This window comes from Ambystoma mexicanum, chromosome 5p, assembly GCF_040938575.1.
Source record: "Ambystoma mexicanum isolate Mex_15411 chromosome 5p, UKY_AmexF1_1, whole genome shotgun sequence".
NCBI lineage: Eukaryota > Metazoa > Chordata > Amphibia > Caudata > Ambystomatidae > Ambystoma > Ambystoma mexicanum.
Genome location: NC_090930.1, coordinates 1,314,887,157 through 1,315,031,335, shown reverse-complemented (window position 1 = coordinate 1,315,031,335; position 144,179 = coordinate 1,314,887,157).

The following is a 144,179-nucleotide window of genomic DNA, read 5'->3' as shown; positions in this document are numbered from 1 at the left end:
CTTTTGGCCGTTATGCATAGCAGGTCCATTACCTTTACAGCGTGTTTCAGTTTGGCTGGCCTAGAGTAGCTGCCTAGGAGGCACTCAGCTGGGGTCCATTTGTATCTTGTGACTTCTGCTGCCTCACAGGTTTGCTGCACTTTCGACCAGAGGTTCTGTGCCTTGGTGCAGTTCCATAGCATGTGGATCAAGTCAGCCTCATCCGTCCCGCACCAGGTGCAGTGCATCTCAGTGGTCCTTTTGAACTTTGCCACCCTGCTCGGGGTCAAGTAGGTACGGTATAATACGTTGATTTGAATTAATCTAAATCTTTGGTTCCTGGAGACCTCTTTTGGGAAGGTCAATGCTCTGAGCCATTCGCTATCTGTCATTTCCTGTCCCATGTCTGTTTCCCAGCGGGTCTTTAATGCAGCACTGCGAGGATTAGGGATGTTTCTCAGAAGACTGTATATTTGAGATATCGGTTTTCCCCCTTCGCTCAAGTTATACAACAGTGTCAAGAAGGGGTCTTCTTCGGGTTCTTCCGGCCAGGTGGACCATCTTGTGCGGGCTATGTTGCGGAGCTTTTGATACCATAGGAATTGGCCGACCTGGATATCTTCTGCCGCCTGCAGCTCAGTGAATTCTCTAAATATGCCATCGGTGTATAGGTCGCCCCAAGTGTATATCCCTTTCTTTTCCCAGAGCCTGATATTGTATGGGTTGGTGTCTGTCTTGTCGAGCCCTGAGATGATTGGCACTTCTCGGGAGTATGGGTGTTTCAGGCGCAGGACCATCATGGCTCTGTGCCATATCTTCTTGCCTAGGGTCGCCAATAGTGGTGGTCTATGTGTCAGTTTCTGTGGGGCCCAAAGCCATTCTTTCAAGCGGATCGGGGCTATCATGGCCTGTAGCAGGGGTGTCTCAGACGTGGCTTCGTCCGCTAGCCATTTGGATACATGGCTCAGTTGGGCCGCCAGATAGTACTTTTCTAGATTTGGTAGTTGTATGCCACCTTGGTCGTACGGTAGGACTAGCGTGGATAAGGCTACCCGATGTCTGCCCTTTCCCCAGAGGAATTCCTTGATTATTTTATTGAGAAGCTGGAAGAAGGGGTTTTTGATGTAAAAGTGGACATTCTGGAATCCGTACAGAAATCTGGGTAGAATAATCATCTTGGCTATCGAGGCCCTCCCTAGCATGGACAATGGGAGCTTCGCCCAGAATCTTATGGATTTGCGTAGTGCTGGTACTTTGGCCTGTGTATTGTGTATGTGCATTAATTCTGGGGTATGCATTATTTGGATCCCTAGATAACGGAAGGAGGCAGTCTGCCATTCGATACCCACTTTGGGGAGATCATCGCTGTTTCTGTTTTTCAGTCCTGCCAGAGGGAACAAGCAGGATTTAGTTTTGCTAAACTTGATACCTGAATATCTGGTGAAATTGTCGAGCACCTCTAATATTGTCGGCACATTTAGGTGGGGATTGTTAACATACAACAGGACGTCATCCGCATATAATGAGATGATATGGTCTATTCCTGCTAGCCTGATCCCCGCATCAAAGAATTGCTGTCTGAAATAAATTGCTATAGGTTCCAATCCTAAGACGTAGAGCATGGGGGAGAGCGGGCAGCCCTGTCTAGTACCCCGCTGAATATCCCATTTTTCAGACACGTATTTCCCAGATTTCAGCCTGGCCTTAGGTTTGCTATACAGGATCTTGACCCATCTGATAAATCCTTGGCCGACTCCGAATCCCTCCAGAACTGCTATTAGCCATTCCCAGTATATGGAGTCGAACGCCTTAATGGCGTCTAAGGATAGTAGTGCTAGGTTTTCGTCGCAAGTGTTGGTCTGGGCTATGATGTGTTGGAGCCTGCGCAAATTTAGAGATGTATTGCGGCCGGGTATGAAGCCGTTTTGGTCCGGGTGTACTATTTCCCCTATCACTTTGGATAGTCGTTTTGCTAGGATCGTTGTTAATATTTTAACGTCGCAATTGAGCATAGCAAGTGGGCGGTAAGAGTCACATTTGTCAGGGGGTTTGTCAGGTTTGAGCATTGGGATCACTAGGGTCTCTGTCATACTGTCTGGGAGAACGCCTCTCTCATATGTTTCTGAGAAGACCTGGTATAGTAGTGGCGTTAGGGAGGGTTCGAATGTTTTATAAAACTCAGAGGGCAGTCCATCGCTTCCTGGGGTTTTGCATGTGGCTAGGGATTGTATAGCGTCTGCTATGTCTTCTAGTGTGATGTCAGAGCTCAGGGTATCGGATTGTGCTGGTGATAGCTTAGGTAAGCCTATTTCCTCTAGTGTATCTGCGATTTGTTCCGGTGGGATCTTGTCCACGTGGGAATATAAATTTGTGTAGTAATGTTTAAAAGTATCATTGATACTCTGTTGGGTCTTGTGTTCTATGCCATGCTCGTCCCTTAATGTCGTGGTTATCTGTTTGGGGTGTTCACGTTTACACAGCCAGGCCAATAACCGGCCCGGTTTGTCTGCTTCCGCGTGTGTTCTGTTGGTCCTGGCGCTAAAATCAAATTTTTCCAGTCTATTCCACGCGCCAGAGCAGGCATCTCTAAGGGTTCTGAGGTCATCTTCCCTTCCGGGGGTTTCTATTGGGGTGGCTTCTAATTTCTGGATCTCGCCTTCCTTCTGTTCGAGTTCAGTTCTTAATGCTTTTCTGATACCTCCCGCTTTCGCTATAACTTCCCCTCGGATTACTACTTTTAAGGCTTCCCAAACCACGCCGATATGTTCTACACTTCCTGTGTTTTCTGTTATGCAATTTTCTATGGATTCTTGCAGCTCCTCCCTGAAGGCTGGGTCCTTCAGGGCGTTAATAGGCATCCTCCACATGGGGATGGGTGGCCTGGGACTGTTGTGATGCCAGTCCATCAGGAGTGGGGAATGGTCCGAGATAGTTCTACCTAAATACTGCATGCCCCCTACTTGTGGCAGGTGATCTCTACTTATGAAGAGGTAGTCTAGCCTGGTGTGGAGTTTGTGGGGGGAGGAATAGTAAGAGTAGGCTCTCTCGTCTGGGTGCAATTCTCGCCATGCATCTGTCAGGTCTAATTCCTTGACCAGGGTGGCTAGGGACATGGTGGCTGTGGAGGGACCCTTCACTGGAGGCCAAGACCTGTCTAGCACGGAATCGTGGACACAATTGAAGTCGCCTCCCCACAAGAAGAAACCCTCTCTAAGTTGTACCATCTTAGCGTTCAGTGTTTTCAAGTGTGCAGGGATGTTGTTGTTGGGGAAATACGAGTTTACTATGCAGATCTCCCTTTGCTCGAGAATGCCCCAAACTATCAGGTATCTGCCCTCTGGGTCTTTTTCCTTACCAGTCAGTTGGAATGGTACTTGAGGGTTGATCCAGGTGTAAACCCCTCTGGCATATTTGGAGTAAGGTGCTCCGAAGCCCTGTCCTCCCCAGTGTTCCTGCAGCTTTGCATTGGTTTCCACGGTACAGTGTGTTTCCTGTAGTAGGGCAATGTCCACTCTTTTTCTTTGTAAGTAGGATTTTATCCGGTTTCTGCGAAGATAGGTGCCCAGGCCCCTCACATTCCAGGTTAATATTTTAATGTGCTCTGCCATCTTGGTATCGTCGGGGGGTTCGGGAGGCGTTTGCTTCTTTTGGGGTGCTTATGGGCTCGTCAAGGGCTTCGCCTACCCGCAGGTTCCAATCCTTCACGACCGCCTTTTCAGTCCGCCAGTTCGCTGATTGCATTTTGTTGTGTGGAGACGTAGTAACTGTTTTAACTGCCATTCTGTGGAATGGATTAACTAGGAAAAACAACAACAAGAAACTGCTCCCAGCAGTCGTTTCGAACTGACGACGCTCGGGGGCTCCTGGGCCTTCCAGGCCTATCCAGGTCTTTCGGCTCAGGCAGCGTGTGGGTTTTTTGCCCACACCTTCCCAGGTTGGGGGGGTCATCAGCGTTTCTGCGAGTGGGCCTCCGGCTTCCTGCCCAATCTTGGTATTTCCTTGGTGCGGCGGCGAATTTGGTCGTAATATTTAGGTGTACATGGGGCCTTCGTATGGTTTCATCTTTTGTTGTGTTCTAGGATTTCTTCAGTGTCGTCTGCGAGGTTATTGTGTTCGAGCCAAAGGTTTGCTGCTGCTGGAGTCTCTAAGAAAATGGCCTTTCCCTTGTATAGTATTTTGAGTCTTGCCGGGTATAGCAGCATATATTTGAGGTTCAATTTTCGCAATCTGGCCTTTATGGGAATGAAAGAGTTCCTTGTCCGTTGCACCGTAGGGGTATAGTCTGGGTACATGACTATTGATGCGTTGCTTCTTTTGATCTCCCCTCCCTCCCTCGAGAACCTCAGTATGGTCTCTCGGTCTCTGAAGTTCAATATTTTCGCAATCATTGGTCTAGGATAAGACCCGGGAGGTGGTCGCTTCTGGAGAGACCTGTGGGCCCGCTCTACTGAGAACCCTTGGGTGAGATTGCCCGCGCCTACTTCCTGCAACAGTAGTGTTTCTATGAACCCTGTGGGGTTTGAGCCCTCCATGTCTTCTGGAACTCCTAGAATTCGGACATTATTTCGGCGAGCCCGACCTTCCGCATCTTCTGACCGTGCTTCCAAACGGGCCACTGTTGATTCCAATTCACTAACTTTCGCTTTTAGTTCTTGTGTGGTCTCCGTATTGTCCTGTAGGGTGGCTTCCGTGGCAGTGACTCTTTCGGCCAAGTTGCGAGCATCTTGCCTTATTAGTTGTAGTTCTGTTTTTATTTCTCCTCTCATATCTTCGACTGTTGTTTTCAATGCTGCTATCGCCTGGAGGATCTGGGAGTCGTGGGAGTCCTCCGGCGGGGTTGGTGGCTCGGTCGCGGTGTCCGCTGCTTGTGGCGTCTGTGCTTTCGGACGGGCTGTGGTGAACGAGTCCATCGTTACGGCTCTGGACTTGTTTTTGGGGGGAGACATCTCTCCTCGCGGGGCGTCGTGTTGCCTCGGCAGCTTCAGTCGGTGGACTACTAATATGGGATCGAGCCGATTCAAGTCCCTCGGTGTCCCGATGCAGTGGGTAAGCAAAGGTTAGTATAGAGTGCCGTCCGTGACCTGTGCTAGGAGGGTGGTGAGGCCTTAAATGGGGCAGCCACTTCCGGATCGAGTGGTTCCACTGCTATTGCCAGGATTCTCTTGCTTGTGCCCCTAAGGTGTTCGTTCCACTACAGGGTCTGGCCTCTTTCCGCCACCCACGGGCCTCCGTTAGGGTTTTTCGGGTTGTGGTGGTGGGAGTCAACCGGGTCAGTCCCGTGTGATTTCTGCTCCGCTGGGCTCCCGAACTCGTGGGGGCAAATCTCCTTTGGGAGTGTTCCCTTCAGGTGGTGGGGACGGCGGGCCTTACCTAGTTCCCTAGTTCCCTCTTCCGGGGGCCTTCCGGGTATCGCCGTCTGTTGTCCGTCCTGGGTCGCCTCGGGCGTCCCCGTTTCCGCTTGCCTTGTGATGGCACCGCGGATGCCCGGGGGGAGGTGGGAAGTTGTGTTGTTCCACGGAGGCTTGTAATCCCGTCTCCGTCCCGTCACGTCTAGTGGGTCTCTCCGCTGCGGGCCGCCATCTTGGATGTCGCAGGGGGAGAGATTTCGGACGGTTCGTTAACCGCTTTGCCTGTGCCGATTCTCTCCGGTTTTTTGATCTGGTGTTCCCGGAAGGATCTGTTATGGCTCGGTTGATTTTCAGCCCTGAAGCTTCATTATTTTCGCCGATATTTCTTGTGCTGCAGGATCATGGGCAGGAGCTTCACGGAAAGCCGCCTTCTCTACATGCGCGCTGGCCACGCCCCTGTTCATCAAAGGGATCATAGGGGCAGATAGCACAGTACACTCAGAAGCCCGAAAGGTCAATGAAGTGTTCTTGGAATTCTACACTAACTTGTACACAAATACAGATCTGGTGACACCTGACAAACTCGACCAGTATGTGGATTTGTTCCCATTACCCAGGCTAGAAAGGGACAAAAGAGAGGTCTTGGATCTCCCCCTTACAATTAAAGAGGTTGGACAAGCCATCAAAGATCTAACAGCGGGCAAAGCACCCAGCCTAGACGGGCTCCCGGCAGACCTATATAAAAGCTATATTACGGAACTATCCCCTAAACGTCTGGAAGTATGGCAGGAGGCCCACAGGATCAGCAGGCTCCCAGGGTCCATGAGAGAGGCCATTATAACGGTCTTACTCATACCACATAAACCCCTGCATGAACCTATGTCATACCGTCCCCTGTCCTTAATAAATACAGACACCATAATATTCGCTAAGGCGATCGCTAATCGGCTCCTACCTTACATGAACAAACAAATACATCCAGACCAGTCTGGATTTGTCCCCTCACGATCCACAGTGCTAAATCTTCGCAGATTCTTCTCTATAACATCGCAATTGGACCCAAAAGCTAAAACGCTGGCAGTCGCACTCGATGCTGAGAAAGCATTCGACACGATACTGCGGAAAATGGGGTTCGGACCGAGTTCCTGAGCTATATTCAGTTGCTATATAAAGATCGTAAGGCCAGAATCAGAACAAACAAGAGCATATCACTGGAATTCACACTACACAGAGGTACACGACAGGGTTGCCCACTATCCCCCCTCATCTTTGCACTTACCATAGAGGACATGGCAGCATGCTTACAATACCAACATTCATGGAGAGAAATCCACATAAGGGGGCCACCTCATTTCATCTCGCTCTACACCGATGACACTATGCTATATATAAGAGACCCCGAGTCCAACCACCCTCCTGTGATGCAAGAGATACATGAATTTGCAAAATACTCAGGCTACAAAATTAACCAAGCCAAATCAGAGATCATCCCTCTAACACAAGTTACAGCAAGATCAGTAGCCACAGCGCAATTCCATTGGTCCCCGAATTCGGCGCGCTACCTAGGAATTATAATTGGTACAGACGAACATACCCTTTATATCGCAAATTATGAACCGTCCTTAACGCTACTCGAGACCACACTTTAGGTTTGGAATAAACTCCTGATATCTATATATGGCTGGATAGCCCTACTAAAAATGGTTGTGGAACCCAAATGATTATATTTAGTAATATTCCAATTTGGGCTGGCCGTCAATTTTTTGATACGCTTCAGAGATTTGCCTCCAACTTCAAATGGAGAGGAGGCACGGTGAGACTCAACTGGCCCAAATGAAGTGAAAAATATGACACAGGCGGATTAGCAGTCCCAGATTTCCTACTATACTACCACACTGCACAGGCACAATTCGTGAAGTACTGGACCCCAAACACAGAACAATACACCCACATACAAGCATAGAAATTTGCAGCTGCCCCCATAGACCTGCAATCAATGGTATATGCCAAAACCAGGAAAGACACGAGCGAGGTAGATCCGGTAACCTGCACAGTGCAGGCCTGGTCGGCACTATTTCGTACAGTGGGATGTACGGAACCATGTTTGCCCTCCTCGCCCCTCTGGCCTTACCCAGATATAACACCTACGTTAGATACAAAGCTGCAGACAAAATTGGACCCGGGGAAGGAAATGCGGCTGGGAGACCTGTTTTCTGAGGGGAGGTTTGTACGCTTGGAGGAAGTACAAAGAAAGCTCGGGGCCAGCCTCACCATAACACGACAATACCACCGCCTGACAGTATTGTGTAAAAACAAATGGCCATCATTCCCGTCTGCGCCAACCCCACACTGGTTCCTGAGCAACATCATGACACAAGAGGGATTTAAGGTCAATATCGCCACGTTATTTAAGGCAGTGCAGTCTCACATCCCCTCCAAAAATACAATAAAGGCTAAATGGGAAAGGGATATAAACACAACTATAGAAGTCTCGCAATGGGCAAAATACTGCTGGACTGCCCTTGTGGGCGGGACAAAGACTGATATGCAAATGGATATTCCTCCTTTGTGACATGTACAGTGAGCTAAAAGCGATGGCTGCGGAATCTCACAGTGGGTAAAAACCACAGAACATGTTATCATGCCATGTTCTTTCGAGAGAGGGGCGCCTGCTACCTTTTTTGCTACTACACTAAGTCTATTTCCCTCTGTGCCAACTTTAGACTGATACAGTTCAAAATACTGAATCATCTACACATTACCCCAGTAAGATGACTAAATTTGACCGCTCAAAGCAGACACCCTTCCCTAAATGCAACATCCTCGAAGCAAATTCTATACACATTTACTGGGAATGCCCCCAATCAGACACTACTGGGAAGAGGTGGCCACTATACTTAGCGACATACTTGATGTGCATATCCCGGGAACCCCTCTGAAGTACTTATTGGGAGATATAGGAAAAGTGTCAGTTAAAACACAAAGACTATTCTCAGTAGCTGCCGCTGTAGCCAAACGGAACATACTCAAATGCTGGAAAGCGAAGACTGCCGCCACACCCCAAGTGTGGCTTAAAGACTTGATTTTCGTATACGAATGCGAAGAGAGTTACGTTAAGGGAGTGGCCTCCACATGCAGGCCGAAAGACATTTGGGCCCCACTCCGGCGCTATCTAACCGACACCCGGGATACTTCGGAGGAAGAGATCGAGCCGCCCAGCTCAGAAGGCTGAGCAATTACTGACAATAGATAGACCTCCCTGCTCTGTATTCAATTATTATACATAAAGTAATGTATACAATATGCTTGTTGTAATGTAACCGTCAGCTGAAAATAAAGTTTTAAAAAAAGAAAAAATTCATCATGACATATAAATATCAAACTAAATATTTGTTACCCTTTTGTACATTGAGACTTGTTCCTCAGTACATTGTGATGCTCCAATCTTGGGACTGTTTACAGAATGTTCCCTCAGCTTAATGCAACCATTTTGCTCTGATCCACTGTGATAGGGGCTTGATAGGGCCAGACCTCGAAAGATATCTGCTAATGGCACACATTTTCCACATATCGACTAGCTACATTCCCGAAACCAGTTGAAATTGACAATGGTCGAACATTAAGCCACAAAGATCACACTTGCAGGGCTTCCTTTTCTGAGCAAACAGAGCAGATTCCTGGGTGCCATACCCCTATTTTCTACCATCAACTCCCTTGATTACCTGGGCAAAGCTGCAACCAAGTGGGGGCTGAAACCGGGGCTGGGACCTTACTCGGCAGTGATCCATAAGTCAGAATTTACTTTAGGTTGGGGATGAAATCGATTTGAGAGGTGGTTTGAGGGGGGCTTATAACACTGTCAGCTCTCTGAACTCTGAATGTCCCACTTGCCGTTGAAGAAGCGAAAAATACATTTTCAGTGGGGAATGGGAGAGGTATCAATATGTCCAGCTTCGGCACTGGATCTGCAACCCACTCACGCATAAAGAGGGATCCAGACACTCCTCCCCACTAGAGCTTTGTATAGAGGAATGGTAGAACTGGAAACATGTCTGGCTATATAATCTCCCATGGAAAGGCAAGGCAAACAACAAACTCCCATGAATGGAGGACTTTGGTGTGGAGATCTCCTGCAATAGCTAACTTCACATTTGGGCTATGGCACAGAGGGTAGCAAGGTATATCGTGGTGAAAGAAGGTGCATACAAAACATTTATTAGATGGCATTTTTCCCCAGTATGTATCTGGAGGATTCATTTGAGCTTTCTATTCTGTTGGCTTGATTGCAGTTAAAGGGGGACGCTAAGGCACATCTGGTGGTTTTGCGATAAGGCTCAAATTTGTTGGAAAGAAATGTTGTCCAGAATAAAGGGACTTTGTGGCACGCAACTACTTTTGGATCTGTTAGTTTTGATCCTTGGTGATAGTTGGGAGGAAGAGCTATATCCAGCCTCAGGATATCTTGCAAACCTCTTTACATAACTGCTTAATGTGGGCAGGTTGTGATTACACCTAAGGGCTAACTCCATCTACGATGGGAACTGGAGTAAGGACATATATAGTTACATAATGAGTTGTTCCCACTAGGTATTATTGGCAATGTATTCTTAGTATGATTTCCTAAAGGATGAGCTGGGTCGTAGCCTGACATCTCACAGTGGCATCTAAGCAACTGTAAGAAATCACTAGTGCATCTTGTCAATAATACATGGTGGGAACAAATCTTTATGTAACTATATAATGTGGCCAGGTTGTCAGTGTTGCAACATTGGAAAGATTCCGAGGGATCTTTGTGAGGGTGGCAGTGTCTATCCCCTCGGACAGAATCCTGAACGCACCCACCTTCCTCTTTTATAGGGTATGATATAGGTTAGGGGAACCTTATAGGGAAATCAAAGTTGGCCAAAAGTTAGTTTACAAAAGATCTGAACCACTGTGCTTTGTGCACTCATACAATTAACCATAAGTGTTAAAACATTTAACATTTGATTATTTAATGAAGCCGGGGATCTTATCCACAACTTCCACATCCCATAGCTGCACTCCCTACTGCCACAGTATTGGGTCTCTTCTGGTTTTCCAGTCCTGGGTTAAGGTGTGTCTTACCACGCTCGGGGGTTGAACGTGTGCTGGATTGTCTGACAAAGGATAGTGCCCCACTTCATCATTGCTGCCCGGAAGTATCACAAAGAGCTTAAATGAGAATCAAACACCTATGATAACCCTAATCTTTGACTACATCTCACAAACTCTGCAGCAGAGCAATGGGAATTTTAGAAATATTTTGTGCAGCGGAGAAAGTATCAAAGTGAGACAGTGAATTCACTTTTTCCAATAAAGAATAATCTCTGATTAAGACTTGTGGTTAATAGGCCAAGCCGTTCACGCCTTGCACCCCTTGATCTGCTATGTTCCTCTGTGACAGTGCAAATATCAGATGGCATAGTGGTCACTCCTGACTAGTGCCCGAGTTAAAGCTCAAGCTTTTCAGCAACCCTCTGTTAAACCATATCTTGGTGCATGGGTTTGGTTGTTCACCAGGATTTATTTAGAGATGTATAGGCTGAAACCTTATTTAGGCACACACTTCTGGATGAACTGCCAATATATGCAGTCAAAAGCTTTGCTGGCATGCACGGCCAATAGATTTGACAGCTTCAGTAATGTCTGTTACTCTCCTGATGTTGAGAGAGGCATTGGAAGGGATGCGACTGGAGAGCGATCGTGGGAGATGTACATAGGGGAACATACACAGTTCCATGTGATCATTCTGCATTTTTAAGGCCTTTAGAACTCGCAACTCTGGTACAGTCACACACGGACACAAACAGACTCATGAACATGAACTTGCTCACCCGCCCCCTCTCTTACACCCAAGAAACACTCTTCCCTGACACCGCAGCTAACAGATTTACGCTTGCCCCCTTCCCATCTAACGACACACACATTCCTCTCCAATTTCACATAGATACAGACACGCACACATACACTCACCTTCAACGCCCAAAACTTCCGTCTTCCCCTCCAGCCCGTCTTCCCCAAAAGCGGTCTCCGAGCAGTCTTTCTAAATAAATTTTTTTTCTTTCAGTAATACTAAAGAGTGATTTTAACTGTATACCATATACTCACAGACACACACGCATAGATACCCAGAGACAGGGAGAGATACCTCATAGCGCCTCAGTTTATTAGCGTCTAGTCTTTGCAAAATGAACATTCTATGTTTTGGGATATTGCTTTAACTGACACCTTATTATGCCAGTTTATATGCATGAACATCTAATGGGGAACAATCAGAAAGACCAACACTTTGTCATTTGTAAAAATGTTTTTCCACAAGATGGCTTCTATCACCAGCCGCTCCATGATCATTGCATACATATGTGATTGTACCCTTCTGGAAGGCTGATGTTGATCCGAGGGGCTGTTGCTCCCCTCTCACCTTGGATCAGGTGAAGGGAGAGAGCATTGTTGGGTATCCCGGCAATAGGGGAGATTATCAAGATGGCACCGCACAATTAATGTCTGCCATGTGGGCAAATGAGCCCTTGCAAGGGCAATGCAGGCTCTGGTGGGAGTGCTTCTATAGCTGCACAGAAGATAGAGGGGGCCCAGTTGCTGGCACACTGTCCTCAACAGCTTGCTGTCAGAAATGCAGTGCAGCATGAAACGGGAGCAGGTACATAGCAGAGCCCTAGATGATTACGAGATCTTGCACTCTGCAGAAACCTGCGACCGTTCTTTAGATGTGTCACTGCTTTAGCTACTTGTAGTTGAAAATTGAGATTTCTAGTGAATGTGCGGAGCTAGCACCATGCCCTTCTATGACAAACCGGCAGCATAAATGTAGGTTGTGTGCTTTTTTGCCTCACCTTTAGGGTCCAAGATGGATAAGGGGGTGCAGGGGCCTGGTGAGCTCCTGTCTCATGGGGCTGATCTTCTGCATGGGTTTAATGAATTATTAAATATAACTTCCACCCTCTACAAAACAGTTGGTACATGGAGAAATCTGTTTCCTGTATGGAGGCCTGATTTGAGGCTCTAAAAGGTGGCTTGAAGGCACTAAAAAAGGGGTACAGGTATTGGAGTGTCAAGTTGTCTTTTTCTTCCAAAAGACTGATTCAGGTTGAAATCAGATCCCGGAAATTGGGTCATTAGTAGTAGAATGGTGTCTGGTGCTCCAGGCAAAAAATTGGAGCAGGTTGAAAATGTGAGCAGGACTGACATTGTTTTGGGCTTGAGAGTCCCTAGTTCGGTAACCTTTGAGCACTTGTCTAAGACATTTCGACAGGATGGGCTTCTAGGTCAATATACCAGAAGGAGATTGTAGGGTTCCTGGCACCACCCATGACCAATCTTCTCTGAAAAAGGATTTGGAGCAAGGCAGTGAGATAAAAATAAAGATGCAACCAGCATTACATGTAATCTCAGAGATGGAATACAATTCGGAGAACCACAAAGGTTCTGAGATGAAAATCATACTTTCTCTTATTTATTTTATTTATTTGTTGTGGCTTTGTAAGGTGCTTATCCATCAAGAAATTGTGTCAAGATATAGGGCTCAGCTTATAATGGAGAAGAGACACCTGTGAGAAAGGGAAACACAAAGGAAGAGAACAAGCATGCCACAACTCTTCAATCAAAAAGTGGAAAAGTTCCAGACCCACAGGATAATTCCAGTAACTAAGCCTGCCAGTGACTTGATAGAAGTCCTTTTTAAATTCTGGTTTGGACATTTCCATATTTGGGGAAAACACAAACACACCATTTAATTAAAACACCACAAAAGCAAATAGGAAAAACTGCTTCCACAGGGCAAGTGGTAGAAAGTAGTGAAATTTGCTTAGTAACAATTTACTGAGAGGGGGAACATCCAAAAGAAATAGACGCACTTTTCTGGGCAAATCTCCATTTAAAATAAGCTGGCGTTTTAGTAGTTTAAGACTATCGCAACATACATTAGAGAAGGTCCAAGCGGAGAAGACGCTGTTACACCAGATTTTTCAAAAGGAGATGAGGACCATTTAATAATTTCATATGCAGAATAATGGTTGCTTTAGGATCAAGCAGTTCAACTATTCAAGAACCATGTTGGTCACAATATTGAATGTCCACCATACAAAATACACATGAAGTCAACACCTAGTCTTCTGAGAAAAAATCCCCTTAAAGGACAAGCGGTCCCTTGCAAAAATGTGATAGTAGAGCAGAAGTACGAACAAGGAGTAGTAATACAACAGTCCAGTCAATAAAATAAACCATTTTTCGAATGGATTGTGTCCTCCCACGTATTCCTCATCTTAGATATATCCTTACCTTCAGCTTTGCAGCTTCAGAAATAATTTTCTCTCTCCACCAGAGGGCGCTCCACTCGAGGCTGCGGTGTCCCTCGGCGGCATCCGTTGAGCACCGACGTCAACCGTTATATAAATGCCTTGAGCGCGCCCATTGGCCTCAGTTCCGTTTTTCCGTTAGCTTCGCTTCGGATCCAGAAAACGGTGCTTCAGTTAGTTGAAAACACCCATCACCTGAAAGTCTTGTAGTTCAGGCAGCTACTTCTACTAGAAATGCTGAATATCCTACAATTCCCCCAGATAGGGATGATAAAAAATCCTCGAAGTTTTCTTCGAGAGGGAGAAAAGACTCGGCTGAGTCTTCATTAAAACGTTACAAAAAGTCTAGGTCGAGGAGCAGATCCAGGAAGTCCTCTACTTCTTCCTCAAAACAGGCGAAGAAAAGACAACACTGGTCTCCCTCTTCCTCGACGTCGTCTGAGGAAGTCCTTACATGTCCGTCAAAACATGATTCCCCAAGAAAGTGGGAAGCCTTCAGAACATCTATGCTAAAGATTTTTGAGAATGCGGCCCAGACCTCCTAAAATAAAGTCTAGTAAAGACCGTGCCCCTGCTCATACAAAAAGTGACGGGAAGATCTAAGACAAGAAAATCTGACAAAAAATCGTCGAGGGTGTCGTCCAGGGAATCTTTTCCGACACCTTATAAAAAACGCCTTCCGGTGCAAAAATCAGGGGTAGAACTCGAAAAAAATTTGGAAAAGGAAGGGGACAGGCAAGTCAAAGAGGACAAAGGAAATTTCCTCAGGGGCGAGGAAAAAACAGTAGATCTGCCCCAGCAATGACAACTGTCCCTTCAGCCGCTGCTGCTGCAAAGCCACTCTGAGGTTTTGACCCACAAGACCCCGGTGGGAGGCAGGATCTCACAGCATCTGGAAGAATGGCGGGGCATTACTTCAGATGCTTGGGCACTGGAAACAGTATCCCAAGCCTTCCTTTTCAAAAGAAACCTCAGAATCACCCGCCAGGATACAACTCTGCCAAACATCCAGACCCGCTCATATTGCAGGAAGTCTGAACCCTGCTACAGAAAGGTGCAATAGAACATGTACCTGTAGCGGAGAGGAACAAGGGTTGGTATTCCCCATATTTCCTCATACCAAAGAAGGACAGAGGATTGAGAACCACCTTGGACTTGAGAAGCTTGAACAAGTTCCTCAGGAAGGACAAGTTCAAGATGGTCACACTTTCTCAGATACTTCTGGCTCTCTGACTCCAAGACTGGTTGGTATCATTGGACCTTCAAGATGCTTACTTTCATGTGCCAATACATCTCAAACACAGCAAGTACCTGGTTCGCAAATGGCAATTTTCCCTATCAGTTTCGAGTTCTGCCTTTCGGGTTGACCTCCGCCCCAAGAGTTTTCACCAAGTTGATGGCGGTGGTGGCAACGAGTCTCAGGAGAGGGGGGATTCACGTCTACCCCTTCCTGGACGATTGAATGATCAGGGTACGTTCTCCAGAACAAGCACAGGAGCATCTTTCCAAGACCTGCCACTTCCTTCACAAACTAGGCTTTTCTCTGAACTTGTCACGACCCTCGCCCAAAACCCCCTCTGGCAAACCCATTGGCCAGGTGGAGTCAGGACTCGGGCCTCTAGAGCCTGGCATCCTCATCAAAAGCCCTCATGGGGCCAGTCCTGGCGCCTATGGCGCCAGCCTCATACACCATGAACAACAATTTGCTTGGAAACTACTTTATTGTATTGTCAGCCAACATGGAGGCATCCACATGGCTTGGTTCCTAAGAACCAAGCTATGCGGTCTAGTGTTTTGGGTGTGGCAGGCCTGGAACTACTTTCCCTGTTACTACTTTACCTGGGCTATATAAACCACACCCTGACTGCAGAACATGCTTCGTGTTACTTTGCAGCTTGCAACGTGATGCTCAACGTGTCCAGCTATTCCCTCGAACCTCGGAGAAGCAGAACCTGCAAGGAGATAAAAGGAACATCATTAGCAGCAGCATCACACCTGCAGTCTTCATCTTTAAACACTCTCAGCTATTGAGAACAGCTTCCTCGAATCTGCACGCCTCCCGGACAGAACGACCTGAAAGAGGAAGGTAGAGGCAACATTAAAGAAAGCTGTAGAGACATTTACAAATTACAAACTGCTCAAAAGGCTTACCTGACAAGTCGCCCTTCGGCTGGCACCACTCTGGACATTCCACTCACGCTGAAGAACACTGCGACCTACAAGGAAGGAAAACACAGGTTAGCAAAGGCAAGACTTTGCAGCGCTGCGCATAGCGTTTACTTACTGCATCATAGCGCTCTTAATGCGCCATCATTTACCAGCGGGGCTTAACCAAGCCAGTTCGCCACGCTAAAGCTCTGCATACCTAAGGGAGTAAAAAGAGACATTTTAAACAAAGAAAGGCATGCAGGATAACAACAAAACTAAAGAACAGCAATAAGACCTACCTGAACAATATCAAACGGGCCAGCGTCAGTGAAGTAACTGGACCGCACCCGCCCATGAAAGACAACGCGCCCCTGCAAAGAAGGCAGGAGGGAGAATGCCTAATTCTACCACAAGGTGAGGAGAGGGCGCCAGAGGGACTGAAAGCATACGGGGGTGGAGGGAGGATACTTACCCCAGTCGGTCAGTCTTGAACACAGTCCTCCTGTATTTTCAGGCAGAACCTTCCCCGCAGACCACATCAGGGCAAAGCTGAGAAGCATACCAGCGAGTAACCCAGCTGGGTGGCGTCCCTGTAGTTACCAGGTGAGCGTAACAGAATCAAAAAAGTCAAACATGATACCATCACAGAAACTCCAGTTTATCAGAGCAGTCCTGGATACTTGTTTGAGCAAAGCCTCGCCTCCCGAAGAGAGAGCTCAACATATTCTGCAGATGGTAACATTTCAGAATGCCCAGCATCTACCGGCCTTCGATTTTCTCAGGTTGCTCGGTCTTATGGCATCCTGCATTTTTCTGGTGCCACAAGCCAGATTGAGGATTAGATCCCTTCAATTATATGATATGGTATGATATGGCATTTATAACACGCCTATACACAAGTGTTTCAAGGCGCGATGAGGCAAGGGAGGGGCAACAAAAGGGACGACAGACAGCGATCTTACTAGGCCAGGTGTCATTCAGATCACGCAAGTGCATGGGAAAGTGGAAAGGGAAAAGTGTGTGGGGAAAGGGAGAGGGGAAGTTGCGGTACATGGGATAGTAGAATAAATAAGATGAATGAAAACGGCCAGATGGTGGCAAGTGCAAGGTAAGTGCAGACATAAATGCTGGTAGGGGAACTGTAGGGAGACAGAAAACAGTCCCCAGGTGCAGGGGTTGCCAGGTAGGCAGTGCAGGTGTGGGCCCTCAGGACTCAATGGTCCCAATTTTCAAGGGAAATGTCAGATCTTTTGCATGTTCCAGCCAGAGTAGCACAGGATCTTCGATGGCGGGCTTGCAGGGAACATATCCTCAGGGGAGAATCTTTTTGGCAACCATGGCCGGATATAACGGTAGTGACGGATGCCTCACTCACAGGGTGGGGAGCTCACACTAACGAGTTGACAATCAGCGCTCTTTGGTCTCCATCAGAGTCCAAACTACACCTCAACCTGTTACAGCTGAGGGAATTCAGACTAGCTCTGAAGGCCTTCCTGCCCTCTGTACGGGGAAAGAATGTCCTGATAATGACGGACAACATGGTGGCCATGTACTACCTCAACAAAAGAGGAGGGGTAGGGTCACTACCACTGTGCAGAGAAGCAATACAGCTCTGGTTCTGTGCGATACAGGAAGGGATCTCTCGATCAGCAGTTCATCTAGCCGGAGAGCAAAATACAGCAGCGGACGCTCTGAGGAGGCAGAGCACAGTCTCCCACGAGTGAGAACTAGCTCAGGAAGTCCTTCAGGAGATCTTTGCCCTTTGGGGAACCCCTCAAGTGGATCTGTTCACCACCAGTGTCAACAGGAAGTGTGAACTGTACTGCTCAAGGGAATTTCCTCCAAGAGGAGCTCTAGAGGATGCGTTTGTAGTGGACTGGGATTTTCCACTCCTCTATGCGTTTCCTCCAGTCCCTGTGATCCCTCATGTAATCAGGAGGTTGAAAAAGTTCAGGAAAACCATGATCCTAATTGCCCCGGATTGGGCCAGGATAACGTGGTACCCGGACCTTCTGGACATGTCCATCTGCCCTCCAATACGTCTTCCACAAAGAGAGGATCTTCACTCGCAAGAGGAGGGTCACATTCTCCATCCAGAGGTCAAGACACTCAACCTTCACGCATTGCTTCTGAGAGGCTGAGATACAAGGATTGGGACCTTCCGGATGACGTCATGGAGATTTTGCTTTCAGCCAGAAGGCCAGCAACTAAATCTCTGTACCGGTGTCGTTGGAACAAATTCAGTAACTGGTGCAAAGATATGAATGTGGACCCGTTTCAGTGTAATATTCGCATAATATTGTCTTTTCTGTTATATTTGACTAATCTGGGGCTCAAGGTTGGCACGATAAAGGGTTATTTGGCAGCGCCATCTATTTTTAAGCACTCCTCAGAGGAAGAATCTTACTTCAAAATACTTTTGATTACACAATTCTTAAAAGGTCTTACTAATGTGTTTCCTCCAATACCTTTTCAGGTACCTGTGTGGGACTTTTACTTAGTACTAAAGTTCCTCACATGCAACCCATTTGAGCCTTTTGCATTCTTGTCTGTTAAGGCTCCTTACTTTAAAAACCATACTTCTAGTGGCAATTAAATCAGCCCGCAGGGTAAGTGAGTTGAGGCACTTGTAGCAGGCCTCCTCACACCATCTTTTATAAATATAAGGTTGTCCTTGGGGTCAAACCCTCTTTTTTGCCAACAATTGTCTCAGATTTTCACCCGTCACAGAAAATAACAGTGCCTGCTTTTTACCCTCCCCCTCACGCATGTAAGGAGGAGGAAAGGCTACATAGATTAGACTGTAGAAGGGCTCTTCGTTTCTATATTTCAAGATTGGCAAGATTACGTCAGTGTGACCAACTTTTTGTGGGATACACTGCCCGTAAATTGGGACTTGCAGTGACTAAGCAAACATTATCTAGATGGATAATTTTGGCTATAACTGAATGTTATAGATTGGCTGGGAAAAGATCCTCAAGATGGGCTGAGGGCTCATTCAACCAGGGGCTTGGCGACTTCAACAGCACTTCAAAGGCATGTCCCAGTGCAGGATATTTGCGCTGGAGCCACCTGGTCATCAATGCACACATTTATAAAACACTATGCCCGAGATTTGACTTCTTCACAAGGTCTCTTAGATAAATCAGTACTTCATTCTATACATGACTAATATCTCTGTACTCCCGCATCCAATACAAAACTGCTTTGGGAGTCTATCTAAGATGAGGAATACGTGGGAGGACACAATCCATTCGAAGAACAAGTTACTTAACAACTGTAACATTCTTTCGATTGGATGTTCCTCCCACGTATTCCTAATCGACCCTCCCAGCCTACGCCACAGTACAGTTTATGTGGTTTACACTCAAAATTCCTTTAAGGCTTGGGTCAAAAGAGGCATGCCATTAACTACAATCCATTGGCTACAATATACAAAAAAACGGAACTGAGGCCAATGGGCGCGCTCCAGGCGTTTATACAACAGATGTCATCGGGGGACATCGACGCCGCAGCCTTGAGTGGAGCGCTCTCTAGTGGAGAGAGAAATTTTTTCCCGAAGCAGCAAAGCTGAAGTTAAGGATATATCTAAGATGAGGAATACGTGGGAGGAACATCCAATCGAAAGAACGTTACAGTTGGTAATTAACTTGTTCTTTCCAGTGGCCAAACCAGATGAGCCACACGCGCACAACACACAACACATGCATGCACTGGGGCAGTTCAAAATCTACACAGTTCTGGATTATTGAGTAACAATACAAAAGAGAAGCACTACTGTTTCGAAAGAATTCCGCATAGTGACAAAAACAGAACAGAACAGAACAGAACACTTGCAAGCAGAACACAGAGCATATTTGAAGGATTTCCAAATTGTTGTCTGCATCTAGATGACATCTATTGCACAGATGAGGCTGTGAACACCAACATAGAAAGGATGAATTTAATAATAGATATGTTGGCCTCAAAGTGTATATGTACGTATGTATATATATTTCTGAGGCTTGTGGAATCTGCTTAGATCACATGCTGTGCATAGGCCGACATCTAGTGGAAGCTGCAGAGTATTACAGTTTGTTTTTCGAAACTCGAAAATGGGCGTCGACACAGGGCGTGCCAGTAATACTATCCCTAGTGTGACGTCCACTGTACCCAAGATCCCTCACGCGTCTAGGATCCTCAGATTGTTTTTTTCCGCCATACTGGTCGGAAGCATTTTGCGGAGTCCCCTGGCCTTAGCCATACTTTTGCTAAAATATTTAAAATATTAATCTATTGACATCCTTCCCCACCCCAACGTCGAACTTCGACACTCAACGCCGGCTGGAGAAGAAATCGACCGTCGGCTGCTGCACGACGGATTTGGGCCTCGGAAGGCCTCTGGCCTCGGCCCGGGCCTTCGAAGGCCCATGGCCTCGGCCCTGCAAGTAGGGAGAGTGGGGGGTTGTACATGCTCTACACTCTTGGTATATAGGTACACCTTATACATTTCCTACACTTAACAGCCCGCTGCCTCAAGGTGCGTATGGAGGGTACCCCTTTTCAATTCTGCCCCAAGTGCAATCGCAAATACCCTTGGGTCGACAGGCACGCCACGTGCAATCTCTGCTTGCCGAGGGACCACCCCGAAGCGAACTGCAGAGCGTGTAGTAGGTTTAACCCTAAGACACTTAAGGACCGTTCGACGAAGCGTTGGGCCCACCACGCCAGGCAGGCGGCCATGGCAGCGGAGGGCGCCTTCAGCGACGCCGTACTTTCGGACGGCGAGGGCATTACGGCATCGAAGGACAGCCGAGCGCAGGTGCCCGACCTCGGAAGGTCGTCCGGCAGGGCGGCTATGGGGAAGACCCCCGGCGACACAAGCGCTTCACACACTACACACACTAAACACACGAAGTCCAACCGAGACTCGACGACGTCGAGTTCTCGGAAAGAGGCACAAACAGAACGGTCTGATTCGGTGTCCTCTGGGCGCTCTCGATCAAGATCGCCGCATGACTCCAGGCAATCATCCACTCTTGCCAAGAGTGCCTCGCTCCCTAGGCTAACAGAAGTTCGATCGTCGGAAGACGAAGACGACTTCCTCCCCCAGGCCGCGCTCCAGGATTCGGAGCCCGCAGTCAAAATCAGCGAGGCCCCACGCTCGAAGGACAGGGACCCCATGTAACGCTCACCTGATTCCCGCAGAGGCGCCGGTCTTGACTGGGTGAATGCCGTATCTTCAAAGGTGATGTGTAACACACGGTTGGCTCTTTGGGCTGGACCTCTGTGCACTGTATGTCTGACTCGAAGAGTAAGATGTCTGCAGATAGAAAATATGGGATTAATGAACTGGGGTTATTGGGTGCCTCTCTCCTCTTCCCTTTCTCTTCTCCTGTAGAACCCCAAAGGTTAACGCCCTCACCTTAGGTAAGTGAACGCCGAGCTCTCCATCTGCCTCGGGGCAGGTTGCCGTAACCAGTTTCTTCACTGGATAAGGGTGCAGGCCTCTTGACCTCAGAGGACTGCTGTCCGTCGTTAACTGCACGAACGGTAAGTTCTGGGCACTTCAAATGTCTTAAAAGTCTTTTGTAATGATATCTCTTGTTTTGCAGGGTTCCGGCGATGGCGGATGGCGGGCTGATGAGAGTTGAGGATCGAACCCGCGTGAGGAATAGAAGCGCCTGGAAGCACGTAAGTAAGCGCTTGTAGCCTGCTTCACGATGCGCACTAACTGTCCCTTTTATCTTGCAGGTACAAGTTCGGAGCTTTAGAGAAGCTGAAGGGTGCTGGAATACCCACTGGATTCGGCGTGGGAAGGAGTAATGGCACGTGAGTAATAAAGTTGCCCAATGTCTTTAAACGCACCTTCTTTTGTCTTTCAGATGCGGGATGCAGCGCCGAAGGCCTCCGGAGCGTGCGAAGAGCTGGTAAGCTTTTGTCTTTCAGATGCCGGAATGCAGTGCGAAGACCTCCGGAGCATGCGAAGAGTAGGTAAGCCTTTGTCTTTCAGATGCCGGAATGCAGCGCGAGGCGTTGGTGACAGCCGATGGACCAGGTAAGAGATGCGCTGCCACTGAAGACCGTAGTGCTAACCTGTTCTTTCTTTGTCTTTACAGGTGCTGCTGAAGACTGGATTTCAGGATGGTAAGCCTTTGTTCCCTTAGGCCCAGGATCAGAAGCAGAAGACACGATGAGCGTTCTGCTGCAGAGAATGCAGAATAACACAAAGCAAGGTTCATCCATCGGGTGTGGTTTAAATAGCCTCCTGTAGTGCTTAGGTGTCTCCTTCCACAGCCACGCCTAGGTAAGAAAATAGTTCCTGCTTTCCAGAAGAGTTCAGTGTTCTGAACCTAGGGAGTGGCTCCTGCCCCACCCAGCAGGAAAAGTAGTCCCGAACAGAAGAGGATCAGGGGTTCAACTGGCAGGTAAGTAAGCAGCATGGTCTGCTGCAGGTAAGTCCACCCAAGCATTATGAGCCCGGCGCTTCCAGCGCTGGGACTGGGCATCTTTATGAGCCTGGTGCCACTGGCGCCAGGACAGGGTCCAAAAGGTCCCAATTGGGACTGGCTGGCACTCGGAACCGGGGTTATGGGTCTGCTTCCAAGGGAGTCGGGCAAGTCCTGATCTTTTGGAAGCAGAGATCATGACAGCACCCCCCCTCAAGGCCCCTCCCAAACCGGGCTTCTCCGGGGGTTTAGGCTTGTTAGGAAATGTTCGATGAAATCTTTTGATTAGACGAGGCGCGTGGACATATTCTGCAGGTTCCCAGGATCTTTCTTGGGGACCGTAGCCTTTCCAGTCAATCAGGTAAAATAGTTTAGATTTGGAGATCTTGGAATCCAGGATGCTTTTGACTTCAAACTCGAGTTCTCCATCAACTAGAATAGGTTTTGGAGATGTAGTTAGTCGGGTTTGAGGTTGCACGGGTTTTAATAGAGAGACGTGGAAGACCGGATGTATCTTCATGTGAGGGGGCAAGTCCAACTTGACCGCTACTGGATTTACTATGGTAGTGATGGAATAGGGACCAAGGTATCTTGGGTTGAATGTGCGTGGTCCTTTTAGAGGTAGATATTTGGTGGATAACCAGACTTGATCTCCTACTTGATATTGGGGGGCTTCCTTCCGATGTTGGTCTGCTCCTTTCTTGTATTGTTCTTTAGCCCTTTGAAGGTGAGAAACGGCTTCCTTAAAGGCTTGGGTGATTGTAGAATGCAGGTGGTCTACTGCTGGTGTTCCAAGATCTTGGAGTGGATCCAACTCCGAGGTTCGAGGGTGACTACCGTATAAAAGAAAAAACGGGGTCTTCCTAGTTCCCGAGTGGACAGAGTTATTGTAGGCATATTCGGCTATCCAAAGGATATCTTTCCAAGTTTTTTCAGTTTGTTGTAGCATGCAGCGCAAATACTGTTCCAGAGTTTGATTGGTCCTCTCGGTTTGTCCGTCGGTTTGAGGGTGGTGGCTTGTCGAAAGTCTCACATCAATTTGAGCTGACCGACAGCAACTTCGCCAAAAATGAGAAATAAATTGACTACCTCGATCCGAAATTAGAACTGAAGGAAAACCGTGAAGTCGGACGATGTTTTCGAGAAATTCTCGGGCCAGAGTTGCTGCTGTTGGTAAGCCTTTGAGTGGAATGAAATGCGCCATCTTGGAGAATAGGTCCACGATTACTAGGATCGTATTGTATCCGGAGCATGGAGGTAGATCAGTGATGAAGTCCATAGAAAGCGTATGCCAAGGGCGAGGCGGGATGTCAATAGGGCGTAAGAGGCCGGCTGGTTTTTCCTTTTGACTCTTGTTTTGGGCGCATACTCCACAGGACATTATAAAGTCTCTGATATCTTTTTTCCAAGACGGCCACCAGAAGTAGCGCTTGATCTTTTCCGAGGTCTTGGTCATACCGGGATGTCCTTCCATTAAAGAATCGTGATAACAAGAGATTACCTTTTTCTGTAAATCTGTGCTGGGCAGGTATAACCGTTCTTGGAAATATAATAGGTTGTCCTTCACCGTAAAGTCCTTTCCCTGCAGATGCCAATTCTGTATGTCTGCTGGAGTTACCAGTAGCCTGGCTTTATCCTTAACTTCCTCTATGGATTGTGTGGCGATTACACCTAGAATTCTTTGTTCGGGAATGATAGGTACAGGTTTAGGATTGATCAAATGTTCTTCCACTCCCATCCGAGAAAGGGCATCAGCTTTACCGTTTTTTGTACCAGGTCGATAGGTAATTATGAAGTCAAACTCGGCAAAGAATAGTGCCCAACGAAGTTGCCTAGAGGATTGAGCTTTTGCGGTTTTCAAATATTGCAGGTTTCGGTGATCTGTAATCACAGTAACGGTGTGTCGGGCCCCCAGAAGATAATGCCGCCAAGCCTTAAAGGCGGACTTGATAGCTAGAAGTTCCTTATCAGTAATAGTGTAATTGATTTCAGGAGGCGAGAATTTGCGGGACCAAAATGCCACGGGATGCAACTGAATGGTTAATGGGTCCTTTTGTGATAGAACTGCCCCCACGGCAAGGCTCGAAGCATCAGTTTCAACGATGTAGGGGAGTTCTGGGCGAGGATGTTTTAAGATCGGTGCAGAGATAAATCTAATCTTCAAATTCTGGAAAGCTTGTTCCGCCTCGGTAGACCATTCAAAACGTTTGTTTTTCTTTAACAAGGCGGTGATGGGCTGGACTATTCGAGAGAATTCGGGGATAAACCTGCGGTAAAAGTTAGCGAAGCCTAACATGCTTTGAACACCTTTTACGGAGGATGGCGATGGCCATTTGAGAATTGCATCGACCTTCTTTGAATCCATACGCACTCCGCTAGGTGATAATATGAATCCCAAGAATTCAACTTCAGTCACGTTGAAAACACATTTTTCCAACTTAGCGAAAAGTTTGTGTTGACGCAATCTCTCGAGGACCATTTTCACGTGTTTCCGATGTTCAGTTTCCGATGAAGAATAAACGAGGATGTCGTCAATGTAAACAACAACACACACATCTATGAGCTCTCTGAGGACATCGTTCATAAAATATTGAAAGGCGGCCGGGGCATTGCAAAGTCCGAAGGGCATGACCTGATATTCAAATAGCCCATACTTGGTGCGGAAGGCCGTCTTCCATTCATCGCCCTCTTTTACTCGTACGAAGTGGTAGGCTCCTCTAAGATCCAGCTTTGTATATATGCATGCTTTTCTGACTTGGTCCAGGAGTTCAGGGATCAAAGGTAACGGATATCTATTCTTAACGGTGATCTGGTTCAGGGCACGATAATCTATACAAGTTCTAAGGTCCCCTTCTTTTTTTGGAATGAAGAACAAAGCTGAGGAAGCAGGGGACTTGGAAGGACGAATAAACCCATTCGCTAGGTATTGATCTAGGTATTGTCGGAGGTGAAGATTCTCAGGCTCGGTGAGGGCATAAATTCTACTACAAAGAGGAGTAGATCCAGGTATCAGGTCTATCTGGCAGTCATAAGACCTATGAGGAGGTAGAGAGTTAGCCTGATCCTTCCGGAAATCATCTTGGAATTCTAGGTATTCAGGAGGCAACTGGGGAGCCTCCGAGTAAATTGTTGTCAGTGCAACACCAGGTCGAGGGTGACAAGTAGAGACACATTCTGGAAACTGAACCGTTCTTGCTCGCCAATCGATCTGAGGATTGTGCTTCTCTAACCAAGGAATTCCTAGAATAATCTGGAACTGAGGGGCCTTGATCACATCGAACACAATCTTCTCATGGTGTCCATCTTGACTTACTAGCGTCACTTCTTGGGTGGTATGCGTTACTGGTCCGGAGGCTATCTCCGTACCATCCACCGTAGTAATGACGTCCTTTACAGCCTTTGGACAAAGAGTCAGATTCATCCTCAAAACCATTTCATGATCCACATAATTGCTGATGGCACCGCTGTCGACGTAAGCTTCAATCGCATGTAATCGATCCGGATGTTCAGGGCTAATGAGGACCATAGGTATCACGAAATGCGAGGTCACTGAACTGGTTTTAACGCTCGGCAAGAGGACCTCTATTCTTGTCGGGCGAGGTCGTTTCCCTGCTCAGAGTTTGTGACCCTGGTAACTGCAGCTCCTACTGCCTTCTTGGCTGGTTTCACCGGACAGTCTCGAAGAAAGTGCCCCGAGTTTCCGCAATAGAGGCATAATTGCAGCTGTTTTCTCCTTTCCTGCTCCTTTTGTGTTAGTGGTCCTTTCAGGCCCCCTATTTGCATGGGTTCCCCGGAATCTACTCCTTTGGTAGGAGTTGGTGGTTTGGAAAATACTCGAGCATCAAACTTGGAACGATCGGCCTTCCTGTTCTGCAGTCTGTGGTCAATTTGAACGACTAAGTCAATATAGTCCGAACAGTCTTGCGGGGGATTCATTACTTGGGCTAACACATCTTTGAGCTCTCCACGTAGACCTCTATAAAACAGCGTAATCCTTTTGTCCTCAGGCCACCGAGTTTCCACTATCAGTCTGTTGAAAGACGCAATATAAGCCAAAAGGTCTTGATTACCCTGTCGCAATGAAAGGAGCTCATTGTCCAAGGCCTGCCCCTGTGAATGTCTTGCAAACAGTTTTTCCATACTGAGCTGAAAAGCTTGAAAATCATGGAGAACCGGATCATCTTGATTAACTAGAGGGATCGACCAGTCTGCCGCATTGCCACTAAGGTACGAAAGCACGAAAGCTACCTTAGCTTGATCAGTTGGAAAGGCTGCTGGCCGGCATACGAAGTGCAACCGGCACTGATTAATAAATACTGCAAACCTCTTTGGGTCACCAGAAAATCGTTCGGGCGGAGCCAGAGGTACATTCCCAGGTAGGTTGATCTGCACTGGGTTCGTAGAGGATGTTGAAGGAAGATTTGCCCCTGATGCGGGTAACGGAGTTTGTCCGGCTTGTGACTGTAGCAATTGTCTAGCGAGATCGTCTGTTCGCTCCTTGGAAATAATCAGTTCCCTTCTTAGAGCATTCGTTTCCTGATGGGCTGCATGCACTTCTGCTCTTAGTTCCCCAAGTAACTGGGCTAGCTGGTCGGTATCCGAGGTTTCCATAGCGCCTGGGTGGGAGTTTTGCGGTAGGCTTTGTGTTCTGTAACGCTCACCTGATTCCCGCAGAGGCGCCGGTCTTGACTGGGTGAATGCCGTATCTTCAAAGGTGATGTGTAACACACGGTTGGCTCTTTCGGCTGGACCTCTCTGCACTGTATGTCTGACTCGAAGAGTAAGATGTCTGCAGATAGAAAATATGGGATTAATGAACTGGGGTTATTGGGTGCCTCTCTCTTCTTCCCTTTCTCTTCTCCTGTAGAACCCCAAAGGTTAACGCCCTCACCTTAGGTAAGTGAACGCCGAGCTCTCCATCTGCCTCGGGGCAGGGTGCCGTAACCAGTTTCTTCACTGGATAAGGGTGCAGGCCTCTTGACCTCAGAGGACTGCTGTCCGTCGTTAACTGCACGAACGGTAAGTTCTGGGCACTTCAAATGTCTTAAAAGTCTTTTGTAATGATATCTCTTGTTTTGCAGGGTTCCGGCGATGGCGGATGGCGGGCTGATGAGAGTTGAGGATCGAACCCGCGTGAGGGTTAGAAGCGCCTGGAAGCACGTAAGTAAGCGCTTGTAGCCTGCTTCACGATGCGCACTAACTGTCCCTTTTATCTTGCAGGTACAAGTTCGGAGCTTTAGAGAAGCTGAAGGGTGCTGGAATACCCACTGGATTCGGCGTGGGAAGGAGTAATGGCACGTGAGTAATAAAGTTGCCCAATGTCTTTAAACGCACCTTCTTTTGTCTTTCAGATGCGGGATGCAGCGCCGAAGGCCTCCGGAGCGTGCGAAGAGCTGGTAAGCTTTTGTCTTTCAGATGCCGGAATGCAGTGCGAAGACCTCCGGAGCATGTGAAGAGTAGGTAAGCCTTTGTTTTCAGATGCCGGAATGCAGCGCGAGGCGTTGGTGACAGCCGATGGACCAGGTAAGAGATGCGCTGCCACTGAAGACCGTAGTGCTAACCTGTTCTTTCTTTGTCTTTACAGGTGCTGCTGAAGACTGGATTCCAGGATGGTAAGCCTTTGTTCCCTTAGGCCCAGGATCAGAAGCAGAAGACACGATGAGCGTTCTGCTGCAGAGAATGCAGAATAACACAAAGCAAGATTCATCCATCGGGTGTGGTTTAAATAGCCTCCTGTAGTGCTTAGGTGTCTCCTTCCACAGCCACGCCTAGGTAAGAAAAGAGTTCCTGCTTTCCAGAAGAGTTCCAGTGTTCTGAACCTAGGGAGTGGCTCCTGCCCCACCCAACAGGAAAAGTAGTCCCAAACAGAAGAGGATCAGGGGTTCAACTGGCAGGTAAGTAAGCAGCATGGTCTGCTGCAGGTAAGTCCACCCAAGCATTATGAGCCCGGCGCTTCCAGCGCTGGGACTGGGCATCTTTATGAGCCTGGTGCCACTGGCGCCAGGACAGGGTCCAAAAGGTCCCAATTGGGACTGGCTGGCACTCGGAACCGGGGTTATGGGTCTGCTTCCAAGGGAGTCGGGCAAGTCCTGATCTTTTGGAAGCAGAGATCATGGCACCCCACCCCCGATCCTCGACGCCAGGCGTCGAAAACCTCCGGAGCCACTAAAGGACAGGGAAAATATTTTTCCACTCAAGGGGAGGGGGGAAAACAGCAGAAGAAGCAGCCTTTGCACTCTTCCACACCTGTGAAACACACCACTCCCCCTAAACAGACAGACAAACCAGGTCTGCTAATATGTCTAAAACCAGCAAATCTACTCAAGAAAAATCCCATAGACTTGCTGAGAGAGTCATTCCCAGTTCCAGAAAATGGTCGAGTGAAGACATAGATAGGGTCATGTCAAGGATGTCTTCTTTGGCTGATTTTTATGATAAAAATCCAGAACATTTCCTCTCGTATGATCCACAAGGGGCGACACCCTCAGGCTCTAATAATCCTATCCCCCCGAGTAAAAAGCCCCGGTTTGAAACTCCGATGAGGTCAGACCCCTTTGAGGTACAACCATACTCAAGACCATACTCACTGTATCAAGGAGAGGCTTCCTTTGGTGAGGACCAAGAATTTGGCATGGTAGAAGAGCAAACCGGGACGGGCTACTATGGGGATGATGAGGACGAGGAAGAGGAAGACCCGGAAACATACAGAGTAGATTCCCCTGTAGAGAACGAAGCCCTGGTTACCGACTGCCCGGTCGATAACCAACCCCTCCTAAACGAGGTTCTCGCACGCGCAGCAGAACATTTCCATATCGACACCCACGGTGTCCAGGAGGAGAGGGACTTTGCAGAAGAGTTAGTGGGAGAAAGGAGGCCTGTTGCCCAGACCATCCCTATCCTTAAGTCCATTCAGCGAAGAATAGACCCGTCCCTGGTGAACCCGAACCTCACCAGAGCAGTCAATCCCAGGGTTGAAAAACTTTTCAGGGCGGCCCAGTCTGACCCTCTCTATATAAGAGGACATCTGAAGCCAGACTCCCTAGTTGTCACCAACACTCGTAAGAGGGCTGGAACACCCTTGTCATCATCCGAAGCTCCTCCAGACAAGGAGAGCAAAAAACTATACGGTTTCGGCAGGAAAGTAGCCTCAACGTCCGCCTATCAAGCAAGGATTGCAAACTCCACCACCCTGTTGGCCAGCTACAACTGCCATCAGTGGGAAGAAGTCGCGGCAATCATAGCCTCTGCTTCTGAACCTTTAAAGCGCCAGTTAGCTCGGATTTCCGCAGAGGGTAGAGCCGTGTCTGGTTGCATTTTGAAAGCAACCTTCGACGCCGCGGACATCGCAGGCAGATTGATAGCAGAAGGCATTGTTATCAAAAGACATGCGTGATTACGGCAGTCTGGTTTTAAGGCAGAAACCCAGGCATCATTGTTGGACAAACCGGTGGAAACCGATCTGTTGTTTGGTAAGGCGGTCGAAGACGCACTGAAGAATGCCAAGGACGAATATGAAACACTCAAGTCCCTTGGCCAGTTAACCAATAAACCCCCTAACCAGAGAGGGAATAGTAATTTTCGTCGCCCACGCGGCCAAAATTCCCAGAGAGGATCTAACTATTCCCAGGGGCAGGATACACAGTGGAGCAACAACCAACAGTCTACCCAGGGTTACGGCAGGGGTGATAGGAGAGGTCGTGGTAAAGGCAGAGGCAGCCCCAGCAAGGGAGGCGGCACGCCTCCACCAAAGCAGTGACGCTCAGTTCAGGGTCCCTTCTCACGCAACCCCAGTAGGGGGACGCATTTCCAACTTCCCCAGGCTTGGGAAGGGATCACATCAGACAGATGGGTGCTGTCAACAGTATCCGCAGGGTACTGTATAGAACTACTGCAGCGTCCCCGGAACCATCCTCCACGACAGAACATCAGAAGATTCTCCTCGAGGAGATCGCCATTCTGCTAGAAAAGGACGCGATAGAACTCATCCCGGGACACCAGGTAAACAAGGGTATTTATTCAACTTACTTCCTTGCGCCAAAGAAAGATTTGACAGTGCGCCCAGTATTGGACTTACGGCCTGCCAACAAGTATGTCAAGCCCCAAAAGTTTCGTATGACCACGCTACAAGAGGTAATGCCCCTACTAAAAAAAGGGGATTACATGGCAACCTTGGATATGAAAGATGCTTCTTTTCATATTTCCATGTTTCCAGCGCACAGAAGGTATTTGCGCTTCAAGGTGGACAGTCGACACTACCAATTCAAGGTACTGCCCTTCGGGATAGCTTCGGCACCAAGGGTATTCACCAAGGTACTGGCGGTGGCGGCTGCACACCTACGCAGGGAGGCAATCCCAGTGTACCCTTATCTGGACGACTGGCTCATAACGGGGGAAACCCCAGGAATTTGCAGGACAAACATTCAAAGGACAATCGACCTCCTCCATGAGTTAGGCTTCTCAATCAATGAGAAAAAGTCAAGCCTGGTGCCAAGCACCTCCAAACAATTCCTAGGAGCAATCCTAGACACTCAAGAGGGGTTGACCTTTCCTTCAGAAGAAAGAATTCGGAATATACTACTGCAAATTCCGCATTGTCAGTCCGGTCAACAAATAACGGTACGCAAAGCAATGCGTTTACTGGGCATGATGGCGTCATGTATTTACCTGGTCCCCCACGCGCACCTGCGCATGCGTCCCACGCAGGAATGGTTGGCGAAACAGCGGTCTCAGGTAAGTGGTCAGTGGGACGATCTAGTGGTCGTTTCGCCAACACTGGTACAAAGCCTTCACTGGTGGACAAGAGAGAATCTCGCACAAGGGAAACCCTTTTTCGATCCCGAAATATAGGCAGTAGTCAATGAAGATGCATGCCTGACGGGGTGGGGAGCTCACCATCTCCACCACACAGCTCAGGGTCTCTGGTCTCACTCAGTGGCCAAGAACCACAGCAACCTGCTAGAGCTTCTGGCAGTATTCAGAGCGCTTCAGGCGTTCGAGCCCCACCTACTAAACCTATCAGTGCAAATCCGGACAGACAGCACAACAGCCATGTTCTACCTGAACAAGCAAGGAGGGACTCGCTCGCCAAATCTGTCCAAGCTTGCCCAGAAAATCTGGATATGGGCACTCAGACGGAACATCTTCCTGTCATCACAACATGTTCCAGGGGAGCTCAATTCCCTAGCGGATGCTCTGAGCAGAGACTCCCTCCCAGAGGAACACAAATGGGTTCTACACAGAGAGGTCGTAGAAGATATCTTCTCTCAGTGGGGTTTCCCCACTATAGACTTATTCGCCACAAGCGAAAACAGACAATGCCCAGGATTTGCATCGAGGTTCCCCCAACCAGACTCCCAGGGGAACGCCCTGTGGATGAACTGGTCAGGGATGTTTGCGTACGCTTTTCCACCAACTCCTCTCATCAGGAAAGTGGTGAACAAGATGAACAGAGAGTCGATGACGCTCGTCCTAGTTGCTCCCATGTGGGCAAGACAACCGTGGTTCCCACACCTACGCAGGATGGCGGTGTGCGAGCCCATCAAACTTCCACTCTGGTACAACCTACTGTCCCAGCACCAAGGTCAAACAGTGCACCAGCAACCCAATCAATGAAACTGGCAGCATGGCTCCTGAGGTCATGGAGTTTGGACATCTCAATTTGCCACAGAGGTGTATGGACATCCTAAAGGAATCTAGGAAACCAAACACAAGGCACTGTTACTTTGACAAGTGGAAGAGGTTCGTTATCTGGTGCCAGAGTAGACAAATCAGCCCGGTTGATTGCACTCCTTCCACTATTGTTACATACATGCTCCACCTGCTAGATGCAGGATTGGTTTTTAACTCACTGAAAGTACACCTGGCAGCCCTGTCGGCTTACACCACTTCCCATAGCAAGGTTTTGTGGTGGAAAGTACCAGTAGTTAAAGCCTTCATGGAAGGAGTAAAGAGACTTCACCCTCCTATTTCAAACCCACCACCAGGGTGGGACCTTAATGTGGTGCTAGCCAAGCTCATGGGCCCCCCTTTCCAACCCATGCATAAAAGCAGTCTCAAACACCTGACTTATAAAACAGCCTTCTTAGTAGCTATTACTTCTATAAGAAGGGTCAGTGAAATTCAGGCTCTGTCAGTGCAGGATCCCTTCTTTACTGTCCATAAAGACAAACTGGTTTTACGCACACACCCTAGGTTCTCACCTAAATTTATATCAAAATTCCATGTAAACCAGTCCATCGAGCTTCCGGCTTTCTTCCAGGACCCGCAAAGCTCGGCTGAGGTGAAACTACACACCCTAGATGTGCGTAGGGCGGTCCTCTACTATGTAAATAAAACCAGACCGCTAAGAAAAACAGATCAACTGTTTGTCTCCGTAGCTACAGGCAGAGAGGGGGATCGCGTCTCTAAAGGTGCCATCTCGAAGTGGATTATTAACTGTATCCAGCTGTGTTACTCACTCTCTGAAAGAACTCTGCCTTTCACGCCAAGAGCCCACTCTACTAGAGGCATTGGGGCCACTCTGGCTTTCATTGCAAATGTACCCCTTGACAACATTTGCAAAGCAGCTAATTGGAGCTCTATTCACACTTTTACTCAGCATTACTGCATTGACACCCATTCCAAGGCAGATACACAAGTGAGACAAGCGGTTCTAAGACACTTATTTGCTCATGACCCTTCTCACATCCCACCTCCTTCTTCAGGTACTGCTCGCTAATCTATGCACAGCATGTGATCTAAGCAGATTCCACAAGCCTCAGAAGGGATACATTACTCACCGTAATCGTATTTCTGATGCTTGTATCTGCTTAGATTCACATGCGACCCACCCTTCCTCCCCTCTGAGAGAAGGAGCATGATTGCTTGTAGTCTTACCTTTCTGTCTATCTGCTTGGGTTATCTGTACTCACGCTACTCCTCATGCTACCTCAAGTCAGAAAAAATACAATCTGAGGATCCTAGACGCGTGAGGGATCTTGGGTACAATGGACGTCACACTAGGGATAGTATTACTGGCACGCCCTGTGTCGACGCCCATTTTCGAGTTTCGAAAAACAAACTGTAATACTCTGCAGCTTCCACTAGATGTCGGCCTATGCACAGAATGTGAATCTAAGCAGATACAAGCATCAGAAATACGATTACGGTGAGTAATGTATCCCTACATATATATATGTAGTTATGGTTATGTTGCTAAACTCCTCGGAAGAGCACTTTTTCGATGGCTTATAACTTCGCTCTCCCTGGATGAGTGCTCACCAACCTTTGCAAAAAAAGTATATGGTCGGCTCTGAATTTTTACGCCAAGTTGCGGGAGGTTTCGTGGAGTGGGGGCAAGGTTATAGGGGGGTCCCAAACATATTTTATTTTCCATAGACTGAATGGGGAAAAACTTTGCGCATGGCTACCGCCGAATAGCTGGACGGATTTTCACCAAATTTGCGGCAGGAGTGGGGGTTTGGGTCAGAAAACGTGCTTTTGTGTCTTTTTGGTGGGAATCCGACCAGTGCTATTTTTGGAAACGACTGAAATGTACGTCTCTAAAAATGTGTGATATATGGGTCCGCTCCGCAGAACCATTTCTCTGTTCGCTCTGCAGACCAAAGTGTCATTGGCGTGCGGTACGACATGCTGTCGGAGAACTTTGGACGCGGCCAGTGGTTGGCGGGAGGGAAGCGTGCTGCGTGTCAACAATGTTTGTGAAACTCCTCCATGGTGTCTCAGAAGACAGTGCGCCGGCGGAAGGGTCTGCAAAATGTACCGTACGCCATGTGTTGGCCGCAGCAAGGGAGGGAAAGTGTGGGAGAGTGACAAGTGGTTAATGTGACATATGTAAGTAAATCGAAGAAGCCGGAGGAGTGGCTGCAGTATTGGTGCGTATAGCGCGATTTCCCGGGTACCTAGACAGCCGACAACTTTGTGTGGGGATTTGAGGCAGCTGTCATAACGGCACAATAGCTTTTGCCGAGAGCGGTTTGCAGCGACCTCTTTCCGTGGTGAGTGGTGACAGGTGATTTTCAGAAGGGGAGTGAATTGCACATGGCATAGGGTGGGCGGGAGCGTGGGTGTCTGTACTATGCGGATGGATTGCGGTAGGTGGGGTCAGGGTGGCATGCATGGGAGCATGTAGTTGTGGTATGTCTGTGGAAGGATTAGACTATGGGCTTCAGCTCACCCACCGCAACAATGCATGTGTTACTCTGTATCCGGTAGAGATGGGTGCTTGCATACTGTGGTGTGTGCAGATTGGTTGGAGTAGGGCTAATGTAGCGAACAGTATGTGGGTAGGTTTACAGTGACACATAACTTTGTGAATGGAAATGGGTACGTACGTACTATGTGAATGAAAGTGTACAGGGGTGCAGGAGACAGTGTTGTGTTTCTACATTGTGGTAAGTGTAGCAATTGTTCCTATATTGCTGTCTGGTGGTGTGCAGGTTTGGTAGTAGTGCTGGTGGCAGTGCTGTGTATGTGGATTGTCGTAGTCGGTGACATGGTGAAATGGATGGTGCCATTATGTAGCAGTGAGAGTTATGAAGGCCTAGACTGTTGGGTGCATGGCTGAAGGCCGTAGGCCATGCACTCAAGAGGCTAGGACTTTAGGACACACATGGCAGTAATGCATTTTGGATTCTACAGCAGTTAGAGGGTGGTGACCTGTAAAGAATGGGTGTGGAGCACATTTCAGACCTAATAGAGCAGGAGAAGTGAGGTGCTATGCGTGCATGTTTGGTTTTGCAGGCGAGGACACTGTCACAACATGGTAAAGTTTTTGATGTGTACTTGGCGATGGTGGTGTGAAAAGTCATGCAGTGTGGGCACTGGGTGTTGGATTTGCATACTGTCAGTATGGAAGAGGATATGGTAGAAGTGCACCTTAAATGTGCTTGGTTACTATGCTGTGTGCTGATTTGTTGAAGTAGGGCCAATGTTGTGAAAAGGTTGTGGGTAGGTTGGTAGTGACACAATACTTTGTGAATGGCAGTGGGTAGGGGTGATGGGAGGCTGTGGTATGTTTGTGGATGCTGCTAATTGCGACATGTTTTCGTGAATGGGTGCTTTCTGGTGTGAGGGAGTTGGGTTGAAGTGCCGCTATATATGTTACGTTTGTGCACAATGTTAGCTGCCCACATAGTCGCATGCATGGATTCATAGTGTTGTTCTGGGTGTGGGCAAGGGTGGACTGTTGTGTGCATGGCGAAAGGTGTTCTTGGTGCGCTACAGAATCATTGTGGATAGTGAAATAGGGCATACTGTAGGAAAGGTTTCTGGTGGAGGGGCTTTGGAAGCAAAGGGAACGTGTTCTCAGAGTGTTTAACGGGAAATATGGAGTTATGTAGAGAAGTGATAGTGTGCAATGCTGAGGTTCAGTAAGTGATAGGTGCAAGCGTTTTTGAAAATTTCATAGTCGCCAATAGCCGCCAGTAAGGGAGCGTTGGAAAATTCGAGTGCAAAGGGAAGAAGTATTGTGTCTGCTTTACTGGGGCGTGGCCCTAGCTGTAGCTGGGAAAGCGCAAGTGGCACATCATGGCTTTCTGAGCATGGAGCCTTCACAAATGGAACTGTGGGGATTCTCCAAGAGGATTCGAGGGTGTGGTTCATCGGAAGGGGCGGTAACATATTTGCCCAAAGTTCGATGCAGTGAAGTTGGCAGAGATGGACAGACGGCGAGTGCTTATAGTCGGTGATACCTTTATGCACGATCTGCACAGGTATGCCATGGAAAGAGGCTTCAATACTGACTTTCAGTTGGAAGGAGTGCAGGCTTTTTGGAGCACAGTTTACGAGTGGGGTTTCGGGTGCATGGATCTCCTTTGCAAATGTGTGGCCTCTGTTGGTACTGTAGATGTGGTGGTCGTGCATTTTATATATATTTTTTTAAAACAATTTTTATTGAATTTTAACAAACAAACGAAACAACCAAAAAACCAGGCAGTGAACATCAGTCATAACTTCCAAGTTTTATATACAGTATCATATTATGTCCACCCCTGTCCCATTACCCTCCCCCATCTCGAGCCTGCACCACCATCCCCCACCCTATGCAGGGGGTGTCTCCCTCCCATCACCCTCCGTGGAATCATCATCTCCCAGGATGGTCAGGGCAGACTCAGACAGAGTAGCTACTAGATACCGTAAGGCTTTCAATGTCTCTGCTTCTTAATCTCCCCTTCTGTTGACTGCCTCGCTCCACACCACTGTTTTTGCGTCCGCCCATTTCAGAAGGTCGTCCCACCAAACTTCCACCTTTTGGTCTATTACTTGCTTTTCAGCCCATAGCAATCCTGTGCTTGGCCAGTATATAGGCCAAGTCTTTGAGTTTACTCATATGTGCCATCTTACGCCGCCTAGAAAACCCCCAACCATACATGCCCACAAAGATTATATCGCCAGTTTGATCCCCTTCTCGGTCAGATGCTGGGCCACCTCTCCTTAGAATCTTTTTATTTCCGGGCACGCCCAGAACATATGCATCATTCCTGCATTCACCTCCCCACGTTTAGGACATGTTTGTATTACCGCATTCTTGAACTTTGCAATCCTCTAAGGGGTCATGTACGCCCTATGGGTAATATACAATTGTATTTGTTGCAATCTCGCGTTCCTGGACACTTTTTTATGGTATCTCTGAGCCAGCACCCACAACCCATCATTCATAGACTCCCCGAGTTCCTCTTCTCAGTCCTGTCTCAGCTGGAGTACCTCCTTCCCCACCCTTGACATCAGCAGTTCGTAAATTCGAGAAACTTCATGGCCCCCTTCTGATATATCATGAAATGTTTCTATGGCCGTGTCAGGTGTTCCCTCCAGCACTATTTCTGGTGACCACATATCCTTTATCTTCCGCTCCAGCCTAGTATATGTAATATGCTATCCCCTGTGTCGACCGGTATCTTCCACCAGTGTGTGAAACTCTACTGCCTTCACCTCTTGCCATATATCCCCCTGCGTTGCTGTACCAGTCGGTTCCCAATGCCTCCGAATTACCTTCCTCAATTGCTCGTCTACACCTTTCAAAGCCGCTAGTGGCGTCTTTGGGGAGCACAGGGTTGAGTTTTCCATGACCCGACAAGCCCTTCGCCAGATCTCTCATCCCAAGTCTAACATTCTTGTCCTCCCGACCTGCTGTGCTTTTGGCACCCATATCCACTCCTTCAGGAAGAACGGGACACACTCAGCCCTCAACAATCTGGATTCTGATGTTGGGTCTTCCGATAATCACCCTGCTATATATTGTAATTGGCTGGCCAGGTAGTAAATCTCGAAGTTTGGCAATTTAATGTCCCCTTGGTCATACATGTTTTGCAGTTTCCATAATGCTATCCTGTTTCTAGTGTTGTGCCATATGAACCCTCTACATATGCTTTCAAGCTTGACAAAGAATTGCCAAGGTATCAAGTACGGTATATTCACAAAGAAATGCAACAGCCTAGGCAGTACCACCATCTTTAGCAACGCCACTCTCCCCATCATGATCAAAGGCAGTTTGGCCCAGAATCTCATAATGTTTTCTATGTTAGCTACTGCCTTCACTGTGTTATGTTTATATTCAGCCTCATCCGTATGATATACCTCAATCACCAGATATCTAAAGGTCCTGGTCTCCCATTGTATTTCTAATACCGGCAGTTCCTCCCGTGGTAACCCTTTATATCTACCCAGGTGGAATATACATGATTTCTTGGGATTTACGGTTATGCCCGACAGCCCCGCATATCTCTCCATTACTTCCACAATATACTGTAGGTTCTCCTCAGGATATCGTAAGTATAGCAGCATATCGTCCGCATACATTGATATCAGGTGTTGCCCTCCTTTCGTACTGATCCCCACCTCGCCATATTGTTGCCTCAAGTATATCGCCAGGGGTTCCAGTGATAAGATAAACAACATTGGGGACCCTGGGCATCCTTGCTTAGTACACCTACTAACTTGCAAGCAATGTGAGATGGTTGCTCCCGTCTGAACTCTGGCCAGTGGTGCGCTGTAGAGCAGTTTTGCCCACCTCAAGTGCCTGGGCCCAACTCCATATTCTCTAAGGGCTGCTATCAACCACGGCCATTTGACAGAGTCAAAGGCCTTCACCACATCTAACGAAATTATTGCAACCTCCTGTGGGTCCTTTTCTGTCTGTTCTATGACGTGATGTAACCTTCTAAGAGTATCAGATATGCTCCTACACGGAACATATCCGGTCTGGTCGGGATGTATAAGTTTGTTGATAACTGGTCTCAGCCTATTAGCCAGCACTGCCGTGAGTATCTTGCTATCTTGATTAAGCATGGATAGCGGTCAATATGACCCACAGTCCATGCTTGGTTTGTTAGGCTTGAGAAGTGGGATAATGATCGCCTCCCTTAAGGCTTCCGTCTGCATCCCCTTATCTAGCGCTTCATTTAACATTGCTAATATAGGGGGGAGTAACACCTCTTTGTACGTCATGTAAAACTCGCTAGGGAGTCCATCCGCCTCAGAGCCTTACTAGTAGGTAGAAGCTTGATAACCGCCTCTAATTCTTCTATCGTAATTGGAACCTCTAGGGTCTCCCTCTCCGCGATCCCCAATTTGGGAAGGCCTATGTCCGCCAATGTTTCCATCACATCACCCCCTTCACCCCCTTCTACATTCCTGTATAGTTGCTGGTAAAAATCTAAAAAGCCTCTGTTAACCCCTTCTTGGGTATCCAATATTTGCCCATTCATGCCCCTTATTTCTCTGATTGTTTGCCTGGGCGTCTCACTCTTATATAGCCAGGCTTACAACCTACCTGGCTTGTCCCCCCCTGCATGCTGTCTTTCCACATATTTTTTATAGTTCAGGTTGCATAGTCTCTCCCAGTACTCCCTACAATCTTGTTGCAACTGTCCAATAGCTCCGGTCTCCTCAGGGGAGAGCTTGCCCTTACGCATAATTGTCTATAATTGCTTCTCCGCTTCGTGTAGCTCATGTAATATTCCACCCTGGAGACCCTTGGATTTAGATATTGCTGCTCCCCTTACCACTACCTTAAATGCTTCTCATATTATGCCGGCCGAATCTACACTCCCTGTGTAGTGCTCAAAATATTCTACAATTTCCTTTCTTAGGTCCTCTGAACGCTGTGTCTTTCAAGGCTTCGGCCCTAAGCTTCCATGTCGGGATCCATGCTCTGGGTGGCAAGTATTGCCATGTTACAATCAGTGGTGCATGGTCAGAGAGGACACTTGCTTTATATTCCGACTGTACCAATTCCCCCGTGAGCTCCGGTGCAGTAAATATATAGTCTAGCCTTGTGTATAAGTTATGTGGGGCAGATTAGTGGGAGTAGTACCTGTCTTGTGGGTCTTGCATCCTCCACACATCTACCAGATTAACATCTCTCAACAGGGTCTTTATGGCTTTAGCTGCCGGAGTAGGTTTGTCCATATTCATATTCGATCTATCTACTCTGGAGTCTAGCGTGCAATTGAAGTCCCCCCCGCCATATGACTGCCCCCCCCAATATATGGACTAATCACGATGTATAAGTTCCTGAAATAGCTACTAACATTATGGTTCGGGGTATATGTGTTAATAATGCTCAGCTCCCTGTTTTCCACTGGTCCTCTAATCAGCATCATCCTCCCATCTGGCTCTACGTTGGACTGTAATAGCTTAAAAGGACATGCAGTGCTATCCAAGTAATGACCCCTCTGGCATACGCCGAATATGTTGCCCCTATGGTAGTCCCATTCCATTTCCTCTCCACCAATTCCTGTTTCTCTTTTGTTAAATGGGTTTCTTGCAATAAAGCTGTGACAATCCTCTGTCTTTTCAAATACAACATGACTTTGTTCCTTTTTAAATAGCTCTTGAGGCCCCTCACATTCCATGTCACTATCTTAAGATCCCCCATCTTATCCGTACCGTATTCCGCCCCTCTCCCCTCTTGTCTTCAACAGTGGTGTATCGGTGTAGGCTCGCTCCCCAACTTTTAACATCCCTTCAAACTTCCCAAATACCTCCTCGTCTCCCACCCCACCCTTCCCCAACTGTTGCCCAGCTCCATCCCTGGATCTCAGGCTACCCCGTATCTAGTCCTTTCGTGGCCTACGCCGGTACTTGGATCACAGCAGGGGGACACCACACTATTTGGTATCCCAACTACACTAACTTCTAGGGGTACAGTGCTCCGTTCCTGCTTCTCCCACCTTAATGCTACAGTATACTGCGCACGCTTGTATTTAGCGCCCTCTTATGTGTGCCATCTATCACATGCTATGTACAAACAGCAGTCGATATTCACTGTGGGCCCCTTTGGGTATCAGAACTGCCCCCTTAACATGTCAGTATCAGGGCCGCCCAACTGGCGTCGGCCAAGTCTATCAATAATGCAAAGCCGGTTCACTTATCCTGTCGGCTCCGGTCCTGACCATCCTCTCCCTCCGGGCAACCTTGTGCGTCTAGCCAGCTCGCTAACTCCTCAGGTGACTCAAAGAAATGCGCCTTGTTTCTGTGTATGACTTTCAGTTTTGCTGGGTATAAAAGCATGTATTTAAAGCCAGATTCCCGTAGCCGTTTTTTTAACAGCTAGATAGTGTAATCGTTGCCCCTGTACTAACATGGTGTAGTCCGGGCACGCCCTGACAGTTGTTGACGCTCTGCAGATCGTTCCACCCTTGCAGAAGTGTTCCAGGATCTTTTCTCTGTCCTTATAGTTCAATATCTTAGCTAAGATTGCTGGAGGTGGGGCCCCCGGTTGGGGCTTTCTGAGCAGGTCCCTGTGCGCCCTTCGACTGTGAACCCCTGTGTGAGCACACCTGCTCCCATCTCCTGTATTAGCATGTTCTCCACATAATTTGTCGGGCCCGTGCCTTCTTCTCCTTCCGGCAGTCCCACCACCTGTATGTTGTTGCGCCTTGCCCGCCCCTCCGCCTCCTCTGCTTGGCTTTCCAGATTGCACACCTGTTGCTGTAATACATGAACCTCTTTGGCATTGGCCATGCTGACTTCTGTGTTGGTTTTCACCTTACACTCCAGGCTACTTGTGAGTTCAGCTAGCGTTCTTATGTCTTGTCTCAAGAGGTTAACGTCCACACTGAACGCATCTATTTTGAATTCCATTGCGGTCTTCATTTCCGCCATGGCCGCGTCAATCTTGCTCCCACATGAAGCTATCAGCTCAGCTATGGCTTCCAGTATCTGATGATCATCACGCAATGGGGCAGTAGTCCCTCGTGTGTCTCCTTTTGCCTGTACCCATGCATCAAGTGATTGTGGTGGTTTGGTAAAAAAGTCCATCGTAGAATGCTTCCCCTTAATTTTGTTAGTTTTGGACGCCATCTCTCCTGAGTATTGACGGTTCCTGTGCTGTTTCATACCCCCAATGTGTTGTAAGCGCCTCTCACTCGTCTGTCTGGAGCTTCCTGTGCCAGTTAATCCGTCCTGCGTGGGTCGGCAGTGGCTAGTACGTTCGTCTGCACCTGCGTTGTTTCCTCACTCTAATCAAAAGGTTTTATGTGGGGGGTTCCAAGATGGCCACTGGCGTGTAAATACCGTGTCGCCTGAGCTCCCAGATTAGTGTCGCCCCTGACGGGTCCAGCAGTCCCCTAGCAGGGATAACCAGCCCTCCCTGGCTGATTTCTACTTGCTCCGTTGGAGCCCCAACCATCGGGTTGCACTCTGGAGCGCCCCGGACCCCGGCGGGTAGGAGGGCTGCAGCGAGCGATTCGGCGGCCGGCGAGTGGAGAGCGGGAATGCGCCGAGCCTCCAGGGAGCTCTGCCGCACCTTTGGGCACCCGCGGCGGCGAGGAGGTTTCGGGCGGCAGTCTGCTGAAGGGGAGCGCCGGGGGCGCCAAGGAACACTCCCCCCCGGAGCGACTGCGGACTGCGGCCAGCCTACCCCGAGAGCTGGCCTGAAGCGGGAGAGGAGCAGCCTCGGGCCGGACCACATCAGCTGCAAGCCGGAGCAGGAGGGTGACGGCCCCCGGAGCAGGGGAACCTGCAGGGGGACAGAGCTCCAGTGCAGAACAAGCCTCCCAAGTAAGGAGCGGGGGGTGCCCGGGGGGGTGGAGGACTGTCCTAGTTCGGATCACAGAGGGGGGGCCTACCAGTTGTAGGCTCCATTGGATATCCTCGGTAGGGCACCTGATTGCTGCTGTCTGGCCTGGCCCGGCCCTCTGGAGGGACTCAGATCTGGTGGGTCCCTGCTGCATTTGAATAAAGGAGGCGCTGGTGATAGGACCTGCTCCAGGAAACCCCCATAATACAGCAAAGGGGTTTTGATTTGGGGGGGGACATCCCCCGCTTGGCCCGCACATCCCCTTTTTTTCATTTTTTTTTTTCCTCATGTCCAGGAATAGAGTAAAGGACCCCCCAGGGGCGGCAAAGCACTTAAAGAAAGTCCAAGATGGGACACTTACCAGAATCTGGTCTCGGGAGCGGGACGAGGAGGGGGATCCCCCTGGGGACGAGGCTGCAGGTGAACTGACGCAGAGCTGCTCACAGGATCCCCAGGAGGCACTAGTCACGCATGGAATGCTTAAACAATTCCTGGGGGAAATGGTTGACAAAATTACGGCGGCAAGTCAAAGACAGATGGATACCCTGAGGGAGGACTTGGCGGAGGGTCTCACGGAAATCAAGAGAGACATTAACAAAATTGAGGAGAGAGTGGATGTTAACGAACGGGCGATACAAGAGTTAACGGAAGATGTTCGGAAGTCTGAAATTCTCTTGGAGTCCCTAGCCGTGGCTATCCAAAACCTCGCATCAACATGCGGGTTAGGGCTCTTCCGGAGGCCATCCTGCCTCAAGATTTCGCACAGATCCTAACAGCCATATTCACGGATCTTCTCGAGGATGAAGCAGGCTTGGACCTTCAATTTGATAGAGTCCACAGGGTGGGGCCTCCTCGGGTCGAGCCCGGAACTAGGCCAAGCAATGTCTTAGTAGCTTTCCACAGTTTTGCTGTGAAGGAGAAGTGTATGCAAAAGGCGAGGAAGGCAGGCAAAATCACCTATAATGGCTCTGAGATCTCTCTATTTCAAGATCTGGCTCAAGTCACGCTGGCTAAGAGAAGGTGAATGCTCTCGGTCCTGAAGCACCTGAGGGCGCAACAAATAAAATATAGTTGGTCCCATCCGTTTGGTTTGTCTTTCGTCTGGCTGGGTAGACAACAAAAGATTACGACATGCGAGCAGGGGTTCGACCTGCTGGGTTTAGAGGAGCAGCAACCAACGGACATCACTGGGACGGCACCCCGCCGTAAAACTCCCAAATCGTGGGAATGGTCCACAGTGTCCTCTAATCGCCCAGCGAAGCCTGATCGCTCAGCGACGAGTCACAACGGGCAGAAGAAACGTCAGGAGATTGGTCAGTTCATGAGATCTGCCAGCCCTTATAATGAGCTCCTCTCGTCCACAGTCACCTGAGACCCAGGCTGGAGGGTCTGGGGGTCACTTCCCAGTCCCAACACTTCCCACTAAAATGGGGCGATTGTTCGTACTGTCATTGAATGTGAACGGGTTAAACTCTCCGCTTAAAAGGAAAAAACTTGAGCGATATGTACGCAAGGAAAAGCCTCATGTGGTCACATTACAGGAAATGCATTTTAGAACCCAAGATGCCCATAGAATTAGAATCTGGGGATATGCTAAGATCCTTCAGGCCACTCAGTCTGTTAAAAGAGGGGGGTGGTGGTCATTTAGTGCGAGATGGGGTGGACCTGACGGTTAAAGACTTGCAGCGAGACTCCTAAGGCAGGTACCTGGCCGTGATTTTGGAGGGTAGAGGGGAGGTTTACACAGTTGCGACTATTTATGCACCCAACACCGGTCAGGTCCGATTCATACATAAAGTCATCACCAAACGGAGCAATTTTGCCATAGGCCGCATCATACTAACGGGACTTTAATATGGCTGGGAACCCCATAGAGATAGGAGTAGGGTGCTCTGGGGATTGCAGGGGGGCCCCTCAGAGGACTTAAAAGCAAAAATTAGGGACTTGGCGCTGGTGGATGCTTGGAGAGAAACTCAGGGGGACACGCCCGGTTTCACGTTCTACTCTCATGCACATAAAACACATTCACGTATTGATTATGTCTGGGTATCTAGTTCTCTCTAGGAAAGGTGGAGGACATCACACTTGGTCCCATCTCACTCTCGGATCATGCCCCACTCCTGCTCGTGATCACCAGACCAAGGGGCCTCCGGGCCTGTGGAAATGGAGGTATCCTACCACTCTCTTCAAAGACCCTATTCTCGTGAAAGAGATTGAACAAGAACTTGAAGACTTCGTCACTCACAATAAATGGGGGGACACTTTGCCGCAGATATGGTGGGACGCCCTTAAAGTCACGATTAGGGGGAAAATCATAGAGATTAAAGCAAGAAGGGAAAGGGAGTTGAGACTGGAGGAGGAGAGGTTGGACAATAGGCTAAAGGAAGCAATGGTGCAGATGGTGGGAAAGCAAACTAGGGCTATTGAAAGAGAGGTTCGCACACTCAGAGCCCAGCTGAATCTCATCCAATCTAGACATGCAGAACGAAATCTGCTTCGCCTGCGGCAAAGGTATTATGTTAAGGCAAACAAAACAGATCGCCTCCTAGCCACGCTCCTCCGCAGAGATGAAAAGGATAGAACGATCTTGAGAATCAGAGGAGATGGGGACCAGATGCTTACCTCTAATAGCGAGATCGAGAGGGAGTTCTGCAAATTTTACACAAACCTCTATACTTCCAGCATACCGGATCCTAGCGCCCAAAATAGTTACTTTAGAAGGGTCAGTCTCTTAGCGATGACTGAAGAAGACAGGGAAAGGTTGGAGAGCGAGATAACAGCAGACGAGGTCAGACAGGTGGTGTCTAATCTAGCAACTAATAAAGCTCCGGGGCCGGATGGTTTTGTAACTGAATTTTATAAGCTGCATAAGGAACTTCTGATTCCCCATCTTACTAGATTGTTTAATCATATAGGGGAGACTGGGGTTCTGCCAAGGTCAATGGAGGAAGCAAAGGTGGTTCTTATACATAAGGAAGGAAAGGATCCGATGCTGTGTGGGGCGTATCGTCCAATTGCTTTAATAAATGTCGATGCCAAGCTATATACTAAGGTATTGGCTTCTAGACTGGACTCCATTATGCCCACAGTTGTCCAGGCTGATCAAGCGGGGTTCATAAGGGGTCGTCAGACGGCCGACAACGTGAGGAGGATAGTACACCTGACGGAAAAAGCTCACAAGAAGGGGGTTCTGGCTTTCCTCCTGGCAATAGACGCCGAAAAGGCTTTTGGCGGGTGGAATGGAGCTTCCTCCAGGCCACGATGCATAAAATGGGGTTTGGACCTAAATTTATAGGTCGGGTAATGGCCAATTATCAAAACCCGTCCATTAGATTGGCAATTAATGGGAGTATATCGGCTGCGGTGCGGGTAGAGCGAGGTACCAAACAAGGCTGTCCTCTCTCCCCTCTGCTGTATGCTCTCCATTTGGAGCCCTTTTTAACAGCAATTAGGGGGGCAGCAAACATAAAGGGCAAATCGTTCGGGGGCCAAGAGCATAAAGTTGCCGCCTTTGCTGATTACCTACTCCTCACGTTGACAGACCCAAGGGTGTCTCTCCCAGCTCTCAGCGATGAATTAGATCAATTCGGACAGGTAGCGGGCCTGTTGATGAACCCAAGCAAATCAGAAATTCTTAGCCTGGGCCTAACACCATCCTCTGAGAGGTATATCAGGAACACCTACGCCTTCAGATGGGTTGCCAAGCACATTAAATATCTAGGAGTGCACCTTACTAGGACATTAGGAGAATTATTTAGTGCAAATTATGTTCCTCTGTTACAGAAAATGTAATCCAAACTGGTTGACTGGGGTCCCCTGCATATTTCCTGGGTTGGACGCATTAATGTGCTAAAGATGGTGATTCTACCTCAGCTTTTATACCATTTTACGTCCCTTCCAATCATTGTCCCACATAGCTTCTTTAGGGCGCTACACAAGACCACAAGCAGGTTTATATGGAGCCGGAAGAAACCGAGGTTGGCGACATCCCTGATGAGGACCCCTAGTCACCAGGGGGAAATGGGAGTTCCGGACTTTAGGGCGTACTATCTAGCGGCCCAAATTAGAATTATTCGGGACTGGCAGAAGGATGACCGCAAGAAACTTTGGAGATCAATGGATAGAACGGTGGTGGCGGGGCAGCTGGAGGGAATGCTTTGGAAGCCAAGGTCAGATAGAACTCCCCAAATGTATGCAAGCAATCTAACTTCGGCAGTTGGCAAAGCGTGGGACGCGGCGGTGAAGGGATCCCGTATTACCACATTCCCCTCTCCATATACCCCTATATTCGAAAATCCCCAATTTACCCTGGGTTGTAATAATGCTGGTTTTGATGCATGGTATCAGGGGGGTTGTCGGATACTACGGGACATGTCTCAGGGGGGTAAAGTTAAGGACTTTGAGACCTGCAAGTTGGATTTCAGTCTGGATGAGCGGCATAGATATGGGTATATGCAATTGTGACATTGGCTGTCCCATTCAGACGTACGGCTAGCAGGCTCACGACCGCTGACGCCCTTTGAGAGTTACTTGGATACGCACTCGGGGGACAGGGGGTTAACGGCGACCATTTATAAACACAAAAAGGAGGGGGAAGACCTTCCGCTCAGGAAATATATGCAGAAGTGGCAGTTGGATACAGGGGCAGTTATCGGGGATCCAGAATGGCAACATCTGTGGGACCAAATACAGAAATTAACAAGGTCCCTACAGATCCGGGAGATTTGGTTAAAGCTAATGGTACAGTGGCATTTCACCCCTGTCAGGTTAAATAAGATCTATCCGCTATCATCCCGGGGATGCTGGAGAGATTGTGGAGGAATTGGCACATGGGCTCATATATGGTGGAAATGTCCTAAATTGGATACGTTCTGGGGTCAAATACGGCAGGCGGTGGTTCACACTCTGGGCAGTGTGGGAGGTAAGAATCGAGGACTCGATTTGATGGGCCTGGGCGGAGTTATGAGTGACATCCCCACTAAGTCCCGTCGCAAGGTTTATGTTATAATGATGATGTCGGTGGCCCTGGTGCTGGCGCGTCGTTGGAGGTCAAGCGACCCACCACAAGAACATGAATGGGTGACCAAAATGTGGTCTGTGCTGGTTATGGAGTGGCTCACTTGCTCTCTACAAGGGGAACATATGAAGTTTAGGGCGGACTGGGCAGACTTGATAAACTATCTAAAAGAGGGAGCACGCAGAGTATGGTGCCCGAAGTCGATGACGCTGCTGGGAATGGTCGAACCCCAGGACGAGTCAGATCTGTAAGCGTAGCGATCAGGGACCAAGTTGGAGTTCAAAACAAGCTGGATACTATCTCCTGGTTCGGGAGGGGGGTAAGGGTGGGCGGGCAGGGTCGGTGATTCATTTTTCTACCAGTTGAAATTGTTGTTCCTTTTATCATTCTTGTGTTCTGTTGCTTGTTGCGATAATAAGACTTGCAAATAAAAATTAAGTTGAAAACAAAAAGGTTTTATGTGCTGGTTGGGGGCAAGTGAAGCATGCGCATATCCTTTGTAGTGTCGCGGTTGGGGTGACACACACTAGTGGTCTGTCCTCCAATTGCTACGACCAGTCCCATGGGTGTGCATTTTCTGCATAGAGCTCTGAACTCAGCACTTCAACAAGCCTTTCATGGCTGCAGCACCAATCTTTTTACTTTTGACTGCCTTGTTATGTAACTGCCTGTGCAGTGTTGTCTGGGCTGTGCGTTTTCTGTCCAATGCGGCACACTCTGTACTATACTTGGGTACTGTGCCAGCACCTCACCAAGCCTTTGTGGTAGCCCGCCGTCACCTTTGGCTGCGCCTCGCAATGTTGTTAATGCCCCCCCTTCTGGGTATTGTAGCCTCACACAGCCATTTCAGGGGCACTCAGCCTCCACTCAGCTTGTGTCTTCTCCAGCCTGTCCATTTCTGTGTCGTCAGCTATAGCGCTATAATCGCCCGCAGTACTATCCATCCGCCCTACTGGTGAGCTCTCAAGTGGCAAGCAGTCTGCATTTCGTTTGGATCATGCCTCAGTCCATGTTTACAGTGTGTCCCTCACGCCTGCTGATGTCTCTTATGTTGTGACACACTCTGCAGCTGCTGCCCGCAATCTCTGTAGGCGGTCGCTGCGCTGGTGTGATCTGTCCTGTTGCAGGCCAGGAGGTGCTTGCCAGCCCTGTCCAGTTCTGCTTCAGTCATGTGCATTTAAAGCCTCATTTCCTTGCAGGGGCTCTACATTCCTCGCAGCACCCTCTGCGCTCATTACAGCATTCACTTTCCACGCTACCGGAGGTCTGTCCGCCCTCGTAGATGTACCTCCTATGTTAACGGAGATCCTTCTGATCTTCGACCGCCTAATCACCTGGGTCGGGCTCGCTCTCGGGATCCGCTGTCCAAGCCCTATCTCCGTGCAGTTCAGGTCCCACCCTGTAATTTTTTTGACAATGTGCCCCGTAGTGCTGGTGTGCGGCTGTTCCTCCACTCCGCGTATCACGCAGCCCGTATGCTGTCTATGGGGAGATACAATGTATCAGCTCAATGTCCATGCCGTGGAGATCAGCCGGTTGCAGTATGTGCTATTGCCATAGACATGGCGCGTTCTCCCTCGCTGAGTAGTTTAATCTACCCATACTGTTCGGTGGCTACTTCGCATGTTCCGTTCTGCGCTCTGATCTATTCCTTTGTTTGATGCCGTCTGCCATCTTGTTGCCAACTTCGTGGGACAAAGTCATTTCTTCTCGGCTCCGTAACCCACCTTCTGCTCATCCGTTTCGCTCCAAATAACGCTCAGCATGTGCACCCCGCGTTCCGACAGCTGTGAGACTATTTTCCTGTTGTTCCAGTTGTCTTAATTGTTTTTGTGCATTTGGATTATTGTCGGATGTGCAGGAGCACACGGAAAGAGCAGCCTATTCCATGGCTACCAAGCCACGCCCCCTGGAGGACTATATTTGGGGCACATGTCGTGCTCACGTTTGCTTCCTTACTTAAGGAAGTTGATGACAGCTGTGATGCAGATATTTCCTGCTGCAAAGGTGATTTTCTCATTGATGACACCAAGAGGACAATGGGAGCATGCCGGTGTAATTTGTTCACAGCCAGAGGTTGGGAGACATTGGATAAACAGAAGCATGTGTGACTTTATGTGCAGTGCTGGGATTTTCTGCACCGACTATGAAAGCATTAATAGCCAGCAAGATTTCCAGTGGTTCCAAGGAAATGGCATTTTTTTACTTCTATTGGCAATGCTTTTGTGTTTGCCACTCTGCACAAAGCTTTGCAGAGAATCCTGTAGCAATGTAAGATAACCGTTCATCTTCAGTCGAGAAAAATGTCAGGAGGAGAAGCAAACATACAGTGAACAATAGAGAGAAAAAAAAGAAAATAATGTATAAATGCACGTACATAACAAACACACGACAAAAAGAAAAAAGAAAATATAAGTGTTTTTAGAGACAATCCTAAAGACACAATCCCAACCCCTGGCTTGCATTCCCCCCTCCCCCCAACACCCCATGAACCTCCTCCCGCTCCAGTTTCCAGCATGGTAATGCCGTGGATTCCGCTGGACTTTGAGGATTAGACATGGCAGATCCGGCTGTTTATAGGATGGCACCTATAGCATTGGCACTGTGGAGGCTAAGCCATTGGGCAATGTGGTTGCTGGCTGCGGTGTGTACACAAACACTGTGATGGACGGTCTGTTTGTACAGATACATGTAGGAGGCTATGGTGAAAGTGTGCAAGGTAAGGGGCATGCATCCTGTTTGTGTGCAATGTGATGCACGCACTTGCTTAATGTTGCTAATATACATTCCCTGCTGCTTTTGTGAGATCCCTTTTTTCCGACATTTGTAGTACATACATTACAATGGGAAGACCATATTGTAAAGTGTACAAGGTACATGGCAGGCTGTCATGATGCCTACCCCCGGGCATCCGGATCAAGCCCATCAGCCCCGGGAGCAGGCATCCAGACATTTACAAAAACCCCAGCAGCCCCAGCTAGGGGCTGTCTGGGTTCAGTCCTGGCGCCGTAGGCACCAGGCTCATAATAAAAATCAGTCCTGGCGCCATAGGCGCCAGGCTCATAGACTTTACTTACTTCATGCAGACCATGCTGCAAATAAATCCAAGCCAACGTGAGGCCTGGATGGGACTATTTTACTACAGGGACTATTTTTTACTCGGGTGTGGTCCTGGGGAACTTCTTTCCTGGGACTACTTTGGAGGCTATTGAAACCACGCCCGAACAGCAGAACATGCTTCGTGTTATTTTGCATCCAGCAGCGTGACTCTCACCGTGCCTGCAGCCATTATACAGTCTTCTGCTACGCCCGCGTGCCTGCAGCCAGCATCCAGTCTTCTGCCACGCCCGCCTCGAATCCTAGAATAAAGAGGAAGAAAAGGACAAGGTTAGAAAACAAACTTATTTCAAATTCCTCACCTGATTCCGGATCCATTTCAACCTCCGACCTTGAAAGTACATCAGTCCTGCACGCGTCGATTTGGCAGTTCCAGCACGGCGCCATACTCGCCAGTTCTCACAGCATCTTTCGATCCGGCACTGTCTCCATCATTTCTTCGCCGTACTCCGGCACCTAGGGGCACAAGAATAACAAGGTGAGCCAAGGGAATCAACAAATACCTCTTATCACCATAGACTTACCTGATTTACCACCAGCGGTATTATTCTCCATATCTTCATATGCCGCATCTGTAAAGAGGGAGAATGTTCTAACTTGAGTGTCGTGTAGACCGTTGATACCTCCGTCCCCAAGTGACGCACAGGGGAACCAAAAGAACCCCGCTATGCGACCTTTGGAGCCACAGGTGGGAGATGTTGCTTCCCGGATCCACAGAACCTCAGGAACACCAATGCTGCTGCAGAAAGAACGGGGTTAAGTACCAGGCAAATACAATAGAATACAAGAATCACAGGGTCTGAATAATCTTACCTATCCGGTGGTTGGAAAACCCGGGAGACCTAGTGAGGGAGGTTCGAGACTCAGATGAGAGGCAGTCCCCAGAACAACGGGGACCGGAGTCACACGTGGATACAAAACAGCCAACCTGAACCAAGGGCTGGAGGCGTAGCGTGAGTCCCCAAAGGGCAATGGCGTAGTGAAGACAAACAAAGTTCAAAGGGATGATCCGAAAGGCAGGTGAGGGACGGGCTGAGGTTCAGCGATGAGTCAACAGTTCCAAGCAAAGGTACAAAGGATAATCCGAGGGAGTCCAGGTGAGTGATCCAAAGTCAAGGTAAACCAGTAGAGCAAAGTCCAGATGTAGCGCCAAACAGAGTCGAAAGACAGCTGAGAAGCGGTGAGTGCTCCGTGCATCAAGCGTTATGTACTGTGCGCTTCCGGGTCACGTGACGCCTTCCATCGTCACGTGGGAAACGCCGCTCTGAATCACGTGAGCGGATGACTGTTCGATGCGGAAGCGTTCTGCCGCCCCTTCTGCTGTGTGCTCTCCATGGCAACTGCCAATACAGGAAGGGCTGCAACCAGGCACGTACATTGTACCCGGTACAGAGCTTTCGGTCCTTTGGGGCAACCAAATCACGTGATTCTCGAAACCAGGGGGGGAGTAGTGTGGGAACCCGGGGAAGGTGTTGTGGAGGTGCTAGCAGTGTTCTGATGTGCAGAGGAGCGTCTAACATAGCCCCCCCCAACGGCCCACGACCCCGTGGGCAGGACGGGTGATCCCGATGGAACTGGGACACCAACCGAGGAGCGTTAACGTCCAGGGCGGAAACCCAAGAGCGCTCCTCCGGGCCATAACCCGTCCAGTCCACCAAATACTGGAGCCCACCCCTAAACCAACGGGAACCCAGAATAGCTGACACCTCAAAGACATCAGGGGAGGCCAGGGACACCGGGGCCACCGGGGCACTGAGACGGGAGGAATCAGGGCAAGGCTTGAGAAGGGAGACATGAAAAACGGGGTGGATGCGCCAAGAGCTCGGGAGAACCAGGCGAAAAGCCACTGGATTCACAACCTGGGAGATCACAGACGGCCCAACAAAGCGAGGCAGAAGTTTCCGACAACCAACCAGGCGAAGGTGACGGAAGACAACCACACCCGGGAACCCACCGCAAGGGGAGGAGCAGCCAAGCGCTTGCCATCAGCACGGGACTTCATGGAGGCCTTTGCTTCAGTAAGGTGGACCAGAGTACGAGCATGAACAGCAGACAGATCCCTAAGACAAGCTGTGGCTGCAGGATTCAAAGAGACGGAAGCGTCACGGATGGGCAAGACCTTGGGGTGTTGGCCATAGAGGGCGTAGACAGGAGAAAGACCCGTAGCAGAGTGAGCCGCGTTGTTGTAGGCGAACTGGGCAAGCCGTAAAACACTCAACCAGGAGGACTGCTGCTGTAAAATAAGGCACCGGAGATACTGCTCCATAGATTGGTTCGTCCTTTCAGTCTGCCCATCAGTCTCGGGGTGATAGGCCGAGGAGTACCTGGTATCGATGCCAAGCAGCTTAGTCAAAGCTATCCAAAAACGAGACATGAATTGCGACCCTCGGTCAGAGATAAGGACAGAAGGGAGCCCAAACAACGAGAAAACCGATTCGAAAAACAAGTCAGCCAGGACCGGGGCCGAAGGGATCCCCTTACAGGGGACAAAGCGAGCCATTTTGGTGAATGTATCCACCACCCAGATGGTATCAAAACCCCACAGCCTGGGGAGATCGGTCACGAAATCCATAGTCAGTTTGTGCCAAGGTCTTGGGGGTACCGGTAGCGGAAGCAACGGGCCATTTGGGCGGCCTCTTCGGTGTTTGGCTTGAGCGCAAACAGAGCAGGAGTTGACATAACATTACACGTCGCTCTTCATAGAGGGCCACCAGCACCAGCGCTTTAGGAGATCCATGGTACGCTCCTGGCTGGGATGGGCGTTAAAGGGGGCATCATGAGACCATTCAAGGGCCAGGTTACGGGTGTCGGGCGTGGGAAGAAACAAACGACCATGCACGAAAGGCAAGCCGTCACAATACACCAGATCCCAATCCCGCAGTTGGTCAGAGTGACTGCTCGTCCATGCTCGCACAGAATCCAACAATGAGAGAGAGGGAGTACAGAGACAGATCACGTGACTCTTGCCTAGAACAGTATCAGGGAAGGTTGGCAACGAGACCCCACCCGGAGAGCGTGACAAGGCATCCGCTTTTCCATGAGTGTCCCCAGGACGATGAGTGATGTGAAAGTCAAAGGCGGAAAAGAAGAGATGCCACCGGACCTGTCTGCTGTTGATGCACTTCAGGGAGGCCAAGTCCTGCAGGTTCTGAAGATCGGAGTAGACAGTGATTGGATGCCTAGCCCCCAGGAGATGATGGCGCCAGACACGAAAGGCGTCAATGACAGCCAGAAGTTCCTTCTCCGTTATAGTATAATGGGCCTCAGTACTGGAAAACTTGCGGGAGTGGTATGCCACCGGGTGCAACTTGCCCGTGGTCGGACAGGTCTGAGACAACACCGCACCGAGGGCGAAGGAAGAGCCGTCCGCCTCGACTATGAATGGGAGTTCGGGATTGGGGTGCTGAAGGATCGGTGCGGTGGTGAAAGCCGTCTTCAGAGCCTCGAAGGATTCCTGATATTCCTTCCGCCACTGATAGGGTACCTGAGGGCTAGTCAGAGCCGTGAGTGGAGCCACAATTATGGAAAAGGACGAAATAAAGCGCCTGTAGAAGTTGGCGAAACCTAAAAAGGCCTGCAAGGCCTTGAGCGTCTGAGGTATCGGCCATTCTAGGACCACCCTCACCTTGGATTCGTTCATGGACAGGGCCCCAGGGGTGATGTGGAAGCCCAGAAACTCAACAGACGTTTTATGGAACTGACATTTCTCGGGTTTGGCAAACAGCGAATGTTTCCTTAGACGGGATAAGACCTCCCGGACATGCTGCACGTGGTCATCAAGATCTCGCGAAAACATCAGGATGTCGTCCAGATAAACAACCATGTACACGTCCAGAATGTCCCTGAATATGTCATTCATAAAACGCTGGAATGTGGCCGGGGCGTTGCATAGGCCGAAGGGCATGAATAGGTATTCGTACAAGCCGTAACGGGTGCAAAAGGCAGTTTTCCACTCATCGCCCTCGCGGACGCACACTAGGTTGTACGCGCCCCGAAGGTCCAGCTTGGTAAAAACGGAGGCATGGGATAAGCGGTCCAGGAGGGGGGTGATCAAAGGGATTGGATACCTGTCCTTTTTAGTGATGGCATTGAGGCACCGGTAATCCACGCAAGGACGTAGATCCCCCTCTTTCTTGGGAACGAAGAAAATAGGGTTTGCGGCTGGTGAAGTAGAGGGGCGGATGTGGCCTAGTCGTAGGGTGTTCTGGACATACTGCTTCAGAGCCTGTTCTTCCGAGGGGGACAGAGAATAGATCCTGCCCGAAGGAACGGCAGAACCCGGGATTAGTTCAATCGGGCAGTCATATGGCCGGTGTGGGGGAAGCACCTCAGAAGAACCGCGATCGAACACTGATTCGAATGCCTTGTACTCAGGGGGAATTCCGCTAACCACCCCTCCAACAGTATGGGAATCCACAACCATTGATCCACCGTCATTCAATGTGAGATGAGCGAGAGCTCCCAGGGCCTGTGATGGAGTATCTGCTTCCTGATGGGCTGGGAGACAATAGTTCTGGCAGATATCTGACTCAAAGAGGACCGTGCCTGTTTGCCAATTAATGAGAGGATTGTGCTCACGCAACCAGGGTATCCCTAATATGATACCGAACTGGGGTGTGGTAATCAGGTCAAAACTTAGCGTCTCTGTGTGAATGTCTTGTATAGTCAATAAGAGGTGGGCAGTTTGGTGCCTAACGGGACCAGAGGCTAGGGCAGTGCCGTCTACAGCCTGAACCGGTTTGGGTCGGGTTTTCACCACTAAAGGCAGATTGAGAGAATGGGCTAAGGCAATGTCTATGTAGTTCCCCGTGGCACCAGAGTCGATGATGATCGTGACTGCGTGGGAGATACCCGCAGAGGGACAAAGAGTGGCCTGTACAGAGATGGGCTGAACACGAGCAAAAGCAGGAGAGGCATCCGGCGATGAGGACTGGAAGCTCGACCTGGTCCCCGGGTCTAGGGTCGAGCTGTCTGAAAAACCTGGGACTTCTTGGGACGTCAGGGGCATTCCTTAACATAGTGTCCCGTGATGCCAAAATAAAAGCATGCATTATCCACCCTCCTACGTTCTCTCTCGGATGTCGTGATGGGACTACGTAACCCTCCCACTTGCATGGGTTCCTAAGTGCTGGAGGCGGGAGTATTGACCGCTGTAGGGTGGGAAAAGCCCAACTCAGCCCTGCGCTCTGAGCGACGTGCATCTACCTGCAGGGCAAGATCCACTAGTTCGTGATACTGAGTGGGCACGGAGGGGACCACTGATAAGGCATCCTTCATTGGATTACTCAACCCTCTATAGAAGACGACCGCCCGCTTGCTTTCTGGCCATGATGTCTCGGCGACCAATTGGTTTAAGCGAGTGATGTAGTCTATCAAGGCCCCTCTACCCTGGGTTAGTTCTAACAGCTCCAGATCCCTGGATTGTGCCTTGTGTCGGGTGTCGAAGACTCGGGACATCTCGGTAACTAGCAGGTCAAAATCATAGAGAACCGGGCTATTGTTCTCCAGTAAAGGATTAGCCCAAGCGGCAGCCGTTCCGGGCAGGTGAGACAGGGTAAAGGCCGCTTTAGCAGTGGAGTTGGGGAAGGCCAGAGGTCTGCACAGGAAGTGTAACTTGCACTGATTGATGAAGGTCCTGAACTTCTTGGGGTCGCCTTGGTAACGTTCAGGAGCAGCCAGGGGAGAAGGGGCTGGAAGGACCACCGGGGTTGGGGCTGGGGTACTTGCCACTGGAGGAGGCATGGCTGGAGCGGCAGCATCCCCGAATTCAGAGTCTACAGGGAGGGAATGCTGGACGCTCTGTATGGAATCTAACCTTTGGTGAATTACGGTGTTTGCGGCGGCCAAATCTGCCCTTAATATTGTAATTGCCTGTACTAAAGAAGCTATGGGTTCTTCCGTGGACCCCTGCATTGTTCAACACGACTATACGGCTTCTCAGTCTGTTCTGACTTGAGTGTCATGTAGACCGTTGATACCTCCGTCCCCAAGTGACGCACAGGGGAACCAAAAGAACCCCTCTGTGCGACCTTTGGAGCCACAGGTGGGAGATGTTGCTTCCCGGATCCACGGAACCTCAGGAACACCGATGCTGCTGCAGAAAGAACGGGGTTAAGTACCAGGCAAATACAATAGAATACAAGAATCACAGGGTCTGAATAATCTTACCTATCCGGTGGTTGGAAAACCCGGGAGACCTAGTGAGGGAGGTTCGAGACTCAGATGAGAGGCAGTCCCCAGAACAACGGGGACCAGAGTCACACGTGGATACAGGACAGCCCACCTGAACCAAGGGCTGGAGGCGTAGCGTGAGTCCCCAAAGGGCAATGGCGTAGTGAAGACAAACAAAGTTCAAAGGGATGATCCGAAGGCAGGTGAGGGACGGGCCGAGGTTCAGCGATGAGTCAACAGTTACAAGCAAAGGTACAAAGGATAATCCGAGGGAGTCCAGGTGAGTGATCCAAAGTCAAGGTAAACCAGTAGAGCAAAGTCCAGACGTAGCGCCAAACAGAGTCGAAAGACAGCTGAGAAGCGGTGAGTGCTCCGTGCATCAAGCGTTATGTACTGTGCGCTTCCGGGTCACGTGACGCCTTCCATCGTCACGTGGGAAACGCTGCTCTGAATCACGTAAGCGGACGACTGTTCGATGCGGAAGCGTTTTGCCGCCCCTTCTGCTTTGTGCTCTCCATGGAAACTGCCAATGCAGGAAGGGCTGCAACCAGGCACGTACATTGTACCCGGTACGGAGCTTTCGGTCCTTTGGGGCAACCAAATCACGTGAGTCTCGAAACCTGGGGGGAGTAGTGTGGGAACCCGGGGAAGGAGTTGTGGAGGTGCTAGCAGTGTTCTGATGTGCAGAGGAGCGTCTAACAGAGTAAAACAACACGTTAACGCATGCAATAGTTACCGGACAGTGTTGGGTAACACAGACTCTTACCTGAACGCCAGCAGCAGCTACGAGACCTTCTTCTCACAAACTCAATTGCAATTTAAGGAAGGACGGGGACAAGAGTGAACATCTGGCACATTGAACTCTTTGAACTTGATACTTACCAATCCCGCCTGGGAATTCAGAGTCAATGCTTACCGGAACTCTCCCAACGCCTTCAAACCAGTGAAGTAACTGGTATCTACACGCCCCTGCAAGACACGCAGGATGGAGAGCTCCTCTTTTACAAACATAAGGTGAGGTTACTAAGGGGATATCGGAGGTGATTAGTGGGGGAGAGCGAGAACAGTTGGGAGGCCATCACTAAAACCCACAGGTGGCTAATCCCTGTCTCCACTTGCAGGAAAATACTTCTTCGGGTCCAGCAGACAAGACTAGGTGGGCCAGTCCAGACAGTCATCTCTGCACTACGCATCACGTTGACGGAGACCGCAGCTGTCCGGGTCCGATCGACACCCCTGTGGGGTCCAGGTGAGCGTAACACAGGCATCATGTTGTTATGAGTGCAGTGTGTGCATCATATGATATGATATGATGTGCTATGGTGTTTTGTGCCATTTGTATCGCGGCACCATACAAGTGTGTGAAGGCGCACTGAGGAAAGGGAGGCGGAACAGAGGCCACACCGAGACATTGATTCCTCTAGGCCAGCTGACATTGAGAGTACGCAAGTGAATGGGAAGGGCAAAGTGCAGTACATGGGAACAATTAAAAATAGAAATACATGCAACTACGCCTAGTGCTGGCAAGTGCATTGATAAGTGTAGACATCAAGTGGTGGCTGGACTGTTAGGGTTCTAGAAAACAGTCCCCAAGTGCGGGGGTTGACAGAAAGCCATGCTGTGGTGGAACTGTAGGGAAGGAGGTGGCCTGGGGCACAGATTATAGGGTGGGTAGGAAACCAGTGCAGAATACTTTTTAGCCAGGAAGTGAGTAGGGGAAAGGAGGGGAAAAAGAAGAAGCACATGGAGAGGTTTTCAGGTGTTTTCCGAGCCTACAATGCTTCTCCTCAAGGTCCAGGGAGACAGCGAGCGTGTTGCACAGGGAGGCCCCAGTAGAAGAAACACATCTACCACCATCTGGTTGCATGTAGAAGCAAATGACCTGGAGGGAGTAGAAGGCGGATGAGGGAAGAGCTAGAGCAAGCAAATATTCAGGAAGAGAGAGTGCAAGGTATTGAGGTCCCAGGGACTAGAAGGCCTTCTGCATAATGCACAGGGCTTTTATTTTATTGTTCGCAGCCACTGGGAGCTATTGCAACCATTTTAGTCGAGCTGAGATACAATCTCTGCCGTTCAGGCCAAGGACAAGTTGCACACTCCTCTTATGGATGAGTTGCTGAGGGCGCAGAGTGGAAGCTGGTAGATTTAAAAAGAGCCTATGGCAACAGTGCAGGTACAAAGCACTACACCCGTGCAGACACTGACCTTTTGGAAAGTAACTGTAGGTTGCTAAAATACATTCAGTGGTGGCTTTAGTGACTTCTTTTTACAAGTTATGTAGTATGTGGGTGAGTGGGGAACAATTTGTGTACCATTGTGGGAAGGAAAGAGCAGAGTTCCTGTTTCGCTAATATAGTGTATGATATGGGTAAATGAAAACGTTGCAAGCACATACCAACAAATTGCCACTTCATGGTAGGAGATGGGAGGAACATCAGTATGCGTTTTAAACACGTAGTGGATGCTTAGAGGCAGATATCGTGTGCAGAGGCACTTATAACAGAGTTCTGACCATGCTGTAAAAAAGATTTTCATACCTTTGTTTTGTGCTGATGGGTGCTTATGTGGATGAATGTGCATGTATAACTCCTGGAATGTTTTGAGTAACTTTTTACTGGACATGCTTCCCAATAAGAGCACACATGCAGGCTGATTTTGTAACGGTACATATGAAGTCTTGTGGAGAACTGTCATTGTAAGATGGTGAAGTCTTGGAGGGCATTGGTGGACGCGTGTGCTAGTACTTAACAATGTCTAATAAGGGCGTGGTGGGAAGAGGATAGTGGACAGGGAAGAAGGGCTGTTCATGATTTACTGGGGCGCGGCTCTCACAATACTTTGCGAGGTGCACATGCTACATTCTGCGCTTTTGAACACGCTGGCCAATAGAAATGCGATTGTTGCAACTGTCCAATCAGGTGGTTAGAGTGTGCGCCACAGGAAAGGGCAGCCATATTTGGTTTCATTACTGTGTGTAGTGAGGCTGGCAGAGATGGTGAGACACACACTTTTCATAGTGGTTGATCGCTTTGTGCTAGATCTGCTCCAGTATGCCGAGGAAAGAGGCCTTAATAGCAATTTGAATTTGGACGAAGTGGACACTTTGTGGTGCGCTGTCCCTGTCCATACTGTTGACCATTTGCTTGCAGAATGTCGACGAGTGGCCACTTTAGGTACTGTATATGTTGTGGTAGTGCATTATGGAACATTGCTTTTGGGTTGCATAGCTTGTGCAAGTGTGTACCGTCAACTCAAAAAGATGATGAAAGAAGTGCAGCGCATTTTTGCCAGTGCAAAGGTGCTTTTCTCATGTATACCACCAAGTCCAGTATATAACTATTCCAATGAATGTTGTCGCCAGCCAGAGGTGGGAAGGCATCTTATCAACAGAAGAATGTGTAACTTTTTGCGTGCTGCTGGAATGTACTCCTCTGAGAATGACAACATTGGTTATCGATATTTATTTATTTTTTATTTATTATATTTGTTACACGTTCAGACCCTGGGGTATCACGGAATAGTTGCAGAAAACTTAGACATTAGGCATTTGTTTACAGTATTGGGCATAGACATATTTACAATATATACATTTAAGATATAGGCATTTGTTATCCTATAGAAAAATGGTAATGCAAGAAATGAATTTATTTGCTCAGTTGGAATCATCCTGGCAGTAGGTTTACATCATTATGTCCCTAGATGGACTAAATGGCACCTGTGGCGGCTGGCTTTGGTTTGCTAGTATTTGTTAAATAGCCAGGTTTTTAAGGATTTTTCAAAGCTCAGGAAGGAATCCTCATTTTTTATATTTACTGGGAAGGAGTTCCAATGTTTGGGGGCCAGGACTTGGAAGCTGCTTCCTCCTACTCTAGAGCTTTTGTAGCGAGGGGCCACTAGGAGCGAATTGTTGTTGGATCGGAGTGTCCTAATGGAGGTTTTTTTCATGATGGTGTTATTCAAGTAAATATGAGCTTTATTGGCTAGGCTAGGCTATCTTGAATAAGATTCTGGCCTTAATAGGAAGCCAGTGATTCTCCCTACTAACATTGGAAATGTGATCAGATTTTTTTTATTCCTAAGGCAGCCCGTAATGCTTTATTCTGCATTAGTTGTAGTTTGTTAAGGTTGGTATTGGACCTCCCTAGTAGTAGGGCATTGCAATAATCCAACTTCTACAGAATTAACGCTCTGGGAAGTGTAATGCAATTTGTAGGAGTGAGGAACTAACGGCTTAGAGCAATTCATTTAGAAGTGTATGATGTAGAGGATGAGAGTGCCGAGATGTGTTTAGTCATAGTAAGGTTGGCATCTAAGAACACTCCTAAAGTTTTGACTTGTTTGAGTACTGGAATCAACGTTCCATCAATGTTAATTGAGGAATAATCAGTGTGGAGGGCACCTATTTTAGTTTGGGAGCCCACAATGAGAATCTCTGTCATCTCATCGCTGAGGCAGAGGCTGTTTAAGGCCATCCAACTTTGTAAAATGGCATAGACTTTGTTGATGGTCACCGTGCCCTGATCATAGCTCCCTGAGATTGGTATGAGGATTTGGGTGTCATCTGCGAAGTTGCTGTAGATGACACCCATATCATCTAATGCGGCGAAGAGTAGCTTCGTATATGCATTATAAAGAGTTGGTGAGAGGCATGAGCCTCGTGGGACTCTGATGGGGACTGCTATAGGATTAGCTGCGTCTTTGCCAATGGAGACTCTAGACATACGTTTGGCCAGGAAATATTTGACCCAGTGAGTGGCATTGTAGGAGAAGCTAAAGTCATTGGCCAAGGTTTTGTAACGCTCACCTGATTCCCGTAGAGGCGCCGGTCTTGACTGGGCGTATACCGTATCTTCAAAGGTGATGTGTAACACACGGCTGGCTCTTTGGGCTGGACCTCTGTGCACTGTATGTCTGACTCGAAGGGTAAGATGTCTGCAGATAGAAAATATGGGATTAAGGAACTGGGTTATTGAATGTCTCTCTCTTCTTCCCTTTCTCTTCTCCTGTAGAACCCCAAAGGTTAACGCTCTCACCTTAGGTAAGTGAACGCTGTGCTCTCCATCTGCCTCGGGGCAGGATGCTGTAACCAGTTTCTTCACTGGATAAGGGGAGCAGGCCTCTTGACTTCAGAGGACTGCTGTCCGTCGTTTACTGCACGAACGGTAAGTTTCAAGTAATTCTAATGTCTTTAAAGTCTTTAGTAATGATGTCTCTTGTTTTGCAGGGTTCCGGCGATGGCGGATGACGGGCTGAAGTGAGTTGAAGATGGAGCCCGTGTGATGAATAGAAGCGCCTGGAAGCACGTAAGTAAGCGCTTGTTGCCTGCTTCACGATGCGCTCTAACTGTCTTTTTATTTTGCAGGTACAAGTTCGGAGCGGCTGCAGGGTGCCGGAATACCCACTGGGTTATATGTGGAAAGGAGTAATGTCACGTGAGTATTAAAGTTCCCCAATGTCTTTAAACGCACCTTGTTTTGTCTTTCAGATGCGGGATGCAGCGCCGAAGGCCTCCGGAGCGTGCGAAGAGTGGGTAAGCTTTTGTCTTTCAGATGCCGGAATGCAGTGTGAAGACCTCCGGAGCGCATGAAGAGTAGGTAAGCCTTTGTCTTTCAGATGCCGGAATGCAGCGCGAGGCGTTGGTGACAGCCGATGGACCAGGTAAGTGAAGAGCTGTCACTGAAGACCGTAATGCTAACCTGTTCTTTCTTGTCTTTATAGGTGTTGCTGAAGACTGGATTCAGGATGGTAAGCCTTTTTCCTTAGGCCCAGGATCAGATGCAGAAGACACAATGAGCGTTCTGCTGCAGAGGATGCAGAATAATGCAAAGCAAGATTCATCCATCGGGTGTGGTTTAAATAGCCTCCTGTAGTGCTTAGGTGTCTCCTTCCACAGCCACGCCTAGGTAAGAAAAGAGTTCCTGCTTTCCAGAAGAGTTCCAGTGTTCTGAATCTAGGGAGTGGCTCCTGCCGCACCCAACAGGAAAAGTAGTTCCAAACAGAAGAGGATCAGAGGCTCAACTGGCAGGCAAGTAAGCAGCATGGTCTGCTGCAGGTAAGTCCACCCAAGCATTATGAGCCCCGCGCTTCCAGCGCTGGGACTGGGCATATTTATGAGCCTGGTGCCACTGGCGCCAGGACTGGGTCCAAAAGGTCCCAATTGGGACTGGTTGGCACTCGGAACCTGGGTTATGGATCTGCTTCCAAGGGAGTTGGGAAAACCCTGACCTTTTGGAAGCAGAGATCATGACAATTCCCCCCCCTCAAGGCCCCTCCCAAACCGGGCTTCTCCGGGGGTTTTGGCTTGTCAGGAAATGTTCGGTGAAATCTTTTGATTAGGCGAGGAGCGTGGACATATTCAGCAGGTTCCCAGGATCTCTCTTGGGGGCCGTAGCCTTTCCAGTCAATTAGGTAAAATAGTTTAGATTTGGAGATCTTGGAGTCCAGAATGCTTTTGACTTCAAACTCGAGTTCTCCATCAACTAGGATAGGTTTTGGAGATTTAGTTAGTCGGGTTTGAGGTTGCACGGGTTTTAATAGAGAGACGTGGAATACCGGATGTATCTTCATGTGCGGGGGCAAGTCCAACTTGACCGCTACTGGGTTTACTATGGTAGTGATGGAATAGGGACCAAGGTGTCTTGGGTTGAATGTGCGTGGCCCTTTTAGAGGTAGATATTTGGTGGATAACCAGACTTGATCCCCTACTTGATATTGAGGGGCTTCCTTCCGATGTTGATCTGCTCCTTTCTTGTATTGTTCTTTAGCCCTTTGAAGGTGAGAAACAGCTTCCTTAAAGGCTTGGGTGATTGTAGAATGCAGGTAGTCTACTGCTGGTGTTTCAAGATCTTGGAGGGGATCCAACTCCGAGGTTCGAGGGTGACTGCCGTACAAAAGAAAAAACGGGGTTTTCCCAGTTCCCGAATGGACAGAGTTATTGTAGGCATATTCGGCTATCCAAAGGATGTCTTTCCAAATGTTTTCAGTTTGTTGCAGCATGCAGCGTAAATACTGTTCCAGAGTTTGATTGGTCCTCTCGGTTTGTCCGTCGGTCTGAGGGTGGTGACTGGTCGATAGTCTCACATCAATTTGAGCCGACCGACAGCAACTTCGCCAAAAATGAGAAATAAATTGACTACCTCGATCCGAAATTAGAACCGAAGGAAAACCGTGCAGTCGGACGATGTTTTCGAGAAATTCTCGGGCCAGAGTTGCTGCTGTTGGCAAGCCTTTGAGCAGAATGAAATGCGCCATCTTGGAGAATAAGTCCACGATTACTAGAATCGTATTGTATCCGGAGCATGGAGGTAGATCGGTGATGAAGTCCATAGAAAGCGTATGCCAAGGGCGAGGTGGGATGTCAATAGGGCGTAAGAGGCCTGCTGGTCTTTCCTTTTGACTCTTGTTTTGGGCGCATACTCCACAGGACATTATAAAGTCTCTGATATCTTTTTTCCAAGACGGCCACCAGAAGTAGCGCTTGATCTTTTCTGAGGTCTTGGCCATACCGGGATGTCCTTCCATTAAAGAATCGTGATAACAAGAGATTACTTTTTTCTGTAAATCTGTGCTGGGTAGGTATAATCGTTCTTGGAAATACAATAAGTTGTCCTTTACTGCAAAGTCCTTTCCCTGCAGATGCCAATTCTGTATGTATGCTGGAGTTACAAGTTGCCTGGCTTTATCCTTAACTTCCTCTATGGATTCTGTGGCGATTACACCCAGAATTCTTTGTTCGGGAATGATTGGTACAGGTTTAGGGTTGATCAAGTGTTCTTCCACTCCCATCCGAGAAAGGGCATCAGCTTTACCGTTCTTTGTACCAGGTCGATAGGTAATTATGAAGTCAAACTCGGCAAAGAATAATGCCCAACGGAGTTGTCTAGAGGATTGGGCTTTTGCGGTTTTCAAATATTGCAGGTTTCGGTGATCCGTAATCACAGTAACGGTGTGTCGGGCCCCCAGCAGATAATGCCGCCAAGCCTTAAAGGCAGACTTGATAGCCAGAAGTTCCTTGTCAGTAATCGTGTAATTGATTTCAGGAGGCGAGAATTCGCGGGACCAAAATGCCACGGGATGCAACTGATTGGTTACCGGGTCCTTTTGTGATAGAACTGCCCCCATGGCAAGGCTTGAAGCATCAGTTTCCACGATGTAGGGGAGTTCGGGGCGAGGGTGTTTTAAGATTGGTGCAGAGATAAATTTAGTCTTCAAATCCTGGAAAGCTTGTTCCGCCTCGGTAGACCATTCAAAACGTTTGTTTTTCTTTAACAAGGCAGTGATGGGCTGGACTATTCGAGAGAATTCGGGGATAAACCTGCGGTAAAAGTTAGCGAAGCCTAACATGCTTTGCACACCTTTTACGGAGGATGGTGATGGCCATTTGAGAACTGCATCGACCTTCTTTGAATCCATACGCACTCCGCCAGGTGATAATATGAATCCCAAGAATTCAACTTCAGTCACGTTGAAAACACATTTTTCCAACTTAGCGAAAAGTTTGTGTTGACGCAATCTTTCGAGGAACATTTTCACGTGTTTCCGATGTTCAGATTCCGATGAAGAATAAACGAGGATGTCGTCAATGTAAACAACAACACACACATCTATGAGCTCTCTGAGGACATCGTTCATAAAATATTGAAAGGCGGCCGGGGCATTGCAAAGTCCGAAGGGCATGACCTGATATTCAAATAGCCCATACTTGGTGCGGAAGGCCGTCTTCCATTCATCGCCCTCTTTTACTCGTACCAAGTGGTAAGCTCCTCTAAGATCCAGCTTTGTATATATGCATGCTTTTCTGACTTGGTCCAGGAGTTCAGGGATCAAAGGTAACGGATATCTATTCTTAACGGTGATCTGGTTCAGGGAGCGATAATCTATACAAGTTCTAAGGTCTCCTTCCTTTTTTGGAACGAAGAACAAAGCTGAAGAAGCAGGGGACTTGGAAGGACGAATAAACCCATTTGCCAGGTATTGATCCAGGTATTGTCGAAGGTGAAGGTTCTCAGGCTCGGTGAGGGCATAAATTCTACTACAAGGAGGAGTAGATCCAGGTATCAGGTCTATCTGGCAGTCATAAGACCTATGAGGAGGTAGAGAGTTAGCCTGATCCTTCCGGAAAACATCTTGGTATTCTAGGTATTCAGGAGGTAACTGGGGAGTCTCTGAAGAAATTGCTGCCAGTGCAACACCAGGTGGAGGGTGACAAGTAGAGACACATTCTGGAAACTGGACCGTTCTTGCTCGCCAATCGATCAGAGGATTGTGTTTCTCTAACCAAGGTATTCCTAGAATAATCTGAAACTGAGGGGCCTTGATCACATCGAACACGATCTTCTCATGGTGTCCATCTTGACTTACTAGCGTCACCTCTTGAGTGGTATGCGTTACTGGCCCGGAGGCTATCTCCGTACCATCCACCGTAGTAATGACGTCCTTTACAGCCTTGGGACAAAGAGTTAGATTCATCCTCAAAACCATTTCATGATCCACATAATTGCCGATGGCACCGCTGTCGACGTAAGCTTCAATTGCATGTAATCGATCCGGATTATCAGGGCTAATGAGGACCATAGGTATCACGAAATGCGAGGTCACGGAACTGGTTTTCACGCTCGGCAAGAGGACCTCTATTCTTGTTGGGCGAGGTCGTTTCCCTGCTCAGAGTTTGTAACTTTGGTAACTGCAGCTCCTACTGCCTTCTTGGCAGGTTTCACCGGACAGTCTCGAAGAAAGTGCCCTGAGTTTCCGCAATAGAGGCATAATTGCAACTGTTTTCTCCTTTCCCGCTCCTTTTGTGTTAGAGAACCTTTCAGACCCCCTATTTGCATGGGTTCCCCGGAGTCTACTCCTTTGGAAGGAGTTGGCGGTTTGGAAAATACTCGAGCATCAAACTTGGAACGATCGGCCTTCCTGTTCTGCAGTCTGTGATCTATTTGAACGACTAAGTCTATATAGTCCGAACAATCTTGTGGGGGATTCACTACTTGGGCTAACACATCCTTGAGCTCTCCACGTAGACCTCTATAAAACAGCGTAATCCTTTTGTCCTCAGGCCATTGAGTTTCCACTATCAGTCTGTTGAAAGACGCAATATAAGCCAAAAGGTCTTGATTACCTTGTCGCAACGAAAGAAGCTCATTGTCCAAGGCCTGCCCCTGTGAATGTCTTGCGAACAGTTTTTCCATACTGAGCTGAAAAGCTTGAAAATCATGGAGGACCGGATCATCTTGATTTACTAGAGGGATCGACCAGTCTGCTGCATTGCCACTAAGGTACGAAAGCACGAAAGCTACTTTAGCTTGATCAGTTAGAAAGGCTGCTGGCCGGCATAAGAAATGCAACCGGCACTGATTGATAAATACTGCAAGCCTCTTTGGGTCACCAGAAAATCGTTCGGGCGGAGCCAGAGGTACATTCCCAGGTAGGTTGATCTGCACTGGATTCATAGAGGATGTAGAAGGAAGATTTCCCCCAGATGCGGGTAACGGGGTCTGTCCGGCTTGTGACTGTAGCAATTGTCTAGCGAGATCATCTGTTCGCTCCTTGGAAATAATCAGTTCCCTTCTTAGAGCGTTCGTTTCCTGACGGGCTGCATGCACTTCTGCCCTTAGTTCCCCAAGTAACTGGGCTAGCTGGTCGGTATCCGAGGTTTCCATAGCGCCTGGACGGGAGTTTTGTGGTAGGCTTTGCGTTCTGTAACGCTCACCTGATTCCCGTAGAGGCGCCGGTCTTGACTGGGCGTATACCGTATCTTCAAAGGTGATGTGTAACACACGGCTGGCTCTTTGGGCTGGACCTCTGTGAACTGTATGTCTGACTCGAAGGGTAAGATGTCTGCAGATAGAAAATATGGGATTAAGGAACTGGGTTATTGAATGTCTCTCTTCTTCCCTTTCTCTTCTCCTGTAGAACCCCAAAGGTTAACGCTCTCACCTTAGGTAAGTGAACGCTGTGCTCTCCATCTGCCTCGGGGCAGGGTGCTGTAACCAGTTTCTTCACTGGATAAGGGGAGCAGGCCTCTTGACTTCAGAGGACTGCTGTCCGTCGTTTACTGCACGAACGGTAAGTTTCAAGTAATTCTAATGTCTTTAAAGTCTTTAGTAATGATGTCTCTTGTTTTGCAGGGTTCCGGCGATGGCGGATGACGGGCTGAAGTGAGTTGAAGATGGAGCCCGTGTGATGAATAGAAGCGCCTGGAAGCACGTAAGTAAGCGCTTGTTGCCTGCTTCACGATGCGCTCTAACTGTCTTTTTATTTTGCAGGTACAAGTTCGGAGCGGCTGCAGGGTGCCGGAATACCCACTGGGTTATATGTGGAAAGGAGTAATGGCACGTGAGTATTAAAGTTCCCCAATGTCTTTAAACGCACCTTGTTTTGTCTTTCAGATGCGGGATGCAGCGCCGAAGGCCTCCGGAGCGTGCGAAGAGTGGGTAAGCTTTTGTCTTTCAGATGCCGGAATGCAGTGTGAAGACCTCCGGAGCGCACGAAGAGAAGGTAAGCCTTTGTCTTTCAGATGCCGGAATGCAGCGCGAGGCGTTGGTGACAGCCGATGGACCAGGTAAGTGAAGAGCTGTCACTGAAGACCGTAATGCTAACCTGTTCTTTCTTGTCTTTATAGGTGTTGCTGAAGACTGGATTCAGGATGGTAAGCCTTTTTCCTTAGGCCCAGGATCAGATGCAGAAGACACGATGAGCGTTCTGCTGCAGAGGATGCAGAATAACGCAAAGCAAGATTCATCCATCGGGTGTGGTTTAAATAGCCTCCTGTAGTGCTTAGGTGTCTCCTTCCACAGCCACGCCTAGGTAAGAAAAGAGTTCCTGCTTTCCAGAAGAGTTCCAGTGTTCTGAATCTAGGGAGTGGCTCCTGCCCCACCCAACAGGAAAAGTAGTTCCAAACAGAAGAGGATCAGAGGCTCAACTGGCAGGCAAGTAAGCAGCATGGTCTGCTGCAGGTAAGTCCACCCAAGCATTATGAGCCCGGCGCTTCCAGTGCTGGGACTGGGCATATTTATGAGCCTGGTGCCACTGGCGCCAGGACTGGGTCCAAAAGGTCCCAATTGGGACTGGTTGGCACTCGGAACCTGGGTTATGGATCTGCTTCCAAGGGAGTTGGGAAAACCCTGACCTTTTGGAAGCAGAGATCATGACAGGGTTATCATGATCTACAAGTTCAAAGCCGCAGATAGGTCTAACAGCAGTAGTATGCAGAGTTTTCCTGAGTCTCTGATGGTGTCCATCTGTATTTTCAGATCAATGAGGGCTTTCCGTGCTATGGTTAGGCCTGAAACCGGATTGTCTCGCTCCCTGGAGCTGGTTTTGTTTGAAGTGGGTTTGAATATGTGAGTAGGCTATTTGATCTATGATTTTGAGTGAAAATGGGACTGTGGTTATTGGTCGGTACTTGGGCACAGCAGGATCAAGGGTTGTTTTTTTTAGAAGAGGGGTAACCCAAGCTTCTTTGATGCTAGCCGGGACAGTGTTTGCATGGAAGGACTCGTTGACAAAGTTTGTAATTATCGGAGTGAGGGTGGCCGCACCTAGTTTGACTAGGTGGGCCAGAAAGTTATCCTCTTTGCAGTTTGGGACTTTCAGCTTGGCAATGGTATTGGACACTTGTTCTTGGGTCACTGGGATGAAATGGAATAATGGGGTGTCATGGTCTTTAGGGATCGAGGGAGTGTTTATAGAGGTATTTTTATTGGCTAATATTTTTGTTTTAGTGACTATTTTCTTTTGTAGCAGGACGATTTTGGAAGCTAGTGCATCTTGAATGGTAGTGCACCATTCTTTACTAGTATAAGCTAGGGTGGTGGCTGGGATGGGGTTTTCCAGCTCGGAGGATGGAGAACAATTCTTTTGAGTCTCAAGAGTCATTAGTAATACGGGTGTTCTAGGCGTTTGCTTTATGAGTAATAATTGCCGTTTTGTAGGTTTTGTTTGCCGCATTGAAGGCATTAGCAGAGTCAGTGGTACATCATTTTTTGTGGATATTTTCGAGGGAACGTTTAGTTCGTCTTAGTGCGACTAGTTCATCATTGAACCAGAAGGAGGTTCTTTTGTCAGCACGTCAGGTTTTGGTTTTAAGTGGGGCTAGGGAATCAGTAGCAGTGGTAAGGCATTTATGGTAGGTCACTGCCAATAATAGTGACCAAGTTAGTTTCTAGGGTTTTACATAATATAGGGTTTAAGTTCTCAGCTGTAAGTAAGCTTACAAATGTTTCTCATTTCGTAAGTGTCCAATTTCACAGTTTTAGGCAGGGATATTTCATTTCTTGCCAGTGTGAAATTATCACTATTATGGTCTGTCCAATCAAGGGGTATGATTGACTCGATATCTAATGTCGCATTGGGTGAGAGTATCCAATCTAATGTTCTGCCTTTGATGTGGGTAGGGGCATTCACATGTTGTATGAAATGCATATCTTTAAGGGCACAGTGAAGGGCTTCGGCTTTGTGGTCTAGACTATCATTGAAGCCTAAATTGAGATCGCCAGGTATGATACATTTAGTATTGGGTTTGATGAAAGGGGTTATAACTACTCCTGGCTGGGAGTTGGAGTTGGGCACTTTGTAAATTACCACAAGGTTGATAGTCGTTTTATGGTTAGTTGCAAGTTTGGCTAGTAAAATTTCGTAGCCTTCTGGATTTTCGATGGGACATGATCTTAAAGGTAATTCGGTTTTAGCTATAAAGGCTACCCCGCCTCCATGAGAGCTGGGGTCTATCAGTCCTAAGGATGGTGTAATCAGTTGGGATGGCAATTACTCGTAGGGATCTGGATGCTTGGTGTAGCCAGAATTCTGTTATTATTAATAGGTCTAGTTGTTGTTCGATAATGAGGCCGTGAATCTCAGTGGCATGGGCTCCTATTGAACGGGCATTGATGAGGGTACCTTTGGAGTTAACTGGCGGATCGGATATGGATGCAGTGGTGGGGGTCAGGGCAACTATAGGTCTGGCTTGTTGTTTTTTAGTCATAGGTGTCTTATGTTTGCTTTGGAGAGCTGCACTGGGTGTGGTCTGAATAGGGGTAGCTATGGCAGGAGTATGCTGGGAAGTGCTGACTTTGGTGTGAGATCTAAGGCAAAAGGATCTTGTGTTACCCTGGATGAGGGTCGCCTGAATCTGAACAGGTGTGGTAGTGGCTGGGATGGGATGGAAAGAGCTCACTTTGGTACGAGATCTAAGACGCTAAAGTCTGTTATTACCCTGAATAGCATAGCAAGGTGTTTAATCAATGGTCTTTAGCGTATAGCCCTGATCTATCCTGTGAGGGATGGTAATGGGTTCTGACTTATTAATGCTGTAGGTGACAGCGATGGTATTAGCGAAGGATATGTGCACCTTCTCAATGGAAATGGCATTTCATTGTTGCCCAGTGGCAATGACATTTGGTTTTCCAATATACAGGCTGTACTGAAGACGCTATTGTAAGAAGGTGAGGTGCTGTGCAACAAATAAAAACAATTATAAAAGCCAGAAAAAAGAGTTGTTACTGTTGAAGCTGTTTTAAAAAATAAAAAAGGCTTTTTTAAGAGCCAAAACTACAAAGGACATCCCCTACCCTGGCTGACATTTAGTCCCCTACTCCCGCACACGCAGACCTGCAAAAGTCAGCAGACATCGCGACAGTTGGAGCGCTGTACGTGTACCATTCGCCCCTTTTGCATATGGCCATCTTATATTTAGGATTGTGTAGGACACAGGATTGCGCAATAAGCTTTCTGGGTGTGGAGTGCACGCACAGACTGTGGTATACGGTATATTTGTCAACCTAAATGCAGAGGGTGAGCTTATGGCTGTGTGTTGTACGCACCACAGCGTATGCTTTGTGGGTGAATTGTATGTACATTACTTGACAGTGAATGGAAAACAGAGTCCGGTGGGAGTTGTGTGGAGTGCACCATGTGGGTTTGTACGCGTATGGTGCACCTACACTGCAGTGATTGCTTTTTGTTTGTGTGTGTGAGACTTTGGTGATGCTCGATCACGACGATATTATTATTCTTGAGTGTGGAGGGACAAATGCACACCATGTAACATGATTTTCAGTCGTGTTTGTGCTGAGGGAGGTAGTAGGCCAGGTAATGCTTCTGTTTCCGATCTCCTGCATAATTTTGTATCCCAATATGCAGACACCCATGTAGGCGCTAATTTTTATTTGGTCCGGAAATGGAGAAAGCGCGGTACATTGTGAAGAACTGTATTTGTTTCTTTTTACAACTTGTGCAATTGTCGTACCGTAGAAATGGGAATCTATCGTTTCATAGCACAAGCAGTTTCCCCCACAAATAGCGTTCTTGTTGATATTAGTGCATTTCCGTATTCTGCATGCTCTATACACATTGACTTGCTGCCCTTTTTGGTAGTATAGGAATAATATTTGTGCTTGCTGTTGCGCACTTGCACTCTTGAAAACGCACTGAAATACGCACAACCATCTTTTTCAACAGCCACCCATTTCTACCTGTTTGCACTGCAGTGTTTTCTACAGTACCACAGTTCCTTCCATTTAGCACACAATTGTGTGGAGGGTACACAATGCACGTCGCACTGCCTCCCTTCATTGTCACTTATTGTGGCACTCTACAAGGAGCTTTATATCATAATCAGCCACAAAAAAATATTGCTAAAGGGACGTTATGGTGCAGCTGCGGTACTACAAACATAGCAACATTTATTTATACACTCTGCTAAAGCAACATTCGGCTTACAGTGCCAAACTGAAAACCTATGAAATTCACTCACAAAAACATTGTTAAAGGAACGTTATGGTTAAGTTGCACTAGCAAAAACCTATGAATTTCAATGGAAAAACTTTTTACAGGGACGTTATGGTTACAGGTAAAACCGAGGAAAAAAAACGAAATTCGACAGTTATGGTAAGCTAAGCAACCATAACGTGTGCCACCAGTGTGCACTGCAAGAACTAACACCCATGACTTCAAAGATGCCATAACAAATCTCATTTATGACATCACTGATGACATCACATGTGTCTCCCTCTGTTTTGTTCATTACCATAAGTAGGGCAGGTGCTTTTCTTCACTAACAGTCAGGAACAAACAATTCAAAAGGTTCTATATTTGTGTACGGTACCCTTCTCACTACTTTCCTTACGGTTCCCTCACATCATCATATGATACATATGCTTTTAGCGGAAGATGAAAGCGTAAAAACATCACTGATTTCTGTGCATGCAGATAATTAGTTATGTTATGAACAGTTTCTGGCAATACTGCTCCTTTTTAGCTTATTTTAATTCCCTTGTATATGGTCATGTTTGCATTAATTGTGGTGTGTTTATGGTTCCTGTGCAGTAGTGCAATTATGTAGCTATAAAGCTAATGGTCGCTACTTCTTACATATTTCACAGTCCCCTACACTCTAAAACGAATGCATTCATTATTTCAGTATGTAACATGGAAAGATTGTGAAGGTTACACTTCCATGAGGCATGGTGCAGACAATGGCTACGTTTGCACATAACTTCCTTCATGTAGAGTGAAAAAGTGTTTAGTACACTGGTGTGTATAGCAATGCATTCCTCCGTGACCTACTTATCTCATGATAGTTCTTCCAATAATCTTACATAGTTTTCTGCCATCATTACAATAACAATCCCTTTTGGAGGCTTCCTATTAAAACTACAAGCACATGTGATGTCATGAGTGATGTCATGAATGAGATCGTGATGGCATCTTTGATGTCATGGGTGTTAGTCCTTGCAGTGCACACTGGTGGCACGAGTTATGGTTGCTTAGCTTACCATAACTGTCGGATTTCAGTTTTTTTCCGGTTTTACCTGTAACCATAAAGTCCCTGTAACAACGTTTTTCTATTGAATTTCATAGGTTTTTGCTAGTGCAACTTAACCATAACGTCCCTTTAACACCGTTTTTGTTAGTGAGATATATATATATATATATATATATATATATCTATATATATATATATATATATATATAGAGAGAGAGAGAGAGAGAGAGAGAGAGATAGAGATAGAGATAGTTATAGTTAAGTTGCTAAACACATGGGAAGAGCACTTTTTCGCCGGCTTATAACTTCGCTTCCCCTAGACGAATCCTCACCAAACTTTGCAAAAAAAAGTATACGGTCGGCTCTGAATTTTTTCGCCAAGTTGGGTGAGGTTTCGTGTGGCGGGGAGCGGCAAAGTTGTAGGGGGGTCCCACATTTTTTTATTGTTTTCCATAGACTGAATGGGAAAAAACTTGCGCTCGGCGACAGGCTGAACCGCTGGACGGATCTTCACCAAATTTGTGGCAGGAGCGGGGGCTTGGGTCAGAAAGTGTGCTTTTCTGTGTTTGGTGGAAATCTGCCCAGTATCTTTTTGCAAAATACTGAAATGGACATCCCAAAAAATGTGTGATATATGGGTCCGCTGACCCATTTCCCTGTTCGCTCCGCGGACAGAAGTGTCATTGGCTCGCAGTAGGTTGTGTTGTCAGAGAAGATTTGATGCAGCCGGTGGTTGGCTGGATGGAAGCGTGCTGTGCGTCAACATTTTTTTGGAAAGCCGCCATGGTGTATCGGAGGACAGTGCGGCAGCGGAAGTGTCTGGAAAATGTACCATACGCAATGTGTTGACAGCAATAAGGGAGGGAACAGGTGGGGGCGTGAGAAGTGGTTCATGGAACATATGTAGGCAAGTACTTCGTGTGGTAATTGGAGGCAGCTGTCGTAACGGCCCCATAGTTTCTGTCGTGACCTTTTTGCAGCAACCTCTTTTCGTGATGAGTGGTGGCAGGTCAATTGCAGAAGGGTAGTGACTTGCACATGACATAGGTTGGGTGGGAGCACGGGTGGCTGTGCGCTGCGGATGGAATGCGGTAGTTGAGCACATGGTGGCATGCATGGGTGAATGAAGGTGCAGTGGGTCTGTGGAAGGATTAGACTATTGGGTGCATGGCGAAGGCCGTATGGCTGTAGGGCATGCACTCAAGAGCGTAGGGCTGCAACATACCCACTGCAGGAACGCATGTTTGACTCTTCATCCGTTAGAGGGTGGTGCTTGCATAGTGTGGTGTGTGCATATTGGTTGCAGTAAGGCCAGTGTTGCGAACAGAATGTGGGTAGGTTAGCAGTGACACAGTACTTTGTGAATGGAAGTGGGTACGCCCATAGTATGTGAATGAAAGTGCACAGGGGTGCAGGAGAGAGTGTTTTGTTTGTACATTATGTTAACCGTTGCAATTTGTTGCTGCATAGCTCCATGGCGGTGGGCAGATTGTGTAGGAGTGCTGGTGGCATTGGTGTGTATGTGGATAGTGGTAGTTGGTGACATGCATGGTGGCATTACTTTGCTGTGGGTGTATTCAAGGCCTATGCTGTGTGCAGATTTGTTGAAGTAGGCCCAATGTTGTGGTTTGTGACACAAACTTTGTGAATGGCTCTGGGTAGGGGTGGTGGAGGCTTGTGGTATGTTTGTGGATTCTGCTAATTGTGACCTATTTTCGTGAATGGGTGTTTTATGGTGTGGGGGAGTTGGGGTGAAGTGCCGCTACTTATGTATGTTACGTTTGTGCATAATGTTCCCTGTCCACATGGGCGTTATGTTAACTGTTGCAATTTGTTGCTGCATAGCTCCATGGCACTGAACAGGTTGGGGAGGAGTGGTGTGTATGTGGATTGTCGTAATTGCTGACCTGGTGACATGCATGGTGGCATTACGTTGCTGTGGGTGTGTTAAAGGCCTAGACCATTGGGTGCAATGCCTAAGAGTACCATTTTGGGATCCCTAGGAATTGGCGCCGCCAGGGCAGCAGAGATCGTGTTAATACAATTCTCCCAGAAGGCCTGTAACACCCGGCAGTCCCATATCATATGGTAGAAGGTGGCAGGCTCGGTTTTGCATCTAATGCATGTCCCGTCTTCTAATCCCCCCCATCTAGCCATTGCAGTACGTGAGCGATATGAGCGGTGAAGGATTCTCAAGTGTATTAGTCTGAGTCTAGATTCTATCCCAATTTCCCTGGGGGACATTAATGCATCAACCCAGTCTTCTGGCTCCAGTTGACCTACAATCGTGCATTCTTTAGCAGAAGTTTCTGGTGCAGAGGCTTTGTAATCAAACGGAACGTGTACTGAGGGTGTTTAACGGTAGATATGGATTGGTGTATAGAAATGTCAATGTGCAATGCAGAGGCTTTGTATGTGATTGCTGCATGCATGTTTGAAATTTTGACAGCCCCCAATGGGGGAGTGCTGCAAAAATGACTGTGCAAACGGAAGAAGTATTGTGTGTGCTTTACTGGGCCGTGACTCTCGCTGTAGATGTGAAAGCGCACGTGCCACATCCTGCCTTTATGAGCAGGGTGGAAAGGGAAATGGAATTGTAGAAAATAGGCAATTAGGAGTTTAGGGTGTAGTTCACAGGACGGGGCGGTACCATTTTGTCCCAATCCTGTGTCATGAGGATGGTCGAGATGGAGAGACGCACAGTGCTTATCGTCAGTGATACCTTTGTGCGCCATCTGCACAGGTATTGTGTGCAAAGAGGCATTGCTGGTAATTACGGGTTGGAAGAAGTGGATGCTTTCTGGGCCTGTCAGGGTGACTGCAGTTTCGGCGGGATGGTTCGCCTTTGCATATATGTGGCGTCCTTCACGAACATTGACTTTGTCGTGGTGCACTACGGAACTCTACATTTGTGTTACATGGCGTGTAGACGATTAATCTGTCACCTAAAGAGTTTACTGTCAGCAGTGATGCGTATTTTTCCTACTGCCAAGGTCGTTTTCTCATGCATAACACGAAAAGGAGTATGGGTCCATGACGCTGTAATTTGTCCCCAGCCAGAAGTCGTAAGGTGTGCTATAAAAATGATTATGCGTGAATTTATGGTGACTGCTGGCATGTTCTCTACCCACTATGAGATCATGAGGTTGCAAAATATGCAGTGGTTCCGTAGAAATGGCATTTATTTGAGCGTCATTGGCAATGCCGTTTTCTTTTACACTGTGCAAGAAGCATTAACCAGAATGTGGTAAAAATGTGAGGAGAGGCAAACAGAAACGCATATAAAGAGAAAATACAAAAAAAGTAGCTTGCAGGCATGTGAAAAAAAGAAATAAATACCCTTTACACATCTACGATGGAACACCAAATCCCCTACCCAGTTTGATATTGTTTACCCTGCTGCCCTCAGCCCCCCCAAGAAAATGGCATTTTGTTGTCACCCATTGGCAATGCAGTTTTGTTTGCTCTTCTACAGGATGCAGTGAAGAGTTTACTGTGCTAATGGGAGCACAAGAAAACACAAAAGCTAATAAAAAAAAGCTAATAAAAGTAGAAGCATCTAAAAACATTTAAAACAAACATGCTCTTTAAAGAGCTGCCCCTTACCATGAACTCCCCCTACCCTGGTTGCAAGTTATTCCCCCACACCCGCACGCAGCACAAAAGCCACATCCGGGGATTTTGCGGGTGGCAGCCACGGAAATTGAACTGTGGGGATTATCCAATCAAATGCTTAGGGTGTGCAGCAATAGGAAGAGGGACTCCTGCTTCACTCGGGCCCGGCCCTCCACATACTTGGGGATCCGCACATGCCACATTCGGTGCTTCTCACCATGCTGGCCTATGGAAATGGGACTGTAGCGATTGTCCTATCAGGTGGTGCTCAGGGTGTGCGTCACAGGAAAGCGTGCCAATAGGAAGAAGGACGACTCCTGCTTTACTGGGGCGCAGCCCTCGCGGTACTTGGAGAAAGGCACGTGCCACATTCTGCACTTCTCAGCATGCTGGCCAATGGAAATGGGACTATGGCCTTTGGCCAATCAGGTGCTCAGGGTGTACGTCACAGGAAAGAGCACCAATAGGGAGAAGGAGTCCTCCTGCTTCACCGGGGCGCAGCCCTCATGGTCATTGGGGAAAGGCACGCGGCAAATTTTGCACTTCTCACCATGGTGGCTATTGGGACTATTGGGCCAATCAGGTTCTCTGGGTGTGCGTCACAAGAAAAAGCTACATTCATGTTTTCGATTACTTTGTGTACTGCGCTTGGCAAACATGGCCAGACACACAGTTTTCGTCGTGTTTGATGGCTTTGTGGAAGATCTGTGCGTGTATGCCCTCCAAGAAGACTTGTCTGGCAATTTCGGCTGTTTTGGCGGACTGCTTGTAGAATGTCGACACGTGGCCTCTTCGGCAACTATACATGTTGTGATCGTGCACTTTGGAGCCTTCATTTTTAGTTACATTTGCACTGCCTCACCGGAGGAGTAGGAGATCTAGGAGTGCTGCTGGAGCAGTGACCTCCCCAGAGACGGGATGATTGAAAGTATTCAGACCCACATGGTAAGAGTGTGGCTCAATTCGTATGCTGCTACTGCCACGCTTTGAACTTCATCTGAAATTAATCTAAATTGCTCCGTTCACACAGCATGAGCGCTAGAAGCAGTTTAATTTAAATGCGACCTACGGAATCGTCTTCGTTGTTTGATTGTGCTGATACCGGCACTGTTACACCCTCCATTAGTCACCACGAGGCAGGCCACTCCAAGATGGCCGCCCTACACCAATTCTTCGTTGTTGCTGTGTAATCCATACCCAGGCAGGCAACCAGACACCTGATTGGCCGCCGTGTGCAATTTATGCACCTATCAGGAGCCGGCAGGCGTAAGCCGGCCCACTGTCACGAAGGCCCAGGAACCAAGGCTAGCTCCTGTCCCAAGCCTGTCCACAGCCTTCCTCGCCGTTCGCCCAGTCATTATGCCCGATTCTGCATCTTCCATCTGATCACATGAACCGTGAACCTTGATCCGGTCGGAACGCACAGCTACAGTAAGACTCTTTTTGAACTACTTTACCGAACTTTTTGTCTCATTTGCTAACGTCTCCGCACCCACTTCTACAGCACCCGCGTATGTGCACCCCCACAACCATCCCTTTCAGCTCCTGTTGTTACATATTACCGATTGATGCTTCTGTTCGCCTATGCTCTCTCCGTGCCCCCCCCCCATTAGGCACAGCTCACCACTATCTCTCACATTCCCTATCTCCCAAACCGCCCTACTCACGGCGCACCTTATCACGGCACTACAGATGTCTCTTCCCTCTCCTAAAGTACCTGCTTCCTCATCGGCCTAGCGTACCTAAGCTGCTCAGCACGCATTTATGGCCTACTCCTGTCCTCCTCCTGTCAACGTCTCTGCGACTATTGTCTCACCTCTGCCTTCATTTAATGCTGCATCTTGCATTGTGTCTACTTGATGTCTCTGTATTGACCACTGAGCAGTATTTGCCTTTATACTGCCTCCTCATTGTCACATCTTGCACTATGCACACGTGATGCCACTTTATTGGTACTGCATTGACCACTGAGTTGTTACTGCCTTTAAACTGCCTTATCAATGCTGCATTCTGCACGTACTTACATGTTGCCACTGTACTGGTACTGCATTGACCACTGAGTTGTTACTGCCTTTAAACTTGCCTTATCAATGCTGCATTTTGCTTATGCTTACGTGCTGCCACTTTATTGAACACTGAGTAGTGATTACCTTAAATTGCCTTATTAATGCTGCATTTTGCACGAGCTTACGTGCTGCCACTGTATTGAACACTGAGTAGTGATTACCTTAAATTGCTTACAGCATTCCCACTACTATGATTGTCCTGCCCACTCCCTTTGTATGCACCCACCATGCTCTGTACCTCCTCTTCCTTTTTTTGTGCCGATAGGTCCTCTCCTATTTTGTAGCCATACCAAACCTGCTACCTCATCACTGACCTGCCTTCTCACAATCCACTCACTCCTTTGCGGGCCACAACTGGCAACCATCATGTATCCTACCCCATATGCTCCTTGCATTACGGGCTCCCTGTGCCTTACTCGGTATCAAAACCCCCCGCTGGCTACAGCCACTACTGCCGTTCCTAGTAACCCTTACCTCAACTCCCCTTCCCTCTGGCTTGAACACTTTGCACCCAAACCAACCCCCAACCAACCATGCACGGGGCCCCTGATATATCTCAGACTAGGATCTAGACTATCTCAGGCCTCCCACCACTGCAGTAACATCAACCAGCAGACCAACCGACCTCACCCGGAGTCATTAACCCCCACCCTTCGCCACTCTCCCTCACCCACAGTAGGTGCAAATCCTAACGTGAGCGTCCAACCTCAGACCCACCCAGTACCTCTCAAGGCTGCCCTGATTAATACCAGATCACTCACAGCACACGCACTCGACATGGCCAACCTCATCACCACTCTTGATCTTGACTTCATAGCTGTTACCGAGACCTGGCTCCATGCAGCCACAGGCCCACTCCTATCACTAGCAATCCCTGATGGCTGTACGATTATAAGAAGTGACCGCAACACTGGTCAATCTAAAGGAGGCGGCATTGCCTTCATACACAAAAACAGCATTAGTCTTCGCCTCGCCACTGCTCCCCAAATCAGCTGAACTACTGTCAGTGAAGCTAGCCATCACCCCCAATCAGACTATTACTCTCCACCTTATCTACCAACCCCCTGGTCCCTTATCCACATTCGCTGAGGATCGCTTCCAAATCCTTACTGATAACACCAAGACGAAGTACCAAATCATAGTACTTGGTGACTTCAATCTAGGCTACCTAGACACTAATGATGCCCCTGCACACGACATCAGCAACCTGCTACTCAATCTAGGCTTCTCACAACAAGTCGACTCTCCAACACATTCCAAGGGCAGGACTCTCGACTGGTTAGCCACCTTAAAGTGCGACACTAATATTGTAACTAACCAACCTTGTACCTGGACTGACCACCACCTCATCACCTTTAGTATCTCCACTAGAATCATCAACACCGCACCGGATATACACCTGCCACAGCCACAAGAAATAAGCGCAACATAACCTGTGCCAAATTACTCTCACTCACCCTCCCTGCTCTCAATGTTCTCTCATCCTCATGCTCTGATCCTACAGTCTTGGTAGACACGTACAATCAGACCATGCTGAAAGCACTAGACCTCATCACGTCCTCCAAACTCAGAAAACCCAAACCTCGGGCCCACCTCAACTCCTGGTTCACGCCACAATTGAGATCCCTTCGCAAGGAAAAAAGGGTCTGCGAATTACGCTGGAAAAGTCACCCAACTGAAACTAACAAAGCTAGTGCTATGTTAGCTACTCTTAATTACAAAGAGGCCATACGGCAGGCCAAAAGAGATGAGTACAACAAACGCATTCAACATGCCCAATCCAACACCAAAGAATTATTCAGAATCCTTAAGGAACTTGAGTCGCCCGCTACTCCCCCTGACACCTGCTCCAAAGACAGCACTAGGTGTACCAACATTCAAAAGGCCCTCCTCGGCAAAATCGCCACCCTCCAAATTAAAATTAACGACAAAAAAAACTGCTTGCAGTCCAGCTTGCAGTAAAAGAATCCTCCAGGTCAGCACCAATACCAATCTTGATAACCTCAAACCTTTCAGTTTCGTACCCCTATCTACCACTGAAGTTGAGCACATCATCAACAACCTCAAACCCTCTAACTGTCAGGGCGACCCCTGCCCAGCTTCCATCATTAAGGAGGCTTTGCACAGTCTAGCACCTTTCATCACCACCCTCATAAATTCCTCTTTCAGCTCTGGGACTGTCCCTGACAACCTAAAGGATGCCTGGGTTATTCCCCTCCTTAAAAACCTACTTTGGACGCTAACATACTGACTAACTACAGGCCCATCACCACGGTCCCTTTCCTTCTAAAGATTCTTGATCGTGCTGCTTACCTGCAGATCCAAGATAATTTGGAAACTAATAATCTCCTGGGACTTAGGCAATCAGGCTTCTGCCCCGGGCACGGCACGGAAAACGCCCTCCTAGATCTTAAAACACAGATTGAAGACCTAAAAGATAAGGGCAAGTTAGCCCTCCTACTCCTATTAGATCTCTCTGCAGCCTTCGATCTAGTATACCACCAAATCCTTTGCGGTCACCTTAAAATTGCTGCCCACTTCTCGGATAAAGCCACGACATGGATCACCACCTTCCTGGAAAATAGATCCATGAGAGTCTTCTCCCCTTCTTCCACCGCCAACCCTGTGCCGGTCAACTGCGGGGTTCCACAAGGATCGTGTGTTTCCCCTGCACTCTATAATGTATTCACGAAACCACTCTTTGACATATTGGATTATCTGGGTGTCACATATACCAATTACGCTGCTGACACCCAGATACTCATCCCCATCTCAGGTGACCACAAAACTGACACTCTAGCTATCAACTCCATTTACCAAGTTATTCAGGCCTGGATGGCGCAACATGAATTGTGCTTGAACGATGAAAAGACTGAGATTCTTATCTTAGGCTCTCACCAAAGACTTAGTAAGCTAGATCCGACTTTCAAAGCCTTCACAATTGACGGCAATACCATTGAAGTAGCCAAAGACACAAAAACACTTGGCATCTATATCGACTCCTCTCTCTCACTCTCCAGACAAATCAATGCAGTATCCTCTGCTGCATCATATACCTGCAAGCCCATTACGGCATACAGACCATTCCTATCACTAGCCAACTGCACCACTCTAGCCAGGACCCTAGTCCTTTCTAAGATAGACTATTGCAACGCCCTCTATCTCAGCACTAACCAATGCAACATCAATAAATTACAGATCATTCAAAATAATGCCATTAGAGCGGCACTAAACATCCCCAGGAACTCCCACATCTCAGACTCTAGACGGAGTCTCTGCTGGCTCTCAGTCTCCCAAAGAGTCTCACTCAAAGCGTTAGCGCTCACTCACAAAAGCATCACGAATCAAGCACCCAGTTATTTGGCCAGCAGATTTTCTCTACACACCTCCTCAAGACCACAGAAGTGCTCAAGTCAACTGTCTCTCCATCCCCCGCTTCAACCTCCAGAGATCAGGCGGGAGCAGTTTCCCAGTCCTGGCTGTAAAACTATGGAACACATTACCTAACCCACTGAGAGCAAAACCATCCTTCCTGGCCTTCAAGAGCAAAGCCAAAGCCTGGTTGTCTGCCCAAGATCAGCCATGATTATTGGCACCTACTGCTCACTCAGACTTGCTACACCAACGCTACCCTGTTAGATGTCTTTCTTGACTGATCGTTACTTGGTTTAGTATCTGTATGCTTAGCCTAAATGTACCTATTTATTGTACTGTGTGTATTCTGTCGTATGTAATTTTGTACTATACCGGGCACCTCTTTGATGCGCCTTTATTATGTCTGTAACCCATGCTTTGCGCCCGTATGCCCTTGGGCCTGGTGCGCTTTATAAATAAAATAAATACAAATACAAAATATAAATACATGCCTTGTTCCTGTGTGTTCCGTCAACTGAAGATTATGATGAAAGCAGTGCAGCGTGGCCTCTTCAGCAACTGCGCATGTTGTGATTGTGCACTTTGAAGCCTTCATTTTGAGTTACATGCCTTGTTCCTGTGTGTTCCGTCAACTGAAGATCATGATGAAAGCAGTGCAGTGCATTTTTCCTATTGCCAAGGTGCTTTTCTCATATATACCCCCAAGAATAGTGTTGAAGTATTCCAATGATTCCTGCCACCAGCCAGAGGTCGGAAGGGGTCTCATCAACAGAAGCTGCCACCATTACAATAACAATCCCTTGTGGAGGTTTCCTATTAAAACTAAATGCACATGTGAAGTCATGAGTGATGTCATGAATGAGATTTGTGATGGCATCTTTGATGTCATGGGTGTTAGTCCTTGCAGTGCACACTGGTGGCACGAGTTATGGTTGCTTAGCTTACCATAACTGTCGAATTTCGTTTTTTTTTCGGTTTTACCTGTAACCATAACGTCCCTGTAACAACGTTTTTCTATTGAATTACATAGGTTTTTGCTAGTGCAACTTAACCATGACGTCCCTTTAACAATGTTATAGTTAGTGATGTATATATTAATAAAAAAAGATAAAATTTGCACACTTGTCACTTATTCAAAATACATAGTAAGGGGATTAAATTTGGACCTACAATTGTGGTTGCATAAGGATTTTAAAGATTCTACTGGGACACAAATTGTATCTAAACAGCTTTACCAAAAGGTTTTGAACATCATAGATTAATCTTCTTGTTCAGTAACGCACGTTTAAGCACACAGAAAGGATTCTGTGCACAGCTGACTTGTTGTGGCAGGTTTGACATGCTCCTCTTCACACCATGTTGAGGGCATTAAAGCCTGCCATGAAGCAAGCTCTCCTAATCTGAAAGAATTCCCTAACACGTTTACCTCTTGTCTGACAGACAACACAGCAATTGTCACAATTACCATACAAAGTGGAGGTCCTGTACAAAAGGTACTTCAAACAAGCAAGACAGATTAAAATTCATTTCTGCTGTTCATGCAGGAATGGCTAATTTCTACTTTGAGATATTAGTAGCAGCTCTGTTTTTACTGGAAAGATACTGGTGGGCAGATCTGAGAAAATATTTAAAACAGTATGTTACTAATTAGTCAAGATGTTTGCAAACCACTTTGGATCATACCAGTAAGTTACAAGAAGCTCCTCTACTGAGGGCAACAGTACCATTTTAAAACCATGTTCATGAATCACATTGATCCCTTGGTAGCAGTTAACAAATATAAACACTTGTTAATTGTAGTAGACATGTGTACTTGATTCACCTGGATCATTCCCAATAGGAAAGCTGATTGTAAGGAAGTCATAGGATTTGCAATCTGTAGTAGCTCTGACAGCAAATAAAACATCTAAAGTCTTAAATGAAGCGTGCGATGATGGGGATGTATCTTGCAATTCTCGAACCTGTTTTGATTAGAGCCCAGTGCTTGTGAGAGCAAAAGGAATTACTAAACAAGTCCTGACAGACATGCATCCTTTTCTCGGCGGATAACTGGGTAGATCACTTGCCCTTGGTAAGGAAAAGTACAAATATCCACCATGCAGATCACAGTGTGATGGTAAAACAACAAATGAAATGTTGTAAGGCACACCCTGGAAGAGCTCCAGGTTTCAGTGATGGCAAGGAAATCGAGGGGAGTAGAGCAAGAGTGAAAGTAGTCTGTGATGAAGGTGGTCTTTTTGCAAAATTGATGCGGCAGGAGGGAGTAGAGGAGTTTAGTTTAAGAGTAGGAGAGGCAGGGTGTGTAGTTGACAGGAACGGAACGGTCTGTTTGCTGGGGTTGTTTGTAAGAAGGGGGGTGGTATGGAGATTATATAGTGAGAGTGGCGAGTTGTGAGTTTTATGATAGGGAAAGGAAACATGGGGAATGTAGCGTGATTGGAGAGAGCATAAAGAGAGAATAGCAGGATGAGGGGGATGCATTTTAGTTTGGTATTAGTTGGGTGTAGCTGGCGACAATGTACTAGGCAGATTTTAGGTAGTACCAGGTACACCAGGAGAAGGGGTGGTATAATGCCTCACAGGCAAAGAGGCTAGTATTAAAGGCTGGGTGTTGCTCTTAGCTGTTTGCCCTTTGCTTGAGTCGCCCCAGTAACAAAGAGTAAAGTAGGAAGGGTGGCAAGGAACGTCCAATGGTGGGAGGAGGGAGCCTTAAACAGCAGATGGCAGATCAGGAGCAGGGCTGAACTCGATGTTGCTCTCAGGAAGATGACCAAAAAAAGTACCTGACTTTATGATGGAGGTGAGTAGAACTATAACTGCAGCGAGGCATTCACCATTGTGTTATACAAAAACGGAGTTGGCCGCGTTTGTTGGGCTATGACCGGCGTGATTAGAAACAACAGGACCTAACAACATCAGTGAACCACTTTCAACCAGGGAGACTACCATCAGAACAGCTTGACGCACAACATCAGTAGACCACCCACCTATAACAACCACAAAACATCCACAACTCCAAAGGTACCCTGATACAAGAAGGATGGAAAACGGAACAAAAAAAGACAAAAGAAACCATACCCCACCAAACAACAAGAAGTACCTACCAGAATTACCAACACCTCTTAACTCGCCAAAACTCCCCCCTTTCTCCCCTCTCCTTCCCCAAGCGAACTAAAGATCTGGACCAAGAATAGAACAAAGACATGATACATTTCCTGTTACATCTCCACCTACAAGGCAGTCACACCAGAAATCAAACAGTCCACAATAAAGGAATAAGAAAATACTAGAGGAGATCCCACTATATTATCAAACCACTGACGCCTACACACAGATCCTGACAACAGAGAAAACTGTTTTGGATAGAACGAGAGCTAAACTGGAATCACACGCCGCCAACATGCCTTACATAACCAAAGACTGGAAAAATGACCACCACGATAACCAAACATCTAACTACAATTTCTCAGAACAGAGAAACCCATTTGCGCAACCTAATCAAGTTCCTCAGCACCTGAGAGCAGTGTAGCTCTGGTCCCCTGCAGGCTGAACTACTGCAACAGGCTCTTCCTCAGTCTCCCCTTTCCTCCCTACGCCCCCTTCAGCTGATCCAGAATAGGGCTGCAAGACGTATCCTTGGTCTCAAACCCAGGGACCATATTTCTCCAGCCCTTAAATCTCTCCACTGGATCCCGGTAGCCGCGCGGATCAAATCCAAGACCCTTTGCATCATCCACAGGGCTTTCTGGGGCCTAGGACCACACTATCCCCAAATCTCCCTCCTTAAATACTCCCCTGCTGGAGCCCTCCGCTCCTCTAAACTCCAACTCTCTGCTGGTCAAATGCTTCATCAAGAAGAGATTAGGGGGCAGGTGTCTCTCTTTGGCTGGTGCCTCCCTTTGGAACAGCCTTCCCGCTTCTCTCAGACCTCCTTAAGTTACGGAAACTTCTCAAAACTCTGCTTTTCGCTACCTCTTCCCCTTCCTCCCTTTCTTGCTAATTGCCCCTCTGCCACTGAGACTGGCGGCCTGGTCCTTATGACTCGCTCGGGACTCTAGGCCCTCTACCCAGTCGACAACAGCACCCTCCACCCCCCACAGCACTGCCTCCTGCGGGCTCCCTGTCTGGCGGCTGTGCACCCGTCCCTGGGGTTCATCCGCCCTAGCACTTAGCCTGAGGCCTCCTCCCTGACTTCCCTCTGCACTTTCTTCCCCCGGTGCCACCCCCACCAGCACTTGTCCGTTCCTTCCCCCCTCTCCTCCCGCACCTATCCCTTTCTCATGCACTTCTCTTCACTGCATTTGCATGTCTGAATACCACATGGCCTAGTAGGACCACAATCATATATTTACTGTCTTGCCAATGTTATTTTCTCCCCTGTTCCCTCCCCATTTTGGCTTGTGGTGCTTGGAAACACTAGTCAGTTCTATAAGCGCCTAACAAACGCTCAATAAATACAAATAGCAACATCCCAACAACCAACACAACACTTGAGCGATTCAAACCTATAAGCAAGGACATTTTCGACAAACTATTAAAAGATGCCACCATAGCTGGATCTCCCAGCAACCCATGCCCACTGGATATCTATAAAAATCAACTTCTTTTTTTTAAAAAAATTTTTTTAACAACTTTATTTACATTTGCACACAGGTTATGCACATACTTTAGCAGCTTACTTTGATTATACAGACATATTACTTATAAAGTTTATTAGCCTTCTGTGTTCAGGTTCTCCGATTCACTGAGGTCAGCCAGATATTGCTTGTATCGCGACCATATGTTTCTGGGTCTACTTTGTGGTGTGACCAAGTCAATATACAGTTCCTCAGTGTCATTAATCCACACCATATCTCTGTTCCAGTCCTCTATTGTAGGGGGTTGTACGTTCTTCCATCTCATCAATATGACTCTTTTGGCTATGAGCAAACTCAGATTCAATAATTTCCACCACGTCGGATTCAATTTCCCTTCTGCCCCCAACATACAAATCCGTGGTGTCCATGTCACCGGCTGGTCTGCCATCTTGTCTAGCGCGCCGCATACCCCTGACCAATAACGTCTCAATTTGGTGCAGTCCCACAGCATATGGAATATATTAGCGTTTCCAGCATTACATCTTGGACAGGCACCATTCGATGTGGGGTATATCTGCTTAAGCCTTAATGGAGTGTAATGTATCCTGTGCACTATTTTATAGTGTATCACTTTGAACCTTGAGTTACACGATATCCCTTTATTCAGTGCGCAAATCCGAGACCACTCTCGATCGTCTATCAGTTGCCCCAAATCCTGTTCCCATCTCCCTTTAGCTGTGTGGTTTATCGCAGGGCGTGTTTGCATTATAGTTTTGTACAGCGTTGAGGCAGTGACCTTTTGGGTACCTCCTGTGAATATATAGCCTATTGCCATATTTATTTCTGGTTCTTCTGGAAATGTTGGGTGGGTTTGTTGTGCCATGGCTGCAGCCTTGTGGTATTGCTGCTTGTGTGTATGTGTGTCTCCCAGTGTATCCTTAATATCCTCCCAAGATATAAAATGTTGGTCCAAGAATAACTGGCCCCACTCTGTGATGCCTTTAGCGCTCTAGTGCCTTGCTATTTCACTATCAACACTGAGTGATGTGCTTGGATCTCCCCATATTGGCATGCTTGGATGATATAGTTTACTGGCACCATATATGTCAGTGATTCTGGACCATGCCGTGGATGTGACTTTGGAGGGGTTGATTGTATTGTATTGTTTCGGGGTGGGTCTGGACATTCTTTGCAGCGCTCCTATCGCCTCTCTCTCTTGTGGCGACAGGGAAACATCAGCAGGGTTAAGAAAGGATGTGGCCCATCTTGCAGCCTGTTGTGCCTGTGCCGTCAAGTAATAAAGTTCCATGTCCGGTGCCATCAGTCCTCCCCTTGGATATGTGTCTGTCAGGACGCTCCTGCTTAGTCTGGGGTGGCCGCCCCAACAAAATTTGCGCAGGCACTATTGATTTTGGTAAACAGAGCGCGGCCGGGCCACACCGGAACCGTGCTAAAGAGGTAGAAAAGTTTTGGTAGTATCACCATTTTGATTAAGGCCAATCGTCCCGCCATTGATATTGGGAGTACACTCCATTGTTTCATTTTAGTGCAAAGGGTGTCCGATAGTGTCGTGTAATTTAATGCTCGGGATAGTTGGGCCGTTCTGGCTATGTGGGCCCCTAGATACACTATGTTTATCGGACTCCATATAAGTCAGTGAAGATTCCGGGGGTTGTGGTGTGGCGTCTGTGAACGGGAATATTTCAGATTTGTGGGGGTTGAGGTGTAGTCCTGAGTATTCGCCAAATCTTTCTACTTCTGCCAGGATCTTGCCGAGCGTTCTGTCCGGGTTTTTTAGGTATAAAAGAATGTCATCTGCATATAGTGTTATAATTTGCAGTTTGCCGTCAAGCCATATCCCAAACAAGCTGTAACGAGACCTGAGGATATCTGCCAGTGGTTCTATAACTAGGGCAAAGAGCAAGGGGGAGAGCGGGCAACCTTGTCTGGTGCCTCCCAACAGCTCCAGTATGCCCGTGAGGGCTCCATTCACTGTTATCCTCGCGTGAGGCCGAGTATATAGCACCCTGATCCACTTTATAAATTGTGGGCCAAACCCGTAGTTTCGCAGTACTCCGAATAGAAAGGGCCATGAGACTGTATCGAAGGCTTTTCTCATGTCTAGGGACACCGCTATCCCTTGAGTGGTGGCAGGAATGGAGGTCATTATATGATGGCATCATCTAATATTAGTGGCTGTGGATCTACCCGTTATAAACCCGGCCTGGTCTTCATGTACCATGTATGGCATATATGGTGTGAGTCTCGTAGCAAGTATTTTGGCCAGGATCTTGGCGTCAGTGTTTATTAGTGATAGTGGACGATATGATCCACATTCTGTAGCTGGTTTACCGGGCTTCAGTGGAAGCGTGATTATTGCTTCTCTGGTGGTTTCGAGGAGTTCTCCTATTTCCAGAGCTTCCTTCCAGACAGCGTGCAGTCTGGGTGTAAGGACTTGACTAAACTCCTTATAGAACTCTGCTCCTAGCCCATCTGCGCCCGGAGCTTTTCCATTGGGAAGAGCTTTAATTGCTTCATGTATTTCGGCCTCCGTAATGGGTGCCTCTAGTAATTCTCTAGTAGATTCTGATATAAGTGTTGTTGGTATCTTGGAGAGGTATTGTTCAATCTCGATGTCTGTGACCGTGCCCTGGGGGGAGTATAATTCTTTATAGAATTTATAAAACGTGCCTTTCACTTCATTCTGGTCTGTGGACACCGTACCATCTTCTATTTGTATACAGAGTATGCTAGTGGGTCCCCTTTCTCCACGTACTGTTCTGGCCAGTAATTTCCCAGGGCGCTCTCCCTCCCCGTATCTACGTGCTGCTATAGGCCTATCAAAGTATCTTATCTCTTGGTCCGCCGCATCCCGATACTGCTCCAGTTTAGTCTTAATTTCAGCACCCAATTGGGGGGTCAGGGTCGCGGCATATTTGGTTTGTAGTGATGCTAATTTCGTCTCAAGCCTCTCTAATCTGGCCCTGATGTCTTTGAGGATTCCCCCTTCGATGGATATCGATTGGCCCCCTATACAGACTTTAAACGCTTGCCAAAGCGTGGCCTGAGTTGAGACTGAGTGCTCGTTGATCTCAAAATAGTCCTGCACATATTGCGCCATCGAGTTTTTGTATACTACGTCCCTTAGTGCTGCTGGTTTAAACCTCCATGGCGGTCTTGTAGTGGCCTTGTTCATGATATGATATGATATGATATGGCATTTGTAACGCGCCTATACACAAGTGTTTCAAGGCGCGACGAGGCGGGGGGGGAACAAGGGGAAGACAGACAACGATCCTACTAGGCCAGGTGTCATTCAGATCGCGCAAGTGCAGGGGCGGGGGGAATGGAAAAGTGCAAGGGGAAGGGGAGGGGTGGGGAAGTGCAGTACAAGGTAAGTAGCATAAAAAATAATAAATAAGGCCAGCTGGTGGCAAGTGCAAGGTAGATGAAGAACAAGTGCTGGGAGGGGGGGGGGGCTGTAAGGATACAGTGACAGTCCCGCAGTGCAGGGGGGTGCCAGGGAGGCAGTGCAAGTGGAGAGTGGCTGGGCCCTGGACCGAGGTCACTGGGTCCAGTGGCCCAGTTGCAGATTCAGAGCAGATTCAGTGAAGAATTAAAGCTGTTCAGCAGGGGAGGGGGAGAGAGAAAGCAGAAGCAAAGAGGAAGGTTTTGAGGTGCTTCCGGAACCGGAGGTGGTTCTCCTCAAGTTTCAGGGAGGCAGGAAGGCTGTTCCAGAGGGAGGCCCCTACTGCAGAGAGAGATCTACCCCCAGCTCATTGCTTCGAGAAGCGGCTGACTCTGAGGGAGTTGGAGACGGATGAGCGAAGGGCTCTGGAAGGAAGATATTTAGGAAGAGAGAGTTGAAGGTATTTGGGCCCCAGGCCCCAGAAGGCCTTGTGGACAATGCAGAGGGTTTTGAACTTAATCCTCGCAGCCACTGGGAGCCAGTGTAGAGATTTCAGTCCTGGAGAGATACGGTCCCTGGGCTTGAGGCCAAGGACAAGTCTCGCAGTTCTGTTCTGGATGAGTTGCAGAGGGCGGAGAGTGGAGGCAGGCAGATTAAGATAGAGGCTGTTACAGTAGTCCAGCTTTGAGAGAACCAGGGCTCGGGAGACAGTGAGCTTCTGGGGGAAGGAGAGGAAGGGAAGAATACCTCTGAGGAGGTGCAGCTGGTAGTGTGACTTCTTAGAGACGTCTGATATATGAGGAGAGAAGGAGAGTGTGGAGTCGAAGATGACCCCGAGGTTTTTTGCCTTGCAGGTAGGAGCAGGAAGGGGGCCAAGGGAGGCCGGCCAGAGAGCTGCAGGGAAGGAGGGAGTGGGTGTGCCGATAAGTAGAATCTCAGTCTTACTGGCATTAAGGCAAAGGTCATTGGCGGCACACCATTCCTGGATAGCAGACAGACAGTCAGAGATGAGGGAAGGAGAGGAGGAGGCCGAGGGTAGCCTGAAAATGAGCTGGGTAATCGTCCGCGTAGCACTGGAAGTTGGGGCAGAGAGCGGCGATGCGGAGGGCAAGGAGTGCCAGATACTGGTTGAAAAGCCAGGGAGAGATTTGCAATGTTAGTTGTATCCGTGAGTGGTCGGAGTAGGTTCTGGGGTATATGTGAGATTTCGTAACCCAGGCCATGCTATCCGTGTCTATTAACCACAAGTCGATCCTGGAATGCATATCGTGGACTGTTGAGTAGTATGTGTATTCTCTGCCAGTAGGGTTTAGCGTTCTCCAGACATCTTTTAATTGCAGATCTGTCATTTGTGTGTTTATTGTCTGTGCTGCCTTGGTTAGTGTTCTGGTTTTTGTTGAAGTACGATCTAACTGTACGTCCAGAATTGTGTTGAAGTCCCCACCACATATTACCCGAGCTGTGGGGTATCTCGCTAATTTTTCAAACACTGTGGTGTAGAATTCGGGTTGGTCAATATTTGGGCCATATATGTTCAGAAAAACTATTTCTTTGTCATATAGCATACCATGTACTATAACATATCTCCCTTCAGGGTCGCGTTCAGTCCCTTTACATACGAACGGAATTGTTTTGTGTATTAGTATCACCACCCCCCTTGCCCTAGTGGAGTAGGTCGTGAAGTATTGATGAGTGCCCCAATTCGAAATCAATTGGTCGCCCTGTCGAGGGCCTATATGTGTCTCCTGGAGGAAAATTATCTTGGCTTTTTGTCTATTGAGGTAAGCCATGATCTTCCTTGTCTTAATCCTAGATCCCAACCCCCTGACATTCCAGCTCAGAGCATTGATAGTTTCGGTGTTAGGCTTATCCATTATCTATGTAGTATTTGCGATGTTGTGTGTCTCTATATGTCTGTATTTTGGCCTGAGAGTTTCTGTGCCTGGTACCTGTGTGCTTTTTGTGCTTACAACCTTGCTTTTTTAAACAATAATCAAACTCCCCCAGTCTTTTCCCTCCCCCCTCCCTCACAGTTCCCCGAACTTCAACCGTGCCTTGATTTCCTCCCATCTTCCCACCCCACATCTTCTCTAGCACCTGCTACAGGGGGGGCTGCAGCGTTTCCTGTGCCCAAGCCATCCATTATTATCAGCGTTGTCTCCAGTTCTGGTCTGTTGCTCTCCTTTAGTTGGTATCTTCGAATCAGCATTTGTGTTATGTTTCTTTTCGTTGTTTCTCGACCTCCGTAGTATGCGGCTCCTGACTTGGAGCTGTCTCTTCGCTGGTCCTGTTTCCTTCTTGATCCTAATGTCTGCGAAGTTGACTCAAATTGCTCCTATTGATTTTACTTCCATTTCAGGATTGTCCTTTATTCAGCGGTATGTGCATCTCTATGAAGGTCGCGGCTTCCTCAGGAAATGTAAAAAAATACGCCTTATTTTGATTTTGGATCTTGAGTCTGGCAGGGTAGAGCATTGCATATTGTATCTGCCGATCACGCAGCATCTTTTTGATTCCTGTGAAAAGCTTTCTTTCCTGCTGGACTGCTAGGGTGAAGTCTGGGTAGATGCGTATTGTGCTGGTTTCCCACTTAAGCTCTTGTTTTTCTCGTGCAGTTTTTAGGATCAGGTCTCTGTCTCTGTAATTAAGTATACGAGCTATAATGGGCCTGGGTATGCTCCTGTTTTTGGTTTTGGGGCTAATGTTCTGTGCGCCCTTTCCACCATGAATACTGGCGACCATCCTGGTTCTCCTAGTAGTGTTCGCAGAAGATTTTCCACCGCTTTCTCCATCGTTCCTTTAATTGCCTCTTCCGGAAAACCTATTATACAGATATTATTCCTCCTTGATCTCGCCTCTAAGTCTTCACACTTATATTTAACTGTGCCTAGTTCAATGGCCATCGTGGACACCGTGTTCTGCAGTGTTTCCATCTTGTCTTCTACTCCTGATATTCTGGTTTCTGCCTCCGTCATGCGAGACGTCGTTTTGTCAAGCTGTGTTTTGATGCTTGCAACACTTGCCGTGATTCCGTCCAGCTTGTCTGTTAGCGTCGCAAATCCCTGTTGCATAGCTTGGAACACGGCTTGTGGGTCCATCATGGAGGCAGCAGGGGTCTGTTCAACCTGTATTAGCATTGCCTCTTCTTCCTCGGGCTCGGAGCCTTTCGGCATTGTGGTTGTGTATTTCTCAATTGTACCCTTGTTCCTTTTCGGGCCAAAGCTTTTGGGCATTGTCTCTGGTCTAGGAGCTATGCCGGTGTATGTCTCCTCTGCGTACCTTGTTATTATATTCACGTAGCATGGTTTTGGTCGGTGTCCCGATATTCCTTGCGTAGTTCTCTGCCAGGATCGGGGTGTTATCGGCCGACCGGGGGATTTGTTCAAGTCCAGTTCAGTGTGGGTTGCGTTGGCTTCACTCCGTGGGGTCGCTGAGGCACGGGTTTGTGTAGTATTGTGTCACCCTTATTTAGTCACTCTTTAGATGCGGGGGGAGCTGTCTCAAGCCGGCCTTACCCCGGTTTCAATCATCAGTCTCTTAAGGCCAGCACCGGCAGGTCGACAGTCGTCCGCCCGCCCGCCTTCCCAACTTGTCAGTTGAACCGCGGTCCCACCCGCAACCCAGCGGCGACAAACTGCAACGGCCGTGCGGCCTACCTTTCTGTTGTGGGCCGGGTTCTCGGATATTCTCCTCTTGTGTGGGGAAGTCGCTTTGCTGTGGGCGGCAGGGGGTCGGAAGGGCGCTCTACGAGGAGCGGAGCACCCACGACACCTCCCTCTGCGCCGAGCGGTCTCCGTGCATCGGGTTCCGCCTCCGCTTTTACTGCTCCCGCGCCGGGTGTCATGATCTCTGCTTCCAAAAGGTCAGGGTTTTCCCAACTCCCTTGGAAGCAGATCCATAACCCAGGTTCCGAGTGCCAACCAGTCCCAATTGGGACCTTTTGGACCCAGTCCTGGCGCCAGTGGCACCAGGCTCATAAATATGCCCAGTCCCAGCGCTGGAAGCGCCGGGCTCATAATGCTTGGGTGGACTTACCTTCAGCAGACCATGCTGCTTACTTGCCTGCCAGTTGAGCCTCTGATCCTCTTCTGTTTGGAACTACTTTTCCTGTTGGGTGGGGCCGGAGCCACTCCCTAGATTCAGAACACTGGAACTCTTCTGGAAGGCAGGAACTCTTTTCTTACCAGGAACTCTTTTCTGGTAAGCACTACAGGAGGCTATTTAAACCACACCCGGTGGATGAATCTTGCTTTGCGTTATTCTGCAACCTCTGCAGCAGAACGCTCATCGTGTCTTCTGCATCCGGTCCTGGGCCTAAGGAAAAAGGCTTACCATCCTGAATCCAGTCTTCAGCAACACCTATAAAGACAAGAAAGAACAGGTTAGCATTCCGGCATCTGAAAGGCAAAGGCTTACCATCCTGAATCCAGTCTTCAGCAACACCTATAAAGACAAGATAGAACAGGTTAGCATTCCGGCATCTGAAAGGCAAAGGCTTACCTACTCTTCGTGCGCTCCGGAGGTCTTCACACTGCATTCCGGCATCTGAAAGACAAAAGTTTACCAACTCTTCGCACGCTCCGGAGGCCTTCGGCGCTGCATCCCGCATCTGAAAGACAAAACAAGGTGCGTTTAAAGACATTGGGGAACTTTAATACTCACGTGCCATTACTCCTTTCCACATCTAATCCAGTGGGTATTCCGGCACCCTGCAGCCGCTCCGAACTCGTACCTGCAAAATAAAAAGACAGTTAGAGCGCATAGTGAAGCAGGCAACAAGCGCTTACTTACGTGCTTCCAGGCGCTTCTATTCATCACACGGGCTCCATCTTCAACTCACTTCAGCCCGTCATCCGCCATCGCCGGAACCCTGCAAAACAAGAGACATCATTACTAAAGACTTTAAAGACATTTGAATGACTCGAAACTTACCGTTCGTGCAGTAAACGACGGACAGCAGTCCTCTGAAGTCAAGAGGCCTGCGCTACCTATCCAGTGAAGAAACTGGTTACAGCACCCTGCCCCGAGGCAGATGGAGAGCTCGGCATTCACTTACCTAAGGTGAGAGCGTTAACCTTTGGGGGTCTACAGGAGAGGAGAAGAGGAAAGAGATAGGGACACCCCAATAACCCCAGTTCATTAACCCCATCTTTTCTATCTGCAGACATCTTACTCTACACGTCAGGCATACAGTGCACAGAGGTCCAGCCCAAAGAGCCAACCGGGTGCTACACATCACCTTTGAAGATACGGTAGTCGCCCAGTCAAGACCGGCGCCTCTGCGAGAATCAGGTGAGCGTTACACTGGGCTCCTCCTCTCGACCTTGGGCGAGTGCGCCACACCGAGTCCCGCTCAGCTACGGAGTCCCGATCCTGCGAACCGCTGTACCTTTTTTCCCAAGATTTCGTGTGGGTGGTCTTGGTTCACTGTAGCATGTTTCCCTTAAAATTCGTGCCGAACCGGAGTTATAAATGTTATAAGCAGGCTTTGTGGCCCAGGATATCGCCGGAGCTTACACGGACGCCACCATTTTGTTCTGTGCGCAACAGCGCCCCCTATAAAAATCTACTTGCCCACAAAACACCAGCCCTCTACACCCGACAACCAGTGAATCTCTCCCTAAACACTGGGATAGTACCAAAGTCATTCAAATAAGCGTACATCAATCCTCTCTTAAAAGATGAAACAGGATTCCAAGATGGCCGCCGTACTGTGAGGACGCATCCTCATGGTTTTCGGCGAGGCCTACTGCAGCAGGCCCTTGGGCCAACAAAAATCAACAAATTGGCCCCTAATATCATCCAATCATAGGACGTGGTCCATGTGTATTGAAATAAGAAGGCTTTGCCCAGCAGCCTCACTGCATCGGAGGAGCCCAGGTGCGATGCAGCTTTGATAACAGACCAGGCCAACACAGAAGCACATCCCCCCGCAGCTGCGGTGACATTCCTGGTGGCAAGAGGAGGGAGAGGCTTCGAAGGGAAACCTCTCAGAGAGAAGCGGTGGATTCCCACGGCACCCAGACTGCCGGCTAAGAAGCCGATGTAGCAGCGTGGCAACAGCTGAAAGAAAGAGGCAATGAGAATGATGGATACTACTCGCAGTGTAAACGCGCACCCCGGTTGGTGACGACCAGGCAAAAAAGGACGGTAAAGCTAGCGAACCCGTCCCACGGATATCAAGCGGCTTGACAGTATACTGGTGAGGGAGCTACTGTAAGCCAGGCAGGGTGAGGGGGCCCACGCATATGACTGCTCTTCCACCCCTGGGGGACAGACCCGGGGAGCGGTCTGGGAAGAGGAGCTTCATAAGGTATAGGAGGCCCGGGGGAGATCTGGAAAAAAGTAGTCATACAGGCTACCACTACGGGAAAGCCAATAAAGGAGAGAAATCAGGAGAGGGGGAGCAGGCACTAATGGAGGGGGCTTCAGAACAATGCCACAGTTGCAAATAGGCAAAACAATAAGGCCCCCCAGATTCAAGCTGTAGCCCAGGCCCTGGTAGGTGCCTGCCAATACCTAGAAGAACACATCCAAAAGCCAGCCAGTTCCACAACTAAGCAGGAAGGAGGGGGTGGAAAATCCCCAAATGCCAGGGGCAAGAGGCACGAATCCCAGACCAAAAATAGGTTGACCATAAGCCCGCAAGGGGGCCAATTAGAATGCTGCTGGGGTCTGTTGCAGGAGGAAAGGCTCCCTCAGGACTACAGAAGCCCCACCCACAGAGAAGAATAGGGGAGAAGATACCTACGCTATGGCCCTAAACAAAGAAGATCTTATGGAATGCCTAAAGGGTTTGGAAGAAAGGATGGTGAGCTCCTTCCAGGACCAGCTCACGAAAATGAAGGAGGACCTGCGAAGCTCCCTGCAGGAAGTGAGACACAAGATCAACGACCTGGGCATCAGAGTAGATTTAACGGAACAAGGCCTCTCAAATCTCTCTGAAGAGGTCAGACAGAATAGTGAACTTCTGAAACAGGTTGCCAAGGCCACACACAATCTGGAACTGCAAGCGGAAGACCTGGAGAACTGGACACGTAGGTCCAATATTGGACTGACGGGCCTGGGTGAATCCATCCCAGATGGGGAACTAAAAAGCACAATGCAGCAGTGTTTCGGGAGCTTACTGACAGACACACGACCCGAGGAGATAAAGATTGATCGCACACACATAGTGGGCCCAAAAAGTTCAGGCCCGAGCTGAGACCATGCGATGTCCTGGTCGCCCTAGCATCCCATGCCGAGAAGGAAAACATCCCGCGGGGAGCAAGGTCACACGCAGACATTACGGTAAATGGAACTTCAATCCAACTATTCCAAGACCTAGTAATAACCACACTGCAGAAACGGAGGGCGATGCAGCCAGTAACAAAAGTACTCGATTCCAACGAAATTCCTTACAAGTCGACCATCCCGTTCGGGCTCTCATTCTCATGGGAGGGCCAACAACAGAGTAGTAACATGTGAAGGGGGCCTGGCTGTCATGAACATGGAAGAGCGGGAAGATCATTCAACACATAGCCCCAGAGCAGCTCCTCCCCAAAACTTCAACTTTTGGGAATGGTCGAGAGTCTGAGGATGTTGGGCCAGCAGAGAAAGAAGACCACAGGGTCCCCCGGCCAAGAAAGGGGACTGCGAAGCGGGGTCCTGGCACCCGAAGGAGATACAGACCAACGGGGCAGTAAACTGGGGGCTGTCCCGGAACACACCAAATGCGAACACTGGAGCGGGTGGTGGAGGACACTTGGGCCAAGCTGGAGGAGAGACAGCGAACTGTAATGGAATCACTAAAAGGGTGAAATCCGCCGCCCTTTGAGGAGAGAACCCGGAGGTTATACCAGGTCTGACACCCCTGGCTAGTATCTGGGGGGGGGTCACTGGACCATAGGTCTTGACCAGGTTAGGGAGGAGGGGGATGAAGGCAGGGAAAGGGGTGGGAAAAAATCAAATGGGGGCAAAGGGGGTTGGGAGGTTGGGGAGAGACAGGGGAATAGGGAAGGGTTCGAAGCATGAGGGTGGGTGAGGTTCCACGCGTCAGAGGGACTAGAGTTTACAGTAAAGGAGCTAAGGTGCAGAAACTGACCATGGGAAGAATATATAGAGGGTAAGATGGCAATCACAGTACTATCCGACAATGTTAGGGGCCTAAACTCTCCTGTCAAACGCAAGAAGGTGGAAGGGCAGGTGAATCATAGTAAAGCTGAAAATGCTACAAGAAACCCACATAAAGAAAGCGGACAAATCAATCCCACATTTCTATCACTTTTCACAATTATATCATGCGAATGCACAAGGGAAGACAGCAGGGGTACTGATAGGACTCCAAGACTTGTTGCAGGCAAAGGTACTGCAGATTTTGAAGGATTCCGAGGGCCGGTATGTTTTCTTGAGAGTACAAATAGAACGAAGCACAATGACTTTGGGCATGGTATATTCCCCCAATGTAGGACAAGAAGGATTCCTCCGGGCTGCCTTACAGAAACAAAAAGAATTTGCAGTAGGGGAAATCATCCCAACAGGCGACCTCAACATAGCATGGAAACCCGATATAGACAGAAGTGTGGGCAGAAATCGGGGAGACCATCCTGCAACCAAAACCCTGAGAGAAGCTTTTGACAGTCTCACACTTAGGGACACGTGGCGACACAAGAAGGGTCTGGAAAAGGGATACACTTGCTTCTTCCACATATATCAAACAATGTCCAGAATAGACTATGTTTGGATGACACCGACCATTCTGGAGGAGGCAGTATACCTCCAATTACGGACGATAGAACTATTCGATCACGCCCCGATGACAGTGCAAGTGAAAAGATGGCAACTGCATAGGGGTTTGTGGTCCGGGAACTATTGGAGGACAGGGTGACAGCAGATACACTGGGGGACAAAAAACAAGAATACTTCGAACATAATGACAACCAGGAGGCCTCACAAGAGGGGGTATGGGAACCCTTTTAGGCTGTGATGACAGGGGAAGCCATAATGTTTGATGCCCAAAAACGTAAGTTGAGAATAGCGCTGGAAGAGGAGCTAGAGGTCCAACTGAAGGAAGCAATGCTAGAGGTGACCAAGAAAAAGAGTAATACAACCATGAGGAAACTGAAAGGCATTAAAAGCCAATTAGAGATGCTACAGTCACTCAAAGCTTAAAAGGCCCTACTGCACACACGACAATGTTACTATGTTAGTGCAAATAAGGGAAGCAGGCTCTTGGCTAGGCAAGTGCAAAAGGTGGATGCAAATCGCAAAAAAGCAGGCATTAAGCAGCAGGATGGGTCAATAGCAACAGATTCAGAGACAATAGTGAGTTCCTTTGGATAATTCTACTGCAGTGACAAACTATTTTAGGGACCACCAGTTGTGCGAACTCTCACCCATAGATAGGGCATGCCTAGAAGAGAACATAACTAAGGAGGAAGTTGAGACGGTTATTAAAAACCTTCCTCGGATTAAAGCTCTGGGACCAAATGGATTCCCGGCAAGCTTCTATCAGAGGTATAGCCAGAAACTAAGCCCCAGGATAGTGAAATTCTTCAACTTTGATATGATATGATAGGTTATTTATAACACGCTTAATACCTAGAGGTTTCTAAGCGCAGACCCGGGGATGGAACCTGTGTTGCTCTGAGTCGTCTTGCTTCCAAGGCGAGCACATTTCCTTCTGAGAACTTTATAGGGTGGGTGGGAATTGTGACAAGCACCATGGCAGAGCCGAAAGTGGTGATATTCGGGAAAACCCAAGAAAAATCTGATGCTATGTAGTTCATACAGTCCTATAGCCCTCCTCAACTTAGACGCGAAGATCTACACGGAGAGTACTGGCGGCAAGATGGACATCTCTCCTGCTGTGTCTGATAGGCACAGACCAGTCGGTATTCATAAAAGGTAGACAAACCTGGGATAACACCAGACGTCTGTCACACCTGTTAGAGAAGGTAGGGGTGGGACAAAAGCAGGCACTGCTAATCTCCCTTGACGCTGAAAAGGCCTTTGACCGTGTGGAGTGGCCTTTCCTGTTCAAGGCGATGGAGCGGATGGGAATGGTCCGAGCTTTATACGAAAGGTAAGGGCTAATTATTACTGAGACCCCTCTATGAGGCTTTCAATTAATTCCCGCCTATCAGACAAGATCCCCATCACACTATTATACGCAATTTATCTAATAGCTATCGGACGCAATTCATCAAAACACAGAATAAGATTCGGGGTGGGGGCGGAACACAAAGTAGCAGCAGAGTTGATGACTCTGATTGATCATGGCAGTTCAATCCCGGCCCTGATACAGGAGCTAGAGACAGCTGAGAAGGTCTCTGGGCTAAAAATGTATCAGAACAAGTACGAACTACTGTGACAAAGACCTTCAAATGCACAAGACAAAGAGCAACCACCATCATTACCATTTAAAGTGGCAAAGGGTACCATCACCTACCTGGGAATAAATCTGACGCCATCGTTCTCTGGCCTGTACAGCTCTAATTACCCTCCGTTGCTAGCCAAAATCAAGGCTGACCTCATCAGTTAGACTCTTTTGCGGATCTCTTGGCTGGGGAGGATAGCTGCGATCATAGTGATTGTGCTACCTAGACGGTTGTATCACTTCCAAGTGCTGATCATCGTCCTGCCGAAGACGTTCTTCAAGTCAATCAATAGGATCATATCACAATTTATATGGCAAAATAAGAGACCAAGGCTGGCATTAGACACCTTGAGGGCACCAAAACAAAAAGGAGGTCTCAGATTTCATAACTTCATATATTACAAAGCGGCACAACTCCGGGTATTTCGAGAATGGTTCACGGATGATAGGATAAAACAATGGGCAACGATGGACCGAGCAGTGGCAACCATGCCTCTTGAGGACCTCCTACGGCTAGAAAAGCAGGACCGACCCACAGTGTTAGGCAGAGCCAAATACTCTGTAACTTGTAATATATGGGACAAATTACTGAAACAAGAGCAACTGTCGACACGCCTGTACCCATTCACCCCAATATTCGAGAACCCACAATGTTCCCCAGGAGGAAGTAGGGAACCAATGATTTTTTTTATTTAATAATTTTTATTAAATCCAACCAAACAATACAAACCAAACAGACAAAACATAAGTCGTCAAAAACAACATACACTTAACATCAATATACTGCTTCCCCCGCCCCTCCCCCCGGTCCGAGCCTAACCATCTTCATTTTCCATTACTGCATCCTGGGGGAGATGCTCCCTCCCCGGGGAGTCATCTGGGTCCGGAATTGGCCGGAACAGTTCCGCTATCAGTGACTTCCAGGCCATCAGGGACTCCGTTCCCTCCAATCCCCCGACATTACTAGCCTCCTGCCACACCATAGTTTCTGCCTTCGCCCATTTCTGCAAGTCCTTCCACCACACCTCCACCCGTGGTCTATGACAAGTCTTCCATCCCATGGCTATTCTTCTTTTTGCCAGCACATATGCTAAGTCTTTCAGTTTGCTCACATGTTTTAGTTTATCAGACCTCGGGAACACCCCTAACAAACAAGCCCACACCATGTCCACTACCATCTTGACCCCCTTCCCTGCCAGTTTACTTTCCACTTCACACCAAAATCGTGCAATGACCGGGCACGACCAGAACATGTGTACCATGCCCGCATTCTCCTCGTCGCACTTGGGGCATGCCTGCCGACCTGTATTCGCAAACCTCGATATCCTCTGGGGTGTCATATATGCCCTATGCGTGACATACAGTTGTATCTGTTTTAATCTAGCATTTCTGGACACCTTCTTATGATACCCCTGCACCCGTTCCCACATCCTATCTTCCATCGGAGTCCCCACTTCAGTTTCCCAATCCAATCTCAGTTGGGTGATCTCTTTCCCCACTTTGAGCATCAACATCTCGTATAATCTAGATATCTCATGTCCCCCTTCCGCTATGTCATAGATCATATCCACTGTGGCATCCGGCTCACCCTCTAGCACGGTTTCAGGCCATATTTCCTTTACTCTCTGTACCAGTCTATAGTATGTAATATACTGACCCGCATGCAACCCAGACACATCTCGCAACTCCTCAAAGGCAACAATTGAGCCCTCCTGCCAAATGTCTCCCATGGTCGCAAGCCCCACCGGCTCCCAGTGGTTCCTGATTATCTTCCTTAGCTGTACATCTGCCCCCGTCAATGCAACCAGTGGTATCTGCAGGGAGCATGGAGTTGCATTGTCTAACATCTTACACGCTCTACGCCACACTTGCCATCCCAGCAACATCATCGCCGGACGCCCTTTCAGTTCAGCTCTGGGTACCCACATCATTTCCTTCAAATAAAAAGGTGTGCAATCCCGCCCAAACAGCCTGTGTTCAGAGGTTTCTTCATCAGAAAGCCATTTAGCGACGTACTGCAGTTGGCTTGCCACATAATACACCTCATAGTTGGGTAATTTTATCCCTCCTCTTTCGTGGAAGTTCTGTAGCTTCCACAATGCCACTCTGTTCCGTGTGCCATGCCACAAAAAATCCCTACACCTACTGTTCAGTCTGGTGAAGAACTTCTTAGGTATCAGATATGGAATGTTCGCAAAATAGTGCAGGAGTCTAGGCAGGACCACCATCTTGAGCATCGCTGCCCTCCCCATCATAGCTAAGGGCAACCTCGCCCAAAACCGCATGCAGTTCTCAATTTTCCCCAGCGCCATCTTAGTGTTGTGCCTATGCGCTTCTTCCACAGTGTGGTAGATATCTAACCCTAAGTATCGGAACGTATCAACTGCCCATGGCACCGGCAATACAGGTAACCTCTCCGCCGGGATCCCCATATACCTTCCCAACGGGAACATGCTTGACTTCTGGGGGTTCACTGCTATACCGGAAAGACCCGCATATCTATCAATTACCTCCAGGATATATTGAAGATTCTCTTCCGGGTACCTCAGGTACAGCAACATGTCATCTGCATATAGAGAGATCAAATGTTTTTCCCCTTTTACCTCAATGCCTATTGTATCGTACTGTTGTCTCAGGTATATCGCTAGAGGTTCCAGGGCGAGTATATAGAGCATTGGGGACCACGGCAACCCTGTCTGGTGCCCCGACCTAGCTGCCACCTTTCCGATACCACTGATCCTGTCTTGACCCTGGCCAGCGGCTCCTTATACAAAATCTGCGCCCATCGTACATATCTTGGCCCCAGCCCATACCCTTCTAGGGTCGCCAACAACCATGGCCACTTAACCGAATCGAAGGCCTTTATTGCGTCCAGGGACACTATCGCCATTTCCCCGGTGTGTTTGCTGCTGCCTTCAATGATTCGCTGGAGTCGCCTGTGATTATTCAAAATATTCCTGTGTGGGACATATCCGTCTGATCAGGGTGTATTAATCTACCAATCACCCTCTGCAACCTATTTGCCAATACAGACGTCAATATTTTACCGTCTTGATTAAGCATTGACAAGGGGCAATACGAGCTACAGCTCTGCCCAGGCTTATTGGGCTTGGGCAGCGGTATTATGACCGCTTCCCTCAATGACTCTGGCAGACATCCTGTCTCAAATGCTTCATTCAACATTGCCAGCAGCGGAGGGAGAATCTCTTCCGCATATATTTTATAAAATTCACTGGGAAGTCCATCCGTCCCCGGCGTCTTACTGGTGGGTAACTGCCTCACTACCTCCCCCAGTTCCTCCATGGTGATTGGTGCGTCCAACTCTTCTCTTTCCTCCTCACTTATCTTGGGCAGCCCGATATCCTTCACTGTCTCCACTATTGTATCTCGGCAGTTTTCCCCCTGGTCTGCATATAATATCTTATAATAGTCCACAAATTCTTGGTTAACTCCCTCTTGAGTATCTGCTACGCTACCGTCCTCCCTTGTAATAGTTCTAATCATAACTCTGGGGTTCTCACTCTTATATAGCCATGCTAAAAGTCGACCTGGTTTATCCCCCCCTGCGTGCTGCCTCTCTACATATTTCCGATAATTCAGGTTACACAGTCTGTCCCAGTGCTCCGCACATTTCTGCTGCAGCATAATCACTAACTCTAATTTCTCTTTAGTATCGTCCTCACCTCTCAAGGCCTCCTCTAGTCTCTCTTCTGTCTCCCGTAGGTCAGCCAAAATGCCACCTTGCAACCCTTTAGATTTAGCGATAGCTGCCCCTCTTATCACAACTTTAAAGGCCTCCCACAGTGTTCCCGCCGAGTCTACGCTACCTGTAGTCTCCTCAAAAAAATTCCCAATCTCCTCCCTCATGTCTTCTCTAAAGATGGGGTCTTTCAGTGCCTCAGCTCGCAGGCGCCACGTCGGAATCCTTGCTCTCAAGGGGCTAAATCGCCAAGCGAGAATCAGGGGCGAGTGGTCCGAAAGGACCCGTGCTTTATATTCTATTTGTACCAACTCTGCTGTCACTTCAGACGTAGTAAAGAAATAATCCAGCCTAGTGTGCAGCTGCTGCGGGGCAGAATAATGAGAGTACTGCCTCTCTAGGGGGTGACACGCTCTCCATGCATCCACTAGCCCAAAATCATTCAACAATGCTTGCAGCGCTTTGGCCGCAGGAGCTGGTCTATCCATCTTCCCGTCTGACCTATCTACCCTTGGGTCCAACACGCAGTTGAAATCCCCCCCCCAAATCACGGCACTCCCCACGCACTTGCTCACGTTAGTACACAACGTCCTAATGTACGCTGCCGTATTCTGGTTCGGGGCATATGTATTTATTATGCTTATTTCCCTATTTTCCACTAGCCCTCTCAGAATGACCATTCTCCCATCCGCCTCTGCCACCTCTTGTAACCGCTGGAAAGGGACATGCGGAGCCACCCAAATGATCACGCCCCTGGCATAAGCAGAATAAGATGAGCCCACCACCACTCCCTTCCACTTCCCGGCGATCATATCCGTCTTCTCGCGTGTCAGGTGAGTCTCTTGTAGCAATGCAATGTCTATTTTATGCCTGCGCAGGTAAAGCATAACCTTATTCCTTTTCAAATAACTGTTTAGCCCCCTCACATTCCATGATATTATTCTAAGGTCCCCCATAATTTCCTCCAAGTGCCTTCCGCCTCCCACAGGCGCAGTACGATTCCGAGGTCTCTACACGTCTTACATAGGCTCTTTCCCAAATACCAACTCCCTTTATCCCAAAAAACACCCAACTCCCCGCTCCTCCCGAAACTATATACACGTCAAACTTCACACCTCCTTCCCCTCCCCCCACCCACCCCATCCCCAACAACTCCCACCTCAACTGTTGCCCAGATCCATCCCTGGATCTCAGGCACCCCCACATCTAGCCCTGTCTGATACACACAGAGCTCAGTAGGGTGAAGCGCCCTAATGGCCACTTAACTATTAATACTAAATGGGGGTGTAAGGACTATCCCTGCCAGGCCCCTTATTAAAGCTACAGTCACAGTGCGCATCATACAATATCTATTCTACTCTTATCCCGTCTACTAACGGGCCACATCAATGACTATAATCAAGTCCCATAGTCCGGAGCCGCACCAACTGCCAGTGCTCTCGTAACACTTTACTTATCTCGTCCGCCTCCTTCGTCCGCCTGGATGTCGGGCTCCTGGGGGCATCCCTGCATATCAAGCCAGCCCATGGCATCCTCCGGGGTGTCAAAAAAACAAAGTTCTGTTTTTATAAAAGACCTTTAATTTCGCAGGATAAAGTAACATGTATTTCTGGCCCGCGTCCCTCAATCTCCTTTTAACAGCCCCGAAGGTCATTCGACTCCGCTGCACCATCAGGTGTAGTCTGGGTAGGTTGTTATGTTTGCCTCCCCCCGCTTAATTGTTCCACCTTTACGGAAGTATTCCAAAATCCTTTCCCGGTCTCGATAGTTGAGGATCTTGGCAATAACTGGCCTAGGCGGATTGCCCGGCGGCGGCCTCCTCGTCAGGGCCCTATGTGCACGCTCTACAGCAAATCCCTGAGACAAAACTCCTCCGGTTATCTCCTGCAACAACATGCCTTCGACAAACTCCGTGGGGTTATGGCCCTCCGTTATATACCCACAATGCGGATGTTATTCCTTCGGGCGCGTCCTTCCGTTTCCTCTGCCCTACTCTCCAAGTTGCCCACTCTCTGCACCAGGGCGTGCAGTGCCGACTTGTGTGAGGCGCAGTCCGCTGTGTTCAGACTCCCTTCTTTCTCCAGGCTCTCTGTACGCTCCGACAGGGCCCTCACGTCCTGTCGGAGTAGGTTCACTTCCTCCTTCACTTCACCAACCTTAAGGTCCAGCGCTGATTTTAATTCAGCCACAACTATTTCGATCTTGGCCTCCCAGTCCGCTTTCAAGTCTGCTTTCAAGTCCGCGATTGCAGCCAGGACCTCATGATTAGTACCCGCAGCGGCCATCTTGCCTGCGGGGGGCTTGTCCTTGCTACTGGCACCTTCCGGGCCGGGCGGCGTTCTGGTGAATTCGTCCAGCGTGGGCTGCTTCACTTTCTGCCTTGGAGGCTTAGTAGACATGACTTAGCAGCCACACGTTGTGGGTCAGCCCACCCCTTATGCTCCACAGTTAGGGGGGGAAGGGCACGCCCTCCGTTCCAGTGCCCTAGGCCTTACCCAAGCATGGGGGCCTCAGGATCTCAAAGGCTCTGCCAGCCGTCTATTGCCGCAATGGGTTGTGCCCTCCCACGTAATAACAGCCCGCCTCAGGCCATCCGCCTCTTATCCGGGGGTCAGCGTCAATGTCTGCTGCAGCTGTTTGGGGCGCCGATGCTGCGCCGCCTGCTTGGCCAAAACGGCTATGTCGCAGAGACTCGTGACCTCAAATGCAAAGACAGTTCACAGCCTGGGCACCTGCTCTCTCCTGGCAATCGTCCAAAGCCCCTCAATGCCACTGCTTCGCATATTAATTCCCACCACAGCAAGTGATCCTACATTGGGCGTCTGCTACTGGTTTGTTTTCATTATGGGTCGCAGACCAGGGGGGTATTGTCCCAAGCACCACCATACCCTCGAGTGAAGTCCTGTATCTTGCAGTTTGTTGGGGGGTTCACATCGGTCTTATTCTGCCCCAGCGTTGCCTTTATTATTTCTCAATTTTGCCAACTACTTGCCACGTGCATCACTGAATGTATATGCTGTGCACCCTTATGCTGTATTATGATTGCTGAGGGTGTTTTGCACGGCTCTTCCAGACAGCAGGCTTCTATTATGTGTTTCAGGTCAAAGCACATTAATAACAACGTGCTTCACGCACCTTCCTCATCTGGGCTCGCAGCCTGGATCATTTCGCCTAGATCTTGCTGCTGGTCCTGCTTATGCCTGCCCCACGCAGCAGTGCTCTCACACGGACGTAGTCCGGTTTCCAATTACTGAGGGCTCCTGGTCGTCTCGCCACCGCAGCCTCCCTCTCCACGTTCTATGTGTGCCAGCAGCCTGCACTTCATGTGTTGCTGCATGCGGCTTCAGATTCCGATGTGTTCCTCAAGGGCTCTTCTGCCCACTCGGAGCACTGTTAGAGATGCGGTCCGTGCCGCATACAGCAACTGCGTCTATGGCAGCCCTCCGATTCACTCCTCGGGGTTCCCCGGCTGTTCCGAAATGTCCGGGCCTTGCGCTCCGCGTTGTTTACATAACCGCGGCTTCTTAGTGTGAACACTGGCCGCTCCTGAGCTGTCGGCAGTGCATATTTAGATTATTATCCCAGGGCCCGTCAGCTGCTCCTTCTTCAACGACGGGGCGCCCAGTGGTTTCAAGGGTCTTCGAAGGTTCCTTTGTTTCCAGCCGCCGCCATCTTTATATTCGTTCCTCTCTCCAAGTCCGAGATACAAAGTAGCACAGCTATCGCTACAATGCTCCTAGCGTTCCATCAGCAGGCTCCTTCGCTCTCCAGCATATTCATGTGCTTTTAGTGTGCTTTTGGGACTGGAATCAGCCATAAAAAGACACGCGCTGCACGGATCAGGGTTACGGATCTCGGAGCTCACAGGAACAGCAGCCTACTCCATGGCTGCCTAGCCACGCCCCGTGCAAGTAGGGAACTAATGATGAGGGCAAAAGGCTGTAGGAAAGTGGGGGACATGGTCCGGGAGGGGGGAGTTATGTCATTCGAGGAGTGTAAGTCATCCCTCGCTGTGATGGGAAAGGGGACAGGCTGGAAAACTACCTACTGAGACATTGGTTGAAACAACACGAATTCAGAGCTGCAACTTCTAGAACTTTCACACCATTTGAGAAATGTATAACAACGCACTCAGGGGACAAACACCTAGTCTCACATCTGTACTCGATCCTGATGGGGGATGGGACAGTGTGTATATGGCCATACATGCAAAGGTGGGAGAAGACACTGGAAGAGGAACTACCAAGGGCACATTGGGAGAATCTCTAGGGAAATAATACCAAACTCACAAGATCTATTCAGACCAGAGAGGCCTGGTACAAGGTCATGTTTCAATGGTACCACACTCTGGAAAGGTTACATGATATATATTCGGACACAGCTTAAGAATGCTGGAGAGGGGGGGGCGCTGTTGAGCGCCGAACAAGATGGCCGCTTGAAAGTTGCACTCCTCGGCAGGCAGACCGTATGATCCTGTTCTTGGCACTTTCTTGAACAAGTACTCGGCCCTGGCGGGCACGACTTTGATGCTGAGGATCCTTGCACCATCTGGTCTAAATCCCCACAAGAAACGGCACCGGGGATCCCGAGATCTTGACACCGCTGTGCCCTTCCCCCATCGGCGGCGCGGCTTCGCGCCAATATCCCGGCTGCAGGACGCGCTGATCCTTCCTGCGGACCGGCGTCTTCCACCCACTCCTGTGAGGACCCGCTGATTATTCCAGTGTCCCGGTCCCCTCCATCTACTCCTGCCGGGACCCATCGCGTGAGGACGCCCCTCCGGAGCCTCAGGCCTGTGCCTGCCCTGGGGTCGCTCGCCGCCGGCGTGGGGGGTTGCGGCTGCGTCCGCTGACACTGCGCGACCTGGCCGTGTCGATCCGGCGCCGGTGCTGTCTGGCCCCTCCTGGACCGTGGTCGCGCTCGCCAGAGGGATCGGCTGTTGGAGGCCCCCCCCCCCCTCAAGGAGACTCCGGAAACGGGGTGGAGCTGCGGCGCAACCCCGGACACCGGGTGCTGCACTCCCCCGCCGACGCACACTGCGCCACAAGATCCTGGTGGCCACAAGGTATGTGGAAGGGGAGAGCCCCGTTCACCCGCTGTGATCTGCGCTGCTTCACTCCCCCCCTGCATTGCCCCGCGACCTGATCATTGGTGGTGCCCGACCCTGGGGCACATAATAGATACTGGACCCTGCCCCCCCGAACTCGGCACGCGGAGAGCCCCGTGCACGCTTTTGGGGACACACAGGGGCTCAAACCCTGCCCTGGTCCCACTTCGCCCCGCTCAAGCGGCTCCCCCGCAACGCGGGCCCGCCTACATCCGTTCGCCCTACCTGGAGTGCACTGGGCTACGGTGGTCACCCATAATTCTACTCCGGGGGACCCCTGGCTCCTGATCAAGTTGCAGTGACCCCGCGGTCACCTTCCCACACATGACCTGCTGATTGTCTGGTGCCTGCCACGACCTACATCACTACCTTTGGAACCGCGGCCTGTCTGCCCCATCTGCAAAAGTACAGGGCTGGGAGGTGCTCTTCCCCACCCCTCCTACAGACTCACTTGGACAACCATACCTGGGCCCCTGACTCCCATAGCGGTTGTTGGGCTTCACCACCCCCAGCCCTTTGGTCGCCTACGCTCGAGGTCCTCGGACTGTGCACTGGGGGTTGGGACCCGCGCCCCTCACATCGCCCGGGGCGAGCTGAGCCCCCACAGGCTACACTGGTAACCACAAGCCTCATATAAACACGACCACGGACGCTGGCCCCCCTGGGCGACCACTTGTTCCACACCACACCTTGCATACCGTCCTACTCATTGCATAGTCTGAGGTCCCCCCTTTTGAGCTGCTGGGACGGCGCCGGCCCCCCTTCACTCCACTTGAATTCCAACATCGTCAAGATGACCAAGGGGGCCAGGAAGAAACAGAGCTCCATCAATATGTTTGCGAAGACACCGGTGAGATCGCCAGAAGAAAACCACTGAGCAGGCTTCTACTGCATCATCATCCGCCACTGCTCAGGAGTCCCAAAATATGATGGATTTTATCTGCGAGGGCTTCACCGCACTCCACTCAAAATTAGATGACATGAACGGCACTATATCCTCCATTAAGGCCCATATCGAGAGGACGGATAGCCGGGTGTCGGAGGTCGAGGCAAGGGTGGGCTCCGCTGAGGATGGACTGGGTGCCTTGCGCTCTGAGTTCGTCGCTCTCTCCAACCGAGTTCTTGAGGTGGAAAAGAAGAACGAGGACTTGGAATCCCGATCAAGATGCAACAACCTCTGCATTGTCAGCGTTCCCGAGAATGATGTTAATGAACCAATGGAGGACTTTGTTGAACACACATTATTGACACTCCTCGACTCACCAAAGCTCTCCCCGCAATTTACTATAGAGCGTGCACACCGAGCCCTGACGGCTAAACCCAAGCCCGGTGCTCCTCCCCGGCCCATCATAGCCCACGTGCTGAATTTTCGAGATCGCAATGCCCTCCTCAGGGCCGCGAGACTCAAGGGAGAGCTTCTGCTGGGCGGGGCAAGGATTCATCTCTACTCGAACTTTTCGATGGCCGTCCAGCGAGAACGCAAGACTTTCCTAGCGGTGAAGCGTAGGCTGCGGGACCATTCAATTAAATACTCTATCCCGCCAAACTTTGCATAAAGCATGCCAACCAGGTGTTCTTTTTCACGATCCCGGAGGAGGCCTCCAAGTTGATGGACGAACATTTCCCGGGCTGATCCTCCCCTCTAATCATGTCTCTACAGCTATCCATCTGTCCTGTTGGGGAGGGCCCAGGCCCGCAAACCCTCCTACACCGGGGCCACACTAGTTTACCACTCTGTAAATTGCTTAGTTTGTCTCATCTCTACAAATATGTGCCACATCAACATGTGTGCAAAAACTCTGTCCAAGTTATGTGCTAAATCTCACTGCTGGCAACTTTTGTTTTACTTGGATCTGCCGTGGACCGGAGCAACGCGGCCAGTCCGGCCTTCAGGCCCCCAGGCGCTGATGCCACTGGTTTGGTTTTGGTTGAGGGCTTTTGGGATTTCCATTCCTCTGATTGGGGGGGGTGTGGGTGGGGGTGGGACATGTTGGGGGTTATGTTATTAAAAGCTTGGCGTTGGCAGCGAAGGCGGATTGCAGGGCGATATATTGTGACTGGTGCCAAAGGGCTGCTAAACTGACTCATTGGCTATTGACACTTTTTCTGATACAAACGCCCCTGCATCCATGATTGAGAGTGACCTGACCTTCATGAGCTGGAATGTACGGGGATTGGGCAATTTCAAAAAGATGAGGCAACTCCAGCTGCAGGCTGAGCGTCATGGGTCCAAGATTCTTTTTTTTACAGGAGACACATGCCCGCACTGATCAATATATGAGATTTGCTAAAACATGGGGTCCCCATAGATTCTTTACCAATTTCTCTACCCAAAACCGCGGGGTCATGACTCTCATCCATAAGAGTCTCAAGTTCACTCTTATCTCTTCACAAATAGACCCTCAAGGCAGATATGTACTGCTTCATGCCACACTTCAAAACAAGGAGGTTGTCCTGCTGAATATTTATGGTCCTAACATAGATGACCCGGATTTTTATGTGCAAGTCACGTCCCTTCTTGATGGCTTCCCCCTTGTCCCCATCCTTTGGGGGGGCGACTTCAACACAATCTTTGATGTGGTCCTTGATAGATATGGGTCCAAGCCCCGTCAACTCACCAGGGCAGCCTATGCTGCGCTATCCTCCCTGCCTGTCTTGCCGTTGTTGATGCATGGAGGCTCCCCCACCCGTATTCCCGAGCTTATTCTTTCTACTCCTCAGTGCACGATTCCTATTCCCGTATAGATAGATGGGTGATCTCCAACGCGTTGGTTAAGAATGTTATACAATTAATGATCCTCCCCAGAACCCTGTCTGACCACTCTCCTGTAACTATCACCATAGGTTGGGGCCTGGATCCTGGTCGCACTCGACATTGGAAGTTGAAGCCCCACTCCCTTCTGGACCCGGAGTTTGGCTCCGAGTTTGAGGTGTCTATTGAGGAGTTCTTCGAGACAAACACGGGCTCAGTAGCATCGCAGGCCACTCTATGGGAGTCCTACAAGGTCTATATTAGAGGTATAGCGCTGTCAAAGGAGAATGGTGTTCTCAGGTTAATCCGGAGAGATCTCGGCGAGAGCGAATACAAATAATCGATCCTTGAGGCTAAATGCTCACTTCACTCTACCCCAGAGACCCTGGCGGATATCGGGGTGGAGCTGGATGCATTCCGATCCCTTGCGGAGCGCGAGCAAAATTTTTTAGACAACCCTGGTATGGCGAGGAGATACAGGGAGGGTGAGCGCGCTGGCCGATTTCTGGCGAGACTTATCAGTCATGAGATGGGGTCTCTGCATATCCTTGGGATTGAAAGGCCCGACGGCTCTATGGCTGTTACCTCACAGGACATAAACACAGAATTTTTCACATTTTACGAAACCCTGTACTCCAACTCAGACGAGGTATCAGCGGCGGAGATCCTTGATACCCTTCCCCTGTCGGCCCTTTCTCTGGAGACCGTGGGATCCCTTGATTCCCCACTTACCCTTGAAGAGCTCTCTGATGCTATGGACTCCCTATCCTCGGGGAAGGCCCCCGGCTCTGATGGCATCGCAATTGAATTTTATAAACGCTATAAAACACTACTACTCCCTCACCTAATGGCTCTCTGAGAGGAATCGCTTGAGGCGAGTGTATTTCCCCCTTCACTCCGAGAAGCCACAATAACGGTACTGCTTAAACCTGGAAAATCTCCCTCGCAGTGCGGTTCGTACCGCCCGCTTTCACTTATAAATTGTGATGTCAAAATATACGCCAAGGCACTGGCGCTCCGGCTGGCTCCCTTTTTACCGTCTATCATCTACCCAGATCAGGCGGGCTTCATCCCAGGTCGCTCTACCTCCCTGAACCTGAGGTGTCTCTTTAATATAATCAACAGAATAAACCCAGAGACGCATGCGGTGGCCGCCACACTTGATATGCAAAAAGCGTTTGATTCGGTCTCTTGGAGGTACTTGTGGCGGGTTCTTGAGTGTTGTAAATTTGGTCCCACCTTTCTCTCCTGGGTTAGATTGCTTTACTCGGATCCTGTGGCTAGGGTCCGCACTGACGACCGTTACTCCCCTCTCTTTGAGATCGCCAGGGGGACAAGACAGGGATGCCCCTTCTCTCCCCTGATCTTCGCTATAGCAATAGAACCTTTCGCCGACATGCTCCGCCAATCCCATGCACATAGAGGGCTCCGTACTGCGGGCCAGGCTGACATAGTGTCCCTATATGCTGACGCGCATTGCTATTCATACGCTCCCCCTCCATCAACTTATCCCCAATACTGGAGGACGTCATCCACTTTGGCCGTATTTCGGGCCTCAAGGTGAACTGCTCGAAATCCACACTCTTTCCACTCACAGATGGTACCCTCCCCCCTCCTGACACCTAGGGGTTCACATGGGCTCAGTCTAAAATTACCTATCTAGGGATAGAGGTAATGCGTCACCATGCGTTGACCTTCGAGGAGAACTATCAGAATTATCTTACACATCTGTCGTCTAAAGTACTAGATTGGGATAAACTCCCAATATCCCTCGCAGGCAGAATAGGACTACTGGAAATGGTAGTGTTACCCCAACTACTTTACAGGTTCACCAACTTCCCCTTATGGCCAGGCGAGGGCTTCTTCCGAGGGTTGACCCACACTATCAATTCCTTTCTGTGGCACTGGGGTGCGAGCCGCCTTAAACTTGATACCTTGTCTACCCCTATGACCCACGGTGGCTTTGGCACCCCTGACTTTCTTAAATACTGGCTGGTATCCCAAATCCAATATGCAACCTATTGGTTCAACACAACGGACCCCCCTCCACATGTTAGACTTGAGAAACTAGCGGTTAGTGACCGCGTCATCCGCTCCCTGGTGATACAACCCGCCCCCCTAGCGCTGGACTCACAGAACCCGGTCGCCTGTAAATCCTTGGCATTGGCGAAAGCATGGAGGTTGACCGGTACCGCTTACACCTTCCAGGTAACCTCCCTCTCTGGAACTTTCTCCCGGAGGTCTCACGTGTGCCACCATCCATGGTTCGACGCTGGGCCGAAGCCGGATACGAGCTACTCCGTGACGTCTTTGATCAGGGTATATTTGTTGAATGGCCTGACCTCCCGATGTCCCTAAGGAGAGGCCAGTGTGCAAGGCTTCAGTATTCGTCCCTTCGTAAGACCCTTAAACGTAACTACCAGATGTTCCCGGCATTACCACCAGACGACCCCGCCATTGAGGAACTGACCTCCCCCTCGCCCACCAGAGGTAAAATATCTAGACTATACACTAGGCTGCAGTCCAGATCTATTCCGAAATTCGCTAAACTGAAGTGGGCATGGGAGGCTGACCTTGGGACTGAGGTATCGGATGAACGCTGGGCACATATGTGTGAGCGCATACACCGGGTGTCCTTTAACTTCCGTTTCAAACTGATTCAGTTTAAAGTACTGCATAGGTTCCACTGCACCCCGAACAGATTGCACCGCATGTCCGGTGACCACCCTCCTAGCTGTCCTAGATGTGGTCAGGATACTGCCGATTACATTCACATGATTTGGTCCTGCCCCCGTCTCTCACAGTTCTGGGATGCAGTGTGCTCAACAGTATCTGCTATGCTCGACCACCCCATCAAACCCTCCCCAATGGGATGCCTCTTCCATGACTTCTCAGGACTTTCCCGGAATTCCAAAAAACTGGCTGGCCTCTGCATGCTTCTCGCAGTACGATCCATCCTACTTTGCTGGCTCCGTCCCACGCCTCCCACTCATACCCAATGGCTAAGGGCGGTCACGTGGGCCTCGGACTCTGAGGAAACGTGATCTTACCTACAGCCCACCCGCTCAAGGCCCAGAAATATATGGCTCAGATTCCGATCTTATATGTCTGACTTGAATACGACACCGGATACATCTTCTCCAGCTGCTCCCCCCTACCAGCTTGGGTCCCCACCTTAATCTAGCCTATGTTATAGATATATCCAATGGTCATGATTGTATGTGAAGCAACTTTTGTATGCCTACATTGTGTACATCTGTATTCGTATTATACTTGCCCGGTGTTGTTCGGCTGTGTTATGCTGCCACGCTGAATAAATAAAAGTTTTTTAAAAAAAATAATAATGCTGGAGAGGGTGTTCGGGGAATGGAATTGGAGACATGTATGGTGGGAATGCCCAATGCTGGGCTACGCAACAGATGAACAGGGGGCCATCGCAATTTACCCTAAAAAAATTGTTATGTTAGATAATGGACCCCGACCTTGAAATCCCCACAAAACCACAGCGCAAAGCCTTCCTGGTACTGGTGATAGCGGCCTGGATAGTAATTGCAAGGAAATGGAAACAAAAGACACCCCCAATGATCATTGAATGGCTCCACAAGATATGGAATATAATTGCCATGGAATGGCTAATCTATGGAATTCAAGGGGAAAGGGACCATTTCCAAAAACACAGGAGTTATGTTGGACTTTTTAAGAGGGGACTATATGCAATAATGGTGCCCCTAGAATCTAAAAACATTGGACATAATATTGGGAGGATGATACTTATGGAAGAAACATTGAACATAATTGTGCCTGATAATGTGATAATGTACCCGGCGTGTGGGGGGGGAGGAGGGGAGGAGGGAAGGGAAAATGGGGGACCTTGTTTATGTATGGAATTAGAAAAACAATAAAAAACAATATGAAAAAAAGGTGAAACAGGAAATACAGATGACCCTACTAACTACATATCCATATCAAACCTACCATTCACAGCAAACATCTTGCAGATCCACATGTATAATAAACTACTCAATTATGTAGAAAACAACTGAATACTTGACTAATCCCAGGTCGGCTTCAGCCTCATGCGAGGAACAAAATCAGTAGTACGTTCCTTACGGGAAGGCCTAAATATTAACGCAGACTAAAATACCCAATCAGCCCTCGTAATACTGGACATATCAGCTGCCTTAGCTGCGATCAAACACACAAACCCAATTATGAGACTGGAGGAATCTGATATTCAAAGCTCCTCACTATCATGGCTGAAAACTTTCCATAACTACCAAACAGAAAGAACTCACAAAAATCGCCATTCGTATCAAGCACAAAAAAGTATCACCTGCGGTGTACCACAGGTATTAAGCCTCCCCCACTTCTCTTCAAAATGTATATGACCCCCCATAATGAAACTCATACAAACCCATGGACTGACAGCCTACAACTCCACAGACAACACTCAAATAATTTTCATGATAACAGACGACAACAACCCTGACAAGGCCCTCAATAAAGGTCTTACTGACACAATAACCTGTATGGCAAACCACAACCTCAAACTAAACCCAACCCCACCAGCAGAAATAACAACCCCTTAAGTGCCATGGGTCCTCCCTCACACTCCCAGTGCCAAGGCCTTTTTTGGTGATTTCAGTATGTTGCCATTGAATCCCTTGTAACTTTTTTGTTACAAGAGATATCTCAGCCAAATTTGGCCCCTATGAATCCTAGTTTGCTGTAGGGGGATGAGAGAAAATAACCAAAAAGGGAGAACATTTGGGGTTTTTCCAGAAAACGCAAAAAAATGATGTACAAAGAAGCCTGTGTTTTTTTACTTGTAGAAGCGAGGAACAAATGGATTGCTGTGCTGAATTCGCCATTTTCCAGACTTTCAAGAACAGGTTGAGTGGAAACCAAAAAATCATATTTTAATATGGTTATCAACCGTTTTGTGAGAGGTAGGCGATTTTGGCCTTTTTTTTCCAATAGGACATGCGTGGACAGAATGGAAGAAGCTGAATAGGAGGACCAAAGGGCATACATTTCTGAAAAGTAGACAAAATTTGAAGTTTAGGAAGGGGTGATTTGCACAGGTCAGGCAACAACTATTTAGGGAATAATTCCATAGTTTGGGGAAAATTACCGATAAAAAAGGTATGTGGTGGACATGGTTGGCCCAGTACGGTAATGGCTTCTATGAATTTTGAGAAAAAAAATGCTCCGCTACATTCCCCCGACTCTTGCAGTTAGGAAATCACACATTTTTTGTAATGTTTCACAAAACAAGCAATACCACACGCCAAAAACAGAGCCATGGTACACAGGAATTTAATGCTTACAGCCTAAACAGACATACTTAGCAGGTGTAAATAAGGAAAATAAATGTGGCAAGGAAGGGAAAGCATACATTTTCTGCAAGAGCAAAGGCAGACCTTTTGAAGGGTAGGTGACTTGTGCAGGTTACAAAAGTGTATAATGCCTAAAGCAGTGACTAAATGTAGGTCACATTTGGGAAATGAAAGGGTTGTGTGACAAAGGGTAGCAGCAAATGGGTTAAAACGTTATGAAAACCACGCTAACACAACAAATGTCATACCTTCCCACATTCCCACAGGTGTCCCGACGAAAACGGTACCTCACATGTGTGGGTGCACCTACCTGGGGGCAAAGGGAGAAGCCAAAAACACAGGTAACCCCAAGCCTTTCGGCACAGCAGAATTTTGCTCATGCGGACAACCTACAGATTTGGCCCTAGGGTGTCGAAGCCACCAAGGAAAACTGGGAACCCCATGCATTTCTGAAAAGAGGACACCCGTGTGAATCCACAGAGGTCTGACTTGCGCCAATTGGCCCAGAATGTATTACCCAGAGCCCCAGGCAAAATCTGAAATGTGGCGAAAGACACAATTTTTGCACATTCCACTCTGCTCACCACCAAAACACTCCGCCAGCATCACATGTGTCCCGACAAACACGGTACCTCACATATGTGGGTGCACCTACCTGGCCGCAAAGGGAGAAGCCAAAAACATGGGGTAACCCCAAGCCTTTCGGTACAGCAGATTTTCAGGAATTTTGCTCACGTGGAAAACCTACAGATTTGTGCCTAGGGTATCAAAGCCACCAAGGAAAGGAGGGAACCCCATGCATTTCTGAAAAGAGGACACCCGTGGGAATTCACGGAGGTCTGACTTGCGCGAATCGAATAAATTCTAGGCATCCATTTCAGCAGTCACACCTCTACCAAATCACTTGCACCAGAGCAAGCGTATACCATGTGGACATCTGCTCACAATGCAACCGTGTCTGTAGCAATATCTTGCACATCATTTTCCAGCAATTGCATATCAACTGTGTCTGCATTCAAATCTCATGTGCCACCAATCGTATCTGCACACTCACAGCAAGTGGACATCTGCTTACAATGCAACTGTGTCTCCAGACAATATCTTTCACATAATTTTCCAGCAATTGCATATCAACTGTGTCTGCATTCAAATGTCATGTGTCTGCAATCTTATCTGCACACTGATAGCAAGTGCACATTGGCTCACTTCGCTACCTGGCCTACAGGCACTGTCTTTCACACTAACTTTGAGTATGGCCAAAGCAAGTATGTTGAAACATTCATATGTGCAAACTAACCCACACTAAACACACACCCTCTAACATGCTAATCATTTCCGCTGTGCTGGGAAAGTGCATTCACAGAAATTACATCTGCAAGTTCTACGTAGCTTTATCTCACTCACAAACCATTCGTATCCAAGTAATTCCTACAGAAGACATTTCATTTACACCACACATAACATTAGTTGAGGTAAAACAATAAAGAAGGCAGGGTGGTACGAGGTACGCAAGACACCGCTGCCATACAGATGGTGTCCAAGTGTCACTTTCATGACACTTAGACCTCAAGGGAGGGAGCCAAATTGGCATGTACTATTTTCGGAAGCCACCCCTTGAGTGGAGGGAGCGGGACAGGCGTTTCTTTGCATGGCAAGCCTTGTTGGAAGGAGACGGAATCGTGTTCCTTTCCGATGTACGCCTGAAGCGGAGGGAGCTACACTGACTGTTTTTTCGAAGGTAGGCCTGTAGTGGAGCAAGCTGCACTAGCATGCCTTGCCAAGACACCCCAGAGGGGAGTGAACCAGAGTGGTCTTCTCCAAGGCACGCCTCAAGTGGAGGTAGCTGGAGTGGCCTTCCTTTCCAAGAAGCACCTGAAGTGGAAGGAGCATGAATTGCGTTCCTTTGCAAGTCACACCTCATGTAGAGGGAGCTAGACTGACGTTTATTTCGAAGGCAGGCCTCAAGGGAAAGATACAGCAGTGGTGTGCCTTTCCAAGGCAGGCCTCAAGTGGAGGGAGCAGGACTAGCAATGCTCATGAAGGCACGCTAAATGAAGTGAAGTGTGTTGAAATGCTGTTGCATTTTTATTGACGGTACACCTCCAGTGCAGGGAGCAGGAGTGCCATTCATTTGTAAGTGATGCACGAATTCAGAGCCTAAGGGTCCCTTTCAAGGAATGATGGGCATTTCGGGAAATTAGTCGATCTCCCAATATCTTTCCTTTGTATTATACAAAACGAAACAAGGCTGTAGGCAGAGGGCTGACATGGAAGGGCATTGGAGACAGTACACCCGAGTATCCCTCCTCTTTCCTTGTTTTGTACACACGTTAAAATTTTTGTAAGGTTGTGTCTTCATGGTTGTGGCAGGAACATAATCGGCAAAGTGTCGATCTTGCAATCTGGCCATATCTTCTACCTCTGGAAAGGAGGGAATTTGTACATGGACCATAGTAAGCGATTGAACAACTTCTTTTTCAAAGTTCAAAAAGCAGAGGTTGTTTTCTGGAGTAGCTGCACGATACACCACATAAGCATTGTACGTTGCTACATGCATAATGTGTGTGGCGAACATTTTGTACCACATGCATGACTTGTGTTCAGCATGGTATGGCTGAAGCACTTGGTCTGCTCTATCTACGCCACCCATGTTCTTGTTGTAGTCCAGAATGCACTTGGGCTTCCACTCTTGCAGAGTCTGCCCGTGCGGAGCGACTGCTGAAGTACTTTCATCATGAATAGTGCTTAGCATGTACACATCCCTTTTGGAGCAGAATTTTACTGCCAACAGTTCATCCCGCCGTAATGCCATACATGCTCCCTTGTCCAACTTCTTACACACAAGTTGTCTGGGGAAGCCTTTGTGGTTACTGCGGATTGTACTGCATGCCAGTGTTCCCACATTGTACAATTCCTTGAACAGTGGAATTCCTCTGTAGAAATTGTCCACATACAAATGGTGACCCTTGTGGAGCAATGGAGTGAGAAGATCCCAAACAATCTTCTCACTTGTCCCTAAATGGGCTGGGCAGCCCAGAGGGTTTAGGGTAGAGTCTTTCCCAGTGTAGACTCTCAAGCTGTAGGCATACCCAGTGGTACTTTCACACAACAAGTACAACTTGATGCTGTTTCGTGCTCTCTTGCTAGGAATGAATTGCTTGAATTGCTTGAACACTAGCCGTCCTGTGAGCAACACCAATGATTTATCAATGGTTATGGTCTGGCTAGGAACATACACCTCTGCAAATCGCTGAGTGAAGTGCTTCAGAAATGGCTGAAGTTTGAAGAGCCTATCAAAATTTGTGTCCGTTCTCAGTAATTCTGCAGAATTGTTATTGAAATGTAACATACGTTGCAGTGCTTGAAAGCGATTTCTACTCATTGTAGCTGGAAAAAAGTGGTTGAATACATCGCTTCAGTAGACCAGTACCATGTGATAGACGGCTTCAGCAATATTCCCATGAGCACAATGAGACCCCAAAATGTTCTCATCTCAACATTGGTTGTTGGAACCCATGCATGCGCTCTGGAATGGGGTTAAAGTGTGGGACACCGTGACCTCAAAAACTGTGCAGCGTGCAAATTGGTTTGCTCAAACACATCTACAATTAACCCATCATCAACAAAAAGGTTAAAAAAAAAAGTCAATAGGCTGAAACCCATTTGTATTCAGTGTGCACCCTGATATACCAGTGAAAGGGGCACAACAGGCTGAGCCATTGCTGGAGGCACTCACTGCAACTTAGCAGCCACGTCAGGATTTGGCACATTCCTTGCATGTCCCCTCAACCTTACAGGTCCTTTGCGTGTGGGAAGAGTGGGAAAACATGCATGTCCTCTTTCATCCTCTTCTTCATCAGATGATGATGGGGAGGAGGAGGAGGAGAAGGAGGAACTAGTATCCATTGAAAAGTCACTTCCCCATTCACCTTCCTGCTCACCCTCAGAAGCAGTATCTGTTTCTGATTGCACATCCGGCTCTGTGCCTTGCTTCGAGCTGGACTCCATCACCGCAGCTAAAGCCTCTGCACCAGACATTATTCTACGAGAAGCCACCACTACTGTCGCTATGTAACCCTTCACTGCCCAAAGAACAGATAAAGACTGAAACAATACGTATGTCTGCTTCTCAAAGTATGAAACCTAGTAGAGTAAGTGGTATTCAATGCCACAGACCTACACCACACAAGTACGCCAAAATGTCAAGACTGCTCACAAACTGTAACAGCCCTCTGCAATATGATGTACTCTCAGCACGCTACAAAAAACTGAGTAATATTTTGCAAACACTCACATGAAATGCTAAGGACCGGCTCACTGCTTTCCTACAAGTAGGTAGACAGCTACAACACACCTGCACCTACAACAAAGACAACCAAAAAATCTAAGTAAGATGTCCTCTTTTGCTATACCTTACACAAATAATACAAGTGTGGGGACGAGGATTGAACCCACAGCACCAATTCAAAGACAGCCAACGTACGTTGCACCCTCCCCTCCTGCATAGGATGCTGGTGGATGGGAAATGGAGCAGAGAACCCCGACGTAACGTATTAGTGATTGGGTGAGTTGAAAAGGCAGAGGTGATCAAGACTCAGTCAGTGGATATAAGGAACGTATATGGCAGGCCCTTCCAGACAATTGCTGGCACACTTTCCACAAAACAGCCTGCTCATTCATATAGGTTTCTGTGTTGGAAGGGGGATGGTCACAAGGACAGAACTACTGCAAGGGCCAGCAAGTGGAATTAGGCTACTGACAGTGGTGATGGTTCGCAAACAAATAAGCAGCACCGACATAGTGAATACATTGACATGCCATGAACACTAATCAGTTGCTAGGAAGTCAGTCTCACTGTCAACATTTTTAATCACAATTTTATTATCATGCCACACAGTGCAGTAAGTCCATCAGTTACTGGGCGCCCCCCCGCCCCCCGCAACACAGCGTTTGGGCAAACGTCAATGTTTGCAATTAAAATGTCCATGCCTCTTTTTGAAAAGTGCACCCCTTCTCTGTGAAACATCAGTTCACCTTTGATGAACCCATGGTAAATTGTCTGAATCCTATCATTGCCCTTTGTCATTCTTGCCAGCTCCCCATTCAGTTTCCTCACTGAGGCGTTGATGGCCCTTTCTTTCCCTGGAGTTCTCCAATCTCTCCTGGGAATCATCTGGGACCAGGCCACCACAGTGTTTGGAAAGCTCTGTGCTATCCATTCCAGTTCCACCATCAACAGCTCCCATACCCTTTTCCGTCCCATAGACGCCAAATCATTTCCTCCCAGGTGCACCACTATAAGGTCAGGGGGGACATCTTCTTTTGCCTGGGCATCGCTGATGGCTCCTGTGAGCTGCTGAAGGCGCATCCCTTCGAGACCCAGATGTGGTTGGCCCTCTGAAATGTCCTGCAGCCTATTGGATGAAAGAGTGGCCGATAATCCACACAACCCTCATCCTCACTAAGAAATGGAAACAGGAAAACCCCCATGAATGTGGCCCGCCATACAGTTAATCAATTAACCCATCTACTGCTTCAACACATGTCTTGCAACAATCCCAGATGCACACTTCCCCCAATCTCTCGTGCATTTCACATGTGAGAGAATGAGAGAACAGTAGATTACTACGTAATTGCCGTGTACTTTTCTGGGAAAGAGGTGAAGGACACACTATGTCACCTTGTGCCAATGGCACAGTTGTGCTGGCACGATTGTGATCAGTTAATGTTTCTGTTCCTATGGCCCACCCATTGTACTGCACAGTGATAAGGTGACTTGCACGCTATACCGTGATACTTTGGCAGGGTGACTATTCTGACAGAGGAAATTACCTCCACAGCAAGTGTGTATTGTATGCTCTCTGAGTATAGGCACTCTGACAGAATGTGCGCCAATCATCACAAATTGATACATTTTTTAACAGTTTTATTGTGAGAGCTTCAGCCAAAGCTCCAGGACCACTGGTGAACTTGGGGCAATCGACTAACAAGGCAGAGAGGCGGCCAAGGTCACACACATCAACCCTGACCATCCTAGATCTCTGGCTGGCCAGCGCTACAGCTTTCCCCTCCAGCAAGGGATGGGGACCCTGCCGGAGCTCCCTGCAACCACTGCTGAACTTGGGGGACAAAAGACCCACATGGGAGACGGGCGCTCAAGGCCAACTATGTCATCCCCGACTATCCTGACCCTCTGGAAGTCTGCATTGCAGTTTTGCCCCCTGCGAAAGGATGTGGACCCTGGCGGGGCTCACTGGGACCACTGCTAGACTTGGAAGACACAAATGGTGACCGTTCCAATAAAAGGGAAGAGCTCCATACCAAGTGTGCATTGCATGCTCAGAAGAATTGACCATCTGCATTACTAGCGCAAACATATTTGAAAAACTGGTGATACTTATCTGTACTACATTTTCTTTTCCTACAAATCAGCCAACTTCCTCTAGGGCCCACACATCATTGCCAACATGACTTCCCCACTACCCGTTCCCGCCCATACCACTGACACTGCATCCGCAGTCCCTCCCACCACAGTAACCATCCTCCCCCACATTACAGTGCATACTAACAAAAGGAAATGTTTTACTACGTCCATAAGTTAGCGGAATCTTTCAAATCGCCACAACTGTAAAGGAAACAAAAAAGATTTACAATCTGTACTCAGCCCACCAATACTACATGCAAACTTTCAGGCTGCTATCTGCAAACCTTTCGATTCCTTCCCCCAGATACATGGCACATCCCAGTCATCTGCCACTACGGAAGGCTGAACTGCGCACTGATAGGAAATGGGAATAAGACCAATGGGCGTATGGCAACCCTCACCACAAAGTAAACCTTGTACAGGTGGCTTAGTGGCAAACTGCCCTCCCAGGGGAACAGCACTGTTCAGCTGGTCTGGGGGGCAATTCGTGGGCTACACCCGCAAGTGTGTCCCTGGCCACCACAATACCTCCCCAGAGCACCCACTCGCGCTCACACCTCCAACACTGCAGCCCCAGTTCCCACCCATCCCATTAGCAATCCGCCCCGCGTAATATACAATGTTGAAATAACTCAAATTCCATACTTGCATAACAAAGGAGAAGCTTGAAATGTACAAGACATGTAAAGGGAAAAAAAACACACAAATTATCTGAGCCAGCCCAGCCAAAAACCAACCCACACTGGCATGCTCCCATCATCAACGTCCGCTACAGAGCACCGGGGGATACTCACAACGTTCATTCTTTCACAACGCCCAATGGCCACTTACTTTGGTGCTCATTTCCCCTGTCCGAATACTGTGCACAGGAAGTAAGCAGCACACCAATGTGCTGTGCCATTGCAAGGCGCACATACAGCGATCCGCACCCAGCACTGCACTTGCTTTCCTTGCAAAGCAGCCACCCCCCTTGCATTCATTCATGCAGCCCTCCCTGGGGTGAGGTGCCCCTTCCTAGGAGCACATATCTGCCCCAGGGAGGGCTGCATGAGATGGCGCCGACTCCATTTTGGGTGGGGGGGATAGGGCTACCCCCCTTTCCATTACAACATTCCCCGGAGGTTTAGGGTGCCCCTCAGCCCCCCCTAGAATGCAGCTTACCATTTTCAATTTTTTTCTTTGTTTACCAAACTTCCCATGGCACAGATGGGCACATTAGTGTACCAATCGGCCCCCAGGGTCCCCAAAACCTACTGCCACATCCATTGAGGGCCTGTCCCACGTTTTGTGGTGGCCCTCTCCCCCCACCCCATATGGATGGGGGGCGCCTCATGTAGCCCTCCCTGGGGCTCCTAGGAAGGACTGCATGAGGTGCCCCCTCCATTTGGGGTAAGGGGGAGAGGGCCATTAAAAAATGTCCCTGGTGGTCTAGTGGGGGGGCACTCCCCCCAAAACCAGCCTTTTTACTATTTTTGTGTGTGGTTTGGGCCCTTCGCTAGGAGCAGATGGGCACCCATCTGCCCCAGGGGGGCCCTAACCTGCAGGCCCCATCCTTTGGGGGACCTGCCCACACTTTCCTGGTGGCCCTCCCCCAATGGATGGGGGACACCTCTTGTATTCCTCCCTGGGGGCAGATTTCTGCCCCCAGGGAGGGCTACAAGGGGTGCCCCCCATCCACTTATGGTGGGAGGAGAAGGCCATCTCCCTTTCATGGAGAGAAAAAATACCTGGTGCCCACCGCCCCCAAATCACCATTACTTCTCCAGATTTTCTGGGGGCAGATGATCACCCATCTGCCCCCAGGGTTCTCCATAGGTGTGGCCCCATGCTTTAGGGCCCGGGGGGGGGGGGGCTGCTTACCTAGTAAGCAGCTCCCCTCCCCCACGTCACAAACAGATCCTGGTGGTCTAGTGGCATTTCTGGCCATGGATCACACAATCTGCGCCCGATCCGCGAACAGCAATGCTTTCAAAAAAGGTGTCGTTGGAAAGGGGAGAGTCTCCCCTTTCCAACAACACCTCCCTCGATTTCTGGCTTTCAATAAAGCCAGAGATTGAGGGAGAGGGACAAGGCTTCTTACCTTCCCTCTTCACCGTGGCAGCTGAAAATGGCTGCCGCAGTAAATTTACTTTCAGTTTCACGTCGGTGTGCATTACGCATGCCGATGTGAAACTGAAGTTAATCCAACCCCCAGGCCGTGAGGAGGGACCTCCCCCTCACACAGCCCGGGGGTTGTATTACTGTTCCGCACAAAACAAAGGGCCTAAAAGAACGAGCTATCTTGTCCTTTGCAACATGGATGGATACCTCGCCCTTGGCACTTAAGAGGTTAATCTCCCCCCTAGAAGACAATCCCACACAAACATCCCTCACATAGTCCCTGAGCTTGGGAACCTAACCGGAGACGACAACAGTGATAAAAGAAATCTCGGAATCCTTATGGACAACGATCTCAGCTTCGATCCACAAGTCAATGTAATAGCTAAAAAATGCTTCTACCTTATGCGATGAACAAGAGGGATCTTCCCTTACCTCAACTTCAGCCACAGAATCCTTGCAATCATCTCCTTTGTATTATCAAGAATAGACTATGCAAATACTCTATACCCCAAAAATGACAACGCATTGAAAATACAGCAGCAAGACTTCTCCTGAGACTTCACTGGCTAACGGTAAAGAAATGCATCAACTCCAAAGCCCTCTGCATTGGCCATACAACACTACACAGACAAGGAGCCAAATTCATCCAAAGAAAAATCTCCCAATACCAACCGAGAAGAGACTTATGATCTAGCACTGACCTAATAGAAACAAGACACTACGAGAAAAGAAAATTCGGTTGAACCGCATTTTCCTACTTGAAGGCTAAACTATGAAACCTGATCCCTGAATGAAATGAGAATGACTGAAAAACACGTAACTTTTAGGAAACTACTAAATACCTGGCTATTCAACTCACCAAGATAAAAAGACCAACTATTCAACTACCACCTCCGCGATTGTACCACCCAACCCATACAATCCCTGCTTCTACAAACCATAGGCTGGAAACAATGGAGATACGTGGTAAACTCAGAATCAAAAATAATAACATAGCTACAAATACCCAGAGACCACCCAAAACCCGCTAACCATTTCTCCACACAACCCATGCTTATCTCCTCCTTTGGGGTTTCGTACCAACTCTTAAGAGACAACACCCAAATCTTTTTCTCCTTTCCTGAACTCTCCACTGTCCTATCTGGCAACATTTTCGACTTTCTCTCTGCTACTTTCTTTCTGCTATTCATTTGTAGATGGCATTACTTTCTTATGTCGAACTCCTGCAAAACAGAGTTGCTTTTCTTTCCTGCCAAATCCTCTCTCTTTACTCCTCACATGCCTATCCAGTTCCCACCTGACACTCTTACCTACTCCTCTTCAGCTAGAAACCTTGTTATCTACGACCCTTCACACACATTCTCTACCTTCATCTCTAAAACTGCCAACAGCGGCTCGCCTTAACCTCCTAAATATCAGGAAAATCAGGCACCTCCTTCCCATCAGCACTGCCAAATATCTCCTCCAACTACTATTGTATTCTCTACACTGCAATATTGTGCCAAAATCCTCTTTGTTCTTCCAAACTATGCTCGGGAACCAGACTCCTCCCTTTCTTTTCCTCATCACACTAGCACTTAATAAAATACCTTGTTTCCTTCTATTTATGTATGTATGTATGTGTACAAATAAAATGCATGAAAGCAGTAGAAATGAGTGATGAACTTTGACAGTCCTCCAGGTATAGTTTTATCCTGCTAGCCACCTTTCTACAAATTATAATGTGCCTAAAATGTGTATATCGCTCTGTACCTGAATCTGCGCTATCGTTGAGAACTCGATCTCTTGGCCGTTTTGACTTCACAGCACCTGAGACTGGACAAACATCTGGATCATCTAAACAAGAGACTGACATGGCCACATCACAAGTTTTACCTGCCTCCATCATAAAGCCATGTACTTTTTTCAGTCATCATCCTTTGTAAGAATTCCAGACAAGAGCATTCCTGCAAGGACAACAAAGAAGAGAGACGCTCCTGCATAGCTTCTTCAGAGACATTCTTGCAAGGAGGCCCGAATAGATATAGTGCTGCTACATTTTTATCTGATGGGAAAACATATATATATTTCTGAGGCTTGTGGATCTGCTTATGCATTGGCCGACATCTAGTGGTAGCCATGGAGTGTTACATGTTTTGTTTTTGAAACTCGAAAAGGGACGTCGACAAGGCGTGCCAGTAATACTGTCCCTAGTGTGATGTCCACTGTACCCATAGTCCTTCATGCCTCAGATCCCATCATAGTCAGACGCGCTTGTCGCGGAGTTCCTTCTTCTGGCTGACGCCATTACTTATAAAAAGTTAGACTTTCTTTCTGTCCTTTCGACAACTGTACACCTTAAGATCTCCGGCGACGGCTTTCGAGGAAAAGACCATTCGTCGACTATGACGACTCCCGTCTCGACAAACTTTATCTGCGTCCTACCTAGGCCCCACCGGGCCTCAGCCCTGTGCAGTAGGGAGAGTGGGGGGAGGTCATAATTCATCTCACACAGAGAATCAGAGAATGTATATTTCCCTATACTTCATTTTATTCCGCCAGGCTACCATCTTTCCATATTATGGAAAATACACATTTTAAATTCTGTCCTTCCTGTAACAGGAAGTTTCCCTAGAAGGATTCACACAGAGAGTGTAACCTTTGCCTCCCTAGGGATCACTCCGAAAAAATAGTGCAAGTCCTGCAAACTGTTTCAGCACAAAACTTTAAAGGACCGAAAAACTAAATGCTAGGCCCACCACATAGACCGAGGCTGCCATGGACGTTGAGGGAGGCTCCAGCGATAGCAGCGCCGGCGTCCTAAGTGACGCAGAGGGCGATCAGGAGCCTGTGGATTCCCACGTGCAAGCCCCTGACTCCAACAGGCAGGCCGGCGGTTCTGCTACAGAGACGACACCCGGCGGCTCAAGCATTTCCACTGTACGCCACACTAAACACACCCCCCCATGACCAGCAGTCGACCACTTTGTCGACCGATAGGCCACACACGGTGTCGAAGGGAAGGTCCGAAAAATCCCTGTCCTCTGGGCCATTGCATTCGCGATCACCACATGAAAGGCCCCTGAAACAGGCACCAAAGTCCGCTTCCGACACCGCAAGCAAATCAGGAAAGTCCTCAGGTTCCGGCGAAGATGCATCAAAAGACGCTTCGGCAGCTCCCACTAAAAATTCAAAGATGAATGAACTCATTAGAAAATACATCCCTGACACCCTCCTCAAGGCAAAGACGTAGAAAAAGAAACAAATCCTCAAAACCCCTACCCTCAAAATCACAAGGTGCAAAGGATAGGGAATACTTTTCCCCTAAAGACACCCTTTCAGGGGCAATACACCACAAACAGCCCCCTGCTCCATTAGCCTGCGCCTGCACCTGCTTCCATAGTGTTACCATCCTCCCAATGGACCCCGCAACAGTTTGATAGGGTTATGAGAAGAATGTCTAGTTTTTTTGACTTTCTGGATCACCACCCAGAACAACTTACCAACCTCTAGGGGCCCTCTCAAGGCGAAGCAGCTAACAAGCAGCCAGATGACAAAAAAAACCTCACCTGGACCTAACACAACCTAGTACATCTACCTATCAAACCATGTCTGATTACCTATACTATTACGACAGTCAAGTTTCCCAAGACTTTGGCTCATTGGCAGACCAAGGGGACATGGAGGATAAAGATCGATACTATGACGATGATGATGTATACATCATCCAATCCCCAGACCATACCGACCAACCAGTAGCTGATTGGACAACCGGCTGCAGTATAATGATCTTCTTTTAAAAGCTGCAGAACACTTTAAAATGATACCCAGGAACAACAAGTCGATAAAGACTTCGTAGAGGACATCTTTGGAGCTAGGAGATCTACACCACAGTTCATCCCACTGCTCCAATCTGTCCAAAGGTGCATTCAGCCTTCTGTACTTAACTCCAATTTGACAAGGGCAGTCAACCCACGCATTAAAAACATTTTTAGGCCAGCCCCATCTGACCCATTGTACATTAGGGGGCAGCTAAAGCCTGACTCTCTAGTAGTGACCACCACAAGGAAGAGAGCGGGCACACCTTTAGCCTCTGCCGAAGCCCCTCATGACAAGGAGAGCAAAAAGATGCACACCCTGGGCAGGAAAGTGGCTTCCTCAGCTGCCTACCAAGTAAGAAAAGCCAACAACACTACGCTACTGTAGAGTTTCAATTGCCACAAGTGGGACGAGATCTCACAGCAAATAGACTTGGTCCCAGAACCCCTAAAGACACAGCTCTTATGAACAGTTGCTGAAAGGAGACAAGTAGCATGCTGCATCCTTAAAAATAATGTAGACGCTGCCGACAATGCGGGTGGATTGTGGTGGAAGGTACCCTCATCAAATGCCATCATTGGCTAGGTCAATCGGGTTTCAAGCTGGAGACCCAAACCACTCTTTTGAACATGCCTATCGAGCCCAATGCATTATTTGGTTAAGCGTTCGAGGACGCACTGAAAGGTGCTAAGGAGGAATATGACACCCTCAAATCCCTGGGACAACTCACAAATAAACCTTTTGTCCAGAGAGGAGATTCTAATACACGCCGGTTTAGAGGACAGAACTCCCAGCAGTCCTCCAACTACAACCAGGGCAGGTAAAGTTCATCCTGGGGTTCCTCACAGGGGCAGTCCTCCCAACAAAATTTTCAGAGGGGCCACAGAACGTCCAGAAGTAGAGGCAGATCCTCCTCCTCAAGAGGAGGCTCCACCGCGCCAAAGCAATGACCAACCGCTACAGGTCCCTTCCCATGCGTCTCCAGTACGAGGTTGTATTTCTTATTTTACCCATGCATGGGGGGGGATCACGTCAGACAAGCGGGTACTTTACACAGTGGCGGGAGGCTATTGCATAGAGTTAATACAAACACCATCCAGCCACCCGCTAAGACAAAGACAAACTATGCAGGGAGAAAAGCGCATCCTGCTAGAAGAGTTCAAGGCACTGCTGCTAAAGTACGCCATTGAAATCTTCCCGGCAAACCAGGTAAACAAGGGTATCTATTCAATGTACTTCCTTGTGCCAAAGAAAGACCTAACAATGCGCCCTGTCCTAGACCTGCGCCCGCAAACATTTATGTCAAGCCACAAAAATTCTGCATGACAACGTTACAAGAAGTCATCCCACTGCTGAAACAGAGGCACTATATGGCAACCTTGGACATGAAAGATGCATACTTTTATATTTCAATGTTCCCAGCGCTCAGAAGATTCCTCACTTCTAAATAGCGAATCAACACTACTAATTAAAGGTGCTACCCTTGGCATAACCTTCCCTCCAAGGTACTAGCGGTAGTGGTAGTGGCGGTGCACCTATCCTGAGGATTAATCCCAGTGTACCCTTATCTTGACGACTGGCTGATAACAGGGGAATCCCCTCACATTTGCAAGCAAAATACCCAAAGAACAATCAATCTGCTGTTCCAATTGGGATTCTCAATCAACGAGAAAAAATCAAGTCTCGTTCCAAGCACAACCAAACAATTCTTAGGAGCTTTCATGAAGACGGGAGAGGGGCTAGTCTTTCTGTCAAATGAAAGAGTGCAAAACATACTGCTCCTAATACCTCAGTATCAAGCTGGTCGCCAAATAACCGTACGCAAAGCAATGCGCTTGCTCGGGATGATGGCTTCATGAAATTTCCTGGTTCCGCATGCACAGTTGCACATGCGCCCAATGCAAGAGTAGTTAGCAAAACAGTGGTCTCAGGCAAGCTGATCTAGTGGTTGTTTCACTAACCTTAGTTCAAGCGCTATGCTGGTGGACAAAGGAAAATCTGTTTACAGGGAAAACCATTTCACAACCCTACAGGGCAAGCAATTGTCACAATCAACACATCACTCACTGGGTTGGGAGCATGGTACCTTCACCACGCAGCGCATGGCCTGTGGACGCAGATCATAGCCCAAAATCATATAAACCTTTTGGAGCTTCTAGCAGCGCTCAAAGCCCTACAAGCTTTTCAAGTGCATCTAACGGGTCAAACAGTACAAGTCCTCACAGACAACACCACTGCCATGTTTTACATAAACAAGCAGGGAGGCACACACTCTCCAAGTCTGTCCAGGCTAGCCCAAAAAATTTGAAAGTGGGCACTCAAGCAGAACATGTTCCTAGTGTCTCAATACGTTCCAGGGGAACTCAATTCTCTAGCAGTCTCACTAAGCAGAGATCCCCTTCCCGAAGAGCACGAGTGGCAGCTCAGCAGAGACATTTCAGACGATCACTTTTCCCTCTGGGGCTATCCTCCGTTAGACTTGTTTGCCACAAGCCTAAATTCGCAATGCCCAGACTTTGCATCCAGATTTCCCCAACCCATATCCAAGGGGAATGCCCTGTGGATGAGCTGGTCAGGGAGATTTGCTTACGCTTTTCCCCCAACTGCGCTCCTGAGCAGCATGGTGAACAAGATGCACCAGGAACAAGTAACTCTAATCCTGGTTTCATTTCCTCATCTGCACAAACTATCGTTGTGCGATCCAATCAAACTCCTGTGCATCTTCAACATGCTCACCCAACATGGGGGGACAACGTTACATTCACATCCTCAATCTATGTACTTGGCAACTTGGCTCCTGAATTCATAAGAGTTTGATCATTTAAAACTACCTCAATGGTGTATGGAAATCCTCAAAGAGGCACAGAAACCAAAAATCAGACACTGTTACTTTAACAAATGGAAAAGATTTGTAATATGGTGCCAGTCAAAAAATGTCAACCCTATCGAATGTGCTCCATCCCATATTCTTCATTACATGCTCCACTTACTAGACTCTGGCCTAGTATTCTACTCCATCAAAGTTCACCTACTGGCTCTGTCCGCGTACACCACTTCTCAATGCAAGGTGTCCCGGCGGAAAGTCTCTGTCATTAAGGCATTCATGGAAGGAGTAAAAAGGCTTTACCCCCTGTTTTCAAACCAGCCTCCAGGGTGGGATCTAAACGTGGTACTCGTAAAACTCATAGGTCCTCCCTTTGAGCTTATGCCCAAAACCAGCCTTAAACACCTAACATATAAAACGTCTTTTCTTGTGGCCATCACATCCATAAGAAGAGTCGGTGAACTACAAGCTTTATCAGTGTAAGACTGCTTCTTTATTATCCACAAATATAGGTTGGTACTAAGAAGACATCCTAGATTTTCAGCTAAGTTCAGATCCAAGTTCCATGGCAATCAGTCCATTGACTACCTGCTTTCTTTCAAACCCTTCAAACCTAGTAAAGAACCGCCCTCCTTACATCTAGTGTATGGAGATTTTTCTCAACTATGTAAACAAAACAAAACTGCTACGAAAAACAGACCAACTTTTTGTCTCCATAGCACCTGGCAGTGAAGGTGACCACGTTTAAAAAAACACCATCTCCAAATGGATAGTAAAATGCATACAGCTCTGCTACTTTCTGTCAAACAAAACTCTGCTTTTCACATCAAGAGCTCAATCTACTAAGGGTGCAGAAGCTACTTTGGCCTTTATTGCAAACGTCTCGCTGAATGCCATTTGTAAAATAGCTACATGGAGTTCTATACATACGTTACTCAGCATGACTGCTTTGACATACATTCTAAAGCATATTCACAGGTGGGACAAGTGGTGCTAAAACGTCTATTTGCCGCTGTACCTTCTCACAACCCACCACCTTCTCCAAACTCTGCTCGCTAATCTATGCATAGCATGTGATCTAAGCAGATACACAAGCCTTTGAAGGGATACATTACTCACTGTTATCATATTTCTGATGCTTGTATCTGATTAGATTTACATGCACCCACCTTTCCTCCCCTGTGGAGTAGAAGGTGCATAGCTGTTTTCTGGTTTTATCTACTCTTATCTGCCTTATTATATATGTACTCACGCTACACTTCATGCTACCTCATGTCAGAAACAAAACAATCACAGGGACCTCGCCGTATGAAGGACCATGGGTACAGTGGATGTCACACTAGGGATAGTATTACTGGCACGCTCTGTCGACGTCCCTTTTCGAGTTTCAGAAACTAATAATAATGCTCCACGGCTACCTCTAGATGTCGGCCTATGCATAGCATGTGAATCTAAGCAGATAGAAGCATCAGAAATATGATTACAGTGAGTAATGTATCATATATATATTACACAGCCACGGTAGTGGCTGTGTAGTTATGGTTAAGTTGCAATTCCCATAGGAAGAGCACTTTTTGGGCGGCTTATAACTTTGCTCCCCCTGGATGAATCCACACCAAACTTTGCAAAAAAAAGTATATGGCCCACTTTGAATTTTTTTGCAAAGTTTGGTGCAGGGGGGTAAAAGTTATAGGGGGGTCCCAAAACTTATTTTTTCCCATAGAGTGAATGGGGAAAAAATGTTGCTCACGCCTACAGCCCAAACCGCTGGGCGGATTTTCACCAAATTTGTGGCAGGAGCAGCGGCTTGGTCCCAAAAGCGTGCTTTTGTAAATTTGGTGAAAATGTGTCCAGTAGTTTTTTAAAAAACGACCAAAAAGTATGTCACAAAAAATTAGTGATATCTATATCCGCTCTGCGGACGCATTTCCCTGTTCGCTTCGCGGAGAGTGTCCTGATTGGCTAATCGGCTTGTGTCATGTCTGCGGACATGCAACCTGTTCGCTGATTGGATGGTGAAGAGCGTGGAGTGCGTCAGATTGTTACGATGCACCCGCCATCTTGGATCCGGGCAAGAAAGACAATTTTGGCAAGTGTGCACTGTGTTGGCGTGTAAGACTGTTTGGGGAGGGTGGGCGAGTAAGAGATGGGTCAAATGTTGTATTTATTTAGGTGGCAAGCACCCTTGTTGTGTTTGTTGTGTCCGCGGACAGCCGCGTTGTCCTTGCTGTCCGTATCGAACAAAATGGGGGTGTCCTAAGGACACTATACCCGTCCGTACTGTTCGCAGGCAAGTTCAAACTGTTCTAAGAACACACACGGGGCCTCATTCCGAGTACGGCGCTAACCAATGGCGCTATTAACGCCTTGGTTGACGCCGTACCCGGACCGGCAGCGCCTTGGTGGTTGGCGGAATTACCGCCCCATTCCAAGGTTGGCGGGGCGGTAATTCCCCAATCCCCATTTACCCTTCCCCATTCCCATTCTTGCCCCATAGGGCATAATGGGAGTGGGGAAGGCGTCAATTACGCCACCGTAAATTACGGTGGCGTAATTAACATCAAGGTCCCTTAGCGCCATGGTATTTAACGCCTGCTAAAAGCAGGTGTTAAAAGCACCATGGCGCTAAGGGAACTCGGAGTATGGCGGTAAGGGATTACCGCCACCGCTCTCGTTAGCGGTGGCCGCTATCCCTTACCGCCATACTCGGAATGAGGCCCACGGTGTCCGGGATGTCCGCAATTAAACTAAAATGGAGGTGTCCTAAGGACACTATACCTGTCCGTACAGTCTGCAGGCAAGTTGAAACTGTTATAAGAACACACATGGTGTTCGGGATTTCCAAAGTTAAACAAAAATGGAGGTGTCCTAAGGACACTATACCTGTCCGTACTGTTTGCAGGCAAGTTGAAACTGTTCTAAGAACACACCCGTTGTCCGCGGACATAAAAAATGCCCATATGGCATAGTTAAAATGTTTGATTCTATGGGTGTGATCTATGGGTGTGATATGCTGCAGTGGTTTTGGCCAGGGCCTGGAGTCTTGGGTGCATGGCCGAAGGCCGTAGGCCATGCACCCAAGACTCTAGGCCCTGGCCACAACCACCGCAGCATATCACACCCATAGATCACACCCATAGAATCAAATATGTATGAAATATTTGCAAATGTACAGTTTATGCAGTGATTGATTTGTATAGTTTGAAGTTTTGGCAACATCATGCCATTAAGATTGTAGAGTTTGGTAACAAGCACTGCAGTATAACATATCCATGGAAGAAAACATTTTGCATACCTGTCCGTGTTGTGCGCAGGCAAGTTGGAACTGTTCTAAGAACGCGTGCAGTGTCTGGGATGTCAGTAATTAAACAAAAATGGGGGTGTCCTAAGGACACTATATCTGTCTGAACTGTCCGTAGGCAAGTTGAAACTGTTCGAAGAACACTTGCGGTGTCTGCGGACATAAAAAATGCCCATGTGGCATAGTTAAAATGTTTGATTCTATGGGTGTGATCTATGGGTGTGATATGCTGTGGTGGTTGTGGCCAGGGCCTAGAGTCTTGGGTGCATGCGGTGGTTGTGGTCAGGGCCTAGAGTCTTGGGTGCATGCAGTGGTTCTGGTCAGGGCCTAGAGTCTTGCACCCAAGACCGAAGTTATAAGCACTGAAGTTATAAGCCACCATGGGTGTGATATGCTGCGGTGGTTGTGGCCAGGGCCTAGAGTCTTGGGTGCATGGCCAAAGGCCATGCACCCAAAACTGAAGTTATATGCATTGTTTGCTTCAATGGTTGTGTTATGGAGCAGTATTTATGAGTTGTACTTATTGTAATATACTTACTGTTTGGTTTGGTAAGTGGAGTACATATATTCTTTGTCAATTTCTGTGATAAAAAAAAATCATGTTAGTATTGGTAGTTTGTAAGGACTTAAAACATTGAATAATAGATATTCTTTATTCATTTCGACCCTCATATTTATTAGATTACAAACCAGTGTACTGTGCAATTTGCTCAGTTTCTGTGTTTGTTTTTCAAATCTTTGGGTCTGTGGGATAAAAAAATCCATGTCGGATTAAAAAAAAAACCTTTTTTTGTTATGCTACAGTCTATTTGTTTGTTTGTTTTCAGTGTTCACTTGTTGTTTCTGGCTAATGTTCTATCTGTTGGTTGGTTGCAGATTTTTGGAGCAGTTAGATACCTCTTGGCGTATTCTAACTGTCTATTTTTTGTTATAATTTTGTGGTATTGATTTATCTGTATGGTTGTTGCAAAATCTTGGGGCAGTTAGATACCTGTTGGCGTATTCTAACTGTTTATTTCTTGTTATAATTTAGTGGTATTCATTAATCTGTTTGGTTGTTATAGAATCTTGGCGCAGTTAGATACCTGTTGCCGTATTCTAACAGTTTATAGTTTTTTAATTGAAGTTTTGTTAATGTTAAAGTACAGATTAGTTATTAAATTTTGGTTTTAAGAAGATTAAATAAGCGTTTGTAAGATTTGCTGGTAATCTCTGCTTTAGAGTAATGATACTATCATTACATTGGAACCATCCACATTTCTTTTTAATATATGCAGTGTAGTAACCTGCATTGGTTGTGGCTCCTCTGGCCCTTCTGCGGTCAACCCTCCTCCCTCTCTGCCTTTCCACCCTTCTCTGCTGACGAGGTTTCCAGACAAGTCCGATCAATGAAAGTCTCGTCTAAACAGGTTCACCCCTGTTCCTCCAAAACTATCAAGGACCACATCGACTCCCTGGCTCCTGCCCTGGCTGTCTTTTGCAACCACTCCTTCGCCTCTGGAGTCTTCCCTTCCCCCCTCAAGCACTCCCTTGTGCACCCTCTTCTCAAGAAACCCTCTTCCGACCCCTCCTGCCCGGCTAACTATCGCCCTATCTCCATCACTCCCTTCCTGGGCAAGCTCCTGGAGAAACTGGACATCTCCCAGCTTAACCTCCATGCTGAATCTGTTGGTAGTCTTCATGACCATCAATCTGGCTTCAGAGCTGCCAGAAGCACGGAAACTGCTCTTCTGAACATCCGTGAAGACCTGCTCCTGAACCTCGATTCCAACACTCCGTGTGTTCTCATTCTGCTCGATCTCTCCTCTGCCTTTGACACTGTCAACCATGCCATCCTGCTCAACCGTCTCCGGGAAAACCTGGGTATCACTGGTCAGGCTCTGGCGTGGCTGACCTCTTTCCTTTCAAATCGACCCTCCCAGGTCCAACTGGGGTCCTTCCTCTCCGACATCTTTTTCTCCACCTGTGGTGTCCCCCAGGGATCTAATCTCGCTCCCTGGCTGTTCAACCAGTATCTGGCTCTCCTTGCCCACCGCATTGCCGCTCTCTGCCCTAATTTCCAGTGCTATGCGGACGATACCCAGCTCATTTTCAGGCTACCCTCAGCCTCCCCCTCTCCTTCCCTCATCTCTGACTGTCTGTCTGCTATCCAAGAATGGTGTGCCGCCAATGACCTCTGCCTTAATGCCAGTAAGACTGAGATTCTACTCATCGGTACTCCCACTCCCTCCTTCCCTGCAGCTCTCTGGCCTGCCTCCCTTGGCCCCCTCCCTGCTCCTACCTGCAAGGCAAAAAACCTTAGGGTCATCTTCGACTCCACACTCTCCTTCTCTCCTCATATTTCTGACGTCGCCAAAAGGTCACACTACCTGCTGCACCTCCTCAGAGGTATTCTTCCCTTCCTCTCCTTCCCCCAGAAGCTCACTGTCTCCCGAGCCCTGGTTCTCTCGAAGCTGGATTACTGTAACAGCCTCTATCTTAATCTGCCTGCCTCCACTCTCCGCCCTCTGCAACTCATCCAGAACAGAACTGCGAGACTTGTCCTTGGCCTCAAGCCCAGGGACCGTATCTCTCCAGGACTGAAATCTCTACACTGGCTCCCAGTGGCTGCGAGGATAAAGTTCAAAACCCTCTGCATTGTCCACAAGGCCTTCTGGGGCCTGGGTCCTAAATACCTTCAACTCTCTCTTCCCAAATATCTTCCTCCCCGAGCCCTTCGCTCATCCGCCTCCAACTCCCTCATGGTCAGCCGCTTCTCGAAGCAACAAGCTGGGGGTAGATCTCTCTCCGCGGCAGGGGCCTCCCTCTGGAACAGCCTTCCTGCCTCCCTGAAACTTGAGGAGAACCACCTCCGGTTCCGGAAGCACCTCAAAACCTTCCTCTTTGCTTCTGCTTTCTCTCTCCCTCTCCCCTGCTGAACAGCTAATTAATTCTTCACTAAACTGCACTGATCCTGCAACTGGACCACTCTAAACTGCCTTCGGTCCTGGTCCCAGTCACTGATCCCCTGGAACCCCTCTGCACTACGGGACTGTCTCTGTATCCCTACAGCCCCCCCCCCCTTCCCCAGCACTTGTACTGCACTTACCTTGCACTTGCCACTAGCTGGCCCTTTTTTATTTATTACTTACGCCACTTACCTTTACTGCACTTCCCCCCCTCCCCTTCCCCTTGCACTTTTTCCCCCCTCCCCCACCCTTGCACTTGCGCGATCTGAATGACACCTGGCCTAGTAGGATCGTTTGTTTTGTCTCCCCTTGTTCCTCCTCTCCCTGCCTCGTCGCGCCTTGAAACACCTGTGTATAGGCGCGTTACAAATACCATATCATATCATATCATGGTAGATTATACATATTGTTGTGAAGGTTTTCTTACCAAGTGATGATTGACCATGTGTGAATCCAGTCAGCTTGCAGTTGTTTTTGGTACCATCTGCATTGTAACGTAGAAGCATTAGTATTACGTATTTACTATGTGTTTATATTAGTAAGGTGGAGCGATTATCTGAATTGCAGATAGTACATAATCTACCATGGTTTGCATTTTGTACAAGTTGCTGAAATGGAATAGATTCACAATTAGGTATGGATACATACACGAAGCGCTCATTAGGGATTTGTTCCTGTGTCACATTGTTGCAGAGAGTGCATGTATGTTTCCACATGTATGAAATCTGGAACATTTCATTTATAGGTATGTTTTTGTTTTCCAGTACTTGTAGTAAGTACATTAGAAATTCTTGTGGATCTTCTTGTGAGTTTATAGTGAATTTCACCATTCCAGCACAGTAGTCCAATTCTTGTCTTATTCCATGAACACTTTACGTGTTGTCAGGATTGTTTGTTGCGTTTCTATGAAGTACTAACATTTGCAAACACAATTGGTCTGTACTGGGTGAGTAAATGTTGTCTGTCAACAATTGGTGGTAATTGAAATAGAATATTCATTGCTACATTTGTGTAACAATTTACACCAGTTATATTTGAAAATTTGAATGGACCAGATAGGTCTGTGTCTAAGTCATTTTTTGGAGTGTGTGTTGCTTCTTTGAATAAGTACCTGAGTTACTTTGGGCCTCATCACGAGTTTGGGCTGTAGCCCTTAAATGTGGTGGTAACGGTATTACCGCCGCATTTAAGGGCTGGCCCTATCACGAGTTGGGCGCTAAATCGGCTGTTTTACCTCTGGAGGTGAAAATCCCTGTTTTCGGCTGTATTGCAGCCGGCTGTATTAGCCCGCAGTATTAGCACTGAAAAATCCCCATTGGATCCAATGGACCCATTCAGGAATGGGGATTTACCGTTAAGGCCCAACCCGTGATCCGGAGGTAATACCACCGGACCAGTTGGTGCTAGGGCTATTACAGTCGGCGGTATTACAGCCAGGAATACAGCCCAACTCGTGATGAGGCCCTTTGAGTAATAGGTTCTTCTCTGTTTATGGTAATTGATGAAGTATTAGCTTCTTTTCCTCTCTTTGGAGGATTTGCATTGAGATCCTGTTGCATTTCTGTTTGAATTAGTTTTCTTTTACAACGTTTTCCTTTATGTGGAACAGGATATGTTTTTTGATGGGGGTGTATAGTGAACGTTATCTATTGTATTCTAAAATGAAAGGAATATCAGTGTTTACTTTACTTGCTTCAAAATTGATTAAAAATAGACCGTCAAGTGTACGTAAGCGTGATAGTGCTACGTAGCTCATGCCTTCTTTAAAGACTGTTTTACCAATGCCTATCAATGCTTTGTCTAGAGTAAGACCTTGTGATTTATGAATGGTGACTGCGTATGCTAGCGTTAGAGAAAATTGTTCTCTGCGTACATACATATCTTTGAAGAGAAGGAATTGAGCTGTTGAGCGCCCTATCCTTTTTACTTCTGAAAGTTTGTAAAAGAGAATATTGACAAACTGAATGTTGTTGTCACGTGGGTATGTTTGAAAGCCAACAACTGTACCCAGTGCTTCATTAACTAGTCCTTGCTCTACGTCAAGGTTACGTTTAAGCATTACTCTACAGTTAAAGGATAATTTTAATATTTTCTCCAAACCAGCTGTGTTGGAGGTAGAATTTTGTTGGTATTTAGTCTTGTTGTGGCTTGTTGCCACATGGGTAGTGTCATATCATGTACGTCCAGTTTATCTGTAGAGCAATTTTCAATTATTGGTTGCATTTCTTTTTTCAACATTGTTCATTGAATTTGGAACAGCTTGCAAGAGTTGGCATTAAGGACATACAATTGACATTTTTATGCGTTAATTGTTCCATAACATCAGTAGCTCATGAGTTATGGCCATAAAGTGCATGGATGTGCCGGGTTTTTAATATTGCTTGTGCTTCTTGAGATAGTACACCAACTCTAATACTTTTTAAAATGTTGGTGTAGGTGAGGTCTGCAGATTGGTACATGTTTTCTGTTAATTCTCTGTATTGGAAATGTTGCCAAAGGTTGACATTTCCTATGCTGCCAACAGTTTTACGGCAGAGTTTGTGTCCTAAGGTTTTAAAAATAGGTTCACCTTTCACTGGTGTCAATTGAAAAAGATCTCCGAAAACATTAATGTGTTTTCCTCCAAAGAGCTCTTCGTAGTTTGTTTTAAGTACTTCTTGTAATCTGAGGTGAATCAAAGCCAACATTAGGTTGGAGACCATGCTCACTTCATCTATTAGTAGCATTTTCATTTGTTTTAACGCCCTATGTAGTTCCATTGCAGCTTCTGTAGAAAGTTTGTAATAATCTAATTTGTTTTGGTGTTCTACTGGCAGGAATAGTAATCGGTGTAAAGTGACACCGCCTATGTTGTAGGCAACTAAACCTGTGGGGGCAGTTACAATAGCTGACAATTTGTTGTTTGTCAATTGTTGAAGGAACTTGCTGATGATTTTGATTAAGAATGTTTTGCCTGAACCAGCTTCACCACTGACGTATAGTAGTATAGGTTTGTAATTTTGGCAGGTACATTCTTTATTTTCATGTTGTACACCATGTGCAATTTCTTTTGTTACTTCTTGAAATATGCTACGTTGCTCATTGTTTAGTTTTGATTGTAGTATAGTTAAGTCTTCTGTATCTTCATACTGACACGTGGTGTTTTTTACTTCTGTCATACTAATTCTTCCTCATTTGCTATTAGTGGCTGTCCCAGTGGTTCTTGGCCTCCTGTTACAGAAAGTTTACATTGGTGATAGTGCTGTCATGATGCCTGCCCCCGGAAGACCAGAACAGGCCCAGCAGCCCCGGAAGCAGGCATCATGCCACTTGGAGCATGCCCAAAAGCCCCAGTTAGGGGCTGTTTGGGTACAGTCCTGGCGCCTATGGAGCCAGGCTCATAAAGATAAAATCAGTCCTGGCGCCATGGGCGCCAGGCTCATTATTGATAACTTACCTGCTGCATACTCACCTGAGGCAGACCATGCTGCATGAAGACTCAAGCCAAATGAGGCTTAGGAGGGACTATTTTACTGAAGGGACTATTTTGTTACTTGGGCGGGGCTGTGGAAGAATACTTACCTGGATCTTCTTCCAAGGCTATTTAAACCACGCCCGGACAGCCACACATGCTTCGCGTTATTCTGCTTGCTGCAGCGTAACGCTCACCGTGTTTTCAGCAGCTCCAGTCTTCAGCCACGCCTGCTTCAGTCCTGGGACTCCTGAAACAAGAAGACAAGAAGGATAAAGGTTAGAACAGGAGTTTTAACTTTAATCCTTATCTGAATCCTGATCCATTTCGCCATGGAACTGAAAGACAGAAGTCTTTGAAGCATCGCTTCGCATTCCTACGGTGCCGCGCTGAACTCACCTGCTTGGCGGTACTCAGCATTCCATCACGCTCTCTCCATCTCGCGGCCGCCCTCCGACACCTAAGGAGACAAAGACAGCAAGGTGAGCAAGGGGACTCTCTAAGGCTATACAAGCTACCCCCAAGGACTTACCTGATTTACCACGGGAAGTACTCACCTCATCTCGGGTCGGCGCAGTCAACTCTGCTTCTTCGCCGTACCCCGGCCCCTAAGGGGAGAAAGCAAAGACAATACCAGTTACCCCCCACAAAACTTACCTGATTTACCACGGGGGTCTCACCTCATCTCGGGTCGGCACAGTCAACTCTGCTTCATCGCCGTACCCCGGCCCCAAGGGGAAAACCACAATAGACTTACCTGAATCTTACCGAGTGCCATTTGGAAATCTTCGAGTGGATTAATCGGCAACCTGCAAGGAATCGGACAGAGTGAAGAGCAGACATTTGAACTCTTATGAACAATTAGACTTTAGAGTCAATACTGGAACTCACCAATTCCTCTACGCCAGTAAAGTAACTGGTCATCAACGCGCCCCTGCGGTCGACGCAGGATGGAGAGCTCATCCTTCCAAACCATCAGGTGAGATTAAGGAGGGGACATCAAGAGTGATCTGTGGGAAGACAACGGGAGTGGGGAAGGTGGGTTGACACTCAATTCCACGGGTGGTTAATTCCTCTTCTCCTTTGCAGAAGAATATTCTTGCGAGCTGGACAAACTAGGCTGAGTGGGCCAGTCCAGTCAGTCATCTCGGCGCTACACGTCACGCTGGTGGAAATAACAGCGGCCCAGTTCCGGTCGACGCCCCCATGGGAACCAGGTGAGCGTAACAGAATGCGAAGCCTACCCACAAATACCCAACTGGGCGTCATGGAGACCTCGGAAACTGATCAGTTGGCCCAATTATTAGGGGAATTAAGGGCCGAAGTGCATTCCGCCTGCCAAGAAACCAATGCCCTCAGGAGGGAACTGATAGTGTCAAAAGAACGAACTGATGAGTTGGCCAGACAACTATTACAGAGCCAGGCTGGACAAACACCTCTACCAGGACTTGAGGCAAGTCCAGCTCCTGTACCATCGAGTAACCCGGTGCAGATAAATTTACCTGGAGCCGTTCCTTTGGCTCCGCCTGAACGCTTTGCCGGAGACCCAAAAGGGTTTGCAACATTCATGAATCAATGCCGCTTGCACTTTTTATGTAGACCTGGAGCTTTCCCAAACGATCAGGCCAAGTTAGCCTTTGTACTGTCATATCTCAGCGGCAGTGCGGCGGATTGGTCCATTCCACTAGTTAACCAGGATGACCCGATTCTTCG